Source organism: Fundulus heteroclitus, chromosome 14, assembly GCF_011125445.2.
Source record: "Fundulus heteroclitus isolate FHET01 chromosome 14, MU-UCD_Fhet_4.1, whole genome shotgun sequence".
NCBI classification, from domain to species: Eukaryota; Metazoa; Chordata; class Actinopteri; order Cyprinodontiformes; family Fundulidae; genus Fundulus; species Fundulus heteroclitus.
Window position 1 is genome coordinate 571410 of NC_046374.1, and position 135182 is coordinate 706591.

The 135182-nt window shown below is 41.7% G+C and overlaps 4 protein-coding genes and 1 long non-coding RNA gene across 6 annotated transcripts; all 5 read left to right on the forward strand.

Moving 5' to 3' along the window:
* Positions 1-7276: 7276 nt before the first annotated feature.
* On the forward strand, positions 7277-13023 carry LOC105917921 (mucin-19). The gene is made up of 11 exons (XM_012852868.3): positions 7277-7387; positions 9750-9988; positions 10104-10295; positions 10412-10501; positions 10654-10786; positions 10886-11106; positions 11646-11837; positions 11922-12017; positions 12156-12294; positions 12402-12551; positions 12656-13023. The coding sequence occupies exons 1-11, from the start codon at positions 7366-7368 to the stop codon at positions 12697-12699; spliced, it is 1518 nt and encodes a 505-aa protein (XP_012708322.2). The 5' UTR covers positions 7277-7365; the 3' UTR covers positions 12700-13023.
* Positions 13024-24523: 11500 nt separating this feature from the next.
* Positions 24524-25097, forward strand: LOC118565602. Its single transcript, XR_004932471.1, has 2 exons — positions 24524-24619; positions 24953-25097. It is a non-coding gene; the product is annotated as an uncharacterized LOC118565602 (long non-coding RNA).
* Positions 25098-31640: 6543 nt separating this feature from the next.
* LOC118565893 (cell wall protein DAN4-like) lies at positions 31641-35718 on the forward strand. The gene is made up of 2 exons (XM_036146952.1): positions 31641-31745; positions 34502-35718. Exons 1-2 carry the CDS (start codon positions 31724-31726, stop codon positions 35716-35718), a joined length of 1239 nt encoding a protein of 412 aa, XP_036002845.1. The 5' UTR covers positions 31641-31723.
* Positions 35719-35735: 17 nt separating this feature from the next.
* On the forward strand, positions 35736-39989 carry LOC105917924 (putative ferric-chelate reductase 1). The gene is made up of 10 exons (XM_036145994.1): positions 35736-36454; positions 36570-36761; positions 36878-36967; positions 37123-37255; positions 37360-37536; positions 37672-37754; positions 38811-39002; positions 39087-39459; positions 39567-39716; positions 39820-39989. The coding sequence occupies exons 1-8, from the start codon at positions 35876-35878 to the stop codon at positions 39228-39230; spliced, it is 1590 nt and encodes a 529-aa protein (XP_036001887.1). The 5' UTR covers positions 35736-35875; the 3' UTR covers positions 39231-39459; positions 39567-39716; positions 39820-39989.
* Positions 39990-61545: 21556 nt separating this feature from the next.
* Positions 61546-121024, forward strand: arhgef40 (Rho guanine nucleotide exchange factor (GEF) 40). Of its 2 annotated transcripts, none has more exons than XM_036145995.1 (27): positions 61546-61779; positions 74502-74591; positions 78447-78554; positions 82645-82930; positions 85173-86310; positions 86465-86700; positions 86796-86987; positions 87190-87304; positions 88494-88587; positions 88710-88796; positions 90636-90752; positions 91316-91414; positions 91539-91690; positions 94335-94473; positions 95579-95698; positions 96173-96364; positions 96452-96976; positions 98615-98976; positions 99357-99606; positions 100511-100600; positions 103372-103578; positions 109766-109945; positions 110040-110220; positions 112773-112883; positions 115379-115488; positions 117960-118003; positions 118186-121024. In XM_036145995.1, exons 1-26 carry the CDS (start codon positions 61777-61779, stop codon positions 117984-117986), a joined length of 5211 nt encoding a protein of 1736 aa, XP_036001888.1. In that variant the 5' UTR covers positions 61546-61776; the 3' UTR covers positions 117987-118003; positions 118186-121024. The 2 variants fall into 2 exon arrangements, with proteins under 2 accessions (XP_036001888.1, XP_036001889.1); XM_036145996.1 differs by having other exon boundaries at positions 118192-121024.
* Positions 121025-135182: the final 14158 nt, after the last annotated feature.

The window sequence follows — 135182 nt, forward strand, 5'->3', positions numbered from 1 at the left end:
ATTCTTTATCTATAAAAAATTAAGTTTTTCCTTTTCCAAGTCATTCCAAGCTTACGCGGTCAAAAACTTTATTGCTCCGTGTCTAGATAATCCATACATAGTTTTCTCTAATACAATATACGGCTCAACAGGAAGCAAGCCTTTCAAAGTAAAACTAAACTTCACAATAAAATGGCTGAACAAATCTTCTTACTGAATATGATAAAAATAAAAAGCAAACCATAATACAAATAACTTAAATATTTTCTATTTATGGCTCTAATACCACTTTTTCCTCTTTAAAAGCCACTGTTAAATGATGTGTTTGTCTGTTTATAACAGCCACCAAGAGAAATCTCTCTACAATGACACTGTCGCGCTGCGCTAAAGGATCCTGTCTATGTCGCAATACGCGACTAATTGGAAAAGCTCTGAAATTATTCTTGCACCTTCCGCAACAGGTTGCAGTCGTGAAAAAATGGACATGGCTATGACACTATCTCCTCCGCTTATAAAGCTGCGATCTAATTCTCTTTACATGAGATAAGCCTGCTCTCGAGCAGGCTTAAGCTTGCGCACATGTTGCTATGACAACAAGTGCAGGATGTCTTTCGAAGAACGTTGATATGTCCCGCCTGCTGCTCAGTGCGGAGCCCTCCTCTCTAGGGACAGACTTTCTGTCTCTGCATTGACAAACTAAGGAACCGTTCAGGGTGTATGAGAGAGAGTAAAATAAATAAATAAATAAATAAATGAACAATAAAACTTATATCTTTGCTTAGGAGTTAAAAAATATTTCAGCATGAAATATTTATTTATTTACACATTTGTTTATACATTGTGTAAACATCAGGGCATTATAATTTGCAATTTAGCCCAATATTGGCAAGAATTTATAATTTTTTGGCACCAGGATGTTGTCAGTCCAATTCTGAAAAGTGTTTTAAAAAATATATATCTATATATATTTTGTACAAGCATGACTTTAACTAGTGTCATTTATTGCAAAAGTGCATATTAAAATTCCCAAATGAGCATTTATACTTTTAGAAATAACAAGATAAAATACAAGATTAATTAAAATTAAAATTTTAATAGTTTCATAGCCCTAGATTGAACATATGATACACTACACTTAATTCTGGTTGATCAAAAGAAAGCAGGAATTAGCTCACTAAGAACTTCTGCTAATTGTAGGTCTAGTAATCACCAGTCAGCAGAACCAAAAGTTAAAAGTAAAAATGGAGCTTAAAGATGGTTGGTAAGATATATTTTATCAGCCCTAGGTCTAGTCATACATCAGTTTTGGAGTTATCCTCAGATGGAGTTGCTGATGTTTAAGAATTTATGCTGAATATTACTGGTTTGAATCGTTTTACTACAGAAGTTAAACTTTGCAGAGCGGTAGAAATCAACAGGAACGAAAAAGGATTTGGAAAAATTTTAAAGGATAGATCTCAAAAGTATTTATTCTGTGTAGACACATTCTTAAAGTCCCACTAGAGTGCAGATGCTTTTGTTACAAATAATCCAGGAGCAGAGAAATATGTTCCTTAATCATTACTGAAACAGGATTATTAAAGTGTTGCTGAGACTGATTCTGATTAGGTGATATCCCTGGGGAATAAAATTCCAAGTATTGAAGCTGTACGGCCCTATAAAAATAAAATTTATTTAATTTAATTTATTTAACCTATATTTACCCAGAACAAATAAATATAATAATAATCTCATTGATATTAAAAACCTCTTTTTCAAGGGAGACGTGGCCAAGAGGCAGCAAAGTTACACACTGAACAGGTATTAGAATAAATGATAGACACACATAAACAAAAAAAAAACATATCAAAGAAAACAATTACAGATAATTGAGGCTGTTTCAAATTATTTCACTTTCTACTTAAAAGCATTTAAAGATAAAAACTCAGACAACTTCCAGTCCTTTTGTAAAAAATTCCATGCACAAGGAGCTATGTAGCTAAAGGCTTTCTTCCCTAGCTTTGTGCGGGCAAAAGGAACTGTGAGCAAAAGCTGATCGTTGGATCTCAGGGCACAAGAGGCCATGCTTTTCTGTGTAAGTAAGGTACAAATGTACGAGGGCAGTAATCCGAGAAGGGCCTTGTAAATAAAAGTGTACCAATGACACTGCCTCCTCGTAGAGAGAGAAGGCCATCCCACCTTGGAACTGATATAGTGGACATGTTAAAGCACGCATCGACATACAACTGTGGTTGCCCTGGACATTGAACATCTGTGGGCTGTTTCACCCCACCAGCAGGTCAGCCTGGTATGGAGCAACCAAATCCTAACATGACCTCACCTCTACAAGGTCAGTACCCCTGCGAGGGGATAACTCTTCACCCCCCTACGGCCAAAACCAAAATTTTGAAAGCGGGCGGGCATAACGCGACCCTCCATTCCATACAGCCCCAATGCCTAGGTATGCGCGGCGGCGGGCGGATGCTCGCCGCGGCCGGGCCGGCCCCCTTACAAATCAGCGGGCGGGCGGGCTGGCCGTGCGGCGGCCCCCCAAAGAAAGCCCTTCTCCGCTCGCAGCGCGGGCTCCATCCACAGTGTGGCGCCCGGGGGTAGGGTCGCGAACCGTACGGCCTGTACGCCTCGCGGCCCGTACGCCGGCGGGGGAGGGCCGTACAGCCCACGGCGGGCGGGAGGGGAAAAACGGGAAAGGTTCACGCATTGGCCGAGCCTGCGCGTCTGTCGAAATGGCACGTTTTTTGGAGGGGCCAGGTGGCCGAAACGTGGACCGGCCGTACAGGTCCCATAGACACCCATTGCCGCTGGCTTCGGGCCTTCGGCACCACCAACCTGTCAGAGAGGGGATGGCGCCAGAGCGGCAGGGGGCGGGAATGAAAAAATGGGAAAGGTTCGCCCATTGGCCGAACCCACGCGTCCGTCAAAGTGGCGCATTTTTGGGAGGGGCCAGGCGGCCGAAACCTGGACCGGCCGTACAGGCCCCATAGACTCCCATTGCCGCTGGCGTCGGGTCTTCGGCGCCACCAACCTGTCGGAGAGAGGATGGCGCCAGAGCGGCAGGGGGCGGGAAGGGAAAAACGGGAAAGGTTCGCCCATTGGCCGAACCCGTGCGTCCGTCCAAGTGGCGCGTTTTTGGGAGGGGCCAGGCGGCCGAAACCTGGACCGGCCGTACAGGGCCCATACGTTTCATTGCCTGTACGTTTCATTGCCTCTGGCGTCCGGCATTTGTCTATACTTTATATGTACGTCAGCTACCATGATTTGTACACTTTATATGTACGCCAGCTACCGTGATATGTACACTTTATATGTACGTCAGCTGCCGCGATATGTACACTTTATATGTACGTCAGCTACCGCGATATGTACGTCAGCTACCGCGATATGTACACTTTATATGTACACCAGCTACCACGATATGTACACTTTATATTTACGTCAGCTGCCACGATATGTACACTTTATATGTACGCCAGCTGCCGCGATATGTACACTTTATATGTACGTCAGCTACCGCGATATGTACATTTTTCACCTAAAAAAATGCCACAGGGCGTGAATGTCAAGTTATTGTTTCGAAACTAAATGGCTGCTGTCACAACTACATTGTGGGTACGTTGATCTCACGCAACCTTTGAGGGACCTCGTGAAAATATCACGTATGATAAATTTGAATAATATTTTGATTTGGATTCAGGATACCAGAAAGTGTTGTTTCTTACTTCACCAAAGATTAGCCTTTGCAGTTAAATTGACTCTTTGATGACTTTTTACTATTCTCTTTTTTACTATTCTTTTTACTATTCTCACTCCCCCAAAAGGGGGAGTGAGGATAGTGAAAAGAAAAAAACAGTGGGCAACATAATGCAAATAAGTCTGATTCTATTAGTGTGAGTAGCTGGTGTCTAGGATGGAAAAAATAAAACCAGAATTAAATATTCTTGATTCTACAGATGTGGAGATCCCTTTCAGAAGTTTTTAAGTACTTGTTTGTTGGTGTGTGAAAGCATTCACTGGATGGCCAGAAGCATGGCCAACCAGAAAAGAAGACAGCAAAACTGTGGTAAAAGGTTTAATCAATCATTAAATTCCAAGACATGGTTTTCCTATGAAAATAAGATCAGACAATGGCACACATTTTAAAAACCAAGAACTACAGGAGGATGAACCTGTTTTGGGGTTGAAACACTCCTTTGGGACAATTTATCATCCTCATTCACATGGAAAAGTTGAGAGGATGAATCACACACTTAAAACCAAATTGGCAAAAATCTGTGCACAGACAAAAATGGATTGGGTTGATGCTTTAACATTAGCATTGATGTCAGTCAGAAGTTGTGTAATTCAGAGATGGGGACTGATACCACATGAGTTACACACAAGACCTTTTCCAGGTCCACACACCAGGTTACCATGCCAACCAATGAATGAAACATCAATGCCCCGTCGTGGTTATTACAGTGCTCTCCACAGTCTTGTTTCAGCGTTCAGCAATCATGTCCCAAACGTGGTGGAAGGAGAGAGCAGCGAAACCAGTGCACAACCAGAGTTGGTGCTCCTGAAAGTCATCAAAAGAAAGTGGTCAGAGCCAAGGTGGACCGGTCCATACCAAGTGTTGGAACGCACCTCACACACGGTCAGGCTGAAGGGAAAAGGCGGCACCTGGTACCACTGGAGCCAGTGTGCAGCAGCAGAGGAACCTCAGCTCTCTCAAAGGCAGGTGCAGCAGGATCTGAAAGAAAACACGACGACAGAAGAGACGGAAGAAGTGGTCATTTACGGACTGACGACAGGGCAGTGAGCCGCTCTCCTGCTCCAGGAAAAGAAGAGAAACAAAGACTGAACAATAACTAAAAAAAATATAAAAAAACATATGTTGTTAATGTTCATCTTATTTTGTAATTTTAACTTTACTCAGTCATTTAAACATCTGCAACAAAGTAAAATGTGGGCAGGAAGACTTGTGACCAAACCCCCTAAGGATTGGGTCCCAGGAGGTTTATTATTATCTGTTGTATATTAATTGCTTTAAGTCAGAGCTGTTATTAGTGAGCTATAAGAGGGTCAAATGCATTCAGACAAGAGTTCCTGGTCTGAAAACATTTGGGATTAGGCTCCTAATATGGGAGATTTTCTTTTACTTTTTACTTAACTCATCTAAATACATATATAGATATGTTTTGGAGTTTATTAACCCCACAAGGGGTTTTAACAAGATTCAAAGAGGCACCTTTAAGATACAATAAGCTTCGCAAAATACAACATCCAAGAGAAAAAATACGGGACAACGCTAAAAGAAATTCATTTTACACCAAAATGTAAATTTACGTGATGAAAGCATAGAGCAGCTTAAGAAATTATTCAAATAGCTACATATGGATTATTGTGGTGACCATAGGCTTCTAACAAACATACCCTTGATAGTGGCCATTTTTCCAATAACTCCCAACAAAAACACTGGGTTTGAGCTGATGCATGTATAAGATTTAAGTTGAAGTATTACTGTTTTTTTGGGAAAATATGTGTTTTTAATTTTACTACTTTTTGTTGTTACAATATGTGTCATAAAAACTAGCAAATTCGGGGTTTTCTACTGCAATAGTTTATGGGTGAACTCTTAAGAGTTCAAAAGGGGAAATTGTGGAATGTATTAACTTTGATCCATTCTTAATACATATTTATGAAGGTTTAACATGCTTTTTCATATGCAATTTATATACTTTAAGGCTGTGCCTGTTTGTTAGAAGAATAGAATGTAAATAAATAAAGGTTAAATGCGCTGTTTACAAGCAAAAGTATCAGGAGAGAGTTTCAAGGCCAGTTCCTAAGCGGAGGGAAAGAACAGCAACTCCAGTTCACACGCAGCAGGAGAAAACAACAAGAGAAGATAGTTATTCGGGAGTAAGATAGATAAGATAAGGTGTGTGCGTCATTCATTGTGTGACTTTGTATAATCTATTTTCTGAATTTAATAAAACCAGCCTGAACGGGAGGGAGAGCGAGAGTCAGAGTTGCGGCTCACAGATGCCGCGGGCGCACTTGCTCTCCCTTCGCAAAGGTGAAACTGAAATCTGTGTCCTGGCTGAGTTTGTTAATTTGTCCTGTACAACGAATTAACGAACTCGGGGAAGCAAGACGGCTTCAACAATTCCAACGTTTCCACACACCTCCTTAGTATTTGGTAGTTTTTGATTTTGCATTGTAAAGCTTGGGTTGTCCTTCCTTAAGGTTTTAGCAATAGCTTTCTGAATGATATTTAATGATCAGCTGGATGTTGTAATCAGACACATATAAAACTTTTAAATCTTTCTTACTTTCATGTGTTCCACTTACATTTAAGGTTAGTAAATATAAAATTGCAATTTGCCAGGAAACGTGTTATTCCTGGGCTGTGTTATTTCCGCAGGAACAACCAATGTGTCCTCCAGCAACAAGCAAAGCGTTCTAACAAACCCAAACTACAGGGCATAAATGTCAAGTTATTGTTTTGAAACTAAATGGCTGCTGTCACAACTACATTGTGGGTATGTTGATCTCACGCAACCTTTGAGTATTTGGTAGTTTTTGATTTTGCATTGTAAGGCTTGGGTTGTCCTTCCTTAAGGTTTTAACAATAGCTTTCTGGATGATATTTAATGATCAGCTGGATGTTGTAATCAGACACATATAAAACTTTTAAATCACCATCATAAAATATTATGTGAAATTGGATTGTTTACTTTAAAAGAGTTATATGTATTATATCTATCTATCTATTTATCTATCTATCTATCTATCTATCTACCTGTGTGTGTGTGTGTGTGTGTGTGTGTGTGTGTGTGTGTGTGTGTGTGTGTGTGTGTGTGTGTGTGTGTGTGTGTGTGTGTGTGTGTGTGTGTACAGCTGCTATTTGGACAACAACCTGGTGCATTATTAAGATTATGACAATAAAAATTCACCTCCCAGAGTGGAGTGTGAGCCGGAAATGGCTGCTCAGACATTTAGGTTAAAAGTGGAGAATGTTTCTTTTTTTAATTGATCTTTGGTCATATTAATCGATTTTTAGGAATTCATTTGAATATTGATTTAAAATTGGAAATCTATTTTTTTAAACACAATCCTGAAATGGTTTGTTATAAAGGACTTTATAACAAACCATGAGATCTTAAAAATGGGTTCCATCACATCAGACCATTAACCAGTTTGCTGGACTCTGCCTGATGGAGCATCCCAAAAAGCTTTTTCTCATTGTTTGTTGTCTTGACTCCTCCCTCTAAACATATATAGAGACACAAAGTGAACAGGTGTCACATTTTTCCCTGGGAGTCTCCAGATCACATCAGACCAATCCACCTGCAAATCATAACTTGGAACACTACTAAAGATTTTGCATCAAAAGAACAATTATTTGCAATGAGAATAAGAACGTTCACAGGTAGGAACTAAAACAAATGATCTCTATTTTGAAACATCTATTTTGAAACATTATACCTTACATCACTTAAGTAATAAAGATAATGTACTAACATAGCTCACCACTGTCAGGGTGTGAATTTGTGAATGGTTGTAGTGTGAAGCGCTTTGGGGTCACATGCATAAATGTAATGTAATGAGTATAATGTTCAAAATGGCATCCATTGAATGTAGGACTCTGGGGTTAAAACAAGTCGTTCCTTTGCCAACTCCATTTTGAACACTGAAAATAACAAGGAAGATGTATAGCTGCATGAAAAGGTATTATTACTATTATAATAAGATATATAAGTTCATTCATTTCAGAACCTTAATTAACTAAGTGGAACACATTAAATAGACTAATTACACACAGAGGTTTTCATGCCTTTATTTCTGTTAATTTGGATGATTTTCCACTTGCTGTTAACGAAAATACTGGATTTGAATGGAAAAAGCATTATTTAATACATAATTGTGACCTTTATCAAAAGTAATTTTAATACCTACTCAAAAAAAAAAAATCAAAATGCATATCATAAATGACTGAATATGACTGTATGCATTTGATTATGTGTATAGATGTCCATGTATAAAATAAAACTAAATCAGCTCTAACCTAATCTAAACCAGGGACTTATTATGACCACTACCATACTTTGAGTTACCCTGTCCTACCCACTTTTTAATCAGTGTGGTTATATAGCTTCTGTCTATTCCTTCAAAATGGAAATGTGGTCAGACACATTTATTTTAGTTTCACCAGACCATAGCACAAAAAAAGGGTTGTCACAATAATGACATTTCAAATTCAATTCAAGGAAAATATTAAATAAAATATTAAATACTGCAGCAACATTTTAAAGGCACAAGGTTTCTTCTAGATTAGAGAAAAAATATTAATTAATTTCAATATGACAATAGTTTCTCATACTTATTTAGGACAGAACTAATAAGTAGGGCAAAAACGAGTCTTTATTTAAAAATACATATGAAACTGAAAATTGTCTATTTGCCGTTTTGGCAAAACAGTAGACAAAATAACATTTAGCATAAATGTTAATATCATATATGGAGGAATCTGCCTTTGGTCCTGTTGTGCAATTCTGATGTTTTATTATAAGTGTTTTGTCAGGTTTTGTGAAATTGAGGAGAGATAGCAGTCTTAAAGTAGCATGGTAAAATGTTTGATAATAAGGAAAGAAAGGAAGAATATGAGGAGAGATAGAACTTGCAATTTTATACCTGGGAAGTGCTTCTCTCAGGTGCAAGAGCTCAGACCAGTAGTATATGCTTGTCTCAAAGATTAAGCCATCCATGTCTAAGTAAACGCAGGAGCTCAGCCCAACTAAACACTGTCATTGGGCTTTCTGTGCTTGTAAGGCTAATATTTAAACAAATAGCAGTAGTTTGTCAGCTGGGAGGTTTACTACTTTACTGTTGAAGATACAGGACCTTTACTTTTAAATTGCACTTAAACATCATTGTTGTAGCAAAGCTTGTAGCATTAGCACAGCTACCATGTGACATTGTTCCGCATTTAGTTTTTCCTGTCAAAATACCTTAGAACTATACTTTTGTTTACCCTATTGACTGATGGGGTCCCTTAAGTTTTGTTATAGTTCTACTGTCATATTAGCAGAGTTTAAAGCTTGCAGCAGCTCATTGTTTTGCTCAAGAGAGTGACTGCAGAGAGGGAAGGGGCTGAGTGTCTCTGTCTCTGCCGCACTCAAGCTGGAAGATGGGTAAACGGGATTTCTTCCATTTAGAAGCAAACAGGCATCTTGTAATACAACACAATTGGTTATTTTGGCAACCCCTATGTGCATTTGCAAGCTGTAATCTGGCTTTTTGTGTAGCTTGTGGAGTAATGGCTTTTCCTCCCTGATTGGCCTTTCAGTCATGTGAATGCACAACTTCTTTTGGATAATGACACTCCCTTACTAGTTTCAGCCACAAACCTCACACATTTTTGTTTCTTTTTTGCTTTATCCTAGGGGTTTGCATACATTTCCCATCAAAACATGTTCATCAGTGGGACATAGGCTTTTTCTTCCTCTAAATTGTGTTTATGTGTAAATTGTTTGTTCTTAGATTTTACATGCATACATCCTACCTGATTTGGTGGATTTTATGTTGCACATCAACAATTTGTTCATATACTAAGTATTGATTTTACATTATGAGGATTTTACATTGACACTGATGTAGTTAGGATTCACTTAAAATAAGATATTTAATACATTTTAATATTGGCAAGTGGAGTATTTTTTCCCATCTCACCTGCAAGTGTATTGAAATTTTTCCTCAACAAAACAATCTAATTATCTCATCCTTCCCTATAGGCATGGATAAAGGATTTATCCTCTATGTTCTGTTGGTGACACTGTCTTGGAGATCTATGGCAGAAAGCACGGTCTCAAGTGCTGCTATGTCGACAACAGCAAATAGCGGCACAACAACTATGGCGGAAAGCACGGTGATGAGTACCGCTATGTCGACAGCAGCAAATAGCGGCAAAACAACATTTGTAGAAAACACTGCTCCTGCAGTGTCACCAAACAACACAGTGCAAACTCTTGAGGTAAGCGAACAATTTAAAAACAGTACCAATGAGGAGAGTTGGAACCAATAGATGATTTTGCTGCTTAAACTGTAAAACATTCCATCCACAGTGATGACCCTTGTGTTTATTGCAGGCGGACATTGATAGAACTCAGTGTGGATCTGAGCAGCTGTGTGTAGCTGAGCCCTTTGAGTGTGATCCCTCTGCAACAGTATCCTGCTTCTTCCTTGGTGCCAAGCGGCAACGTGGTCGAAATTTTTTTTTTGAACTCTCAGGGGAGTCAGAGGGCTACATAGCAGCAACTATAACAGATGGCAATACAAAGGTATTTCAATGTAATAAACGTACATGAAGACAGAGGCACTAACAGCCCAAGCACGTTGTTTTACTGTAATTTTGTTTCTCATGGGACCATTTACTTTACCAATTGCATTCCTACAGGGAGATCCAACCTATATCTGTGCAAAGAGCAAAGGTCGAGTCCAATTCATTGGTGCGCTCCTCAACAATACTTTGCTGACTCGTTCAGAGGTGAGTTCTACTTAAGGATTTGTTAACAAAAAACAGCAAAGACCAATGGCAGCTTTGCAATGTATTTGATATTCTTTTGGTCTTCTGACTATTGTGTGAAAAAGCTAAGCTGTTTAACTTTCTAAACCTTTTTTTAACTGTCTGCTCTGCAGCTCAGTGTGAACTCTGTAAAGGGCAACATCACAGGCAAACGAATTCAGTGCAGCTTTCTTGCCACAGTTCCAGATCCAATGAACCGAACAACAAGCATCAGGCTTTCAGTTTCCACAGGAGACTTTAATGAAAGTAAGCTAGATTTTACAATGACTTTTTAAGAGAATACATTGTTTTCACAAGAGCAAAACATTTAAAATGTTCCTAAAAATTATGTGTTTCTTCTCTCAGCTGATGAATCCCTAGGAGCTCCTTCAACTGTAATAAAGACCAACCTAGTAGACCTGGGAAACCCTAACATGACTGTCATCAATGTGATCAGCTCTAACACAACTACCCCATCACTAACAGCCGCAGGAAATAATCTAACCACAACAGGACCATCTAACAATGCAACCACAGCAGCACCATCTAACAATGCAACCATGATGGCAGGCATCCCCCCACTTCAGGTAAGGGATTCAAAAAGAGGATAACCTTGTCAGGTCTTGCTGCAATGAAGCATTTCAAAAACATGGCAATTCTACCTCTATGTTCCACAGTTGGTATCACATACTTTCCCTGGGTTGCTGTATTTAATTAAAGCTGAAAATATCCTCTGTTCTTATGTACATTAACTTTATTTCAGTTTCAGACACATACTTCCAAAGTGTTCCACAAATCAGGGTGTTTATTCTCACTTCAGCAGTCAGGAGTACACCAAACTGCTCCTGACTGCTGAAGTGAGCCGTTTGGTACTCAATTGACCAAACTGCTCTCTTCAACGCATCAAAAGGCAAACCTCCTCCAAAATGTTCAGTAACAATATTCTTATCATGTGTACCTGATGGGACATTTTTCCCTTCCTGGTTATATAGCTTTTTTGTTCAGTATTTAAATACATTATGTTAGAAAAACTGAGGCTCATATGGTGTCTGAATTATTTCCACGACTAAAGAAAAAGTTAACTTGCATCTTTTATTGTGGTTTTTGTATGTCTCCACCCTTGCAGGCAGCTGTTTCTAAAGATGGATGTGATTTCACAAAGCTCTGTGTAGTTCAACCCTCAGAGTGTGATCCCTCTACAGGGGCCAATTGCTTTTTCCTCTCTGCCAGGCAACACATCGGACAAACATTTGAATTTGAGCTCTCAGGACAAACAAGTGGCTACATTGCTGCTGGCGTCTCAACTGCTGCAAATAAGGTATTGCATGTTTTTGTGGTTGTAGATGAAAGCAGCATGAAATCTAAACATGTCTAACTAATATCACGTTATATGGTTCTACAGGCTGGCAGTCACAGAGCCTACATCTGTGTAAACAACAGCGGTGCTGTCAGATTCCTAACTGGTACCATTGATAATTCAGTGCTTAATACGACAGAGGTGAGTTATGTACTTCACAGGAAGAGTGGGTAGGAAGGGGGGCCTTAGTCAGTTTGTATGACCCAAGGTTTCCATGAACATTTGAGAACTGATTAATGTCATCATAGTTTTACTTGATTAAACTTTTTCTCTCTTCAGACGTTGAACTCAAGCAATGAGAAGGGCACAGTCAACAATGGCAAAATCCAGTGTACATTTACAGCTGCACTACCAAACACAACTTCCCGAGCAAGCACCCAATACTCGTTATCAGTTACAACTGGATCTTACGATGCCAGTAAGCAATCACTAGGAGCACTTATAACCTGTCACCTAGACTCAAAGACTCTGAGACAAAGTCATTTACATTACAACTAATTTTGTAATTCTCACATGTTCTCTCAGGTTCTGGGGTGTTTGGAAAAGCGGATTTCAAAGTTCTGACACCTCTTGTAAACATTTCTGATCCTGCTGCTAACGTCTCCAATTTGCTAGCCAGTGACACCTCTGCTTCCTCTGCTGTTCTGGTCACACCCACAAAGTCATTCCTGCCAGGTAAGCTGATGACAATTTTTGTTGTTTGTTTTCTAAAGCTGCAAGATCTTGAAAAAGAAGGTAAAAAAAGTAATTCACTTTATCTTCTCTCCTCTCCCCTATAGCTCTGCTGGTTACCGTGTGTATGCTGACTTTCACCATAATGTGAAGAAACCATCAGCATATTTTGTTTTGATTCCGAAACTTAAGAGAATTTGTTGCCAAATGTTTTACGTGTTACTCCGGAAGCACTGTAAATCAAAATGTATTCTTTGTTTAAATGATGAAGCTTTCACTGGTGGGTGTTATATGCAGATTACGTGCAAAGGGGATGATAAAATTGCTACATATGATGCCAAATATTGGTGTATAAGTAATCTTGACATTTACTGAGAAAAACAAAATATTCTAATATATGTCATCATAGCTTAAAAAATAAGGATGCCAACTTAGTTGTTCTTTCGCAGGTAAATAAATATATTTATATTCAAAAGGTTGTCTTTTTATTCCGTTTCTGCAAATTTTGGTTTTTAGAAATGTCCAGTTTTACCACTTCAAACTCGTCTGTTCTCCAAGAGTTTAGGGATTCAATGGAACATCTCAGCTGTTCTCAGTAGGACTGTCTTCTCACAGAGGACACCCAGCTTTATCTCTCAACCAAACCCACATGCAGAACACACTCGAGAGATCAACACAGTTTTTAAAGGTTCATTGAAGAAGTGAGACCAGTTGTAAGGAACCAGGAAATGGGAGCTTGAGTCAGGACAGAGACTTGGGTGGAGATCCGCTAGGGATGAATGAGTGGGGTCTGTTCCAGGAAGCAGGCGAGTTTACAAATGAATCTTGACCTTGAGAGGGGAAGCACGGTGGAGGGTGACGTGATCGCAAGAGGACTGAGAAACCTGGAGGCTGCAAGCTGGGACAGAAGAACCAGGGAGCCTCCTGAAAGGCTTGAAGGGGGATTCGTGCGCTGGGAAACTGAGCTGGGACTGGATCAGGAGTGAGCAGGCAAGGATCTGGAGAGCAGAGCACAAAGACGTCTGTGTTTGAGGTACACACAATTCAGATGCTAGCCTTACCACTGTGATGTAGCACTCTGGTGAAAAAGTGCTGGCAGCCGGCTCCTTTTATCCACCTGCTGATGAGGTCTGATGGAGAGCACCTGTGCCACAGGATGCCATCTGGTGGAGGAAGGAAGGGATTACAATACAGAGGGGAACAGATCTCCCAAACCCTGACACATTTCCCATCTACATCAAGGGTCTGAGATTGGTTCGAAGAATAAACTCCCTTCCAAGGAGATAACATTTCAAAGAATCAACAGCCGTCACCGTTGTTATGCCAGAAGCTGTTTGAATATGATTATTATTTTTAATTATAATTTGGTATTATAATTTTAATAATAGGTCATTCAAACTCAAATAGTAGCTATAACAAAATATGGCTCAAATGGTGGTGATACCAGGACTATAAGCTTGTAATGATTTATAACACCAATGCATTTATTAATTAGCTGTTATGGACTCATTTATGCTGGAACAGGAGGTCTGATTGGTTTCTGGCCGATGAGATTTATCCAGCAGCGTTGATAACTCAAATTCTAACTGCAATTAGAGTTTAAACCCTTACTCCTTATCACCATTTCAATGATAATGTCTCTGTATTAATGGCGGATGTTAACTCAAAAAGAGGCAACTCTGTATTCTGAAAAACCATGCAATGCCAGTTGCATTTTCAAGCTGTATGCAAACGAATTATTATTATTGAACCAAAGCAATTCCTTTTTACAGTAATTATTCTAATTTAACAACCTTGGGAACTCTACTCACTACTAAAATGAACATGCGAAAATATATGAAAATAAACAAGTCAAAATGGATTAAAATGAGAGGTAGCAAATCTTAGTTCAACTCACAGTTGTTTAGACATCACATTCAAGACGTCGGCATTTGACGTAGCAGCATTGAAAGGCAGAAGTAGCTCTGAAGACGGGGATGGACGCTTCAGACGCTTTTCAGCAAGCTAGCTACAGCTTAACCACACTGTACCCTCCCAAGATGGCGACTATGACAACACATTACCTACAACCTTGCGTGATACGTAAAGGGGGAGGTCTTAATGATGTAATCAACGCTTACGCTAACGTGGGGTGATACCTTGATTAAGAGGGCGGCCTGAATGAGAAATTCAAGGGGAGACTGCAAACTGAGGTTTAACAAAGAGATTTAACTCACAGATAAGAGGACAGGAAAAGAGAAAGGGAAGAGATGGGAAAAAAACGACCCGCGGCGGAGTCACTTATGAACCACAAATCAACACAGCCAAAATCACTTACAAAATGCATACACATACATCAGAAAACATCCAGCAGTTAAACAAATTCCGTTTTGGAGAAATTAAGCATTAAAACTAAATCCTAATAGGTTCTCTGCCCAGGCACTATTAAACTAACCTGACCATAGCCAAATGAACTTCGCTCCGCCTAGCTCCACTCATTCATCTGGAACAGATCCACAGGAATGGCGTTTCAGAAGTCTGGGCCTTATCAAAAATCCTTGCATATGATTGGATAAGCCACTTGTCTGTCATCTTTATCGACATGCTATTTCAACCACTTACACCGAAGCCAACCCGTGACGCTGATGAGAGCGACGCCGGAAAAAACAAAACCAAATCCGGTCAGGAGAAGGGCGAAAACATCGTTTCCACCAACAAAAGCCTTCAGAGCCGTTCTCTGATGTTCTTTTAATGAAACAATATTAGGTAGATTGGACAACACTGAAGAAATAGCAGTATCAATAAAATTGATTAAAGAACTCTCTATGGAAGAGGTCCCAGATGGATGTGAGTGAAGCTAGGCGGAGCTAAGCGCAACAAAATTCATCTGGCTCGTCAGGTTACTATTAAATCACCTTATGGGTGAAAAGAGAAATTAAAAAAAGGGGGGAATCTTTCTTTACTCTTACGATGCCTCAGCTGGTGCCCTGGAGCGCTCCGAGTCTGCGGATCAGGTTCAGCTCAGCGAGCCGATGCGTCGGACAGCGGGGAACGGGAGGAGAAGTCCCTTCGTCTCTCTCTCTCTTTTGGCTTTTCAGACGCTTTGTTCAGCCAAGACAAAAGTGGGGTCCCTTTTACGATCACCGGGCGATAACGGCTCTCCGTCTTCGATCAAAGTAGGTTCAGAAAGTACTTTTAAGGTCGACCTCCTGCATCGGCAGTGCAAGGATGAAGTTGCTTCGGTAAATCTCGGTCCAGCGAGATTATCGAGCATGTGGCACGTGGGTAGTGATGTTACGTGATGTGCCGAGGCTTCGAGGCGTGTGTCGAGTAATGGAGGGGGCATTTCTGTAAAGCACATATCGAGGCTTGCTTCATTTAGGGGAGGAGCCGAAAACGATGACGTCCGAAGCCTCGCTGCCCGGCTGTACCACGTGACTGCTTCGGGAAGTGGCTCAGATTTTGCCAGATGACCGGTTCATTCAGAACCAGTCATGGCTGCACGCTGGATCATAAAACAGTTCTGCTAACCAGAAGCAGTTTAAAACGCCACTTGGTCTGTTTATAAGTTTCATTTTTATTAATTCAGCATTTTTTAACTACATGCACCATATTTCTGTGCCTCAGCGCTTGCTCCTCTACCCCCCCCCCCCCTTTCCCTCGGAGCAGGTGCTTTTATCACCGTTCACCATTCAAGACGTGAATCACTATGTTTAATGTCCTCACATCGGTAGCAACGTGTGCCTGTTAAAGTCAATAGGAGAGTTACTAGCTGTGTTTCTAGCGTGAACCTCTGTGTGCTTCAGTGTTGCTGCTGAGGGGAGTCAGCAGCAACACTGTCAAATAACTTCTTCTTAAGAAAAGAACAGGTTTCTCTTCACCAGTCTGGCTGAGCCAGTAACTAGTAGACCAACATTTGATACAAACAAATGGCGTACAAAAATCCATGCTTTGCAAAACAGGAGCTTGACAAATCTTTTTTTTTTAAGATTTATAGACATCTTCACAGTCTTCATTCCAAACCATTTTAGAGGAAGATTTTCTGGCTCGCTCAGTTATATTAAGAAATGAGGAATAAAGCTCGATACCACCTCACTAAACCAAAATAAATAAATAATAGACTCCACTTGCTTCTTTGTCCCGGTTCTGGGGATTTCTTGTGTAGCGTTTACCTTTTCTATAGGTGGCTTTATCTGGCCATGGTCATCAAGGTACCCCAGATATTTCACTTCTTCTTGTGTCCAGGCACAAACGGTGTAATGTGGTGTCAGAAGTGCTTTCTAATAGAGAGTTATCAAGGAGCTGAATTGTAACAGTGCAAGGTTTTGCCTCGTGGACCAATATATAATATGTTTTATAATAATACCCACCCAGTGAGACTGGGTTGTTCAAAAACATGGCACTCCTTTAAACGACAGTTCAAAGCAGGGGTCTTCAACTCCAAACCTTGAGGTCCGATCTTCTGGAACTTTTAGATGTGTCCCTGCTCCAACACACCTGAAACAAATGGCCTGTCCTGTCCTGTCGATGACGTGATTATTTTTGACTCAGGTGTGTTGAAGCAGAGACGCATATAAAGGTTGTAACACACCAAACCTCGAGCACTGGAGTTGAAACCCTGGTTTAGAGTTTACTGGCCCATTCAATGTGCAGAATATGAGGGCAGAGGCTCATTTGAGATTGGTTGATCTGACTGCTAAGCTGGAATCTTCTAGGACTTTGCTCTCAGAGAAATGTGATCCAAACTGGCACAACTTCACCAACTTTCAAGGTGCATGAGGAGCATAAATGAACTGGTCGATGAAAACTTCAGCAACACTTGCAGGTTCAGGAGGAAAAAGAGAGAGGCGTTCTGGATTTTTTTTACCTTAAGAGTTTAGCTCCTACCAGTGTGAATGAGGATCTGTCCATTAATGGGTTTCTGTGATTGGACCCTGTTGTTATTTTAATGTTTTTTTGTTTTTGTTTTTTTTATTATCTTAATTGGATATTTTTTAATTTTGTTGTTTTTAATGGTTTATATTGTTTATATTTATATAAACAATGGTTTATATTGTTTATATTTATATTGCCTATTGTTTTATGGAGTTTGAGTTTTTGTCACAATACTGTTACTTCTGGTGTTTTTGTGGTTGTTATGTATTGATCTTATTTTTTTTGTAATTTTGTGGGAGTGAAGTGCTTTTGCAAGTGTGGGATTATAAACCCTATTTAAAACTGAAGTGTTTCAAGCAGGAACCTAATTGGGCACTAGTTTAACCAGTCAGCAAGTTCCATCCCCCTGCATGCCGATTGGTCAGTTTATGTATGTGTGAATAAATGATATGTTTATTTGAAATTTTTCTGCATTGTATTTCTTATATACAGATAACTGATGTGGTGATTTGTAATGACCCTGAAGAAGGCTACAAGCTGAAACGTGTTGGTCCGTCACCAAAGTCTGCTCTTGAACATTCAAATATTGCTGAAGTTTTCGTGGACAAGTTTGTTGTATTTCAAAACATTTGTTCTCAGAGTCATTAACATATACATTCTCCCATAGAAGTCATTTCTCGGGCCGTCTCCTCCATCCTTCATGCGGGTGGTTGGTGCAGGACAGCGGTTCCCAAACTTTTTTAGCCACGCACCCCCTTCCGTGTCCCAACCGGGTTGACACACCCCCAACCTTCAAAAAAAATAAAAAAAAAAATAAGAAAAAAGTTAAAAATTACAGTTGCAGTTACAACTCAACCATTGTAACAAAAGTTATGGAAATAAAATTAGAACATAATTTGAATTAAATTCCTGTAAAGTTACACACAACATCCACAACAGGATCCTGGGTGGTTTCAATTTACGCCGCAAGATACAAACACGAAGAAGTTTAATTTGAATTGTGTCCTATGACGAGCGAGAGAGAAAGAGAGAGAGAGAGAGAGAGAGAGAGAGAAAGAGAGAGAGAGAGAGAGAGAAAGAAACTTAGGCAGAGCAGCACAGAGTAACAATAACAGAGCGCTCCATAAAGCTGTTATTAATCAGAGAAATAAAATGTTATTTCCTGATTGTATCACAGCGGTTACATCCCAGCCAGCATGCATGGGTGGGTCCCACTTGGGTTTGTTGTGGGCTGCATGGGTAATGAGTGGGCATGGGTTTTATGTGGGCTAACTGCATGAGACCCATATGGTAATCTAAAATGGGACCAATAAGGGCTGGCCCATTTGGGCTAAATGTATGGGCCCTATTCAGCAGTAATGTGGGCTAACTGGTCATGGGACAGAAATGGGCAACCCTATGTGGGGCCCATGTGGTTTCAGTGTCATGGGCCCAAAATGAGAAGCCCATGTGGGCTGACCACATTGAACCCACATGATATAAGAACGGGCTGACCGTACATGGGTTGGACCTGGGCATGGATATGTAGGCCCTAGTCCTTTTTTGTGTGGGCTAACTGGGCATGGGACAGAAATGGGCAACCCTATGTGGGGCCCATGTGGTTTCAGTGTCATGGGCCCAAAATGAGAAGCCCATGTGGGCTGACCACATTGAACCCACATGATATAAGAACGGGCTGACCGTACATGGGTTGGACCTGGGCATGGATATGTAGGCCCTAGTCCTTTTTTGTGTAGGCTAACTGGGCATGGGACAGAAATGGGCAACCCTATGTGGGGCCAATGTGGTTTCAGTATCATGGGCCCAAAAGGAGATGCCCATGTGGGCTGACCACATTGAACCCACATGATATAAGAATGGGCTGACCGTATATGGGTTGGACCTGGGCATGGATATGTAGGCCCTAGTCCTTTTTTGTGTGGGCTAACTGGGAATGGGACAGAAATTGGCTACCCTATGTGGGGCCAATGTGGTTTCAGTATCATGGGCCCAAAATTAGATGCCCATGTGGGATGACCACATTGAACCCACATGACATACGCATGGGCCAACCGAAAGGAAGGTGGATGATGAAACCAGAGAGGAAGGTGGATGATGAAACCAGAGAGGCAGGCCGGGACTGGAACAGAGGTGTAGGTGAAGGCAGGAGCTGACGGCCCAGAGAGAGTTTTGTGTAGCCCAGGCTTCATAAGCTGTTAGATGTAAAAGCCTGTTGTTTAGTTTGTCTGAATGTGTGAGAGAGAGCTGGCATTTATGGGGTTAACTCAGCCGTACAGCGCAGAGAGAGACGGGCGCGTCTCAGTACTGCAGCTGCGCACAGCGCTCTGAGAGACAGTTGGAAGGAGGACACATGTTCCGGTTGCACGAGAGGCTCTCTGCTTCGGAAAAAGAAAAAAAAGTTAATACATAAACTTAGCGGTTGAAAAAAACCTTGCAAGCAAATTCCAGGATTCATATTTGATGTTGCATACTCGGCGGTGAGTTTAATATGCACTTTGAGCGATGTAACACCGAATAAACATGTGCTAACGTCAGCGCTAATTAGCCGCTAACTGCTAATGTTGATACCATATGCGTTAGCCGTTAGTGTAGCAGCCAGGATGAACTATCATTGAACTCAGCTAACAGAGCTGACGAATTTTCTAAGTCTTAACATGTCAGGGTAGTTCAGATAAATTGCTATGCAATTATTTGTGAATATCATTTATCGAAAGTGGTGTGTGTATTGTATGAAAGGAGAGGGTAATTTGAGTATTTTATTTCATTTACACTGTTGAAGTAAGACTAAAATAAGAATTACCTATTTTTGTTAATTCATTTAAATTGATATATAGGTCATATTTGTGTTATTTATTTTAATTAAGGAGTTATGGCCTGTAGTATTTTAATTTACAGAATAAATGAATGAATGTGGCCTGTCCTACAGGTCAGGTTTTTTGTTCTGAGATAAGACTTGGTGACTCTTGACGCGGAGGAAGAGGCATCAGCGACACCAGTGGTCCACGATAAAAAAGGATACCAGGATTGGATAGCCATCGGGCTGATTCCAAGCATCTGTTGGAGTGACGGGATCCATAGAATTAGATGGCGAGCCAGAACTGAAGGAATAAGAACTGAACGACCAAAAGTGACACCTAAGACATGATATTTATTTTATGATTCAGGGCTGTTGTCTTTATTTATTGGTGGGTTGTTTATTGCACTTCTTGGGAAATATCAATTTTAATTCCATACCAATTTTACATCCTGAAAACTCAATTTGTCCTTGTTTTAAATTACAACTAACATGAAGGAATTTAATAGTAAAATTCTTATGATTAATCATTGTTGTGTTTAATACAGTATTTTATATGTAATATAAGACAAAGTTACATTTCAGTCTTAGACAAGTATTCTCTCATTCTTAGTAAATAGCCATCTGAAAGTGTGCTTTGTTTGTGTTTTACAGAATTAAAAGAATGGAATACTATTGTAGTTCTCGGACAAAAAGAAGACGAATTAATGCCAAAGTTTCTGAGCATTTAAAGTTTTTGGAAGACTTGAAGGTCAAAAGTGGCACGTTTTCTGATTTGGATTGTGCTTCGGAAGTGGACAACCAGATTCCCAGTGAAGAGTGGAACTTTGAGGTTCATTTGAGTGAAAACAAAAAAGAGTCCGATACAGAATTTGATGATGAAAATGAAGAACAATCATTCGCTGCAAGAAAACGTACTGCCAGTAGCATTGAGATAGATTTGAACAGCACCTCTGAAGAAACTGATCCCACACGAGAACTTAAAATTAAGCTTGCTGATTGGGCAGCAAATCGAAATATCTCACACAGTGCATTGACAGAGCTGCTACATATTTTAGCGCACTATGGTTTGGATTTACCCAAGGATTCTAGAAGTCTTTTTTAAACTCCCAAAGCCTTTGAAGTGAAAGAAATGGGACATGGTATTTACTATCATTTTGGACTGGCTAAGGCACTAACTTCACAGCTGTTAAATGACTCTCATCTTTCCGTTGATACATTGACTCTCCGGGTGAACATTGATGGCTTACCACTCTTCAAAAGTTCAAAAATGGAATTGTGGCCTATTTTGGCCATGATTAAGGAATTTCCAAAGTCTAATGTGTTTATCATTGGCTTGTATGCAGGTGTGGCCAAGCCTGACTCTGTCACAACATACTTAAAAGAGTTTATTGAAGACCTAAGGTAAGTAACTCGAGACGGTTTGAATTACAGAGGAAAACATTTTAATGTTGCACTGCCAGATGCCTTTATCTGTGATGCACCTGCTCGTGCATTTTTGAAATGTATCAAAGGTCATTCTGGCTACAGTTCCTGTGAACGCTGTGCAGAGCATGGAATTTACATGGATAACAGGGTTGTGTTTCCTGATTGTAAAGCACCTCTACGAACAGATGAAACTTTTGAACTTTTGACAGATGAAGACCACCATCATGGAGTTTCACCCTTGCAGCAGCTTGGCGTAGGAATGGTGTCAAGCTTTGTGCTTGACTATATGCATCTAGTTTGCTTAGGACATGTTAAAAAAGTTATGTTTGTGGATCAAAGGACCTTTAAGGTGTCGTCTGTCTGCAGTTACCATTTCCATTATTTCTAATCACTTGAAATCAGTCAGAGATCACCTTCCAAGAAATTTTTCTAGAAAACCACGTTCACTGATGGAATACAGTCAATGGAAGGCAACAGAATTCAGACAATTTCTGTTGTACACTGGCCCAGTGGTTCTTCAAGGACGACTATCAGCCAAAATGTACAACAACTTTCTGTTGCTCTCAATAGCAATGAGAATTCTTCTCAGTCCTGTTTTGTGTTGTAAATACTGTGACTATGCTGGAAAACTGTTGAAGTGTTATGTTGCCACTTTTACAAAGTTATATGGAACAGAACACTTAGTCTACAATACCCACTGTCTTATACATTTAGCTGATGATGCCAGAAAATATGGTGCCTTGGACAATATTTCATGTTTTCCCTTTGAAAATTATCTTGGGACATTGAAGCGACTTGTACGAAGACCCCAAAACCCTCTACAACAAATCATCCGGCGTTTAGCAGAAAAGCCAATTCTGGGAGAAGATGGAAGACAGACTAAAGCTCAAATTCCACATTCATGTGGTCCAACTCTCCCAGACTTTCCTGCTCGCATGCAGTTCAGGCAGTACAGACATGAGGGAACTGTCATATCATGCTGCGTAGGAGATAACTGTTTTGACGTTGAGGGCAAAGTTGCTTTAATAAGGAATATAATACAGTTGTTATCTGGGGCCATGTACACTGTGTGTCAATTTTATGAACAACAAGACTGTTTCTGCAGATACCCTATCGATTCATCTTGTCTAGGAATCCGAACTGTGATGCAACTTTCTGACCATCTTTATGGTGTACCGGTGACAAGCCTGACAAAAAAAATTGTAGCCCTTCCCTTGCGGGATGGCTATGTTGTCTTTCCTCAGTTACATGACCACTAATTGACTTAATATAAACTTCCAGCATGTCCTTCAGCGTTGTGGAATTCAGTGAAGAGTCAACAGAGGGAAAGAAGTTGGTGGATATTATCCCATCATGTTGGTTCACAGATGAAAACAAGGTCCAGTGCTTCTGGCCAGCAGGCCTTGGTATAAATGTCACTAAAGCAGTAAAGCAACAACTACAGCCAGATGCTTCATGGAAGATATGCTATGTGCGTGCCCTTGGAAATGCAGGTGACAAACATTTACTTGTATGAAAATTTTAAACATGAGGTTTAGATTTACACTTGTGTTTAATACTTTTTTTTTCTTTTCTAAAGACAACTATGGAGAAGCACGACGAAAGCTTGCAAGGGCAGAAGCGACATCGGATCTTCAAACAGATAATGATATCCCAGAAAAGCGCCGTAGAAGGTAGTGTGGAACAGAGGCTTATGTAATATACAACTTTAAATCTTCTGTCATCCTAGTTGTCATTTGAACTGCGCTCAATTCCTTTCCCCTTTTGGTTCTCCTTGCTTTACATTTCCTCCTTATCCTTCAGGGCTTAAAGGAACAACATATTTGTAAGAATTGAAAACTACTCAGGAAGAAATGCCAATGCTTGTGTACTTTACTGTAGACTTGCCACATTCCTACTTTAAATGAATTAGATTAATTACTGTTTTATCTGTCCTCCCTATTGGTTTTCATAGGCTCAGCTGTAACTTTTTCTTATCCTCTGCAACTTGTTTATATCTTGTTTTTGTATCTCTCTCACAATGAACTTGAAATACAATCCTAAAATAGTTAAATTGCTCACTAGAGCTAAGCCTTTTCCTTTTCTTTTTTACCAACTTTTAACACTTGTTAAATTCTGCTTTATCATTTCAGATCCTCCAAAAAATGGGGCACATTTTCATCAAGTGAAGACAGTGTGGACTCCTCGGAGAATGAAGTTCCACCTTCTCCTCCCTTGGAATTTACCACAATTGGATCTGCCTCAAAAGTGTATAGTCTCGGTGTGCACAGAAAGAGAAGCCCCATTGCAACTTCTGCGCTGGAAAGCCCCAGCACACCAGCTCCAAATCTGAGAAGCCCCAGCACATCACCAGCTCCAAATCTGAGAAGCCCCAGCACAACACCAGCTCCAAATCTGAGAAGCCCCAGCACAACACCAGCTCCAAATCTGAGAAGCCCCAGCACAACACCAGCTCCAAATCTGAGAAGCCCCCCTGCAAGTCTTTCTACAAGTCCTGGGACTTTATTGAGCAGGAGCAGCTCCAGCTTGGAAGAGGCTATGTTTACGCGACTGGTTACTCTTCTTGAGGAGGTCAGAGAAACACAAAAACTACATGGCCAGTTGCTGAATACCTTACTGAGACAGAAATCTGCTTCACCACTGGTTGAACCACCTGAAGGAGCTGTTTTTCCAATGTGTACAATCAATGATGTCCTGAGCATAAATGAGAAGCTGGGTGAATCAGACTTCATGTCTGGAGTTGTAAGTAAAATTTCTGTTCCTTAAAAATTAAGATTAAAGTTAACATTAAATCATGATTTTCAAATGTTGTCTTGTAAATGTCATTATACTTAAGGTTGCCATGGTTGCAGAAATTGGAGGAGCGTCCTTAGATGACGCAATACGACGAGCTATGGTTTCCTCATGTCCCATGAATTGGCATTGCAGTTCAACCTTTTTGGCCGACATGGGAAACACAAGTTCCGGGACCTGCGTCTCTTTGATGTTGTCCATGGTAAATATCAGTTTCTATGGTCAGAGTAACTTTTCTTTTCACTTTTTTTTCTTACACATTTATTAATTTATTTTTTTATGCCTTTTTTTTATATTTTTAGTAATCTTTTAGGTTAAAAACTGACTTCAATTTTTGGTTTTATGCACATAGTATTCATTCACTGGCTTAGTTTTGATAGCTGAAATTGTATTTTAAAGACTCAAGAGTGCTTTTATTTTGGCAGATGTCTGCAAGCATTTTTGCACCATAAAGGGGGAGATGCAAATCTTATTAATGTTACACTGTACTAAAAGTAAAACACTAATATAGTTTCTACCTATGCTTGTCATATAGGAGCACTTAAAAGAAATGGATCCATCCACGGAATCACCCACAAAGATACAGAAAAGGCACTATCAAAGTGGTTTACTGGAGCCCGTGACAGAGGTGGAAATCGAAAGGTTCGAGCGACTAAGGAGGCTGCCAGTTCACATTCAGGTGGGCAGGACTTCCAAGATGGACAGTTTTAAGAGAGCTTTCAAGTTTAAGCATGCATGTGGCATGTAAGTTATTGAACAATGTGTTATACAAAAGTATTGTTCAGTGTGTGTGCGCGTGCGTGCTAGTAAACAAGTTTTTTGTTTTTGTTTACCAGCGCAATTCTTGTGGCACCATTTCCTCTTTGTTAACAAAGTTCTAATAATTGCTGTGGTAAAAAATAACTTCTAACAATATTTGAAATTACAAAATAAAAAGCCTTAACCAAAAGAAATTTTTCATCTCTCTCTTTTTTTCTAACAAGTTTTGTGCTAAAGCATTTTAGGACTTTGGTTTGTTTAAGATTGCATATCTAGGAATGTCATTCATTTCCAGGTTGGGTGTGAATGACCCCATTGTTCCTACAGGATCAAGGCATCTGGCTCCCCCTGAAAACCCAGTCAGACCATGTTAAACCCATATGGGCTAAAGCATATGGGCCCATCATGGAAAATGTGGAAATACACATTTGTTACCCATGCTTGCCCAGTTGAACTCCTATTAAGGCCCAGTAAACATTCCTGAAAGCACATATATGGGCCATACATGGACTTCATATAAGCCAACCATCTGGGCCCCTCTGAAATCCCAGTAAAGGCCATTAAAATCGATCTGGGGGAAACCCACATAGGGCCACCATGGAGACCTCTAGCAAACCCACTTGTTACCCATATTCTATCTCAGTTCAGACCCAGTTAGGGCCCAGGTAAATATTCCTGAAAGCACCCTAGTGGGCCACAGATGGGCCTCATGTAAGTAAACCATCTGGGCCCCACTGAAAACCCAGTCAGAGCCCATTAAAATTTACTTGGGCAAACCCATGTAGGGCCACCATGGAAACCGTGGACAAACCCTTTTGGGACCCATATTGCCTGCCCTCCTTTATCCCATATGGGGCCCACATAGGTATGCTGGCTGGGATCCAGCAGGTAAACAGGCCCACTACGTAAAGTCAGGAGAGAGAAAGAGAGACATTTTCGTTTTCTTCTCCTGGATCAGTTGCAATTCTCTCCTCTGTTGCCTCCAATTCCTCACTCCCTCTCCTCCTTCATCGCTAACTTTAACCTTAGATGTCTCACCTGCATGACAGCTTTCCTGGTTTCAGCCAACTGAGCATATTTGCCAGAATGATTGAAATAGAGGCCACAAGTTAGTTGTGCATATACAGCACAATGCACATATTTAATCTTAAAATGGAACTTTCTTCTAAATAAATATTTTTTTGTGTGAATACAGTAATGTTCCGTTATGACACCCAAGCACCAGACAGATGTTTTGTTGCTAACAAGGACGAACAGAAACGGGACTGATTTCACAGAGTAACCTGCTAGTCCCCTGAACCACCACTCCTCCCCTGGAAACCACACATTTCTTCCAGTACAACCCCAAAGCAATCTAACTTCAGGAAACAGTAAGTGTGCAACAGCACCTAGCAATAAAGTCTAATACGGATCATTACAATACATTTTTATTTATTCATTAAATTTACAGTTTTTGATATTAATCTTTACAAAGGAAATGCTTATTTACACGTCTTTATGGTGTGGGGAAAAAAACACTGTCAGCCCACCAGTACATTTTGCATCTCACGCACCGCGCAGCTCCACTAGGGGGTCGCACCACACTTTGGAAATCCCTGGTCCAGGACAATGCCTGCTGACGGCTGCTGGGGAACTGCTGAGTCACAGGTTGCTGCACTGGGAACAATTACTGTGGCTGAGATGAGGAGGCTGCTGGAAAAAGCAGGGCGGGAAGCTGCAGCAGGCTGCTGATGCTGGTCAGGGCGATCCAGGCCAGTACTGAGTACTGAGGGGTGCAATAGTCAGAGTGTGGTTGCATCAGATCCTTTAGGCAAGGCAAGGCAAATTTATTTATTTAGCACAATTCAGTACAGAGACAATGCAAAGTGCTTTACATGATAAAAATATAGGAAAATAAAACAGAATAAAAGCAAGTAGGGATAGAATGTAGAAACAATAAAGAACAGTCAAAGGCAATTTTAAACAAATGTGTTTTTAATCTTGATTTAAAAGAACTCAGGCTTTCCGCACTTTTACAGTTTTCTGGAAGTTTGTTCCAGATAAGTGGAGCATAGGAAATAAATGCTGCTTTTCCGTGTTTGGTTCGTGTTCTAGGTATGCAGAGCAGGCTGCAGCCAGAAGACCTTAGTGGTCTGGAGGGTTGATAGACTGATAACAAGTCTGTGATGTATTTAGGTGCTAGGCCATTCAGGGATTTATAGACTAACAGGAGGATTTTAAAGTCTATTCTCTGAGATACAGGGAACCAGTGGAAGGACTTTAGACTTGAATAAAAGTTTCCATGGCATTGTCCTTAAAGGTGCGTTTTCTTATGATGTCCCTCTGGCTACATGAGTCACAGCCTGTCCCTCATATCAGACAGGGTCTAATTTTCTCACTCTACTGATTTCTACTGTTCTTCAGTCTACTGTTCTCCAGTTTTGCATTGTATTACATTGAAATGACTGTCGTCATTTCAGCTTTTAACTTTTTGCTCTCTCTCTTTTTCTTCATAGTAGGTACACCTGGTCTGGCGTTCTGTTAACTGTGACATCATCCAGAGAAGACGGCTCACCCGCTACTACCATCTAATGTAGAACAGATTACTAGATCAATGTGTGCTTCTGTGCTTTTTTGTCTCTCTTGTTGTGTCTCTGCTCTGTCTTCTGTAACCCCAGTCGGTCGAGGCAGATGACCGTTCATACTGAGCCCGGATTCTGCCGGAGGTTTTCCTTCCCGTTAATGGGGAGTTTTTCTTCCCACTGTCGCTTCATGCTTGCTCAGTATGAGCGATTGCAGCAAAGCCATGTACAATGCAGACGACTCTCCCTGTGGCTCTACGGTTCCCCAGGAGTGAATGCTGCTTGTCGGGACTTTGATGCAATCAACTGGTTTCCTTATATAGGACATTTTTGACCAATCTGTATAATCTGACCCAATCTGTATAATATGATTGAACTTGATTTTGTAAAGTGCCTTGAGATGACATGTTTCATGATTTGGCGCTATATAAATAAAATTGAATTGAATTGAATTGAATTGAAATTATGCTTTCAAAGGTAACAGAAAAAATTATCAGATAGGGCAACATCAGTTACATTGACCTTAGAAATCTTTAGACCTTTAGTGATGGTCAGGTCTCAAATGTGTTCCTGTTTATGTGTTCCTGTTTGGCTGTTTAACATGTTGAGTTAAACCAAAGTTTCTAAGTGTGTCACACAGTTCTTTTGCACTTCTGTCTTCAGGGTTGTCAATGTGAAAGTTGAAGTCTCTCACAATGATTAATGATAAAAAACACATATCACAGATAGGAGGTCATTAAGATCATTAAAAATGTTTGATTTGGACTTCGGAGGCCTGTAAACATTCAGAAACATAGTTTGTACCGGGCTCTTTACCTGGAGAGCCAAATGTTCAAGAGTCAAATTTTCCCCAAAACACCTTTTAATTAAACAATGTTGCCACTCCTCCACCTTTCCTTTGCTGTCTGCTCTCACAAAGAAAATTGTAGTTTGGAGGAGTTGACTCTAACAGAATAACTTCTTCATCAAATGCATGTAACCATGTTTCTGTTAAAAACATTACATCAAGATTATTGTCCATAATGAAGTCACTAATTAAAAGGTATTTTCCTGACAGAGATCTAATATTTAATAAACCCAGTTTATATGACTTAGTGGTTGATGATGTCTCTGTGACAGGTTTCATCTGACAGTTTATGAATTTTAAGTATTTGTTCCTGTTTATCCTTTTGTTTTTCTTATTTCTGCCACGTATCATCATAGATATTCCATAATCTACCGTAAAAGGCCCAAGCTGATGCTGGAAACTATCATGTCTGATAAACTTGCTGCTAAGGCCTGGTGTGTATCACAGAGAAGTGATCTGGAGTTCCTCAGTACCAGAATGTTCCGTGATACGTAGAAGAGGAGGATCTGAGGCTCTGAGGCCTTTGGAAAATGCTGGTTTTATTCACAGCAGAATGGCTATGTGGAGAGGATGTCATCTCTAGGCCAATCTTAAATACTTTGTTCATGTTGTGAGAAAATTCCAGAAAAGGAACTTCTGGGCTTTGTGGAGAAGAAGAGGATCTGTTGAACAGATGTCTCCTCTCCCAGAAGATGTTAAAGTTGTCTATGAAGGTTACAGTTGTTTGTTTGCATGTTTTTTCCAGCCATTTGTTTAGCATCATAATTCTGCAAAAAAACTCATCTCCACAATTTACGGGTGAATGAGGGCCGCTGAGAAACATCTTGACATTAAGGCCATCAACTAAGTTCAACAGACGAATGTAATCGTCTTTCAGTACTTCTGATTTTCTTATCCGGGTGACGTCGCCCAGGGCTTCAGCTTGTATTATGAGATTTTCCAAGGTCGGGCATTCTTTCAAGACCCTTGGAAGGATGTCTGATACATCAGACACCAGGCCACAGCTCCTGTCGTTATAAATCAACACCTCTGTGTTTTTCTTGTTACAGAAATGTTTAATCCCATTTACAGATCCATTGCATAACATCAGGGTCATTGGCCTTGTGGCATGTTTTTTCTCTGGTAGCTTAGAGTGAAGGTTGTTGACGTACCTCTGAATGTTGTCATGATTCTCCTGGGTCACATCTTGGAGCGGAGCAAATCGTTTCGTAACAGAATTCCAACATTTCCAGCAGGCTTACTCCTATCATTTGTTGTGGGAACAGCCCGCTGTTGTTTCACTTGTCCTGGGACAGTTCTCTGTAGTATCGGCCAGTTTCCTTTGTCAAGATGTGGGGTTCGTTGCTTTGGTCTTGCACCCAGAGTGGTCCAGGGATTCTCATTTTCCTCAGGGAGCTGTTTGTTCAGTGAGTTGCTGGGCTGGTAGTCACCGTTGGGAGTCACAGGCAGGATTGTGTCATTTACATACACGCCGTTTACATTATAATTCAGTTCGAGTCGGCAGATCTTTAGAAGCCTCTCTGATTCCTCTGCCATTATCCTGCATATTCCCCAGCAAGGACCAGTAGTGGGGGCTAAGGAGCACATCTGAACTGATTGGACTTCAAAACATTTCCTTCTTCAGTTCCTCCAGAATTGAAGACAAAAGGCTGAGTCATAGGTTCCTCTTAATCAGGGTTTACTGGCAGTTATGCGAGCGGACGACACCACTTAGGATATGCACGGGTTCAGGACGGCGTCACCAGAACAGCAGAACTTGTTTATCTGCTCTACTGACAGCTGCAGCTCCTCTGTCATTTTTGGAAAGGCCCAAGGCCAGTTAAGTTGATATTGTATGTCACTACAGCTGACTGAAAGGTACACTGATGGAATTGATCACAAAATCCTCAGGTCACCTGACCATGGTTTGAAGAAGAGACAGGCTGTTGTCTAACAAGCCTGGTCATCATGGGTGTAAACATTAAATAAACAACTAGAAAAGGTCAATTTGGTGAAAATCTCAGTTCTTTGTTTTTACTGCACAAGTGGTTACTGGTGCCTTTAATTTGGTGGGTACAGCCACTGACCTGGATGCCCAAAATCAAATGATGCCTTTGCTCAGAGGGTAGTGGTCTGCTATCAAGAAAGCATCCTAAGTGCCAGCTGAGCAGCCAGAATTGATGCTCTCCTAAGGGGCAGGAGGACCAAGGAGGCTGAGACCCTCATGCTGAGGACCCAGGCAGCCCTCTCAGATGGTACACAGGTCAAATCTTATGATGCAGCCTGTCCCTCATATCAGACATAGAAGGAAAAGGGTACTGCTGGACATTGTTTTCTAGAAGACATATTTGTCTGGCTGAAGAAAAATATGTATTATCTGGTTTCCGCATAACTTACATTTAGTGAGTCTAGGGTGGGGCACCCTTAGCAGATGGCCGTGGGCTAATTTGTTTTCATGTTACACTGCACAAAAAACTCACTCACGATAGCCTGAAAGGGCGAAGCTTATATAAAATAGAACATGTTTATACTTGTATGAGGATCTACTGGAAGGGCCATTAAACTTTATAAAACAGTATTGTTTTAGAGTATAATTTTGAGGAAAATTATAGATTCTGAAATTTCCACACATCTCTTCAGTATTTTTTAGTTCTTGATTTTCTGTTGTATAAATTGGGCTTTCCTACCATAGGCTTTTCACAATAGTTTGTTGGATGACATTCAGTGATCAGCTGGCTTTTATAATTATACTTAAACAAAACTGTTAAATCACCTGTCTAAATTATTTTGCGAATGCAGGTGGATTCACATATAAATGTGTATATATATATATATAGATAGATAGATAGATAGATAGATAGATAGATAGATAGATAGATAGATAGATAGATAGATAGATAGATAGATAGATAGATAGATAGATAGATAGATAGATAGACAGATTAAGCAGTTTGCTGCACTCCACCAGGTGAAGCATCCCAAAAAAGTGTTCTCGTTTGTTGTCTTGACTCCTCCTTCTAAAGATAAATAGTGACACAGAGTGAACAGGTTTTACATTTTTCCCTGGGAGTCTCCAGATCGCATTAGAAACATCCCACCTGCAAATCATATCTTTGAACACAACTAAAGAGATTTTGTATCAAAGGAACGATCATTTGCAATGAAGACAAGAACATTCACAGGTAAGAACTAAAACAAATTCTCTCTAATTAAAAGAAAAGACCTTATTTTATTAAGCAATATTAAAAAATATTTAAATTACAGTTGAAATTTAAATCACCAGTTAAATAGAGACATGCATTTTTTTTTCTATTTGACAATAAATCAGATTAAAGCTGTAGTTGGTAATCCTGTTCAGAAACACATTTTGTTATACTGGGTAAAATCATCCTTCCATCATGAAAGTAGTCAATACATTATGTGTTCACAAAAAGGACGTTAAAAGGATCATTCTCAGTGGGAGATGGAGGCCTAGAAAAACTCTAACCAACCTCTGCCGTTCAGTCCGGATGGCAGGGATTTGTCAGCGTTTTGGTCCTGCTCTTACCCCCCACTTTCCCTCAAGTTCCGGGGGATATCGCCTTATCTATTGGTTGTCCCATATGCCAATTATTCTGACGTGCTCACGTAACACCACTGGCCATGCTCGTTCCTTCCTAGTTTCCGCTTGCTGGATATATATATATATATATATATATATATATATATATATATATATATATATATATATATATATATATATATATATATATATATATGTAATGTATTAGCTTTTTAGGCATATATATATATATATATATATATATATATATATATATATATATATATATATATATATATATATATATATATATGCCTAAAAAGCTAATACATTAATTGTTATTATTATTAGTAGTAGGAATTGTAGTAGTTGCTGTGCCATCACGCAAGTTATTTGTTTATTAAATAACCCTTGGTCTGTTAGGTATTGTCCAGTGAATATCAGCCCAAACAGCTGATATCAGGGCGATAGTTAAAAGGGTTATTCGAGCCCTAGCATTCTTTCAACAGCAAACTCTGCACACATATAGAACAACAACTTCTGTTCAAGTACAATAATTTCCTAACAAGAATAAATGAACATCCAGAGAACATCACTATAGAATGTCTGAATTAACACTATATTACAATCAACAAATCCTCTCTACGTGGCCACGTGAAATTTATCTAAACTACCAAGCAAAATTTAGATAAAAAGAAGCTAAGGAACTATATACACGGAAAAGAAACAAAGGGGCATATAAGCATAGCTGAAAACCATCACAAGAATGATTCAGTGAATCTTGGTTCACTGCAGATCTAAATCAGAGATCCAACGTTTATCTTAAACACTGTCGAATGAGATTAAATTGTTTTAACTAATTTAGATCAACATTCGGTACATGTGTTTAACAGATTCACAATGCCAAACCTGAGTTAGACAAAACATTACTTTGAAGTTTAATTTTATTAATATAGCACCAATTCACAACACATCTCAAGGCACTTTAACTTTACAAAGTCAATTTCAGTCAAATCATACAAATTGATCAAAATCTTTCCAATCCAGTAGATTGCATTGAGCTTGTCTCTGTTATTGCCATAATGGAGGAAGAGCAAAAATTTGTGCAAATGGGAATTGATCCGTTTTGACGCAAATTGCATGTCCTGTCTGGCAGTGTAGCATTAATTATTGCTGTCTTAATGCCAGAGAGAGCCCAACAGATTTTACTTTCACAAGTGTACCATTACTGCTTTCGCCATATTGCTCTGCGTGATTTATATATGCAAAAAGATATGTCAGATTTTATTCTGGGACTATTTGATGTTCAATGGACACAAAAATGGGAAGATAGAAGAGAAAAAAAAGATGAGACAAAATGCTAAAAGGGAGAAAATGTGACAAAAATAGAGGAGAGGAAAAGGAGAGAACAAGATAACATCCTCGGAGTCTGCTTCTACACCTGCAGAGAGACCCACCCCTCGGCCAAATTAGTGTCTTTAAATATTATACTACTGATTATTTTGACAACCCTACTTGTGGACATTGGGAGCTGATGTCTGTCTCAAAAAAACACATCTTGACAATAAGGATTCCTAACTCTATCTGCATTTGCAAACTGTAAACTGTTTTTGTACTGCTTATGGAGTAATGGACATAGTCTCATATCCTTCCTTTAAAGTTGGAGAGCTTGCATATTGGACATTCCCATGGTGTTCATTTGTGCATACTATGATTGTTTTAACAGAAGAACGTAGCACCTTCAGATAATTGTACCCAAGCATTAACCAGATTTTTGAGGTCCACAAATACTATTTCTGTGTAATATTTTTAAAAAGGTCACTATGATTACACACAAGAAGCAGATGTGTGAGTTTTGCCTAAAAGTTCAACCACAAGTTAGACTTAATTTATTTAGACGTTGGGAATTACCCCATCTGATGCTCACAAATCACCAACAGGTTCCCAAATTGTTTAAAGATCTTATGTTATGTAAACTTCTGACTTTAAAGAAAGTAAGATAAAAACTCAAAAAAATAAAAAAAGATCAAGTTCATTGTTCTGGCATTTAGGAAATGGAAATAATTTTAGTAAGCCTATATTACTTAAAACAGGAAATGTAAAGTCGGATTTTAATCCCAAAAGAAAAATAGTTTTCTTGTCAACTTGTCAACTATCTATGTAAAGTTGTTTTATGCACATAAGAAGAATATTTGTTTTTAGAAATTGAAGGTTTTTTAAGATGTTTATTTGGCTACTAAATATGAATTGTGTTGTAATTTAAAATAGTAACATATTTTATATATCAAAAATGTGTGTCTGTATGAAAAAAAGTTTCATAAATCTTCCTGCCTCCCATCTAAGTGTATTGACATTTTCCTTTAAAAAACAACTTAATTATCTCAACCTTTTCTCTAGGCATGGATAAAGGACTTATCCTCTGTGTTCTGTTGGTGACACTGTCGTGGAGATTTATGGGCACAGAAGCAACCACCACACATATGGCAGAAAGCACGATGACAAGTACCACTATGTCGACAACATCAAATAGCGGCACGACAACTATGGCAGAAAACACAGTGACAAGTCCCGCTATGTCCACAACACCGACTAGCGACATGACAACTACAGCAGAAAACACAGCGACAAGTCCCGCTATGTCCACAACACCAAATGGCGACATGACAACTACAGCAGAAAACACAGCGACAAGTCCCGCTATGTCCACAACACCAAATGGCGACATGACAACTATGGCAGAAAACACAGCGACAAGTCCCGCTATTTCCACAACACCAAATGGCGACATGACAACTACGGCAAAAAACACAGCGACAAGTCCCGCTATTTCCACAACACCAAATGGCGACATGACAACTACGGCAGAAAACACAGCGACAAGCCCCGCTATGTCCACAACACCAAATGGCGACATGACGACTACGGCAGAAAACACAGTGACAAGCCCCGCTATGTCCACAACACCAAATGGCGACATGACGACTACGGCAGAAAACACAGTGACAAGCCCCGCTATGTCCACAACACCAAATGGCGACATGACGACTACGGCAGAAAACACAGCGACAAGTCCCGCTATTTCCACAACACCAAATGGCGACATGACGACTACGGCAGAAAAACACAGCGACAAGTCCCGCTATGTCCACAACACCAAATGGCGACATGACGACTACGGCAGAAAACACAGCGACAAGTCCCGCTATGTCCACAACACCAAATGGCGACATGACGACTACGGCAGAAAACACAGCGACAAGTCCCGCTATGTCCACAACACCAAATGGCGACATGACGACTACGGCAGAAAACACAGCGACAAGTCCCGCTATGTCCACAACACCAAATGGCGACATGACGACTACGGCAGAAAACACAGCGACAAGTCCCGCTATGTCCACAACACCAAATGGCGACATGACGACTACGGCAGAAAACACAGCGACAAGTCCCGCTATTTCCACAACACCAAATGGCGACATGACAACTACGGCAGAAAACACAGCGACAAGTCCCGCTATGTCCACAACACCAAATGGCGACATGACAACTACGGCAGAAAACACAGCGACAAGTCCCGCTATGTCCACAACACCAAATGGCGACATGACTAACTACAGCAGAAAACACAGCGACAAGTCCCGCTATGTCCACAACACCAAATGGCGACATGACAACTACAGCAGAAAACACAGCGACAAGTTCCGCTATGTCCACAACACCAAATGGCGACATGACAACTACAGCAGAAAACACAGCAACAAGTCCGCTATGTCCACAACACTGACTAGCGGCATGACAACTACAGCAGAAAACACAGCGACAAGTTTCGCTATGTCCACAACACCAAATGGCGACATGACAACTATAGCAGAAAACACAGCGACAAGTCCCGCTATGTCCACAACACCAAATGGCGACATGACAACTATTGCAGAAAACACAGCAACAAGTCCCGCTATGTCCACAACACCAAATGGCGACATGACAACTATTGCAGAAAACACAGCAACAAGCCCCGCTATGTCCACAACACCAAATGGCGACATGACAACTACAGCAGAAAACACAGCGACAAGTCCCGCTATGTCCACAACACCAAATGGCGACATGACAACTATTGCAGAAAACACAGCGACAAGTCCCGCTATGTCCACAACACCAAATGGCGACATGACAACTATTGCAGAAAACACAGCGACAAGTCCCGATATGTCCACAACACCGACTAGCGGCATGACAATTACAGCAGAAAACACTGTGACAACTGCTGCTACTGAAAATATGTCCACAACTGGATCAACACAACCTCCTGCAGTGTCACCAAACAACACAGTGCAAACTCTTGAGGTAAGTGAACAATTTAAAAACAGTACCAATGAGGAGAGTTGGAACCTATAGATGATTTTGCTGCTTAAACTGTAAACCATTCCATCCACTGTGATGACCCCTGTGTTTTTTGCAGACAGACATTGATAGAACTCAGTGTGGATCTGACCAGCTGTGTGTAGCTGAGCCCCCTAAGTGTGATCCCTCTGCAACAGTATCCTGCTTCTTCCTTGGTGCCAAGCGGCAAAGTGGTCAGAATTTTTTTTTTGAACTCTCAGGGGAGTCAGATGGCTACATAGCAGCAACTATAACAGATGGCAATACAAAGGTATTTCATTGTAATCAACGTACATAAAGACAGAAGCACTAACAGCCCAAGCACGTTGTTTTACTGTAATTTTGTTTCTCATGGGACCATTTACTTTACCAATTGCATTCCTACAGGGAGATCCGACCTATATCTGTGCAAAGAGCAAAGGTCGAGTCCAATTCATTGGTGCGCTCCTCAAGAATGGTGTGCTTACTCCTTCAGAGGTGAGTTCTACTTAAGGATTTATGAACAACAAAACAGCAAAGACCAATGGCAGCTATGTAATGAGTTCATAGCCTTTTGAAATTCTGACTTTTCTGTGAAAAAGCTCAGCTGCTTAACTTTCTAAAAAATAATTTTCTAACTGTCTGCTCTGCAGCTCAGTGTGAACTCTGTGAAGGGCAAAATCACAGGCAAACGAATTCAGTGCAGCTTTCTTGCCACAGTTCCAGATCCAAGGACCCGAACGACAGGCATCAGGCTTTCAGTTTCCACAGGAGATTTTAATGAAAGTAAACTAGATCTCACAATGACTTCCCAAGAAAATATAACATTTTCACAAGAGTGAAAAAAATATATTTTAATGTTCCTAAAAACCATGTGCTTCCACACTCAGCTGATGAATCCCTGGGAGCTGCAACACCTGTAATAAAAACCGACCCAGTAGACCTGGGAAACCCTAACATCACTGTCACCAATGTGATCAGCCCTAACACAACAACCCCATCACCAACAGCCGCAGGAAACAATCTAACCACAGCAGCACCATCTAACAACGCAACCACAGCAGCACCATCTAACAACGCAACCACGGCAGCACCATCTAACAACGCAACCACGGCAGCACCATCTAACAACGCAACCACAGCAGCACCATCTAACAACGCAACCACAGCAGCACCATCTAACAACGCAACCACAGCAGCACCATCTAACAACGCGACCACGGCAGCACCATCTATCAACGCAACACCAGCGGGACCGTCAATAACCATCATACCCCAACTTGTTGTAAGGAATGCATGAATACAGAGAATTATTGGCAAATGTTACACATTACAATTCATAGTGAACTCGTCTGGTTGTGGTCCTACAAGGCAAATTTTGATCTGGCCTTCATGTTTTTTCTCAGGGAATTTTTTTTTCATCCGGGCACATCTCCCATTGAAGTTAAACTAACTGGCAGCAAGACCTAGGCATGCTGCCAGTTATTTTAATTATCCCCAAATTAAATACAGGAGAATATCTAATTTCAAAGTCTTTTGTGGTCTTTTTAAATCCCTTACCAGACTCATTAGCTACTACAATGTTCTTTTTGAAGGCCTTAAGGAGAACAAACATCACAGTTGCCATGGGGCTTCTCATCAATTAATGAGCTTTAATTGTTACCTTTAAAACACATTAGCTGCGTTGTGCTGAAGTGCAGAGAGACAGGAAGGATTAATGGACTCCACCCTTGGATGATGTTATCAAAAGTTATGACACTCCTGAACAGAAAGGGTTCAAAAAGTGTTGCTTAGTTTTTACACCACTAAATCTGTCTATCTGTCTCTATCTATGTTTGTGCTGTTTTCACGTGTGAGTTGAGCTGTCTCCCTGAAACGGGAGAAACAGCTGAAACAGAAAAAAAAAAATAAGGTTCAAACTACAACGCAGAGTAGGTCCAAAACGTGTAGAAACAAGTGTTGGTTGTGCATTAAAAACATTAACAGCATGAATGTTTGGTGACCCCCAAAAGGAGCAGTTTGAGCAGTTTGGTGCTCATTTCATCGTATCAAAGGGCGAACCTCCTTCAAAAGGTTCAAAAATATTCTAATCATGTGTTCCTGATGGGACATGCCGATGTGTAAAGTTAGCCCCTTTTACTAAATATTGCAAGTATTACAGAACATTTTCCCCTCCTGGTTATATAGCTTTTTTGCTCAGAAATTCAAATGCAGTATGAATACATTCTACAAAACTGCTGAGGCTCATAGGGTGGTCCACATGACTAAAGAAAAAGATAACTTGCATCTTTTATTATAGTTTTTAAAGTACAAGATTTAAAATATGTCTCCACCCTTGCAGGCACCTGTTTCCCAAGAAGAATGTGGTTCCACCAAGCTCTGTGTAGCTGAACCGTCAGAGTGTGATCCCTCTACAGGGGCCAATTGCTTTTTCCTGTCTGCCAGGCGACAAAGCGGCCAAAATTTTGACTTTGAGCTCTCAGGACAAACTAGAGGCTACATTGCTGCTGGCGTCTCAAATGCTGCAAGTCAGGTATTGCATGTTTTTGTGGTTGTAGATGAAAGCAGCATGAAATCTAAACATGTCTAACTAATATCACGTTATATGGTTCTACAGGCTGGCAGTCACAGAGCCTACATCTGTGTAAACAACAACGGTGCTGTCGGATACCTAACTGGTACCATTGATAATTCAGTGCTTAATAGGACAAAGGTGAGTTATGCGCTTCACAGGAAGAGTTGGTGGGAAGGGGTGCCTTAGTCAGTTTTTATGACCCAAGGTCTCTATGAACATTTGAGAACTGATTCATGTCATCATAGTTTTACTTCATTAAACTGTTTCTCTCTACAGAAATTGGACTCAAGCAATCAGCGGGGCAGAGTCAACAATGGCAAAATCCAGTGTACATTTACAGCTGCACTACCAGACACACCTTCCCGAGCAAGCACCCAATACTCGTTATCAATTACAACTGGATCTTACAATGCCAGTAAGCAATCACTAGGAGCACTTATAACCTGTTACCTAGACTCAAAGACTTTGAGGCAAAGTCATTTACATTACAACTAATTTTGTAATTCTCACATGTTCTCTCAGGTTCTGAGATGTTTGGAAGAGCGGATTTCAAAGTTCTGACACCTCTTGTAAACATTTCTGATCCTGCTGCTAACATCTCCAATTTGCTGGCCAATGACACCTCTGCTTCCTCTGCTGTTCTGGTCACACCCACAAAGTCATTCCTGCCAGGTAAGCTGATGACAATTTTTGTTGTTTGTTTTCTAAAGCTGCAGGATCTTGAAAAAGAAGATAAAAAAGTAATTCCCTTTATCTTCTTGTCTCTCCCCTATAGCTCTGCTGGTTACCGTGTGTATGCTGGCTTTCACCGTAATGTGAAGAAACCATCATCAGCATATTTTGTAATGACTTTTCATTTGGAAATTTAAGAGAATTTGTTGGCAAATGTTTTACATGTTTTACTCCCGAACCATTGCTGTGAATCAAAATACATTCTTTGAATTATGATGCCTTCACTGGTGGATGTTTTATGCACATTGTGTGCAAATGGGATGATAATAAGTAATTTTGACATTTGTAGAGATAAACAAAATATTTTTATATATGTTATTGTAGCTTCAAAAAGAAGTTTGTCAAAAAGTTTTTTGCAGTTAAATAAATTATTATTATTAATTTATTCAAAAGTCCCAGTCGTTTTATTCCGTGTCTTCAAATTTTGGTTTCACAAATGTTTTGATTTCCTTTTTTGTCTTACTTTACTAAACAACATCCTCACACAAAAGGGGCACAAAGTAATTTAATCTGATAATGCCTTTATAATTGTCACGAACCAGAGACAGAGGACCCAGTATTCAGCCAGACAAGAGAGGTTTTAAGCAAAAAAACGGATTTAATAATAAAACAGGGACAGGCAGACTCAATGATCAAAAGGGCAGTCCAAAATCCGGTACACTAAAGGCAGTCCAAAATAGGCAGAAGTACAGACAAGGATAAGGCAAACTCAGAATATCACAAGGCAGGTCCAGGTCAGGAAAAACAGGTAAGCAATCATTCAGGGCAAGAAAATCAGGTTTAGGGATCAGGCTGGCTCAGAGTCAAAAAGGCAATCGGGTCGGTATTAACAGGGCTATCAGAAATAAAACGCTGGATAAGACTCACCATGTGGTTTGAATTGATCTGGCAAATTGCAGAGGTTTGTGGCAGGACTATATAGGGGAGTGAGCAGGTGAACAGGAGTGAAGACTAATTACTGACATGGGTGGAGTTTGTCAGGAACAAGGAAGTGACTGGAAGAAAACTGACACTGATTGGATGGAGACTGGAGAAGAGGAGTGACAGGGTGTTGACTAGGAGGTGAGCTGGCAGATAGCTGGCAGGTGAACTGAGTGACTGATTAAAGGCTGGATACAAAGAAGTGAACTGAGCAGGCCAAGTGACTTAACAAACTACTCCATAAACCAAAACAGAACCTAAACCTAAGACTAAACAAAACACAAGCTATAATAGAAACCAAACAAGAAAGAACCCAAAACCGATTTAAAAGGCCGGAGAGTTAACTAATAAATCAAAATTAACAAACAGCCAAAACAAAACCCAAATCCTGACAGAGCCCCTCCCTTCAAGACGGATACCAGACGTCCTTACACAAGACAAATGATAAACAAAAACAGACTAGACTGGGCGGGTGGAGGGAGGTGCAGGACGGAGGGCTAGAGTAAAACAAATGTCCAAATACAAACTAAACAACCCACGACGAGTCAAGTCCTCCGGTGGACGTCCCAAAGGACGGCCTCGGCGTGTCAGGTTCTACGGCGGACGTCTCGAAGGACGGCCTCGGCGTGTCAGGTTCTCCGGCGGACGTCCCGAAGGACGGCCTCGGCGTGTCAGGTTCTCCGGCGGACGGTCTAGGCGTGTCAGGTTCTCCGGCGGACGGCCTAGGCGTGTCAGGTTCTCCGGCGGACGGCCTAGGCGTGTCAGGTTCTCCGGCGGACGGCCTAGGCGTGTCAGGTTCTCCGGCGGATGTCCCGAAGGACGCCCTCGGCGTGTCAGGTTCTCCGGTGGACAGCCTAGGCGTGTCAGGTTCTCCGGCGGACGTCCCGAAGGACGACCCCTGTAAGACGGGTAATACCGCGGGTGTCCTGTAGGACGGCCCCGGTTGACAAAGATGTCCGGCGGCCGGTGGCGGAGCAGCAACCTCGGAGGCCGGCGGCGGACCAGCAACCTCGGAGGCCGGCGGCGGAACAGGACCTTCAGGAACCGACACTGGAGAGAGAAAGAGCAGAACCTGGCGCCGGACTAAAGGCTGGAGACGGCGCCGGACTATAAGCTAGAAGAGGCACCTCGCTACAGGCTTCAGGTTCAGGAGGCGCCTGGCTACAGGCTACAGGTTCAGGAGGCGCCTGGCTACAGGCTACAGGTTCAGGAGGCGCCTGGCTACAGGTTCAGGAGGCGCCTGGCTACAGGCTACGGGTTCAGGAGGCGCATGGCTACAGGCTTCAGGTTCAGGAGGCGCCTCGCTACAGGCTTCAGGTTCAGGAGGCGCCTCGCTACAGGCTTCAGGTTCAGGAGGCGCCTCGCTACAGGCTACATGTTCAGGAGGCGCCTGGCTACAGGCTACAGGTTCAGGAGGCGCCTGGCTACAGGCTACAGGTTCAGACGGGGCCTGGCTACAGGCTACAGGTTCAGACGGGGGCCTGGCTACAGGCTACAGGTTCAGGAGGCCCCGGGCTATAGGCTTCAGGTTCAGGAGGCCCCGGGCTACAGGCTTCAGGTTCAGGAGGCCCCGGGCTACAGGCTTCAGGTTCAGGAGGCCCCGGGCTACAGGCTTCAGGTTTAGGCAGTATCTTATAAACCAGGAACCTCAGCAGGAGCCCCTCCAACACCTCCGACAAAGACAGTCTGTTCAGCCACTTGGAAAGTTGGCTGTCTAGCCGAAGGTGCGGGGGCAAGAGCTTTAGAAGAGGCCCAGGGATCTCCAAGTCTCCATGGGGCTCTGGGTGCTTGTCTTCTCGCCGAGACCCCCGATGCTTGTCATCTGGACGGGGGCCACGACGACGCTTGTCATCTGGACGGGGGCCACGACGACGCTTGTCGTCTGGACGAGGACCACGACGACGCTTGTCGCCTGGACGAGCCCCAGAGTTGCGGCCTGGAAGAGGGCTTGCCTGAACCCCTTCCTCGTGGTCCAGTGGCAGACCCTCCTGGGTTCCCACGTCGCAGACCAACGGTGAATCCTCCTGGGTTCCCACGTCGCAGACCAACGGTGAATCCTCCTGGGTTGCAGCGTCTTGGGCCGGCTGCGGACCCTTCTGGGTTGCAGCGTCTTGGGCCGGCTGCGGACCCTCCTGGGTCCAAGCGTCGCAGACTGGCGGCAGAACATCAGCAAAGGCCAGAGGTCTAGGAACATGCACACCCACGCAGACTCGGGCCGTGGCGTGTGCAACAGGAACCTCTGTGCCCAATGTTCCGACATGCACCATCTCCGCACCGGCAGCAGCAGTGCATGCACCCACGCAGACTTTGGCCGTGGCGTGCGCGGCAGGAACCTCTGTGCCCGGCGGCGCGGTGTGCGTCACACCCACGCAGACTGGGGCCGTGGCTTGTGATGCAGCAGCCGGACTACTGCTGGGTGGCACAGGGGAAACCCAGCTGGGCGCTGTCAGGCCAAGTTGTGAGGCCGGGACCAGGCGGGGAATAGGCAGAGGATGATGTTCTTCACGGAGGATGAACGGGATCTCCGCCCGGATCGTCTCCGTGTCCAACCCCTCAGGCTTTCTGCTCAGCCTTCGAAGCACTTCCACCTGAGCAAAAACCCTCTCCCATATAGCCTGATCCTCCTGTAGTCGGGTCATGGTGGGAAAAAATAAAAAGAGAGAAAAAAAAAAAAAATTTAAAAAAAACAACGTACTTATCTGCCGATGGGTTCGGTTATGGCCAGATCAAAACCGATTTAAAAGGCCGGAGAGTTAACTAATAAATCAAAATTAACAAACAGCCTAAACAAAACCCAAATCCTGACAATAATATGCATTTATTGATTAAAAATGGTTACTCAGCAGTCCAGGTGATAAGTATTGTTGATAGTTGCTAGTTTGGAAGCTTTTTGGGACCTTCTGTCTAGAGTTGGCACCTTTTCTCCTCATGCACATTTGACTTTTTCCTGCATGTTCTGGTTCACTCAAACTGCAAACAAACCAAGCTATTTTGAACTGGTATCCACAATAAAATGTCTACAGTTTGACTACAGTTCTAAAATGTGAGCAGTTTTGTAGTCCAAAACAAAGGATCTCAAAGCTACAAGTGGAAAAGTCAAAATGTTGGGCTGTTCATTACACCATCCTACAAGAATGGCTGAACAGGGAGGACTGGAACGTTCTGCAACCTGACAGATAATTAATACCTGTCGGTCTGACTTTGTGGCTGCATTGCCTCTGGTGACTTATCTAAAAGTCTTTTCAATATACTTGCAAGTAGTGGTTGTTTTTAATAAGGGTCATATGGGCAGTTAATCATAGCTGCACAATAATTGGGTAATTTGTGTCAGTGGCATCTTGAACAAGTGTTCTATATTGTTATATGCATGTGCATTCAATGAGGAGCTGAGAGCCTTTGCTTAATGCTGTGAATAGGGAGATTAGATTAGACTTGTATTGACGTTCACTAAGATTTTAGCCACCAGCAAAATCTTATGAGAATTCTTGTGTTTTGATTGATAGGGGAGCACCAAAGAAGGGCTCACCGTAACATCAATGCAAGAATCAGGTTGCAACAATTATGAAAAGGTTTAATGTTGGCCAGGAGATAAAGCAGGAAAAAGTTTACTCTGAAAACAAAATCAAACTGTTTCTAAAGCCACTGTAAAGGCTAGGGCTGGAACATAAAATAATTTCAATATTCTTATTATACAAGTGTAAAGAATTTCTTTGGAATAAATTGCACAAGCTTCCTCATAGTCAATTTATTCAGTTCACATGTTTATGTAACTGATTTAGCATTGTTAAGTAATTGTTCTCTCAACCAGCTGAACCTGCTTTGCTCTCTTACTGTAACTGAAATTTGCCCTGGGGCCAATCGCATGTGTTGACTGATGAGACTGCTCGTCTTTTTATTTTAGTTTTTTGCTGTGACACCTGATGTGAGTTTCAGGTGCAGAGGCTAGAAGCTGGTCAGTATCTGGGTGGGAGTAGCTTGTATTTATGGAAAGTTATGCTATTACTTAGCCTCTTCAAAATGTACAGGCCAAAGGTCCCCAGTTTAGTCACTTAAGTTGGGCATACACTGTATGATATTTTCAGTCGTGGTACTTGTGATACCACATGTGGGACTCAGCCCCGCAGAGAGATGGCGCTTGTCGGAGTCGTCTATCCGGAAGCTAAACGTAAACAGTAGAAGAAGAAAAAGACAGAAGTGTCAATGCTCACTGTTAAATATGAGGCTCACTAGAACGATTATAGAACGGTTGGCAATTATACGAGTTGCTCCTCCGTAGTTTGACTCCATTGCCCCATTTACACTACCCTTGTTTAACCGATCCATGCAGAGCTCGGTCCGAGCTTGGATCAGTTAACCAAGCCGAGTTTGGTTCTGACGACCGTTTACACATCACGCTATCTCGGTTCCTTGGTTCCTCGCCTCCTAGTGACGATCCACGGTACTACTGCTCTCTAGGATTGAAGGAGGGAATCAAGCAAATAAAAATGGTGGCGATCGTAACATTCAGGAAGTTATGCTTGATTGTTATTGTGATATTTCGTTGTTTGCGGCGTATCAGACGAAGACGGCAACTTTTGGTGAATTTACTTGACATAGTCAGCTTTTGGGAAGTGGATAAGACAAACAAACGTCTAATCAGGATTTACAGACGCAGGAAACAACGACAGACGCTGAGCTTCATCACACTGCTAAGCAGAATCATCACTGAAAATCATGTGTCACCGTAGGGAAGCTAATATTTTTATGAATGTCTGAAATGTCAGCTGACTGTAAGGAGATGACGCGGTCTGCTCATGCGCTCTTCGTTATCAGAGAACCGAGATAAGGAAAAACCGGGCTGAGCACACCTATGGAACCGGTCTGCATTTAGCGCGGTCCAGTTGTGTCTGGCTCGGTTCAGTTCAGTTTGAGTTCCATTTACACTCGATAGTTATCTCGGTTACCGAGCTCGGACTGGTCTCGGCACGGTTAAAAAGTGGTAGTGTAAATGGGGTACTCACACGTACCTTCACCATGCTTCTCTACACGCCTATGTTTTTGTCTGAGAAGAAGAATTCCTTTGTTTACACATGTGCAGAGCACGAGGTTGAGGGAAATCGGCTTGTAGAAGCTCGTAGTTCTGCTTCAACAGCAGGATACGCTCACGATTGCTCACGATCACTCACGATCACTCACGATCACTCACGAAGGCTGAATGAATTTCAAACATGTTTGATTTTCATTCAATCGCATGATTCCTGATTGGGAGGTGGTCATGAGAGGCAAATCGCCCCTCGGTACCCCCTGTTTACTACACGATTCAGGATGCACGATGAAGCTGAAACCTGGACAGAAAATTCTCACACGACTGAAGAATCGGCTCAAAAAGGGTAACAAATCGTACAGTGTATGCCCGGCTTTATGTCCCATCTTCAAGGCTCTCCCTTGTTGCATTTTGCTGTACCTGGTCAATATCTGATTTTGCAGAAGATTCCTCTTTCTGACACTGGTTCAGGTAGGACCTAATGAGAATACAGGGCTATGAAAAAGTGCTTCTCTCCTCACAGATTTCTTCTGTCTTGCAAATATTTCAAGGCTAATTGTTTTGGGTCATCAAATAATATTGAATATCAGACAAAGATAACCTGAATAATAACAAAAAATAAAAAACACAACTATCTATATAGCCCTGAATGAAAATAGAATTGACCTCTTTGATAAAACAGGATTTGATGGCAGTTGACTACATTTATGTTTTCAGTTACACAAGGAGTGCCCTGACCCAAAGACTGCTAGGCCTGTATAATCAAAGTGTCATCCATGTTTCCTATAAAATAATAAGGTTCAAATATTTCAAAAAGCATCACATTATGCCCCAGTTACTGAAATTGTGGATGACAAAGAGGCTGAAATTGGAGGCAACTGCACTTTCGCTCTGTTCTTTCTGAAAATGTTTAAACCCCTATCCAGCATTCTTTGTCAATTCTGGTGGCTCACACTTGAGTTAACTGAGATCTGTCAATCTGCAACTAGTAATGGGGTCTGGGATGTAAAAGCAAACCACAACCAGAGGCATTTTCCACAAATCCAGAAAACGTGGCACAGGGGAGAACTCTTTCAAGAGTGGGAATTTACCAGAATTCCAAGAATGCATTGATGACTCGGCTGGAAAGTCACAAAGAAGCCGAAAACAACATCAAGCACTGCGGGCCTCATTGGGCTTTTTTATAGGTCAGTGTTTATGATTGCAAACATAAAAGAGACATTTACCAAAAAAACATATACCCAAGATTTTTGGGAACATATTTTTGTAGATAAAGTGTTTTAATAGCTGTGTCATGATACCATGCTGTATGAAATCCACAGGATTTCAAAAAAGGAAGATCATTTATTCAAACATAGTGGTGGTAGTATGAGGAGGCTGCTTTGCCTGGCCAGGATCATTTTGGTTGGAAGAGAAAGCAAAACCCTGACCGCCTTCTCCTCAGCCACATCCTCCATCTCATTCTGGTGGATGAATGTCCCAAGGCGTTCCCAGGCCAGGTGGAATATATAGTCCCTCCAGCAGATCCTGATTCTACTCCCACAGGGTCACATCTGGAAAAGAAAACCAAGCGGCATTCTGATCAGATACCAAAACCACCTAAACTGGAACATTTTGATGCAGAGAAGCAGCAGCTCTAGTTTGAACTTCCCTCGGATAACACAGCTCCTCACCTTATCTGAGCTTAACCATCACCCGTGACCTGCATAACAACATTCGGTACATATCCAGCTGTAAATTTAGTTCGCAATACTAGTTATCTATATATTATACTCATAGGACAAATCTATCAGTAAAATTCTGTCTATAATAGTATCCATCTCTATATTTATTCAGTAATAAATCCATGTCCTGTACTTATGGAACCATAGTTTATCCTGCACTTGCTGCTATTGCACTTCTGGTTAGACCTAAACTGCATTTTGTTGCTTTGTACCTGTACCTGTGTAATGACAATAAAGTTGAATCTAATCTAATCTAATCTAATAAACTCCTCAACTTGAGGTAGACTGATTGACGGATTTTGCCAAATGTTTGAATGTTTTTTTAATTGTATTTCTATAAACATTTATCAAACTTTTTGTGTGGTAAAAAAATGACTTGTAGCACTTAAAAAGTCACATCACCACATGATACATTTGACAAAATGCTGCTGTTTGTACGTTGCAAAAATGGTGTCCTATGTAATCCTATATCCTCATGGCAACTATCAGTAATTCTATACCAATGACAGCCTTTTGGAATTTGTTCAGATTTAATAAATAGGCTTTTGTGAAACCCAGAACAGTTACTGATTCACAGCGACAAACTAAAGATGCAATACAAGCCTCTCTAGGCCATCTCCAGAAGCATCTGATCAAAGAGACGACTTGTATTTAATGCCAAAGACCAAAGCAAAGATAAAGACATCATTGTCTCTATGACTGACTTCTAATAAACCTTTACCGTCACTCATATGAAAGTCATGCAGGGCGGAGGCAGCTCAGCTGACGGAACTTAGAGGAACTCACAGTATAACAAAAAAAATTCCCGCTTAGTGAAACTCACAAGGCACCTTAATTAGAACACTTTAGTCATTGAGAGCTCATAACCCATTATTTATGCTTCCTGGGTCTGTCACAGTGTGCTACGCCCTACTTTAGGGACATTTCTGCTTGTTTATTTTATCTTCTCTGGGGCCTCTAATTAACATTTGAAATAGAAACTCGTGTCTGTGGAGGGTGTTGCTCTGCGATTGGTGGACGAAGTACGCCCTCGCAAGCCAAAGGGACTGAAGGGTGAATTATAAACTTTAATTCACCTGCGCTCGATGCCAGTTCTCTTTTTGTCCGTGGTGTGCAGCACACTACATTAACCGAACCCGGCCTCCATGTAACAATAACGTGGTTTTATAAGTCCGACACCTTTCAGATACTCCCTGACCTGTAAGCCTACACATTTCCACAGTGCTTCCCTTCTTCAGCATTTTCTCATGTTACTGGATTTAATTCATCTGTTTGTTCAAAGTTTTGCGCTTTGGTGCCTCAGAATGACCAGATGAAAATGTTTCTTCATCCATTAATCACGGCCGTTTATAAAAACTAACAGATGACATGTCCATAAATATTCTCAGCTTTTGCTCAGTTCTTTGTTGAATCAGACAGAAGATTATCCTGACGGCCCAGATGAACTAACCTGTCCTGTCAAGCCTTCTTTTGCCTACTTGTTTAAAAGGCTAGTCTATGATTATAAGCTTTGTATAAAGTTTATTAGTCAAAGTTGGAGTGGCCAGCACTAGATGAACAGGTTTGTGGTTTGTGGTATTCTCAGGTTTAGCCCAACTGCACTTTTTGCAGGTTCTTTTAATCATATTAATGGTTTTGCGATGAAATGTGATTAACTCTTTATTCTACAGGGGAAAAGAAGTAAAAAAAGCTTCCCCTGAACATCTTAAAAATCAGATTGCTTTTAGGTGTCACAACTGTGGTTGTCGTGGTATGTCAAGTTTAAATTTGATAACAATACTGAGTAAAATAATCAAAACTCAAACACATTTTACATTGAGGACATTTTTCTTTGAGACACAGGGATGAAAAAAGAAACGACATTAAAGATAACCAATGACAGTATGATAGCAGTTTTATTATTAATTATTATTAATTAGTGCAAACCCAGACAACCCTTTCCCTGGCAACGATTTTCAGTTTATTCTGGTGGATCTGAAGAGATTACTGGGCCAGGAGGGATTTCTAGTCCCTCCTGGCGGCCCTAGGACTCCCCGAGAGTCTCCTCCTAGTGGTGCTTTCCTGGAAAATCTCCAAAACACCTCAAACAACCCTTTTGGATATGAAGGAGCAGCATCTTATAAACATCCCTGTCAGACTTTAAGATGCTTCACCAATTCTAAAGAGCTGTACAGCATTTTTACAAATATGATTTGCTCAGAGCATAAATTCTTAATTTTTATGTGGAATGAAAATAAATTAGTGGCTTTGGAAATGTTGTTTATCTTTGCACTCGCTGCAGTGTGATAAAATTCAGGACAAGAACTGCGGCCATGGGATCTATAAAGCCATTCAATTCTGTTTTTTGAATAGCCACACCAATAGCACAATGGCCAGTCAATTTATTACACCTTTGGTAAAATATTGTCTCATTATTGGCATAAAAACTTTGTGTCATCATTACATTTTTACATTAATGACTTCATCACATAGCAAAACACAGTACTACATGATTACTATAACATGTAGGATATAGCAACAGAGACAGAACATCGCTGGAAGTAAACAAGAAAAGCTGGAGAAATCCTTCATCAAGCCCTCTAAGGCATAATTTAGTTTCATTTTATCTGCAAACCTTGAAATGTTTTCCTTACATCTGCTGGCTCTTCATCGTTTTCATTTATCTTTGATCCATTTCCTACTTTTTCCTTTTGTAACTTTTTGTGGTTCTGATGGAGATAGAAGCCAGCCTCCCTGTCACCCTGCATGGATAAGCAGGTATAGACAATGGACGGACATTAATATTTGCATATTTTGTTAAATGCTTGAATATTTAGCTAAATGTCTAAATATTTATCTGTGGCTAAATATTTAGTTAAAGGCTTGTTTGTGATAAAATAATGACTTGTGGCACCTGTAACAGTATATGGGTTGATGCAACGTGAAAATTAACCCGCCACATAATTCTCATTGCAGTTTCTACTTTGCAAACAGGAGTCATATATAATTAATATCTCAGTGCTAATTTTCAGAAATACTATAACGATGATAGGCTTTTAGAAATGGTGGTGCTTTAATAAATAGGCTTCTATGAAACTCAGAGTTAATGATTCACATCAGGAAACTAAGGTGTGATCCAAGCCTCTGTAGGCCATCTCTAGAAGCATCTAATCAAAGAGACGACTTGTAATTAAATGCCAAAGACTAAAGCAAAATAAAGGCTGCATCATCTATGATTGACTTCTTTTAAACCTTTACCGTCACTCATATGAAAGTCACCAAGGGTGGAGGCAGCTGAGCTGACGGACCAGTACTCTCCTTTAGTTTTAGTCCTGCTTACATTCTTGTTTTGCTTAATGAAGCAGCCTTCAAAAGGCTCCTTAATTAAACAGTCATGATGCTCATAATGCTGTCATTCTTTCTGGATCCGGGTTCTGCTATAGAGCGCTGTGTCCTACTTAACTTACCGGGTGCCTCTAATTATCACATTGAAACTGAAGCTTGTGTAGCAAGAAAACCCTGTTTCAAAATAAAATGATTGCACATAATTGAGGCTAACAGAGAATGAACAATGTTCTTTTTTTTCTGTGTGTCCAATCTCTTCCAATTTAAAGTTTGAGTGCGATCACTGAGGGACAGGAATGTGATGGCGTGTGTGGAGAGGGTGTTGCTCTGTGAGCAATAGAAGAAGTATGCGCTAACCTCCTAAAGATTCAAGAATCAATAATCTTTATAGTCATTGTTACCATGAAAACGCTTTGGTGAGACACTGGCTCAGAATTAACACATAACACAGAGACACATAACAAGACATAATGTTTGAGTTGAATGCACTGACAACACTTTCTGAGAAGATAAAAAGTGTGCAAATTATTAGCAAAAAACAAAATGTTTACGTTTGTTGATGTTTAAGTCAAAAAGACAGGTAGCAGTCAGTTTACAGGATGACGTAAAATACTGTGCAATTGAATGTGTATCAGACAAACCTTCCCAGATAAGTTCAAGTGTGCAAATAATCATTATCGGAAACTTAGATCTTCAACTCAACTGTGCCATTAGCATGGACGTCCAAACAAACACTCCCTGAGAAGCTAAAAGTGTGCAAATAGACGTTAGCATGTGAGGGACAGTACAAACAATTCTCAGTTGGATCAAGAACCTGTGGAGCCAGCAGCGTGTTTGTAAAACAACAGACGGTAGACTGGACTGTTAGTTTATTTGATTTGCATCAGGGGATGATAGCTTTGGGTAGGACGGTGTTTTTGATTTAATCTAATGTTCCTGAATCGTTTACCAGATAGAAGTGGGATGGGATCAGTGCCAATGCGTCAGGCCCTTTTTCTGGACGTGCAGGATAAACCATGTCTGGATCTTGTAGACGCCGTCCCACAATCCCTTCTGCTTTCCTCACCACCTTTGCTAGATCCTTGCTTTCCTATGCTGTGCAGCCCCCATTCCGCACTGTCATGGGCTCGACACATGGGGAGCGACCAACAACAGCAAATAATGGCTTTCTTCGCCACCGTGGTGAAGACCCAACACACGGGACTTGACAGCGTTTCATATCCTGATGGTGAATCACTTGTTTCCCAGAAGTTTAGTTGGTTTTCAGAGCTGTCCGTGACTGACAAGGATGAAGAGTCATGATTTTGTCGGAATTGACTGAAATCATGCTTTTATGTCAACTCTACAAAAGAGAAATACATCCGGGTTCATCCTCTATTACACACAAGGATAAATGGCTGCAGTGCCAAGCGACGCCGAGGAAAGGTGAACATCTTTCATCTTGTGTCGCGTCGCAAGCCCGCGTGTGAAACGTCAATGTGTACAGGTTCAAAATTTCACACGCATGAATGTCGCCGGTCGCTCTGTTGGAGGAGGGCAAACAATTGTCTGCACATCACGCAACTTCCATAGGAAACGAATGGAGAGGGAGTGATGTCGCGTCCCGTGTGTGGAGCAGATGACGCTGTGACACAAAATGCTTGCTATTGTAGTTCTGCAAAAAGTTTTTTTTTAGCAGGTTAGTGGAAAGTCCAGTCCTTTTCAGTTTCCTGAGAAAAAAATATATAATTTTTTGGGCTTTCTGCACTAGGTGGGAGGTGTTAACAGTCCAGCAGCAGTCAGTGGAAACGTGAATGCCCATGAACCTGCTGTCCCCCCCCCCCCCCCCCCCCCCCATGTATGGCAGAGAGGAGTGTATTCAGTCTCCCTGGACCTCCTTGGCCTTGTTGATGTTCAGGATTAATTAATTCCTGGAGCATCACGGTGACAGATCGTAGAACTCTTCTCTGCAGTTGGGTATGCCACCCGCCATAGTGTTGTTGTCCACAAACTTTACAACCATGTTTGTGGGGTGTGGAGCAGAGCAGTCGTGTCTAAAAGGGAGTGAAGAGAGCAGGGCTTAGGACACAACGCTGCAGCATTCCAGATGAGTGGGGCTGATGAGAGTTTCGCTATCCTCACAGCCTAAGGCCTATTGATGAGGAAGTCACTGATCCAGGAGCAGAACGGTGGCCGACGTGTGCATAACATAGCACATGTCACTGCACACTACACTAAACAAGACTAGGCATTCACGTAACAATAATGTGTATTTTTATAAGTGGGAGAACTTTGAGGTTCTCCCTGGCCTGTATGCATTTGGGACATTTCCACAATGGGGAAGCAGTGTGGAAATGTTTTTCTACATTGTGTCATGCTACAGGATTTTATTACAGGATGTGACAGGATTGCAGGAATTCATTTGTTTCCTCCAAGTTTTACGTAAAGCGCCTCATAATGACCTAGTGAAAAACATTTTTCGTCCATTTTTTGTGCCGGTTTATAAAAAAAAAAAAAAAAAAGAGGTAACATGTACATAATGTTTACCCAGCTTTTTCTCAGCACTTTGTTGAAGCAGCTTTGGCATCAAACACCACCTTAAGTTCTGTTGGGTGTGTCTCTCTCAGTCGGGCATGCCTGTTTTGGAGCATTTTCTCCCATTCTTGTCTACACGTAATGCCTCAGCATCAGCAGCTCCTGTTTTGGTTGAGGACAGTTACAAAGCAGCAGCAGGATCCATGGCCAAGGTGGAAAATGTATCATCTGTGGTGAGACGGGACTCCTTGGCTCTAAAGAAGGTGGTAGCTCTGTTTGAAGACGTCAGAAGATGAGGATCCTGAACATGGTTCTACGTTAGACCTATGCAAGATGTTGGTGGCTCCGTCCAGACTTCCACTGAAAAACAATCATTTATCTGTTTCTGTTCAAAATTGTTGATACTCTCTCAATGACTTCTTAAAAAATTGACTATTAAACATGTTCTACTATTGTTAAGCTCCTTTTTGTATATTTTCACTGGCAGTTGGTCATTTTACCGTTGGTGATAAAGTCTATAATGATGGAAGGCCTCCTCCCATCACCCTAATCTCTGGCTCCCTCTACAGAATTTCTCTCAGGTTCACGTCCAGACATTTTTACAATCACAAACTCTAACCACAAACATTTACATTTCGTGACTTTGCTACCTAAGCCATTTACGTTGGCCTGGTTCGTACACCCAAACAATTGCTTGCATAGTTGTCGTGTGTTATTCTGAGTGTTATTTTAGGAGTTTCTTTGCATCCTTCTGTCTCTCCAACAAACAATTCCTTCATCGTGACCTTCATCTTTTATCCTGCTAGAAAAGGTGTTTATCCAGGCTTTCATAACCAATCAGCTCTTCAGCTCTGTAGTTACTATTGTTTGTTTAGGCTGAGGAACATGAGTCACGGCTGATTCACATTATGGTGCTCAACAACATGGGGAGTATGAGAAACTAAACAACTCTTAAATGAAAACCAAAATTGGAGTCATTTTTGTGATTAATTTCAAAGTAAAATTGTTGTGATGTCTTTTGTTCTTGTTTTATAAGGTGAGAGTTCAGTCTAATATAGTGGTAGCTGCTCAATTTCCCCCTTGATTCTACTACAACCCCTGATCTCTCTGGTGTCTGTCTAATGCTGGGAAGATTGTGCTGATTTGTTTTAAAACACAGCTCACTTGAGCTAAAACCTTAGTTTATAAGTGAGCGACATAAAAGCAGAGAAAATAGAGCTAACAAGATAAACTAAATAAAATAGTTTACAAACCTTGTCCTATTAAAAATAAACCCTTGCGCACGCCTCTTCTTATAGTTTATCTTTAATCCTTTAAATTATAGTTATCACCATAACGAGACAATTCCAGGCAGACAATGAGAAGGAGCCATGATGAGAACAGTGAGGTGAGCTTCTCGAAAACAGAGCACAGTTTCCCTTTGGGTGCGGCGCAATCCTAAGTCTCTAACAAAGGTGCTGAAAGTGGTTATTAAAGATGACCGTTGCGGGTGTGACTAGCATGTGACAAGAACTAGGACAACTCAGGAAACACCCAGAGACTAAGGGTTGGGCTGAGGAACGGTTAACCTGGTTCTACTAGTCCTGGCCTGGTTTCCCAACAGCAGGTGTGGACCGAGACGAGATTATCCAGATCCAAACGAAACAGTAACAATAGCAATAATAATAATAATAATAATAATTATTATTATTATTATTATTATTATTATTATTGTAGGTAACAGTAGTAGTTGTATATACCAGTAACAGTGAAACGTCATTACCGATTCTATCAATGTTCCACAGGAAACATTTCTCCAAACTCTCCAATGCTAAGGAAAAGAAATACAAATTTACTCACCTTTAATGTTTTTTTTTTATATATATATATGAGCCGGATTAAAATATTACTTAACATTTGTGTAACAATCCACATTTTGTTTTTTATTTTTTTGAAGAAAAACACCTGAATTATGGCACATTTGATTTTACACAAATTTATATATATCTCAAATGTGCCTGTTGTTCATAAGATGACGCGTCTTTAAATCAGTGTTGAACACAGCTGCTCCGATGATGTAGGCTGTATAACTTAAAACATCTCATTACATTAAACCGTGCCTTACAAAAGTTTGTGTTAGCCACTGGACTGTTTTTTTTTTTTTTGTTTTTGTTTTTTACACATCATCATAGGATGACTAGAAAGCTCATTATATTATAATAAGATTCTATTTGATAGATCAACAGAAAAAACTGCAGAAAAGAGTATATGTCTTTACAAATGTTTTCATTAAGAAATCTGAGGAGTGCGACATTTGGAGTCTGATCTGTACAGTCAGCCACGTTTTACAGACAAATACAGTAATAAATCTTCTGGAGAGGACTGGAAATAATGCCTCCAAACAGCATAACTCTGCCACAATTATGTTTTACAACTGGGCTGGTTCATTCAGGGAATGAATAGACATAGACATAAAAGTTTAGTTCTGGTCTCACCTGACTAGAACACTAGCTTCCACATACTTGTGTGATCTGCATGCTTTTCATATTTGCAGCATACAATACCATGTTGGTTTGTAAAGTGATGTAACATGGAAAAGTACTAGAGTCATAAAGACAACTAAAAACAAGCATCATCATATTGATACAGGTAGAATCAACCCATTAAGCTAAAAATAAATGTTCATAATACATAGTAATACTACATAGTGAACCTATATTTAATATGTTTATACTGTATGTCTCTACGTCAGCAACAAGTAGCTGTTCCAACAAATTCCCCATGTAAGCTTCCTTGATAATCGGAATGCAGGAATGCACAGCAGACACAAGAGGGTGCTGTTCACCTTTCAACAAGTAGGACCCAAACTGACTAAGAATTTTCCCTCCTTTTAGGGGACCTCAACATAAAATCTAACTTAAACTTAAACACAGTTATTGTAAAACAACAAAATATAACTTACTTCCCTTCTTACATTCTCATGTTTAGCCCAACTGTGTGTTATTTTTTATCTCATATTAATGGTTTTGACTGATGCGAGGGAATGTGATGAACATTCTACAGGAAAGAAAAAGGGAAAAAAAGTCTTTAACCAATTGATTTTAGGCCCCCCATGATAGGGTTAAAAAATCTGATTGCTTGCAAGCGTCACAACTGTGGTTGTCATTTTACATAAAGTTCAAATTTGATAACAATACTATGTAAATTTATCAGCGCTCCACAACATTTATTTTATATTGTGGACATTTTTGTTGAGGCACAGGGATGGTATAAATAAATAAATATATAATTCAATTCAATTCAGTTTATTTGTATAGCACCAATTCAAAACACCTTATCTCAAGGTATAAAATCAATGCAATTCAATCAAATCATACGGACGGATCGGTTAAAACTGCAATGTGATCAAATTCAGGCCAAGAACAAAGTTATAAAATTTTCTACGTTTTTTTTCCCCAATAGCCAAACCAATAATGCAATACCCAGGCAATGTATTGGACTTTTGGCAAAACATTGATAACCTCACCATATAACAAAACACAGTAGTACATGAATACTATAATATTCACGATAAAGAAACAGAGACAGAACATTGCAAGTAAACAAAAAAAACTGGAGAAATCCTTTCTAGACCCTTTTAAGCCTAAATTTAGTTCTATTTTATCTGGGAAGCATGAGCTCTTCTCTTTAAATCTACTGGTTATTGAGTGTTACTTTATCTTCATTCCTATTTCTCTCTTTTATCTTTCGTAACTTGTTATTTTTGACTTCCAATGTGTTCTATTCTGATGTCCCATACAAACAGCTTGGTGGTTACAATGGTGGTGGATTTTCTCAGTAAAAGGAAAAAACTGGGACATTGATCCCATGATGCCACATTGGAGGATGTTTGAGCAAATCTTGTCTGTTTAAGGTCACACCACACAATTTCAATTGGATTTATTTCTGGACTTTGACTAGGCCACTTCAAAACCCTTATATTAATTTTTTTAAAGGTGAACTTGCTGGTGCACTTATAATCTTTGTTCTGCTGCATAATCCAAGTGTGCTACAGTTGATGGTCACAAACTGATGGCTGAATATTCTCATTAGGACGTTTATTTATTTATTTTTTCATAATTCATGTCAGTTTGTCCAAGTCATGAAGCACCAAAGCAGACCCAGCTGCATACCATTGGTATTATGGTCTATGTTTTTTTTTTTTTTTTTGGAAAGCATGTTTGAGTGTCCAAAAAAGTGCTATGTAAGTATTGTGTATTATTATTTTTATTATTTCCTGCACTGTTGCATTAGTACAGATGCAACTTCCCAAAAAGCTTCCACTTTTGTTTCACCAAACCAATGAATACTTTCTTAAATGGGTCTTTGTGATGCTTTATATCTTTTTCCACCTTGAGACTCTCCCCCAGTTGCTATTTTACCCAGTCTCTTTCTTATTGCTGAGTCGTGAACTTTGACCTCAACAGAGGAGAGTGATGCCAACAGTACTTAAGATATTATTGGGGGTTGCTTTATGGCCTCTTGCATGAGACATTACTGCACTCTCGGAGTAATTTTGGTAGGCCTCCTGGATAGGTACACCACTGTTCAGTGTCATGTCTGTTTGTTGATAATGCCTTTCAAACATCTCTACCCCTTTCAAGACTAATAGGGGTCACTGACTTATAATCTGTTGGGGGTGGGGTGACTTAGGACAGGGTTTAGTTAGGGTAGTTTTAAATAATAGTCTTTCTTTAATACAGGATTTTGTTTTTTTTCTTTGTCAAATTATGTTGTTTTTATATTACATTCTGGAAGGGCTCCATAGAGGGAGGAGGAACTCAGCTCAGAACAGTTCATGTAGAAGTGAAAGCTTTCCTGAAAAACACCCAAAGGTCTGTAATGGTGGTCTTTGAAACATTTATAGCCTGCTAAGGTTATCTGAGAGCTTTTAAACGTATCATACGTTTTACAGAAGTCTATCTGGTTTCTGCAGATGTTCAGCTCTTCTGCTTAACTGCATAAGAACAAGGGGCTCACTGTTTAACCATGTCTGAGTGATGGGTTTGTGTTTTCTTACGCTCACTGCTGAAGCATAAAATATCTTTAGGTGTTGACGTGCACTCAGAGAACAGTTGATCTGTGTTCATTTCAAAAAGGGGTGGTCAGTTTGGATGTTGCTGAACACAAACAAAGCTCTGAAGGGAATGCACGGTTTGACACAGGCCCCTCGCGCTCTCCTGGGTCCACGTGTGGGTCAGACATCTGTGACCGTGCAGACTCAGCTGCTTTACCCATGGGGCAGTCTCCTGTTCAGAAAAAAAAAACACATCTGACAATAGCTCCAGAGCTAAATGGATGGTTGCCACTAGCTACACTTCTGTGCTTTATTGAGTAAGGAGGTGTATAGTTCACTCATGTGATTATGTTGATATAAAGGAGGAGACATATAATTAAATGTTATTGGTTTGTATAGATAACATATAGCTAGACCTATCTATCTATCTATCTATCTATCTATCTATCTATCTATCTATCTATCTATCTATCTATCTATATCTATATATATATATATATATAGATATATATATATATATATAGATATATCTATATATATCTATATATATATATATATATATATATATATATATATATCAGAAAATTGGAATATGCATTTATAAGGGGCTTGTTTGTCTGATTAAAAGTACCTCTTGGAAAATACAACCTTTAAACTGGTATTAAACTAAGCCCTCATTTCTGCATGAATGCTGTTTTTATTGATCTGATGTAGCATTCTAATCTGATTTTTTTATTAGTTTGAGTGGTAAAAAATAGTACAGTTGCTTGAATACATTTGGCAATGAGTGCCCTTTTTTTTTGGCTTGAGCACTGCTCCCAAAAATGCCTGTGCCTGGACAAGTTTTGCACTTAAAAAGACTGAAACTGTCGTCCACTCTTTGCCTAAAATCAGTCGGAGCAGGTGGAGAGTGTCTGTGAAAATCTATTTTCTGGCCAAAATTTCTGTCACAAATGGCAAAAGTCTAAATTTGTGTACTTTTAAACCACCTTATTGCAGATGAAAACAGGACAGAGTTTGTAATCCATACTTTGTAAAACAACCTTTTGCTATGTTACAGCTGCATTTCTTTTGGGGTTCCTCTCTGCCTGCTTTGCACATCTACAGACCAAAACGTTTGCCCATCCTTTGCAAAACAGAACTAAACTAAACCAGGTTAGTCTGACTGGACCCAACAAGAAGGCAGGTTTACAAAGGTTATAATAGAATGATTCTGATAAACAGAAGATCGGTGCTTTCTCTTGGCTCCATGAGAGCGTTCTATGGAGAGAATAACAGCGATTAATAAATTACACAATTCAAGATGTGCAGCAGGTACGCCGCCTGATTTTCCTCTACTGACTGAGACCAAGATCCTCTGGAGCATGAAGAGGAATTGTCAGATAGGAAAGAATGATTACGCTGTTCACTACTGCAAAGAAGCAGTAGAGGTAATGGTCGGGGGTAAAAACGATGAAGATGAGAAAGGGGATGATGGCAGGGTGAGTTTGGGCAATAGTGATGAAGGATTGCTGCCAGTAATGGTTAGAGAAGATAGACTCACCAAGCGGGACTGGGACAGGAAGGGAGACAGATTTCACCCAACCTCAATTGGGTAATGGACTGAGTTGATGAGACCAAGAAAGTAAATGACAAATGGTAAATGGATTATATTTGTATAGCACTTTAACTAGTCTGACAACCCCCAAAGCGTTCACACTACAGTTTAGTCATTCACTCGTTCACACCATGACGGTGGTGAGCTATGTTAGTAGCCACAGCTGCTCTAGGGCCGACAGAGGCGAGGCTGCCACACATCAGCGCCACCGGACCCTCAGACCACTGCCAGCAGGCGATACGGGTGAAGTGTCTTGCCCAAGGACACAAGTGACTGAGACGGTCAGAGCGGGGGATCGAACCGGCAACCCCGCCAGTTGCAGGAACAAACTCCCTAACTCAGAAAACAAAGAACCATGAACATGAACTTGACAAGCTGGAACTCTGACACCAAAAGCCACAAACAATCTGGCAGGGAGAAGAGAGAGCATAAAGCTGAGTCAGCAGACTGAGGCAAGAAGATGATCAGAACCAGAGCTGCTGACTGCAGCAAGTGCTGCGGGTGCATGAACTCAGAGCGAAGCATGATCAAACTCTGACAGACAGCAACTGTGAGAGACACACATTTTCAATTAGATATAGATCTGAACTGTGACCCCGCCTTCCACACATAAACACACACACATGCTAAACTGTTCCATTGCAGCTCTGGCTGTATGTTCTAGGAATGTTCTCCTGCTGGAAGGTGAACCTCAGACTTTTTTAGCCTCTAACAGGTTTGCCCTCCAGCATTGTTCTGGATTTAGATCCACCAGTCTTCTCATCAACACTGACCAGCTTCTCTGTTCCTGCAGAAGAGAAGATTTCCCGAAGCGTGACGCTCCCACAACTAGGCTTTAAAATGATGAGTGCTGTGTTCAGGCTATGGTGCCCCGCTATCTCAGCTTTGGTCTCACCGGAACCAGGACACCTTCTTTTGCAGACTATTTTGCTTTCTTCTTCCATCAATATCTTTCCTCCGTCTTTGTGGTGTGGTTGACTAATGGTTGTCCTGTCAACTTGTTCTCCCACCTGAGCTGTGCTGCTCCTCCAGAGATATCATATGCCTCTAGGCTCCTTCTTTGATTAAAGCTTTCCTCTGGCCACCAATTAAAGCAGAGGCCCATGTGGTTGGTTTTCGCAGTTCGGTCATACTCGTTCGATGTCCAGATGATGGACTTTGGTTTGACCTATCTCATTAAACTGCCATAAAACACTTGAAGTCTGGGGCTGTAATAAAAAAGTGATAAGGGGAGAAATGGTTTTGAAGACACTAATGATTATGGAAGTAAGGTTCCTTTAGCATCTTGCATTTTGGCTGTTTCTGATTACAACATACTTAGAGCAGTCTAGATAAGCAGGAAGTGCATGCAATCACATAAACAGTATGATTAAAAGAAAAAAAATCAGTGGAAGTTTCTTTTCTTTGGCGTCTCTGGGCGGGTGGGGTTTTCATTGTCCATTCATTAAGGCTAAAAGGAGGAGGGAAGGCAAAAAGTGGAAAGTTTGAGAGTGGAGACGGACTGTAGTGCTTCTGTTAGGCGAGAGAAGGCGGGGGGTGGGGGGGGGGGGGGGGGGGGGGGCATGTGTAACTGCCGGGGCAGTCTGAGAGGGGAGGGGAAACGAAAATGCAGCCTGGACATTCCCACTCTGGGAAACCCAGTGCAGACTGTGGAGGGGGACAGAGGGGGGAAATGTTACTTTTCTCTCTTCACGCGCTGAAGCCGTTTTGAAGAGGGACGCTTTTAGGCTGGAAAAAACATCTGATGAAGGACGCGATGAGGGCGGATGATGAGTGAGAGGAGGACGTTCTGTGGAGAATGCAGAGAGGAAGCGGAGCCAGGAAGGGAGCTGAGGACTATGTAGGAATTTGTGACTGAAGTCATGGTAAGCCCCCGAGTTTTATGAGCCTCTCTGTGTGGAAAAGACTCCTTCAAGCTAGATCCTTTTTTCTGGTATTCATGCAAACTTTCTTAATATAATCGCTTTAAATTAGCAGCATTCCCACTGCGTGAACCTTCCCACATTGACTTTACAAACCCCCAAATTCACAAATGTGTTTCATTCCAATTTTAGTTGATGGATCAACACAATCTAGCGCACAATTGTGAAAAGGAAGGAAAATCAGAAGCTTTTGAGTTTGTTTCAGAAATCTAAACCTGAAAGGTGTGGCAAGCATTTATATGCAGCCCCATTTACTCCGGTTCCCCCAAGTAAAATCACTAGTGTGACAAACTGCAGGTAAAATACATTGAAGGCTGTGTGTAGCATAACAAGATGTAAAAAAAGAAAAGAAAAGGTCAGTTGGAATAAAAATGGAGCCACACAGATCCTAAACTTCAACACCGGAGCTTTTTATACAATTTATCCAGCAATAAACTTGGCAAGCATGCCTTGTTTAGAGCAGACGCTCGCCCGGCGGATCCAGCTCTCAGCTTCCAGCATTGTAAATACCCACAGGCTGTAAATTATGACACAGTTTCAGTCGTGTGACGTTGGTGACTTATGTGGTGGACGTTCACAGTGAAGCCAAAGAGCCCTCCCTGTTGCATCCCTCGGGATTACGCTCACATTCCCCCACCCACTCATGGTCTGACTGGTGACACTCGGAGGCGATGGCGAACGCTCGCATGTACGTATGAACATAAAACGACTCGAAGAGAGGGAAAAAAAAAGGAGCGTCACAACGACCGAGCTCATATTCCAGCTTCTGTGTGCCGTGCAGGGTGGAGCCGTTTGGCACGGAGGGGTAGAGAAAACAGAATCGGAGGGAATTGGAGCGCCAGTGAGGGGAGAATAAAAGCGCAGGGTAGGGTTGCTTTTTTTATTTTAGGAGACTTGGACGGTTGCGACGGTGGTTTCGGTGATGCCGCATTTTCCACAGTGGAGCGAGGCGAAAAGGGGGGAGGAAAGGAGAACAAGGGATGGCAGGGTCTGAAGAGAGGGAAGAACATGTGCTCTGCAGTTTCTCCCCCCTCCAGTGCCCAGTTTGCGAAGCTTTAGAACAGGAAACAGTTACAGATGTTTTTGCACGGTGAACGCGAAAAGTCACTGCAATTTAAAATTTGCTTTGAACTTTTCCACATTTTGTCACGCTGCGACTCCAAACTTCAGTGTTTTCTATTGGCGCACAGCACCATAGACCCACGTAAAGTAGCGCGTCATTTGGAAAGTGGAAGACGAAGGGTACATTTTACAACATCTTCCCACTTAAAAATATGAAAACCACAGTGTGCATTTGTATTATATCCCCTAGATCAAATAGAGGGCAACCATTTACCCACAAAGGTCAACTAACTTGGAAATAGTGTTCAGTTGTGTGAATCCAGCTGTTCTGTGAGAACCTCAGAGGTTTGTTAGAGAACGTTAGAGAACAAAGAAGACCAAGGAACAGGGCAAAAAAGGTCAGGGGGGAAGGTTGTTGAGAAGTTTAAGGCAGGGTGAGGTTCTAAAACTAAATCCTAAGCTTTGAACATCTCCCAGCGCTCTGTTCCATCCATCATCCAAAGATTTGTAAGAGTATTGCACAAACACAAGCCTATACTGACAGGATGAGAAGCGCGTTTACCAAAAGAAGCCGCGAGAGGCCAAAGGTAACCTAACTAATATGTCAAACACTAGTCCCCAAACTCCCCAAAGAAGAGTGGTGAGAAGAAAGTCACTGCTGATAGACACCCGTTGGAAATCCTGCTTAAGGTTATCTGGGGAAAACAGCCAATATGCAGACAAATAGTATGAAGAAGATGATCAAGTCGCATAAGGCCTTCATGCCTAGCCTTCACACAAAATGCAATGTGAGGCAAAACAGGCGTGGACCACATATCAGCTGAGCAACCTATCCGCGTGATGAAACATGACAGTGGCAGCATTATGCTATGGGGGTGGATTTCTTTAGCAGGGTCAGGGACATTTTTTTGATGTAATGAGAAGATGGATGGAGCTAAATACGGGAGAATCCTGGGAAAACAATCTGTTGCACGCCGCAAAACAACAAGCTCCAAACCTGTAGCCAGAACTACAATGGGACGGTTTTTAAATACACACCTAAGTCTCACTGGGAATCTGTGTCAACACTTGAAAAATATTCAAGACTTAACCTTAACTTTACTTTACTTTACTTTTACAGCACTTTGAATGTCTTGTTACTAAAAAGTGCTATATAAATATACCTACCTTGCCTTACCTTACCTTAACCTGGAAGACCTGCAGCTGGAACTGCATAGAAAGGTGCCTCTAAAAACATTGACTCAGGGTTGCAGAATGCATATCCCCATGACCCCTTCTCACTTTTACATTTTAAGAGCCATGCATCCTTTTTCTGCCCCCCTCTGAATCATGTGCCACTTTATTGGTGCGCCGTATTAAACCTGATAAAATACATCACGGTGCAGGTAGTCACGTGACCAAATTTGAAAAGGTTCAAAGGATGTAAACACTTTTCCAAGGCACTATACATTCACATGACAGAAACTTAGCTCCTGCACACATAGGTGCTAAAACCCAACCAGCAAGTTGCTCTGCACACACACGGTTCTACAGCCGTCCGTACACCGGCACTCCTTTGGCAATAATATGTGGCAGAGGGTATTTCCATTGCCGCTGTCTGGAAAGATTTTGTAACTGGAGGGTATGTACCAGCCCCTGATTTCAGTCGGGGGGACTGCCTAATTTGGCCCAGTGAAAGTTAAAGCAAACAGCTTTGCCCGCAGAGGTGGAGATAACAAACCAGACGCGATCATAATCACATTGTCAGTCACAGGAATCTGGCGTTAACGGAGTTTCCTGCAATTGTCCGGAGCACAGGGCATGCAGACTGAGGATGGTGATGTTCCTGCTCAGCAATTCGGAGCTTGTGGCTGTTTCACTTAGCATCTATGTCATCCTCATCAACTTATATCATATAAATGCCACGAAGTAGTAGTTACAAACCTTAAACATCTCTGGTATGGAGTATGTTATCAGGTTTCAGCTACTGATATCCTTTTTGAGCCCGTCTGCTCGCTGTTTTGGGTTTACCCCCGTCATTAGCAGCAGAAATGCCCCGATAAACAAACGTTTCCACATTACTTATCTGCTCATAACCAAACAACCGACAAAGATAGCAATTTGGCAAAAGCGGAGCATGTAAACGCTAAAAACAGACGATTCCCTTGGGGGTTGTGGAAGAACAGCAAATCAGAGCAAAAAGGAGAGGGGGAAATTCAGTTGGAGGAAGAAAACGTGCACATGGGAATTCAGCGACATTCAAAAGAAATCAACAAGTAGGAAGCATCTAAGGGGAAAATAACTTGCATGACTGTTTGGATAAGAGTAAAACATGTTTCAGAAACAGTCATAGTAGTTTGTGTCACAAAAGGCAGTGAACGGATGTGAATACTGGCAGCTGCAAATATTATACAGACGATTAGGGACTTTTCAACTCTAATATTCAAACTTTCAGTTTTAATCGCTGGTTAATTCAGGTATAGACTAACTGTTTTAGGGACCTACGACATGGTGTTGTTTCTCTCTAGTTGATTTTCCAAACTGTTGAATGACTGATACCAACACTAACACGTTGATGATCAAATCTATTCAGTGGTGATGCTGAGGTTGTTGTAACTATTGATGGCCTTCAGTTAGAATCTCCTAAATATTTCTACTTTCTTTTCAAAACATGAATTCCCATTTCCAGTTGTAATAATTTTTTTACTTACGCCATGTTCAAAGAACACAAAACCTTTTTTTTCTAACTGTATGACATTAAAATAGGCTGAAATTTGCTCAGTTTTTGGTCTGTCAGGATGACCCAGATTATTTCTATTATGCTAAATACCAGAATAATGAAAGGGAATGTTTTAGATGGAGTCTAATGATTTTCTCTAAAGTCATGCATTTACATAAACTATATGTAAATGGGCTGGAATATGCATAAAAACAACCAAGATCATGATGTTATGGCTTTTTAAGACATGATATGTTAATCTGCAACAAGCTATATACAGGCTAATGCGTGGATCTATTTGATGGAAACTCCCTTCCTTGTGTGACATCATGAGAAAATCTACAGAAACACGTTAAGGTATCAGGAAGAGAGCTGACCTCTTAAAGTCTGGTTTATCCTTGGGTACAATGCCAAAGGATCCATGTTCATCTGCCCAAAGAAGTATTTTCAAGTATAAACATCATGGGGATATCTGGCCATCTTTTCAGGAAGAAGACGGGTTCTGTGTCCCAGAGACGGAAGAATTTTAGTGTAAAATGTGTGACTCAACCGCAGGAAAAAAAGCAGAAGGTATTTTTGAAGAAGCTGCCGAATCTGGCGGAGTATCGTCATCCACCGTGAATTAAGTCCTGTACTGATATGAGCTGAAAGGCCACTCAGTGAGGAAGAAGCCATGTCAACTTACAAACCTGGGTCAGTTACAGCAGTTCTGCCAGGAGGAGTGGGCCATAAACTTCTGCAAACCACTGTTAGGAGCTTGTGGAAGGTTACCCAAAATCTTTGACCCAAGTCAGCAGTTCTAAGGTAACATAAGTAAACTTCTGACACTTAACTAAGTCATAAAAAAATATATCATTGTTCTGGTATTTAGCATCCAGAAATAGGCTTGGTCAGCCCTACTGACCTAAAAAAAGGAAAGGTTAATCTAATTTAATGCCAGAGAGTGAGGAAAGGAATCCTGTCGCTCTGTATATAGTGTTTCAAATTTCTGGCTGTCGTATTAGTGATTTAATGTTACCTAAAATATTTCAAAACGGAGAGCAGTTGTTTTTGCTGCTACCAGTTATTCTTTTTATCCTCATTGTAAAAGATTGTTCCTAATTTAAAATCTGGATTTTGATCACAGGGATGATTTGCAGGTGGCCTGGTTCTGATGTGACAGATGTTCACTCTGTGTCAATATTTTTTAAAATGTATTTATTTTTAAATAAAAAAGATACTAAAAAGTAAAAATAAAACATTAGCAATATAAATACAACTGATAATAACTGATTGGGCTAGTCGGTCTCACATATCAGTATATACACAGTGAATGATAACCAGGGTTACGTCTTTATACTTTATCTGTTTCCTGGGGAAATGTGAAGGACTCACAACTGGAGGTGACAACCCTGTGTAATCCCAGACATCTGCAACTTTTACAGCATCTTCAAGCAGCAGAAATTGCTAACAGTGAATAAAAGTGGAATTAGTACAATGGCAGCTTCACATCAGCTGGATATTCGGGTTAATGATTTGTATTCAGATCTTCACTGCTTGAGGCGTTATAGACATTTTGGATCTGTTTCTCATAAGCGGGCAGCAGAAAATAGCGGCGTGCAGAAGGTAAAGTGGGGTAAAGTCAGGGAGGAGGATTCTTCTGAAAAACCCTGGATCAAGTGGAGCTTCTGTGGCCAATTTGTCTGCTATTTTTGTTTTACTTTATGAACTTTGTTTACTGTTTGGCTTCATCAAGTTTTTTAATGACCCATTGTTTAAACATTAATAAGACAGTTTGGTCAATATTGCTAAAAAAAAAAATCTTATGCATCTTATCTTACAGACCTTTTTGTCAGGAGGAAGGAACAGGATAAAAATGGGTTTCATGAATTATGCCTAAACATGATTGACGGGGCTGACGCCTCCAGCAGGGGGACGTTCCTGCCAGATAAAGAACAGGAAACTGAGGCTACAACCTGAACAGGTTCACCAAAATACATAACAGACTGGAAAAACGGCCTGATCATGTGCGTCTGGATTTAGATGAGATTTTAGAGATGGCTGGGTCAGAATTTGGTGTGAACAACTTGATACTATGGATCCATCTTGTCCTGTATCAATGATTCAGGTCGCTGCGGGTGGTGTTGTAATAACGGGGAGGATATTTACCTCAGCTGCCACTCATCAGTACCTATAGAGCACATCTAAATGCCCCAGCCTAGCTCAATATTGTCGCTGACCATGTCCTTGCATTTATGACCACAGTGTACCCATCTTCTGCTAGCTACTTCTGACATGTTTAAACCGGTTTAAACATGACAGCGACTTCCACCGTACTCCGGCTGCCTCCACAGTCACCAGATCTCAGTCTAATAGAGCACCTTTGGGCTGTGGTGGAGCGGGAAATTTGCGTGATGGATGTGCGGCCAACCAATCTGTAGGAAAATGCTAGAGACTGTCATGAACAAAAGCTATGTAGATTGTTTGTGAAACCCTGGGGACTCTATGCCAGAAAGAATGTCGCCGGTTCTGAAGGAAAGGGGGCGATCGGACCTGTTAGTAGTAAGGTGTGCCTTGCAAAGTGACCAGTGAGTGTATAGTCCAATGTCCAAAGTACAATATGAAGCAAATACTGATACTTGATTGATACTTTGCAGTGAATCTGATTATTTAGTTTTACACTTTTTTGTCAGCTAAAATCTAATGGTCAATTAAGACCAGGGAAGCCAAGCGCTCAAGTCCAGATACATTTGAAACTGATACAAATATCGAAAATGTCTTTACCTGGAACAAAACAACAAGTTATGATGAGCACAGTCTTGGTATTTACCACATGGAAACTGCTGATCCAGGTCTAAATCATCTCATCTTTTATCCACATCAATAAATGTTCTAGCAAAGCAAAGACTGCTTCTGATTTTGTGTTAAGGGCCATTTTTTATACAAACCTCCTATCTGCTTTTAAATGTAAATAGTTCAAAACCAGTTGGAGGCATTCTAGCTCTGTGTGTCTGTATTCACACCATATTTCACTTCAAGCTGTAATCAACAGAAACTGCCTGCTCCTACAAGGTTCAACTTGTGTCAAAGTTCAAAAACTCCAACAGCTCAGCACCACAAAGCTTTGTTCAGTGGACCGTAGAGACTCACAAGAATGCACCATGCAAAGAAAAGGGGCACAGGAAATATTTTTCAAAGTTGGTAAATTTGTTAGCTCCAAACATGTCAAGGAAGGAAGACCAAACCTTCACAGCAGCCTTGAATTCCAGATGCTTTTTGTTTCTTAGAGGAAATGGTGGCAGTATCATTATCTGAGTCTGACTTGACTTGGCTCTGCCATTTAGTAACACCAAGCAGCCTGTAGGAAATACCCACCATAGGTTGGGTTGGATTACACACGCTAATTTAGGAAAGGAAATCACTATCAGGCTGGACCGTTTTACTTTTCTTCATCCTCGTTTCCCTTTGTCTGTCTGAGTTTCCCTCCTTTTTCTTCCCTGTTTCTTTCCACATCTTCTTTTTATCTTGTCATACTCTATCAGCTCCACATTTAAGCCCTCTCAGCCCCATCGCTCTTCCTCTCTCCCTCCATCCCTCTTGGACATCTGGTTTCCATCATGGTTGCTGCTGCTCTCGTTTCCCATCGATCTCTCCCGCTGGTCAGCCTCCTCCTCTTTTCTTTCTGTCTGCCTCTCTCAGTCTCTGTTTTTCTGTCTGCGACAGCTTTTTTACTTCTTTTTCTGAACTCCTTCAGCTCACATTTACTTCCAGGTTTGGTGTTTTGCCAATTGCCTTTACCCACGATGTTTCTTCTCCAGTTTTTTGTGTTATGTTTTGTTATTTACACTTCATTGTTTTATTTCTTTGGCCTGTCCTTGCAAAGTGTTGGTTTTGATTATGTTTATGTTAGTTTCAAGATTCATACAAAGCAAAAAAAAAAAATGGAAATCCAAGTTCTTAAAAAGCTGTGATTTTCTCTGTTGGAAATAACAGTGGCAGGGATAAACAGGACAAGGCGGGAAACGGATTTCTGTCGGGCTGATTTTTTTATTTTTTTAAGACCAGGCACTTTATTCACAGCTCGTTCCATATTGAAACAATATCAATCCAACATAATAATTTTGCCATTGCCAAGGTAAAGTAGGGGAGAGCTTGCAAAAGAAAATATTTCACTAAATCTTTCCTGCATCTATGTGGAAAAAGTTGGTTTAATCCAATTGATTTTGAGATTTGATTGTGACAGACTCTCTCCACCTGCTCTGACTGATCTTCACTCATTTTTATGGGGAATGGCCAACAATTTCAGTCTTTAGCGCAAGACTGTGTAGAGTGCAAAGCTGGTTGCCTCAGTCACAAGGGCAGGAGGTTCTACAAGTACTGGTTCTACAAGTACTGACAGTAAACTGTTTTAATTTTGGTAGAAGTTTGTCTGTGCACGCACATAAACGCTAACAATTCAAATGTGTTAAAAAAAAGGATGCAAGTCAGTGGCATAATAACCCAGTCATGGGAAAAAGAAAGTGGATATATTCATGAGCTCAACTGGAAGTGATTGTATTCTATGACTCTATTAGTCTCTCACATTGCTGGTGAGGAATTCTGGCCCATTTTTCTTTCTATCTTTTGCTTCAGTTTATTAATGTTTTTCAGACATTCATTTCTGCTCAGGTCTCTCAAGGTCCCACCACAGAATTTCAAATACATTGAGATCTTAACTTTGAGGCCATTGCAAAACCTTCACTGTTTTCCTTTTCAACCAATCAGTCGTGAATTTACTGCTGTGCCCGTGATCACTGGCCTGTTGATGAGCCAGATAAGGTGGTTGTACATATTGCCTTACATTTTAGTCTTGAATACTTGGGAAAACTGGGGAATTTGTGGTTAAGTCAGTAAATGCAAGGTGCCTTCGGCCTGTGCTGAAAAACAAGCCAAAACCATCAAAGCTCCGCCACTGTGCTTCCTCTGTTTAGTGCTGGGCCTTATACCCATAACGCTACCTCGTTTTCAACCATTCCAGACAAGAACAGTGTTTAGGAACACTTTTGGTTCATTCAGATGCAACTTTGCTAACCTAGCTCGTGATGCCACATTTGGTTTGGGAAAAAAAACATTCTCTAGGCAACCTTTCCAAGTAAGCCATCCCTGTTTAACCCCTTTCTAATCGTACTGCCATGAAAATTTACATTGAACGTGGTAACCGAGGTCTGTAGAGTCTGAAAATTAGCTATGGGACATTCTATAGTGTTTCAGATTTTTGCATGATCTAATCTTAAGGTTGCTGGGATATCTGATCTGAAAAATTGGCAGCTGTCTTAATCGTGTTCAAGTTGTTATTAATAAACCTTCTTACTGTAGGAAAGTGGACTTTGAATAGATCGGAGTGGCTTTATAATCCTCCTGAAATCATTAGACAGTACCATTGCTGATTATTTTTACACCGTTGTATTCTGTCATTAAACCCCTGTAAGTCTGCAAACTGCCAAAAGCCCTTTCATACAACTGGTCAGTAGTTACTGTCATGATTTGGTGTTTGCTTGTGTTTTTGGGGCTGATGGATCTTCCCGTTTCTACGCCCATCATAGCCACTACTCACTCTCCTTAATCAGCGTCACCTGCTGCCACTAATTACCCTCAAGTCATTCCACCTGCTACTCCGCCTACATCTACCTGCCTCTCTCAACCGGTCCCGCCAGAATGTCTCTCCTTCACTGCCTGCATGTTTGCTCCTCAGCGTTTGTGTTCTACCGGCCTATCCTGCCGTTCCTGCGCTCACCTCTCCCTCACTAGTTCCACGTTCTAGTGCTTGTGTTCTCTGCCTGTTTTTGGGTTTTCCTGTGCGGATAGTGCCCGCTCAGAACCTCCCTGGGGACTCATTCGGTAGTTTAGTCTCGACATGTGCCTGTTTCTACCGTCTTCACCTGGTCAGCCTGCCTCAGTCGTCTCCTGTCATCACCACCCATTCCTGCCTGCCTGCCATCTACATCCTCTTCAATAAATCTTAAAAAAAACTCAAACTCTGTGCCCTGGCTTGAATATCGGGTCCCGGCGTACAAAATAAATACAGGTCACCTTTGCCGATGACCAGTTAAAGTGGATTTCATTAGAAGTGCATGTCTGCTGCTTTCTAAACCATGTTAGGATTACAAGTTATGCATATTAAAACCTGTTTGATTTTAATAACAGTTGTAGAAATGATATTTTGGTACATGTGCCATATGTGTACATAACATATCCAAATTTAAATTATTGCAGGCCAGCTGGTGCGCTAATAAAGAAACCGCAATGATTGTACCTTGTCTGACAGTTTTAATATGAACACGACAATGCCAGCTGTTTTAACAGCTATGGATCAGCTTAAACCTGGCTTATTATAAGTATAGGTGACATACAGTGCATACTTCAAAGTATGGCCTTAAACTGGTAGGTCTCCATATATTACATATCAATTACTTCAGTTAAGGTGGAGCTGAATTGTAATTCCAAGGTTTGACATGATTTAACTCAGATGCCAGATAAACGGTCGCTGTTTATGTGGAATAATTGCTGAGATGAGGCTTTGGGAAAAGCTTTGGGCTCTGGTTGCAGTCCTCTGAACCCACTACTGGGTACATCCTAGTGCATTCTATATGTGAGAGATCCTATAGACGTGTTCTCTGACAGACGCCTATTGACTTTAGCCCATACACTAATACACATTCTCCCGTAACCATATGGCCCTTTTGAAAAGTAGTCAAACCGGTTTAGCCAGTACACCCACAAACATCATTGTAATTTATCGGGATTTTATGAGACGGACAAACAAAAATGTTTTTTAAAGTTTGGAAAGTGCAAGTCTCCCTTGACTCATTGCATACCCCTAAATGAAATTTAGTGCAACCACTTACCTTCAGAACTCTAACCTGGAAAGACGCGGCCATCCACCTGAACTGAAAGGCTAAGGAAGGACAGCACTGATGAGAGAAGCAGCCAACATGCCTTTGGTGACTCTGGAGGAGCTGCAGAGATCCATGGAAGTTCTGTTGAGATGACAACCATTGGTTGGAGACTCCACACTCCTGGCCTTTCTGAAATGTCGGCATAGCTGTTTTCCAGCTGTTCTTTTCCACAACAACGTCATGCAGTGGACATAGATAATATGAGGAAGAAGGTGGTCTGGTCTAATGAGACCTATTTGGACCTTTTTGACATCTAGGCAAAATGCAACATGTGGGAGAAAACTAACACTCTCCATTATGAAAGCTAGTGGCAGCAGCATCATGCTTATTCATGGCTTAGACATGAATCAAATTAAGAATTCCTGGCAAAAGTTGAAAATTGAGGTTCCCTTATGCTTTCCATCCAGTCTGACTGCAAAACATATAGCTGCAGCAAAAATATCAATATGACAGAATTCATTTTGTGACTATAATGGAAAAAATGTGCAAAACTTTAATCTGTATATGTTTTGAAACTCCATCATGAGGATGCGTTTTCTTTATGGAAAACATACTTTTTGATGGATTTTTCTGAGCGGTGGAGTTTTTTTTTTTTTTCCTTTCCCCTAATTGGTTTGAAGTTTGAAATGTAAACAAAACTACTTCCAACTCTATTCTTAACGCAGATCATACCAAATCTAGACTTCTGTGTGCTTCACCCACGAGTTTACAGACATTTTGTTCACCACAACCCAAAGTAATTATTGCTCTAACTCTGGAAAACCTAGCCTTGCTGTTCATCAACGTTTATAGAGCTTTCACTGTTTGCTCCGTTCCAAATTGGAGTCCGGCATGACTCTTCTACCGGTCGCTGCCATTTGCTCTCCAGCCAAGATGGTAGGTAGCTAATTATCTGCAGTAAATGGAGTCTAAGCAACGTTGGCAAAACAACTTTCAAACTTTTTGTCTTCGTTCAACGTCTTCATTCAGGGCTCCAGATTTCTGTCAGAAACAACTGGAAACAGGACGTGACACTTGTTTAAAACCTTCCAACGGGAACCTGAGCTCTTGGATCTATTTTCTCGGGACATGCGTGTCAAAACTTGGACAAGAAGTTAGCCACATTAAAAAAAAAAAAAAAAAAAAAAAAACGACCTTTTTCAAATACTTTCCTGTTTGTCTCGCTCATTTTGCCCTCCAGCGTGGCTAACCGCGATTCGTCTCTATACACAAAAACAAACCCAGAGAACCATTCTTCATACTCCTGAACCCGGTTCTGCTGCCATAAAAAGCCCCCACGCCGCTTCCAGCTCACTCGTTCCTGGCTGTCTCTCACTCGCCGCTCATGCCTTTTTTTCCATACTCTCTGCTCTCTTTGTTTTTTTTTTTTGCTTTAACGATCGCTCTTAGCCTATCCCCTCGGTTATAGTAAGTGTTCAGCCCAAGTGTATGGAGAATCCAGATGTAATTGTTGTCAGATGACGTTCAGAAAGTCCTGTCGAGGTTCAGGAGCTGCAGAGGGAACTAATCGGAGATCGGGGGGGGGGGGGGGGGAAGAATGGGGCAGGGATGAGGAGGAAGCTTAGAAACACGGGGAGAGAAACAGATTCAACGTCTGAGGGCAAATGTGAAAGGAGGAGGGAGGAAAAAAAAAGTTGCAGGTTGCCATGCCAACAGCACAAGCAGAAATATAAACAGCCAGATCCTCGTGCTCTGCTCTGCCGCCCTCCACCTCCCAGGCCACCCCGGGGCTTCTCACATGTGCACGCCTCTGCATCTTTTGGGGAGTTCTGGCTAGAGAGGGGGGGGGGGGTTAGGGGATTGCTGGCCCTCGGAGGAAATGTTTTGCACTCCCCAGATTATAAAACAGGAAGCTGAAAGTGTGTGTATATGTGTGGGTGTCAGCAACACTTGAGGCGGACCGGCTGTTAGACGCAAACCCAGACTTGAGCGTAGATCCGGTGTCCAGTTGTGATTTAACACTCTTTCTCGTCATATTTTGTATCCCTCAGGGCTCAGAGGCAATGGAGGACTGCGTGCAGGGGGCACTCTCGTCGCTCTATCCGCCTTTCGAGAGCACGGCGCCGCCCCTACTCTCTCAGGTACACACGCACACCTAATCTTGATGATACGTGTTTGCAAAAGTAAATATCGCTCAGTTAATGATGTGCTCGGAGAAGGAGTGCTCAGCCAAGCCCAGATTTAGGTGAATGGTTGTTTCCTGCTAAAAACTGCACCAAGTAAGTCAGGAGGCCTAATTTCAACAGCAGCTCAACATAGTTTATATAAACTGCATTAAAAAGGTACATATTGTGTTTTTTCATCACTTTTGCAGACTTAAATCAGGTATTATATAACTATTTTTATTGTTCTGAAGTTTGATTACATTTCTTTAGTGTTGGGTGGGACCTTCTTTAGTGTTGGGTTGGATTGTTGACCTTGGTCAAACGTTTTGGGTGGCTTTCCACAAACCTCTCAACAGTTTGCTGGAGTCTTGGCCCATTCCTCGTATAAAAAACAAAAAAAAAACAGTGTAACTTAGGACTGTGAGCTGCCTTACTCATATTCTCCTTTCTTCAGCTCTGCCCACAAATGCATATGGAATTGAAATCAGGCCTTTATTATGTGCCGTTTTCACACGCTGTAGTCCTACAGCCACGGAGTAGCTAACCTGGTGGCGTGCTTAAGGGAAGAGCCGTTTGTGCCCAGGCTTTAGCTTCATGGTTAACGCCTGGAGATGTTGCCTCAGTATTTAATGCTCCTTCCTTTATGACCTGCGTGCTGAAGTGCACCAGTCCCTCCTCTTGGTGTTCTCAGGGTAGCAAGTTTATCAGTTTTTCTTCCAAATGTAATTTTCTGTCCTCTAAGTCTTTGGCTCTCGACCAACAAAAGGTGAACTGCTCCCTCTTGGTTTGGGGTAAGTCTCTACCGAAAGCAACAGAGTTTAAGTATTTAGGTCTTTTCCACAAGTGATGGTAGGAAGGAGAGGCTGATGGACATGCAGGTCCTGTTCTGCATTAATACTGGCCCTGTTCCAGTCTGTTGTGCTGAAGAAAGAGCTGGGCCATGAGGTGAAGCTAACAACTTACCAGTTTGTCCATATTTTCCTCTATGGTCATATGATATGAACTGTGACAAAAAGAGCAACATCCTGCAGCCAAAATGAGTTTTCTCTGTAGGGTCGCTATACTGATGCCTAGACAGAGGGTGAGGAGCTCTATCCTTTGTAGGGAGCAAAAAGTAGAGCCGCTTCTCCGGCGTATCGAAAGAATTCAGTTGAGATGGTTCTGCATCCTGGGAGAGTTTGTTGCTGGGGAGATGGATCTATACCTGGACCTTTTACCTCGGCAATCAATTCTTACATTAAACGGAAGTATCGATGGACTTGAACTTTAGTTTTGTCGTGCCTGGATATTCCCATAAAGTTTATATCAGTGTTATTATTGTAAATGTATGTCACTTTGAGGCCTCTGGAAATTTTACCTAAGGATGAACCAGATTGGTTTTCACAGTCTTAGTTGTCCTCAGTATTTCTTTTCCCATAACATGTTAGAGTACTGCAGATTACTGAGATTGAGATCAGCAACTCAGGTTTAGTAATTGCTTTGTCTCCAGTCAGTTTTCTTTGTTACCATGGAAGAAATGGCAGCTACTGTGGTCTTCTTAATGTGACTTTAGGTCACGGCCTCAGAGCTTTACCACGAAAAACCAAAATGATTACCATAAAATCCTTGGAACAGCATTAAAATCCCACAGCCTTTTTTCACTTTTTCTCACATTGCAACCACAGACTTTAATTAATTTATTTAGTATTTATTGATCGACACCCAGTAGTGTATAAAAGTGTGTGGTATGAATTGTTTTTCAACGTCTTTGCTCTGACACTAATATAAAACTAGTTTCTCTCAGAAGTTACCTAATTAGTAAATAGTCCCAGAACGTATTTAACTTAGTCTCCAAATAAATCCAGCTGTGCTGTGAAGGGCCCAGAGATTTGTTGAAGAACATTAAGCCGAGCGTACACTGTACGAGTTCTTGCCCTTTTTGGGCCGATTCTTCAGTCGTACGAGACTTTTTTGGATCGGGCCGAGTTTCAGCTTGATCGTGCGTCCTGCGTCGTGTAGTATACAGGGGGCAACGAGGGGCGATTCGCCTCTCACAACCACTTCCTGATCAGGAATCGGACGATTGGTTGAAAATCAAACATGTTTGAAATTCACTAGCCTACGAGCCAATTTCCTCCGACCTCGCACACAGCGCACGCGCAAACAAGTAGACTATTCTTGGTCTTCTCAAACGCAAACATAGGAGTAGAGAGAAGCATGGCGGTGGTACGTGTGACATGGAGTAAAACTACGGAGGAGCAACTCGTAGAATTGCCAAGGCAGCGCGTTTCGTTCTAGTGAGCATCATATTTAACAGTGAGCATCGACACTTCCGTCTTTTTCTTCTTCTACTGTTGACATTTGGCATCCGGGTAGACGAGTCCGAGTAGTGCCATCTCTCTACGGGGCTGAGTCTGACGTGTGGTTTTTGAACGCACTGTGTGAGCAGTCAGGTCGCATTAGAGCATCGACCTGCACAAACAGGTGTGTAAGAACAGATATCGTGACAACCTGCGGTTTCGTCGTACAGTTTGAGCTGTATATGAGTACCACGACTGAAAATGTTGTACAGTGTATGCCCGGCATTAGTCAACAAACAGCAACATGTAGAACAAGGGACACAGCAGACAGGTCAGGGAGAAAGTCATGGAAAAGTTTAAAGCAGGGTTAGCTTATATGGCGATACCCAAAGCTTTGGAAATCTCATGAAGCTTCGTTAAATTCATCATCTTACATGAAGAGTAGGACACAGTTGCAAACCTATCAAGACATGACATTCTACCTAATCTGACAGGCTAGGCAAACTAACTCTGGAGGAGCTCTGGAGATCTGCAGTCTAGGTAAAATAATCTGCTGACAGGACAACTATTTATCATCCTTACTGCCGATCTGGCTTCCATGAAAGATTGGTAAGAAGAAATTCATTTCTGTAAGGCATCCATAAGCTGTCCTGTTTGCAATCTGCAAAAGGCCACGTAAGGGTCACAGCAGACACATGGAAGAGGTAAAGACCAAAAGTGAGCGTTTTGGCTTACGTGTAAAATGTCGTCTGAGCTGGAAAACTAACCCTGAACTCACCATACCCATGATAAAACATGGTGATGGCAGCATGATGCTGTGGGGATGCTGGTCCTTAGCAGGAGCTAGAAAGCTAGTCAGACTCGACAGGAAGATGGATAATAAAAACAACAATACATTTTATTTGTATAACGCTTTAACAAAAACTCAAAGACACTTTACAAGAGTCAAGTAAAATTACAAAAAGGACACTTAAGTACATCAAACAATATAAAAGAAGAAGAAAAACACTTAAAATATACTTAAGACACACAGAACTGGACAGCATAAAAACAGGACATTAATCCTACCTTAAAAGCTATTCTTAAAAGGGGAGTTTTTGCGTGTGTACAATCACAGATGTGTTTGAGAAGAGAGCTCCAGAGGGTGGGAGCAGCTGTGGAGAAGTGATGGGCGGACACAAGCAATATTTTGGAATGGGATGATGGAGCTAAATGCAGGCTAGTCTTTTAAGAAAAGCTGTAAAATGCTGCAAAGGACTTACGACCTGAGAGGATGTGCACCTTCCAGGAATGTAAAATTATTTTACTTATAATACTACTTTTTGTCACAAAATACAATAAGAATAAATGCTTATGCAAGGGACTGCTAATATATTTCAAGATATTTGGTCTTTATTGGAGACAGATTTTCTTCATTATAAGTTTGTGCTGTGAAACTGACCAGATTTATTCTATAATCATAAAATGCGATTTATGCCCAATAATCCTAACTAGTTTAACCTAGATGTCTTTGCCTCTTTGTTTGCTTTCTGATCCTCCAACGTTTGCCCAGGTCTTCTCTGTCCTGGAGTCAACCTATCAACACGACAGTCTCCGCTACCTCCTGGACTACTTCGTACCTGCCAAGCACCTCCTGCACAAACTTCAGCAGCATGCCTGTGTGAGTTCCAGAGAGCAAGCGCATTACATGAGGAGAACACCCACAACGCCGCATAATCAGAAGCAGAAGCAGTTGTCACACGCTACAAGTACACTGTGGGAAACGTGTTAGCCGCTGACTTCTTGAATCCTACGGCTAAAGTTGTCCTCCGGCGGCGTTTACGTGCCTACCCCGGTAAACGTGTTTGACCAGTTGGTCCGAGTCAAGCCCTAAGCTGTCACAACAAATCAAGCTTTAAGCTTAACAGAGACGCTCGAGCTGTTGAGTTGAGTTTAGAGACATGAATGGAGTGTTTGAAGTTAGCTTAGACGAATCAAAGTCAAGAGTTATGATTTCTTCATGAGGCTCAGCATAAGGCCAGGTCCGAGTAAACTGAGATAGGACATCCGTTCCACTTCTACCTTGGTGGGTTCTTCTTCTGATGATGATGCTGGTTTTAGCCGGATTAAGCCAAACTCTTCAGTTTATTATCAAATCCTAAAGGGAAGGTCTGTGCACCATAAATATGCCCAATTGGACCCATTATCAGAGATGCTTTTTACCTCCCAATAGTCATGTTTTGGTCATTTCAGCCTAAGTGAACTTCCAAAACCTCTAAAAGCAGTCAAAAGTACCTGCTAACACCCAGTTTTAATCACACATGCAGTTGTAAATAATCAAACTGTTGTTTTTTTTAAACCATCCCCGCTTTGTGTCCAGACAAAAAGTACAAGGTAAAAGCCCCGTGACAAGACTTTTCGGAGTGTTTTGACGTAGCTAATCAAAAGGGAACTATTTCTTCTCTGTTTTTATGCCATAGTTGCTACAGATTTGGAGCGGTTTCTTGTGTTTTCAGCATGGCTGACGACCAAACCGGGTTGTGTTTACGTTGGAAAAACCTTAAGACTGTAAGATAATTGGCGCAACGTGCCGATTAAGATCACTTTTCACACCGAAAAGATAAAAGGTGAACAGCAGAGAAAAATGAAGCATAACTCTGAGGTTTTGCTTAATCTAACACTTCTATAACCAAAAGCCACTATCGTTACGTCAAGGCAAATGTGTTACTTAGGTCCGTACCGAGCAAATTCAGCACGGCAAAAGACGAATAATATGCCGTACGTGCGCCAGCGTAAACTCTGCTCTTTCATTTTACTTCCTGTAACGGTCACAAAGCAAACCCACTGACGGGTTTCTTGTGCAGGCCTCAGTGCTTCAGCGTTCTCACATGTCTGTGTGGAGTTTCCTCTCTAGTCTCGCACTAATATACACGTCCGCAGGCAGAGGCTGTAAGCAAATGATGTTTTCATTGTTGCTGAGCGGAGTTGCCTGGGACCGGAGTCAGACTCTCTGAGTCACGAAAATAATTCCTTCCATATGTGATTGTGTTGCTGCTGTGAGAGAAGGGGAGGAACTGGCAGGGCGGCAATGGAGGGTACGAACATGACCTCCATTCATTGTGCTTACGTTCGTTGGTTCGAAAAAGAAGGGAAGATGTAAGCTGCAGGCCATAGTAGAGTGATTGAGAAATTATGTGGAGTGGGGAGGTGGGGGGGGGGAGAAGGCGCGAACACTGGTGTACATTGAGGGAGAAGTGGGTGGAGAGTAGAGGACCACAGGACACAGAACGTCTCAGAATGTGGACTCGATTTTTATTTTTTTTTATGCGAAATACCCAACTCTGAAATATATTAGCCTTTTCCTTGCCTGAAGCTTGACCAGCGCTGGAGAATAGACACCAAAAGAGAGGCTTAAGGGGAAGGAATTAAATAAAAGGGCAGAGAGGTGAAAGAAGGAGCCATGGAGGAGAGGTTGAGGAAGGAATTTAATGTGATCACGTCTCGTGTGTCTGGAGGGTGTGAGGGGGAAAGGGGGCTGCCCCGTGTCAGCGTTTTAGACGTGACTGGGAATAGCAGAGCCGAGTTCAGGCTTCGAGCGCTGGGATATAGATCTGACACGGCATTCATTAAGATAGAATTAATGCTTGGATTAAGGAGTATTACTGTAATAGATCAATCTAATGAATGTGCACAGGATGCCACAGGAGGCTTTCCTTCTTTGCTTAAACTCTTAAAGATCTTCTAGGTAAATGTCTTTTTTTTTTACCTTAATTGATTAAAACAAATGTTGGTCTTTCACGCTGGCCGATCTGTTTTCCTCCTTTCAACCAGTGGGCTTTGTGAAAGCTGTCGGCTTTTGTTTTCAGTTGGTCATCTGTAAATTGCTGTCTGACTCACAGCTCTCCAGAGTTTTCCCATTGTTTCAATTCATAAAAGGCGTTTTACAAATTGAAAAAACCCACGTGAGTCTGATATTTGTCTTTAGTTCTGGCTTTAGGTCCATTGACCGGTGCAGAACAGGTTCTGGAAATTCAGTTTGTGAGAGTTGTTAAGTCAGCAAAGCATAGAGAACGCTTCCTGTCTCTCATGAGATGGGATCTGAGAGTGGATCAATTGACACTGACTTCAGAAAAACTGGGAGAATGCAACTCATACTTTTCTGGTACTTAGAGGTTACTTACCATGAGCTTTTCTAAAATCACAAGATACCTTCCACAAAACTTTCCCAGAACTTACTAGATACGTTCCAGGACCATATGGAGCACTTTCCTCAAGCCTTCTTGCTACCTACACTGGTTTCATTTCCAGAACATACAGTACTTGTTATTCTTCTGGGGCATCCTCGTCACTTGCTTACGCTTTCGAAACTCACTCATTACTTTTCTGGAACACACTTATTAATTTGCTGGAAGATGCTCATTATTTCCTCAAACGTTCAAAATAATAGGGTAAGAAAAGGTACTTTACCAGAACTTATACTGGATACTTTTCAGGAACTTGCTTGGTACCTTACACTGCAAAAACGGAACTAAAAATAAGTACAATTTTCTTAAAATGAGTTTATCTGTCCTTGATTTGAGCAGATAAATAAGATGATCTGCCAATGGAATGAGATTTTTACACTTAAAATAGGAACAACTCATCTCCATCATCTTACTTCAAGTGCAGGATGTCTAATTATCTTATTTTACTTTATCTTACTCATTCCATTGCCAGATAATCTTATTTACCTGCTCAAATATTGGACAAAAACACAAATTTTAAGAACATTTTACTTATTTTTAGGTCCGTTTTTGCAGTGTAGGGAAGCATGATGGGAAATGAAGTAATTAGAAAAAAATATGATGTATGGTGGAAGGTGCTCTGATCATACGAGACTAAAATCGAACTTTTCAGCCACCAAGGAAAACGCCATGTCTGGCACAAACCCAACCCATCCCATCACCCTAAGAGCACCGTCCTCACATAAAACATCAGGGCGGCAGCATAGTGCAGTCCGGATGTTTTTAAGTAGCGGGTACTGGGAAACTGGCAGCTTAGCCTTGAAGAATGGACATCAATCCCACAGGCCAGATGTGGCGAGCTCATACCGGCTTATCCAAAGCCGCCTGCAGCTGGAACTGCCACTAAAGGCAGCTCTACAAAGTACTCACTCTCGGGGGTGTTGGGGTGTTGGGGGGGGGGAGGGAGATGAAATAATTATGTGTGCTAAAAATTAAAGCTTTTTTGTTCGATTTGCTTAACAATCATGAAGAAATTATCCATCTTTAAAGTTGCAGACACATTCTGTAGATGAAATGGTGCAAACTCTCCAACAATCCATTTTAATTCCAGGTTGTGAGGTAAAGGGAAAAAAAAACCATAAAGAATGCCAAGGGGGTATGAATACTTGTGCAACACACTGTAATGTACTATTTCCTCACGACATAAAGGTTGTGCTTCGTGAACAAAACATTTTTGGAACTTTCCTATTTACAATAGGTACTATTGAGTAGCTTCAGAAACCAGGCTTTATTGTGAGGAGACTCAAATTGTAATCCTTCCCCACAAATTAAAAGTTGCTCTTGTAATTCAGCATATTGGTTGCTTTCCTGGAGTTTACTGTTTACTTTATTTTCAATTACCCAATAAGTATTGAGTAGTTTCTATGCTTCAGGATTACGGGCCATATAAGTGAATCTCTCAAATGTTAACATTTCGTAAATGTTTTTCTCTCTCTCGATCTCATGTATTTACCGTGTTATCACCCTGTCCCCTTTCTTTGGCTTCAGTCTCAGTATTTGGGATGCTTATTCCTGCACTCCGGCTGGCCCCTCTGTCTTGGAGAGAAAGTGGTCGTTCAGCTCTCCACCTTGGACTGGAGGCTTCTGCGCAGTAATGACTTCTACCTTCAGGTGGTGCCCTTTTCAACACGCTGCCCACGGCTGGCCCTCAAATGTCTGGCCCCTGGGGGTCGCACCGTGCAGGAAATCCTGGTCCCTGAGTCCCAGCATCCACTGGTGTTCACCTCCGAGTGGCTCCACAGCATCAACAAAGAACGGGGCCACAAGAGAGAAGGTAAAGTTTCTTTGCTTAGCTTTTCAGTTTTCTAAATAAGCTGGCATAGAAGTTAATTAAAAGTCAAAGTAACTCTCAGTCAAATACTTTTTCTTTTCCTTTTTTGATTTTCACCTCTTTAAATGTGTTATACACAGAGTTGTGGGACATCTGTCAGACATATAACTCCCCTCACTGCATTGAAAATGCGATATTTATATCTGATACGAGGTTCAAAAGTCTTTTCTTAAATATATTGTTGGTGTTGAGTATTAAATCACTTGAGAAATGGTTCAACTCCTGCTTAAAACAAAAGTGGTGAAACAAATAAGTCCACTTTCTCTAAATTCTAAGGTTGTACCCGTAAAGAATATATGAATAAAGTAAACTGGTCCAGATTAGCTTCTAAATAAAATGATTTCACCTCAGATAAGCAATATATGGCATTTATGTGTCAACATTTATTGTGTTTTAGGAAAACTAAACAAAATACAGAACCAGTCGTAATATTAGTTTATTTTTTTGCACCATACACCATAAAGGTGCCCAGCCCTTATAGGCTTACAAGAATATAAGTAATCATTTTCAAAGATGGAGACAGAGACCAACATCAGCATCTTCCAATCATAAAGTGTTGTGTTTCGAAGATGCCAAGCTTTAAAAACATATAGAGCTAACTGAAACACATAATACTTAAACAAATACCGTAGTTTATCGGTAGTCTATAAAACTAATCTGTACCAATATCAATGACTTTATCAAACAGCTAATTTCTTGAAATCATGTACAGGGGACAATAAATCAAAAAGTGCATTTAACTTTCTATTCCATTTTGGTAAACCAATCAATTTGTTGGTCCCTTCGTTTAGTAGTGGGTGGAATTAAGTTTACCTGCAATAGCTTCATTATTAATTTTTCTGGCGTGACTTCATTAAACTAAGGTTTTTTTGGCTCTCTTCCTTTAAAAGTTTTATTTTCTAAAACAGCACTTTTTAAAGTCCTGAATTTGATTGGTCTACTGCAAAAACCTTCATTCTAGGTTTTATGCATTTAAATTTCTGTGAGTTTTGCATGACTGCCCTACAGCATTCCCCATTTAAAACTAAACTTGTGCTGTTGGACAGATAGTACCGTGTTTGATTAGAGAATACTTTGATATAAAAACTAGTTCCCAGTTGACCTTGTGACTTCGAGTAAAGTAACCCCAATATCATCACCTCTCCACCACTGTGCTTGTTTGGTGTTAAAAAGATTTCTCCCTATAAGATGTTAAAAAGATGTATCCCTAGAACATTTTCAAACAAAGTACTTAAGATAAGATAAGATAGGATATCCCTTTATTGTCCCACAGTGGGGAAACTGGGTCTTAACAGTGACAAACACAGAGACAGTGACACACAATTATTAGCAATGAAAGCAGAAAAAAGAACAAACTAGTCTAATCTAAGATTAACTCTAAAGAAGCACTAAGAGTAGAAGATAAAAAGTAAATGCCAGAGTAGATAAATCTAAATATCACACAGCGTAAAAGGCTCCATCCTCTTTATATACACAACACTATGATATGCAATGTTCACAATATGCAATGTGCATATTCGTACTTTGCTGATGTCGAACATTTTCAAATTTCAATGATGGTCACAATCTTTCTCCATCTTAAGTGCCAATGCATCCATTGAGCCAAGGGTTGGAAAACACTCATTGTTCTGCCTATGTTCCAAATTACCTTTACGTTGAGGTTTTCAAAGAGAAATTTAGCAACTGTTTACTATTAGAATCCTTAAAACAGCATTAACACTCGAACCTTTAACATAGTTTGATACCCCTAGAAATACAAGAGGTTATGTTGATCCTCCATGGGAGGAGCCTTTACGATAACAAGGATGACATTTCAGGCTGTATGTTGTCGCCTCAATCAATCAATTCTGCATTGAATTTGCAATAATTCTGCAATAATTTGCATTAAATTATTCCAGTTTATGGTTTAGAGGCTATGTATAAAAGTTTAGCAATGACTAATTGATAATCACATGATTAAATATGTCACGTGAAGTATATTATAAGTTTTATTTATCTTGCTGAACAGGTTTTTATTATGTCTTGGAATCTTAAATATGAAACCAGATTAACTTGCTTTTTACCATGACTGTCAACAGGAAGTTTTTTTTTTTTTTTTTTTTTTTTTTTTTTTTTTTTTTTACTTAATTTACATTCAATAATGTCAGAATAAGATAAACCTCTCCTCTTTGCCATCTCTGTACAGTTGGAGGAGGACTCGACACCTGCCTGGTCAGTACATGTGATGGCGTGGTACGACTGCCATGGAAGGAAATTGTCTACCCAAAATTTCTCCACGACCCGTCTGAGGAGCTTGGCCTGGGTTCTAACCGCCTATCCAGCGAGGGGGGCAGCAGCCTCGGTGGATGGGGTGGCTCGTCCTCAGGTGACCCGGACTCCTGGTCCTGGGATGAGGAGGAGGATGATGACGGTATACCTCCAAACGGCATGGACTCCAACCCTGCCATCAGACGAAGGCGCAGCGAAGATGGGCTAGGGCGGACTGCAAGGCAGCCTCATATGGACGGGGATTATGTGGAGCTTTTGGAGCCCAGGGGAGGACCTGATGGAGGGGTTGATCCTAAGCAGAGGTACTTGGAGATGCATGGGATCTGTAAGACCAGAACTTTGCCCTTATGCAGGAGGGGTAAGGCCATCAAACTTCGCAAAGGAAAAGCTTGGGGTTACGCAAAGACAGAGAGATCAGGAAGCTTTCGCGGTGCCTATTGCACCAAGGAGAAAGAGGTAAATCCAAAAGGTGATTTGGTACCGCGAAAGCCTCCGTCAACAGTGGAAGAATCTGCCAAAGTAAGGCAGTCTTACTCCTCTTCCACCCCTGACTTAGACGAAGGAGTTAAAACAAGCAGAGGCAACAACAGTCTGGAAAGACGCAGCCTTTATTTTGATGGTCCGCTAAAAGAGAGGAGGCCTGGCGTGGGCAAAGAGAGAGACTGCAACGGCTTCCCCCAACCATCCAGAGACGGACGGCGAAGTAAAGACTCCCAGAGCAGCGACAGCTTAGTCGTGAATGAAATCTATGACACGAGCCATAAAGTTGGCCTCGATGTCGAGGGCCAGTCGGATCACGGTTCGCATTCGGACTCTGTGTTTGAGGACGCAGATAAACCTCTGAGCGGAGACAGCGATGCCGTTACACCAACGTCGGACGCGCCGGACAGGCTGTTTACTGGAGTTTCTGAGCAAAAAGATACATCTACCATTCAGTCTAAAACGAGGAAGTCATCCGAACTGAAGGTCCCAGACGAAAAGGTTGAAGGAAGGACAGAGGACAGAGTGTGTCCAAGAGGAAAAGAAGTTAAAACGGCAGGATTCAGAGCACCAAGGTATATTACATTTTATTATATATTGGATTCTTTTCCCTGCTTGCACACAGGCATATTGGATTGAATTGGATGGTACAGAGCGACACTGGTGAACAGAAATAATACACTGACCCCTGCTGTACCTTAGTAAGACCTTCCTGTGCTTTGTGTTTAGGAGGAAAAGGAAGGGAAGGGGTGCAAAAGGAAAGGCTAGGTCTGGTGGCAAAAACCAAAAGGGCACAAAACTACAGGGTAAAAGTCCTCTACCAAGTCCTACAGTCCACTCTGCACCTGCAAAGCTGCCAGCCCCAGAGGAAAACAAGTCTGAGGAAACAGAAAAGGATGACAAACCTGATGGAGTGCCCACAACTGTGACTAAAGGGAAGGAAAACACAAAGAAAGGCAGCGGAGGTGGGGGGAAATTTATCTTACTGCAGTGGTATTGGATTTTACTTAGTCCCAAGGTATCCTTAGAGTGCTGTTTCTGTTTTTTTCCCATCTTCCAGTTGAGACAGAAGACGGATCCTTGCCTGTGTGCAATGGCCCGTCAGGCACATCTTCATTTAACCACTCGTCTGAGGAGGCAGGATCACCAGAGACGTGTCCTGACCAAATAAATGGTGTTACATCCAAAGAGTCTTCACTTCTAAGGGAACTGGACACAGAATTACTCCAGTCAGGGAAACTACAGCTGACCGGTGAGTGTCTTTAATTTCCATCCTTATTACTCATTCCACTTGTCTGGGTTTCTCCAAGGCATTGTATGTAAGCGCTCAAAATGAAAGCACAGAGACAGGGTAGCAGTGTGAATGGAAAGCAAGCAGGTCAGACTGACTGTAGTCTCAGTATTCATTCATCGCGTGAGTTATCTTTGCCGCCATTGACACCTCATCTCTACAGGTACGGTGGACAGGTTGGGACGAGCTCTGGTTTTCACAGACGCAGATGCCTCAGAGGAGGGGTTCTGCTCTGAGGAGATGGCGCAGATTCTTTTCTGTTACCACCGAATCACGCGGTAAGTTTGTGTAAGGTGTGTTGGAATGACCTAAGTAAATAAAGAGGCTTTTATTGTTATTGTTTTCGTTTAAGCATGTCTATGTATAACATACTCCATCTCCAGTCCTAGAAGACACGTGAACAGAACCCTTCAACAATTCCAACAGTGTAACATATGTTTGTTTTTTTTTAATATATATACTTTTAGTTTTTGGCAACACTTTATTTGAAGGGGTGTACATAAGACTGACATTACACTGTCATAAACATGACATAACACCTGTTATGAACATAAATTACTCTTTATGAATGTTTAGGACTGTTGTCATTAATTGTCATTCTGTAAATTTTGACACTATTAAAGCAAAGTTGACATTGTTTAACATGTCTTTGTTATGACAAGCCCTTAAATTAACAAAACCCCAAATCAAGCCCTAAATTTAACAAAACCCCAAATCAAGCCCTAAATTTAACCTTGTCTCTGTTAATGTCAAGTTGTCAAGTTTTTGTAAATAAGGCTACTGACTAGGGCTGGACGATAATTCAATAACAATATATATATTGATCGATAGACATATATTGATGATAGGAAAAAAAAAGGTAGATAAAATGTTCAATAGAAAAACAGTTTTCCTTCCTTATGCATTTTAGCCATGTAGGTTAATATTACAGTCGCTACATTTTCCCAACCAATCATAAAGGCAGAAACAGGAAACGCTCAGTCACCAAGCTCCGCCCCCTTCAAAGAGTTCAGAGAGCACACGTTTTTTTCCTTTCTAAAAACTTGCAGTTTTGGTAAAAAGTTGGTTGAATAAAGTGTAGAGTTTAAATTCAGTATTGACGTGTTCTGTATCTAAAAATAGGTTGCTAAGCAACAGCATAAAATGGCCAGGGCTGCACTTAAAATATATGTTTTGAATTTGTTGATAATTATCAATGTCGACCAATATGATTTCTATTTTATCTATATGCTTTTTTTCTATATCGTCCAGCCTACTACTGACATCCATACGGCTACTACTTAATTGCATTTGACTTGACGGCTTTTTGACAGACTCGTCTGTCAAAATAAAATGATAATGTTCAGATTTACAAGCAACTCTGATCACTGTGACTCTTTGAAAATATTTTTAAAAAATCCTTAAGAAAAAAAAGGTTTTGCTCATATTTTAATCTTATATTGACCTTTGTTTATGGTCCCTCATCAGGCCTGAAGCCAAAGAGAAGGGGCTGACGGTGCTCATAGACAGCCGACGCTCCCAACCATCCACTCTCTCCCTTTCTGCGCTTAAACAGTACCAGGTGAGGCGAAGGGAAAACAAAATAGCCGTTAAGACAAACGTGCCAAATACTTGCTTGTGTGCTTTAATTATCCTGCGGATGGGCTAGTAGCACAAACACATGTGTTTCTGTGTGTGTTCCAGGACTTGGTGCCTGGCGGTCTAGGATCCGTCTTGGTTTTGGTGGAGGAGAAGCAGGAGTCCCTTTCCTTAGCTTTAGACGGGGCAGAGGTGAGCTCATACAGACAGCTTACAGTTTATCAACCAACTCACCACCAAACGCTGTTGTTTTGGTGTTTAAGTGTTTTTCTTCTAAGTTGGTTTGATTTCTTTTAGTTGCAATGAAAGTTACTATGAAAGGTTGATGTGGCCAGCTATAATCACCTCATCAGATGTGGTTTGTGAGTTTGCTAAGAGTGAAGTGAACCTTGGCATAAACGACAGGCTTTAATTTTGATACATCTTGTCCGGCCTCACAGTTCTATGAAAATGAGCTAAATGAGGGTCCGGTTACTTCCTGTTAGCTGCTGTTACTCTTCCAGAACTCTTTCTGTTTCCTACAAACTCACTGCAATATGATGTCTGTCTGCTACAGGTAGTACAGATCCCTAATACCTCATAAGAGATGCTCACTCTTCTAGCATTGTTGCATGCCCTAGAGAACACTTCAAACATCCTCAGTTTGGAAAATCAGTCAGTAGGTTTTACTTTAAAGTTGGGAAAATGATCAAAGCATTTGTTTTGTTGTTTTGCCATCAGTTACTGATGTGATTCATACAGGTTTTATGACATAAAGCTTTATTGCACCATCCCTTTGTGTTAGAAAAACTTCTTCATAGATGCGTAGTCCATGATCTGTTACAAGTTGTGCGAAATGGGTTGGGTGAGATTTTAAGGGGCAATGACGTACTAGGGCCAAAACTCATAGACCCACATCAGGTGAGGTAGCGTATTTGATCATGCTTGATTCTATTATTATTATTATTATTATTATTATTATTATTATTATTATTATTATTATTATTATTATTATTATTACAAACAATACTTAAGTAACCCCAGGTTAGTCAGAAACATAAACAAAATTATTTAAGAGCATATTCCACACCTCTGGGTTTTTGTTGAATTTCAATGATTTCGTTGTATCAGCATAAAGAGGCTTCGGTTGGTTAGAAAAACATATTGGGTCTTTTTTATTTTATTTATTTTTTTGGAAGGTTGAACACATTTCACAAAAATGTACAGGCAGTATGTCCTCCGCCGTTTTCAGGTACATCTTAGAGCCGTATACCACGGGACGTTTCAAACTGACCAGGCACCAATGCCTGCAGATGTGCAGTCCTACCTAACTATCCATCGTCTGTAATTTCCATGACTAAACAAAATGTATGGAACCAAAACTGGCTTCAGATCGATGAAAAAAAAAAATAATTTTCTTTGTTTTCTCCGAGTTGCATAACGCACTTACAACTTTTAAGATGATGGAAAACAACTTTAGTCTGGACCCTGTTGGGGCTTACCGTTAGATTAACTCCGAGGTCTAAACTTATTTATTTTTATCCAAACAGAACTTGTTCAGACAGCTATCTGCTGCTGCCTTATGACTAAACAACAGGACCATTCTAAAAATGAGACGCTCATCTTTAACATAACTAAAATAAGACTTTCTTATTTCACTATTTCAAGTTATTTCTGGTTAGATATGATAATGTTGATTTCCTGTTGCCTTGGGCTCGACCTTCAGGGTTCTTCCTGCACATCTAAACTTTCCAAGGGCCTGCATAAATCTACCTGGAACTTGCATCTGAAGCTCTAAGTTGCCCAGATGTTTTTTCACTGGGCAGATTTCTCTTTGACATGTGGTTTGTATGTAACAGCTTGGCAGTATTAAAATTCTGCTTGTTAGAAGGAAATCCTGCCCAAGTTATGTTAACGGCGTTCGGAAAGAACATTCCTCCTGGATTTTCACCTCGTCTTTCTCTGCTTGCGTCTTGTTGGCCAGAAGCCTACTTGTTTAAACTTCTCATTATGTCCCAGTCCTGATATTATATTCTTTATTTCTCTTCTCAGACTCACGTAGTACGGGGTACAGGAGTCCTCCAGCAATATGTGGACAGTCAGCAGCTCACCAAGGAGCTGGATGGAGACTTCAGTCACAGTCACTCAGACTGGCTGGCATTCAGACTGGTAAAAATCCAGCTTTGCTTGTTTGTCTACATCAAAAAAGGTTTATTTTCTTATATTGGTTATGTTCTAACTAAATACTGCAAATTAGTGTTTATATGAGACAACACAGTGCTTACAACTTACATGTTGCAACTTTAAAATGTAAAAAATATTAAATGGGTCTTAAAACTTTTCTTAGGCAATGTATGTTTCATTAGTTTAGATATACGTCTTTAAGTAGTTTCCCTCTTGTTATTTCTCCCTGATTACAATACAAATGTAGTGCAATAAGTAAAACTGTGTTGGCGGAACCAGGCAGGTCAGCTTCCTCATAACGTGGTTTAAGGTTTTGTGTTTCTGCAGTTTATGTGCAGCTGACGTAGTATGAGTCAGAAGTGAAAGGGCAAGCCGAAGAGAGTAACAAAGTGTTTGAGAAGAAAGCGTGTGGGAAATGTGATCCGATCTCAAGTGGTTAATGAGCACTTTTAGGCCTCTGCCAAAATCCAGTTTCTGCACTTTCAACCAACCCGAACTTAACACCAAAGTCACTAATTCCACTTCTGCTTTGCTTACTTCCCCAACAGAGGTTGGAGAAACTGACAGAGCGCTGTGAGAGCGCCCTCTCTCTGCTCGGAGAAGCCCTGCAGTCAATGGAGAGGGAGGAGATGCCAAATGACATTAAGGTTAACTGCTGTCCAGACACCAGCACCTGCTTACTGTCCTTCCTGCTCAATGTGTTGAGAATGTTATTGTGTTTAAAACCAAAGGGACGAGGTCTGCAATAGGTGCAATGATGTCGTTTTTCAGGCTGTTCCTCAGAGCATTGACAAACACAGGCAGCTGATGGCGAGCGTGCTGGCTGACCAACGCTTAACTGAACTGCAGCAGAGGGGCGGAGCCTGGCTAGCAGGACTGACCAACTGCTCGTCTGGGATGGCACAGAGGTCGCCTGACTGCAGGTAACCCCTCAATTCACCTGGAGGTTCTTATTAAATCGTTACAACCCTATAATTCCAAATGCAGTGCTATGCCAAACGTAAAGTGTGGAATAATTGTGAAGTGGATGTTTTCAACCACCTTTACGGGAATTACAGTCTGTGCCTTTATCAGCTTTGCCTGTCCAGAAACTTGGATGGTTACACATTTATCTTTAGTTTAGTTAAAGGGGTGGGGTGGAAAACTAACACCGCCCTTCAGCCTGATAACACCATCAGCACCTTGAGAGATGCTGTTGTCCTGTAGCAACAGGGGAGATGACGGAGAGATGAAGGGAGGTAAATCTGGGGCCATCCTGGAAGAAAACCTGTTTGAATAGAATGGTTTACATTAAGGCAGATTCGTGAGTAAGGATGACCCAGTCAAAGGCTGGACCCAGGTCACACTGTGAATCTGTTTCAAGACATGAAAACCCACGTCCACAGAAACTATTTACTCGATCTGGCTAAGCTTGAGCTATTTAATGAAGTACAATGGGTAAGAAGTTTGACTCTCTGCAGCTGTAACTGCAGTGAAAGGTGATTCTGTGTGTATTTGACAGAATACTCAAGTAAAAACAGAAAACTATGCATCCTATTACTGCCACTTTGCATTGGTATTTGTCATAATCCAGTAAATTACACTGACCTTTTTTAGCTCTTACAAAACTAAATCCTTGTGCTGCATGCTGGTGCAGTTGTTAGCATCCGGATTCAAATCCCAGCCAGGGCCCTTTGCATTCTGCATGTTATTGCATGTGTTGGTTCACCGGATTCCTTGTGGAGACAGGCACCCGCAACCATGCACTGACAAGTATGTGAAGCTGATGAGTGTATTGATAACGGAATTTGAAAGACTGCAATGGGCGTGAATACTTTTACCTGGGACATGTGACTAGTGAATTTAATGGACGTCTGTACAAAGTTCATGGTGGCACACATGCATATGTTAGTTTAGTTGTGCACTGCAGGTTTTTTTCAGTGTCAGAGATCATCTGGTTTGTTGACTATATTTACTTCTTGTCTAATCTTTTGGCCAAATATCACTGCATAGAAAAAAATAGGCAGATAAAAAAACGAGCATTGTTTGTTAGTGATGACATTGCCACTCAGCTTATGTATCCTTCAACTGCGATCTGAAAGTGGTCAAATCGCTTTCATGGCAGTGTGACCACACTTGTCCTCCTCAAAATATAGCGAGTTCACAGGGAAGTACCGGATCTGCTTCTGACTTTAAACTTTTATTGTTCATTTAAAATTGGATGTACATGTTATTGTTATTATTGTCATGATCAAGTATTTGTTCCCTTACGGATTTCTTCTCTAAACATAAATGTTTTAGAAAGTTAAACACGAAAAGCAACCAAAGCTTTCCAAAGGGACTCTATTTTAAAAAGTTATTACCACTCTTGTGGTTTATGTTTAGTTACATAAACAGTAACTAACCACATTTTTTTGGAAAGTCAAGTTCAATTTCTTCATGAGATTACTTCCAGACCTTTGAAATTCAGAAACACTTAAAGAAAACCCAACTGACATCACAAAGTAGGCTTAAAATTCCAAGATGCAGCTAATCATGCTTGGTATAAAGAACATCAAGAACAGATAAGGAACAAACATGGCTGTTTCTACAAACCCCAGAGAACACCATAAACCAAGGGAGGAATCATAGAAGATTGGTCAACCTTCCCAACAGCAGAACAATGATCCAAAAACACACCAGCAGGTCCACCTAGGAATAGCTTCAACAGAAAATAAAGGTTTTGGAGGGGCCTAGTCAAAGTCCAGTCTTAAATCCAACTGAGATGTTGTGGCTTGACCTTAAACCAGCCTTCTAGATACAGTATGACTGAAATAAAACAATTCTGCATAAAAGATCAGGCTGATATTCACCTACAGCGATGGAAAAGACTCATTGCCCATTTTCTCAAAATGGCAGCTGCTTCCCCCAAGGGGCCACTACCAGTTATTGATTTAAAGGGGGAGTTGCTTATTTTCTACATAAGGCCAGATTGGTTTGGATGGTGTTTCTCCTAAAAAATTAAATGATCAACTTAAAACATTTTTGTGTTTACGTAGGTTATGTTAGTCTGATATTAAAGTGTGCTTGAGATCCTGAGACATTTGGGTGCGTAAAAAATGCAACAATTGAAAAAAAATAAGAGGGGAGAGGCATAGTTCACCTGGAAGCGCTGCGCTCTTTGTTGTGGATACAGAAGCTGCATCATGTTGTTTAGTCATCCGGCTCAAAATACTTCCCCGAATGTACTGTGTCCCCCCCACCCCCACTCCACCCCGTCACAGCAGCAAAATGCTCCTACCTGCTGCACTTTCCTTTCAACATTACAAAGCTCTGCTCGGGGTTCAGATTTATAACGAGGCTGCGTCTATAGAAAATTAGACACAAAGGTGAGACCTTTTTCAAAGACAGCAAAGTCATGACAAACAACAGCTGGAACTGGGCCATCTCTGTGACTGGTTGGGCCTTAGGCCGCACAGACTTTTCCCATTGGATGGCTGCTGTTTGACTACAGTAAACACAGTAAAACTAACAAGTTGTGACAAAATATAAACCAGCTGGACATGAATGAAGCTGAGGATAAGAACGGCCCTGTCTCTGCCTCTGTAGGGCCGCTCTTTCTGCCACTTCTAAACTCTACGACGGCGTGGACGATGCCCTCCATCGGCTCGTCCAGGTTTCCAACCGGAGAGGTCGTGATCTGGAGGCACTGGGACGACTGGCAAGACTGGTGGACAAACTGGAAAAGGTGTGTGTGTGTTTTTTTTCATTTCATTTCAAAGGCCATATTAAGAGCTCTGCGTCAGCGCGGGGGATATATGACAAACTCATTAAATCTACACACAAGGTTTTTGTTGCTGATAATTCCCTTGTTACTTCCCTCTTTTGCGTCCAAAATAAACCCGGATGGAAACTCTGAGACTTACTTCTGCTTCTCAGATTTATTTTTCTCACTTCCTCTCGATGTCACGGCCAGCCTAACCCTGCTTGCAATGAGACACAAACAAGGCAGCAACAGCAAGAGCAGCAGCCTCGGGTTTCATGGTGTTACTCTCCTCTCTTGCGCATCTTCGGCCGTCTCCTCCTGTGACTTCACGGTGTGTACAGTGACCCCTTCTTCTTCACGATCCTCATCAGGATCAACATCACCATCCTCATGCACCACCCTCACCTGGCTGGACGGAATAAAGACGTGGATGAAGTTGAATGGCAGTCCTCACCAGGTCCGATCATCTTCCATAACCACCGTCTTTTTCGGGTCAAGTCCTCCCTCTCTCAATGACGATGACAAACCTTGCTGTGAGAGTGGACCCTCCCCCCTGATTTGATGATCACACCAGTCCTCTTTTTAAAACTAGCTTCTTCCACCTTAAGAATACCTTCAAACTCCGTCCTCTCAAGCTCACTGATGCTGAAAACCCAGACCGTGCCTTTGTCTTTGTTCATGGGGCTTCCTGCAGAGGATATCCAGAAGCTGCAAAACATCCAGGGCTGTGCTGAAAGAATCTTAATGAAAGTTTGCAAAGCAGAACACATCCCTCCAATTCTTTATAGACATCACTGGATCCCCATCACCCACCTCCACTCCCTCGTCCACCTCACACTTCAGTCCGGACATTAGGTGACCAGGCCTTTGCCATAGCTGCCCCTTGCCTTTGGTTTAACCCCCCACCCCTCCCCCTCCAGTCTCAGCTGGAGTCATCACACACCAACCATTGTATTTTTATTGTGTACTGTTTTATCCTATAAAACTTTGATATCTTTTTTAAATCCGAAAAAGGCTTCACAAGTTAAATACCTTATTATTGTTCTCATGTCCTTCTCTCCCCCCTCTGCTGGCCTTTAACCCACAGTGTGACAAGGAGATTGAGCAAGTGCAGTCCCAGCTGGAGGATTACAAGGACCCTCCTCTGTCTCTCAGCAGGCTCTCCCTGAAACAGCAGAAGTTCAGGACGTTCAGAGAAACGGCAAATGTGAGTGGCACAAACACACGGCAGTAGCTATAACCTACGCTTTGAGTCGAGTTACTAATCGAAGTCATCAGACGTCATGGGAACTCATAGTGGGAATTCTCACTCAGGAGAAGAAGAAAAAAACTGAGATTTAGTTCATGTTAGCCGGGGTCATAATGTTTTGACTTATCTGTGTGTAACAAGAAGGCAAAAATGCAGCCAGGTTATGAGACGAGACAAGGTTTTAGTTTACTCTTTGGAGAAACTGACCATTTCGTTGTCTTCAAAAATACAGTAAAGGTTTTATATGTTACAAAATGTGTTTGACTTAATCTGTAGTCAGTGTTTTTTTTCTACTTTCCCTTTGGGATAGAATTGGACTGAATTAAAACAAATTTCATTTCAGATTTCCAGAGTTCACCCTTTCAAGCCTCTACAGTCCATTGTAGGGTTTCCACTGTCAGGCTCCTTAATCAGCTTTTTGAACTCTTGCAGGAGCTGCACGGTGAGACTCTGTCGGTGCTCAGCGATCTGGAGGGCTGGTGCGAGCTGAACTGGGCAGGTCTCAGCAACATCCAGATCCGCCTTCCCCCGGTAAGGGAGAAGCTGAGAGACATGTCCCACTGTCTGTCAGACTGCTGGACCACTCTGGACAACACACAGAGGCTACTGTCTACCCTGACGGAGGTAACGCAGTACCTCCCTGAAGAACTTTCAAAGGTCTAATGCACATATTAAAAATCCACTTCTTGTTTCCCCGTGTATCCTGTGCAGGCGAGCCAGTGGTGCGACGCGGTCTCCTCTACCCCAGCCTCACCCACTACCTCTTCGTCCACCTGCCCTCTTGCGTCGCTCCCTCCAATCCCCCCTTCTCGTTTCCAGGATGCACGGTCCTTGGCCATGGAGCTTGGAGGCGGGGCGCTGCTCGATCTGTGGACCCAGACAGTAGAGCGCTACCAGCGGACTGTGGCACAGGTCAAGCCCCGATTTCTCCACTCTGAAAGGACGCAGAACCAAAGCCAAGGGAAGCCCAAAACGCCCTCTGGCAGCAACTTTTGGGACCTGGTTGGGCCTGACGGAGAGAGCGACTGGGGGCTTGGAGCTGGAGGAGGGGAAGGGGGGTTACAGTCATGGGGCTCCCTGGCGTCGCTGTTCAGACCACAAACCTGCTCCACATTGAAGATAGGGGAGGATAAAGGGAACCGGAAAGAAGGGACGGGGGGAGGAAATGGAGGTGGAGCAGGTGGAGCTGGTGGAGGGAAGTTCCTGCAGAACCTTCTGAATCCAGGAAAGAAATGTGTGAGTTATTTTGCATTTGTCTTATTAGTTAAAATCTATGATTTTTCTTTTACAGCTGCTGCTCTGCACAGTACTTTCCCCGAACCATTTCATGTGCTCCCTTAAAGAAAAAACTGTAACACTTCAACATATTTTGTTAGTTCCCAAGCAAAAACTTTGTTGCAATTTACTGAGTTTTTATGTGACAGACCAGCACACAGTAATGTATAATTGTGTGGTTAAAACCAATCGATTCTTAATTTCAACATTTTCTAATGAACATCTGAAAGCTGCAGTTTGTAGTTTTTTTTACACCCCTGAGTAATTCAATTCAATTCAATTCAAAAATACTTTATTTATCCCAAAGGGAAATTAAAAGTTGATGTAACCCATTTTGTCAAGGAGTTATTATAGATGGTGATGGCTGTGGGCAGGAAAGATCTCCTGTCATGGTCCGTTTGACAATCAATCTGACAAGACTCTGTTTTCCAATGACAATCTCATGAAGAGGATGTTCGGGATTGCCAATCTTTTTCTTGGTGCAAAATCCTTCCTTGCATCATCGTCTCCAGAGGTTCCACAGTTGTCCCCAGAGCATAACCAGCCTTCTTTATCAGGCTGTTGAGTCTTTTTAGGCCCCTGGCTCTGATGCTGCTGCCCCAACAGATGATGGCAGAGGAGATGATGCTCTCAGTTACAGACTTACAGCAGATATGCAGCATCTTGCTGCAAACCTTGAAGGACTTTAGCGTCCTCAAAAAGCACAGTCTGCTGTCCTATCTTGTAGAAGGCTTCACTGTTGAGTCTCCAGTCCAGTCTGTTGTCTAGATGAACACCGATGTATTTATATTCCTCAACCACCTCCACTTCTTCTCCATGATGGAAATTGGAGAAACTGAAATCTACAATCATCTCCATTGTTTTGCTCTCATTCAAGATTAGATGATTGTTTCCACAGCATGCCGCAAAGCGGTCCACCAGCTCTCTGTACTCAGCTTCTTGTCCATCTCTGATACACCTGACAACTGCAGAGTCCTCTGAGTATTTCTGTAGATGACAGGAATCAGACCTGTGCCGGAAGCCTGAAGTGTACAGAGTTAAAAGGAACAGTGAGAGTACAGTCCCCTGAAATAGCTTGTTCAAATGGTGCAACCAAATTTAATAGCTTGTTCAGCCAAATTTAGCAGCAATTACATCTGCAAGCCCTTTGTCTCTGCGTGTCTGTAGACTTGTTTTGGCTCTTTTTCACAACAGCTGAAACTCAATGAGATTGGATGGACAGCAGCATCTTTCCTTTTCCCTCTGTCAGATGCGTGGACTGCATGGCTAATAGTTGTGCTATGAAGAGTTTCTCCCACCTGACCCGTGGATGTCGGCAGTTACCAAGTGCCTCTTGGCTGCTCTTGCTGATTTACGATGCGTTGCCCATTTTATGCCAATAAACCATGGATTTCTTTTCTTTCTACTGCATATTTATGCTGTAGATGGATATACTATGTGTTGGTCTGTCACATAAGATCCTACTGAACTATGTTTTTTAGCTTCTTGTTGGAATGTGAGAAAACATGGACAAGTTTGAGGGTACCAATACATTTTTAAGTCATTTCCTAGTAGTCTTCCAGCTGCATTCTCAGTTTCCACGTCTAAATGATCTTACAGCCCACAGAGGCCCCGCTCCCTCCCAAGCCTCCCAGGAAGCGCCACCCCAGCTTTGACCTCCAGGCTCTCCTGGCGCCCCGCAAAGGCACCGCCAACACCAAACCAGAGTCCCCCGTTGGCGGGGTGAGCCGCAACTCGCCCCTGTCTTGGCTGGGCCGAAAGAATGCACCTGACCCCGTCATCACCACCAGCATGGCTGCGGCCATCCCTGGGTGGGGCCTCGGAGGAGGCGTGTTGATCCGAGGTGTAGAGGTCAGCAGCAAAGAAGTGGTGGATCACACGGGGTCGCCGCGGCAACACGTCCTGCTGGGGAGGACGGAGAGAGACATGGGGCCGGACAGGACTGGGTCAACTGCACAGAGGTGTGTGGCGTCTCATCCTGCTTTTGTTCTGTAAATGGTTTTATAGAATGTGGGAGTTTAACTGAGTGAATGAGAAGTAGCACTTGGCCTGAAACGCCCACAAGCCAGCCCACTGAATAAATGACATTAGACTAAGTGAGGCTGAGATAAAACGGAAAAGTGGCACATCATTTTGGGGATCAATCAGCACGCAATCTCTGATCATTTTTTCATCACCATCCCTTTGATCTCGGTCCACCGCCTGCTGCTAGCTTCCCTCCCAGCATCTCTGCTTTTCTTTCATGTTTGTTTCTCACTCTGATAAAAAAAAATAAAACGAGCCAATTTATTTTCTTATTCGCATTAACATTCCCATTCCTGCTTTCCCGTTCCTCCCGCAGTAAACTCTACCTGCTCTGGTGCAGGATGCTGAGCTCAGAGAGGCAGTACGTAGCGGTCCTGAAGGGAGTTGAGGAGACATATCTACCCCTGCTGGGGCTCCCTGACACCCCAGCATCCATCAGGGGGAAGGGAGACTCGCTCTTCCCCAACTGGAGCAGCCTCAGTGCCTTTCATTCTCAGAATCTGCTCCCCGCCATGGAGGGAGCTCTTCTGCAGAGTTTGTTGCAACAGGACTGCTTCAGCAAATACGTAAGTTCCAAGGTCTGTTAAAAAAAGGCACAGCATGGGCCCTACTGCCACAATATATGTTACAAAGTCTAATAATTAAGATGTCATGAGCTTTGTTAAAAGCATAGCATAGTTTTTAGTTTACTTTTTTTTTTTTTGAAGATGGAGAAAGTGACAGAAAACCCACTCCTCTGAGTTAGCTGATCCATAGTTAGAAACAAAAATATGGGTCTAATTAAATTAAGGTTCGGGTCAAATGTTTACTACATAATTTCATAAACAGAAAAAAAAGGCAAAAAAAAAGGCAGACATAGAGTATTCAACATGGCTTAGAAATACTACGCTAAATGAGCATTAGTTAGTGTTCACAAGCAAGGCTCCATTTACTGATTAGAAACAGATTAATGCAGAGGTTGTCCTGCTAAAGAGATATAATATAAATGCTGACACAACATACCACAATTTTGTAATTTTGTTCCAAACAGTGATCAATAGACTTAGAAAAATATGGATATTTAAAGATAAAGCTGGAGAAAAAATAGCTAGCTGAATTGATATGAGATATGGTTAGCTGTGGGCTAGCTAGCAATTTCTAGCATTGTGGTGACGGCACAGAGAGAGGTTTCATCATGTATCAAAGTTTTACTTTATTAGTTTTGTTGTTTTAATTATTATGGTAGTAAAGAAGACTAAAAGCCAAATTCAATGACTAACATGTATGAAATGGAGCTCATAAAATTATGTGTAGCTAAAAGCTTTGCTAAGCTTGTTTTAAGAAAGTTGATATAGCCTAGCTGTCTTTGTGCTTTCTGTGAATGTTTTTGTTTGAATTGTGTTTATTTGACTGAAAACTAACAAAAAACCCTCCTTGTAATCATCTCGGCTTTTGTTGGTTTGTTTTTTTTTTTCCTTTATGCATCCAAAGCGGGAGGAATTTCTCCAGTATTCCCACTACATCCGCTCTAAACCAGACCCGGATTCTCCGCTGGTCACGCAGGCGGCTGATTTCTTCAAGGTGGGAACCGACACCTTTCTCCTGGTTATTTAAACCAGCGGCCCTCAAACTTGGGTCCCCCAGGCCCCCGGGGGTCTGCGAACAAATGGGTTGGGGGTCCGTGAAGCACATGTTGGCTGGCCTGATGAGGCACTGCTGAGGATGCGTCTAGGTTCTTCAGCTAAGTAACACAATGGACAAATATTTAATTTCATCCATTTCATCAAGTAAGGTAAACGCTAAATCAGTATGACAACAGTTACATCGAGTTTGGCTTTATCGAGAATTAGGATCTGATCTCCATCAAATCTCTAATATTAGGTCTATTTATATATATTTTTAAAAACATACATAATTCTTAATGTATTTAACAGTGCAAAAGACTGTTTAAAAAATACTATCAGCATGAGGAATCTAAAGGGGTCCTTGGAAAAATGTTATCGCTGCTAAGGAGTTTGAGAACCCTGGCTGGTTCTAAAAGGCCCAGTTCTGTCCTCATTGCTATATCAGTAAAATGCATGGAACAGTTTGGTTCCATGCATTTTACCAACATCCTATCAGCGCGTTCAAAAGAAATTAATAATTTAACCTAAAGAGAAGGGGACAGTTTTGTTTTAAAATTAAGTCAAACATGTTGTTCTCAGATTATTTTTTTTAAACACAATGCAAGAGTATCAGTCCAAGAATTGTTTTGTAGCTCAAGCCCAAACCAATCAAAGTAGCTTCAGTTGTCAGTGGCAGCAATTAAGTTGTATACAGTGCTGCTAATTATATGTTCAGTAGAAGAGCAGAAAAGCCAATTAAAGGCAGATTATACAGAGAGTAATTTGAGATTCCAAGCTACAATTAACTAAAACTAATCCATCAACAGCATGATGAGATTACCACGACGACTTTACATGACGAGATCAAAGTGGCTGAGATCTCTGAGGCTGCTCGTAGCGGTGCGATCTGGCGCTTGTCCACCAGGTGGCAGCATGTACCCGTGATGTCACATCCTGCCGCTGTTGAAGCAGCTGGAACACATGGCAGATAATGGGAACAGGCAGGTTTATGGTTATGGTGATGGCTGTGGAAAGGCGTGCAGGCTGCTGGTGATAATTGTAATGGCAGTGAAAACTGGAGCAGTATGGCTTTCAGCTTGTTGTTGTTTTTTTATGCCCCCCCCCCCCCCCCCCCGTTTTTTTTAGGATGATTGGGGCTTTCCCAATTTAAACTCCAGTAAAAAATAGTTAATTTGGAAATATGCAAAAACGCACTAAGTATGAATTACTACTGTTTTTGTAAGGTCTATATTCTGTACACTAAATATTATGTAATATCCTGAAAGGGAAGTTAAGCTCCCAGAAGGACCTTTTTTTTGTGTATGTAATTCGATTTGTCATGGCAACACAATTGGTTTAAAAAAAATGTGGGTGAATGTTTATACAACACCATAATGCTTTCAGTTTACAGCTGTCAGAAGGTTGCATGTTTGAATTTTGAAAAACCAAAAACCTTTGGTTTCGAATATCCTTCAGTTTATAAAAACACGATGTAAGACCAACAGGAAAACTTCCTGTTAGGCTCGTCATTTTCACTTGGAAAAACGTACATGTTCCAAACATCGGGGGGGCGTGGGGGGGGGGGGGAGGGGAAGCAAAACAATTAAATAGGAGTAAAATAGTACACCCGTTACTGGTGCAATTGCTTTCATGTAAAAACAATCTGGTCTTAGGTCCTAAAAGTGATTTCAATCCATCTTCAAGTAGAACACCACACAACGAGGAATAAAACACGGCCTTACTAATGAAACGTATATGCCCAAAAGACCAAAATATGTACAAAATATGTAAAAGGTCTACAATTTTGATCTTACCCTGTGATGGACCTGGTTGTACCTGCAGCCCTGCACAGATGAGCGGCTATAGACAATAGATTGATGTATGGATGAAGTGGAATAACAATACTGAGAGTAGATATAATTCAAGGCGGTAGAAGTTCACTTTGGTATAGGCCTTATTAAGACAGGGGCAAAGACTGAAAAACACCTCTGATGTCTTAAAATAACTCCAGTCTCAACCTTTCGATCATTGTCCCGTTCACATTGGGTGAGTATTTACTGAGAAGCCAGCGATTATTTTCCGAGGAAATGGAGGTAAGGGGCCGCGGGCAGCCAATTTTCTTCAGATGTGAAAAATGTTCCGAGAACGGTAACACACAAAGCGCAGGAGTGGCTGTCTAGTATGAAAGTAAAGTGGTGTAAAAAAAAAAAAAAAACTGCCTTCTTGAGATTGTTGTTTTTAGACAGTAGAGGCTGTCAGCCTGAGCCCCCAGGACCACCCGGAGTTTCACTAAATGAAGGCGCTGTAGGTTATCCACTGCGAACAAGATATGAACTGCTTGTAACCTACTCACTTCAGAAATACTAAACCATCCCGTTAAGCGTGTCCGGACCTTCAGAAAGACGTAATCTTTTAGCAGCAGTTCCCAGTGGTCCTCTATCAGGCTGATATCTGGGGGAAGTTTCAAGCTATAATCGGAGGCCTTTGATTTGTTCCCTGAAATGTTCCTGAGCGGTTTCTGTCGGGTGGCAGCAGACATTATACTGTGTCAGCGGATACTGTTGCCACGGAGAGCCGTTTGATCTGCAGCAGTGTTTGAGCTGGTGTTAGAAAGTGACACCCACACACCAGAAAGTTTTTTTTTTTTTAAATGAGGAACCAAAGCACAGACAGAGCTGGCATTCACTCTGCTTCTGCATTTCTGCTCTTGTCAACCCCTCCCTACTCCGTCATTCTTCCCCTCCAAAGTCCAAACTCCCCCAGGCTTCGCCCCTCTCCCCTCTGTCCTTCCCTTACTGCCTGCAGGCACCCGTTCAGAGGCTGGAGCAGTACTGCGAGGCCCTGGAGGAGCTGGGGGGTTTAAATCCGGCCTCCGACTCCGCCCTCTACGTCCTGAGACACGCCCAGCGGCACGGCGAGGACCTCAGGGCCAGTGACCTCATCGTCGGCTGTCCGGTGAGAGCGCCTGTCCCACTTTTTAGTCTTTTCTTAGATGGAAAAACCTAAATAATTTTGACGAGGTCAGGCCAGGGGGAGGAAGGGGAGTGTTTTCACTTTAGTTTTCATGCCGTCTCATTCATGAATTGAGGGAGATGCCATATAAGTGATCATCAGGTGTTTAAATAAACATTGTGCGTCGTTCATACCCTTTCAACTACCACATATTATCATGTTACACCCTAAAAAAACAGCAATGCATAAAACTGTTTGTGTGACACAGCATTAAAATTGGAAGGAGTGATGTTTGATTCCGTATTTTGACGAAGGAAAATCTGAAAAGTGTGCCTTGCATTTTTATCCATCCCACACAGATCAGCACCTTTTGCTGCAGCTTGCCTGCCTCCTTTGATCTTACCTATTCCACTATAGCTTTCTATTTAGCAGTATTGTTCTGTTGGACGGTGAAAGTTACCACTGACTTCTTCGCTGCTTCTCCGATCATCGCGTCGCTTACCCCCCCTTGCCTCTCCGTTTAGGTGCACGTCTTCCTAGGTCTGCAGTTGTTCCGTAGCTACTCTCTCAGTTTCCCGGCGATGCATTATTCAGTGCCCTGTGGTTTCTCTCTCCGCCTTAGTGGACTCGAGGCGGCTGCTCCCGGCACCTCCTGGGGACACCCTCCTCCCGTGTGCATTTGCAACCACTTTCACGTTAGGCAACTTTCGCCTCTGCTTCTGTGTGCAAGTGCATGCACGCACCAGTGGCCGCACAAACATCTCCGGAAAGACACAGAGGCACAGACCCACAGGTTTAAGCAGGTTCAAAAATATCTACTGTTGTTAAAAAGTGAAAAATAGCAATAGCTACATCTACAGCTTGGTTTTACCTTAGACGTTTATTGCTTTTTTTATACGTATTGCTTTCATAAATATATATTCTGCCAAAGTGTAATGACAATCGCATCAAAAATGAAAGCATTCTCATAGATTAGAATTAGTAGTTTATATCATGTTGCGTCGCCATTTTTGATTACAGTAGCCGAAAGGGGACAAACTTGTCAGCCCTACGCCTTTTACCGTAACTTATCTGTCTAAATGAAGATGTGCTGTTGGTGGAGGAGGAGTATAAAACAAGCAAAGAAGACCGTAGGTCATTCTACTTGTCGTTTTCTGCTGAAATGGAGGATCACCCGTTCTCTTTGCCCAGCGAGAGGGAAGAGAATGTAACCGAGAAAAGAAAAATAAGTAATAACCAGGAGAAAACGAGACTCTATATCGGCTCAGCTATTATTACCAGGAGGAGATAATTCATGACGGAGTGGGGTTTCAAAACGGATGTGGGGTTTGCAGGCTTTCTGCTGGACAGGTAAGTTTATTCAATATAACAGAGAAGTTTCCTTTGGCTTTATGTTAGAAACAGGGAGGTGTAGTCCAGCAACTACTCTGTCCTCCCAGCAGAGATTCCGTCTCAGGGAGTATGTGTGTACGTGGAGGGGCGGAGTGATGTTTCAGCCGGTCCACAGTGTCTCCAGCGCCGCAGCGTGAGCGGGTTTCTTTGTCACTCGTGTTTTCTAGTCGCTTATTTTAGACCCCAAATAAACAACTTCACGTTCAGAAAGAAGCCCAATAAACGCGATTCAAGGAATTTACAAGCAACTTTAGAAAGAAAAAAAAAACAAGCCCAAAGTCTCTTATGATGAGCGGACTTGGCAACAGGAACAAAAACCATTTCATACGATGACTGTAGCTATTAGCAGTAGCTTGGTACCAAATACATGGAGGACACACTTTTTGACATTGACACATTTCTGACACTCCACTGCTTTTCTAGTAGTTGTTATGCACATAACAGCCAAGTTGTTTGTAATTCATTTAGCGCACAACTAGATGGGAGTAAATCTTATACACTAGTAACCTGACCAGCCAGGCTGGTAATGTGTAGCACTCTCCGTTCTGTGCTTTATCAGTCTGGATCTGCTCCCATGAAATGTGTTTGGGGAAAGGAGGGAAATTCAGCAGAACTCTCTGAGCTGATTCAGCTTAAATGGTCTTAAAGTTTATCCCTTTATACCTTTAGGCTGTGTGTTTTCTTCCAAATGTTCTCTAACGAAGCTTTCACAGAACAGCCGGATTCATACCGAGATAGGGTTACACCCAGGTGGATGTCCCCATATGGGTACGTTCTGAAGGCAACTATAGATTTTAAAGGAGAGATGTCAGAGTCAAGGAGGCCGAATACAAACAAATCACATTTTCCAGATTCTTTCTTATATGTTGGTCAGTCACATCATATCCCAGTAAAGTTTCGGGCAATCTGACAAAATCTGGAAAATTTTTTTTCTAGGAAAATTTTATCACAGCATTGACACGCAAACCGGTCCAAGTTTAAACGTTTAAAAGTCTGAAAACTGTTATTCAAAATTATCTGTTAAAACATGGCTTTTCTCGAGTAAAGGTTCTAAAGCAGTCTTTCGAAATAAATCAAAATCTTCCCAAGCTGGACTAATATTTTATCTTACAGAAAGTCCACCTTTGACAGGTACAAGTGGAGGAATGTCGGGCTGAGAAGAACAAATGAGAGGAAAGATGCTGTATTCCAATTCAGACCACGGAAATGTTCACAGCTCCTGCAGCTATTGTGGACTTTTCTGACTATATTTGGGATTTTATAAGAAATGATTTGACAAGACCCTCTCCCCTTGAACTTCACATTGTTAGTCTAATGCAGCGGTGTCGCTCAGAGGCAGTCACGACATCCGTTGGACTCACGCTCACACACAGAAACAATTAAACACACACGCGCACACAACTTATATATGAGGGGGAGAGTTTAGGAGTACACAAACACTTCCACTGAGCCACTTCACATCGACAGCTCTCCAGGTAAAAAAGTGATTGTAAGTGCAGGTGAGCGTGTCTTTCAGTGGGCGTGCGTGTGGGTGCTAATGATGTGTGTGAAGCCTCACTTGTACGATGACCCCCACCTCACCTTTCCAGGGTTTTAAAAATAAAGCGGCGTACCAGCGAGTTGCCGGCATCTCTCTTTATTCGGCTTCAGCAGAGAAACGTCGGTGTTGCTCTCGCTGTTTGTTTGCGCCTTTGTGAGCCTGGTATCTCGTCTTGAAAGGAGCACTATACAATTTCTGACTTTTATGAGTGTCTGTCTGCCTTTGTTATGAGTCCCAACAGCATAAAAAAAAGTCTCAGCCCTGTAATTGACGGGAACAATGAAGTCACATTTTTTTTTGCAAAAAAGACGTGACTCATCTGGCCAATTAGAGCAAAGATCCAACAGATAAAGAAGCGCCCATGTGAAGGCAGCGCATGCCACTATAGAAGGCGGTGGAACAATAATGCTGCTTTGTCTATTTCTTTATTGGACTGCGAACAAGGCCTTTCAATCTCTACAGATGAAATGTTTTTTGAACAGCAAACTAGGAAAACGGTTAGCTGGAGTGGCACTGGGTACAGGGGTCTGATTTTGGCTGTAGAATAAAAAGACTTCTGTCTAATTAATATAAAATGTTGCGGCAGCCTCACTAGGGCCCCTTAAATATGTGCTACAGAGTAATCGAATTACCCCCTCCAAATGTGATTTTGTTCTCTTGAAAAATCTCCATAAAGATCGATAAACCTTGGGAACAAAGTTATCAGTTTCCGGGGACAAGGTGGTTTTAAAACGTTATGCTTTGAAAAACACAAAAATGTATGGTCTTACTGTTATGACGCTTTAAAGCCCTTTTAATAGGATGCCAGAGGAAACTTGGTAGAGGCCAGGGTTGTCTTCAGGTTTATTGAGGTTACAGTAATGCCCCTCCCCCATCGGTTGAAGTGTCCTGTTCACCAGTGATGGTAGGATAGTGTCCTGTAATCTGATTGAGCTGAAAGGCAAAGCTCATGTCTTGCTGGTCTGTGTACATGATGACCCTCATATCATGTCCTTGATATATGGATCATGACCAGCAGCATGATATTCTGTATGCAAGAAACTAAAACTCATGAAGAGCTTTGGCATGTGAAGTGAGCTTAGAATAGAGCTTGATACCCCCAAACGCCCAACCAGCTACACACTAGTGTGAGCCACCGTAGACCTGGCCTGTCCCTTAACACACATGCGCTAACCCAAACAACAACAGCGGACTTTGGAGTTTTGGTTGAGTTTCAGACACTGTTCAATTTGTTGTGGATTTTACACTAACACACTTTGCTATTTGGCGTGAACCGACAACAAGGCGGTCCACACCGCCTCTTTTCTCTCTCCGGTGTTTGTTGTTTTCTTCCTGCTCGTCTTCCTTTTTCTCCCACCTTTACTTCTATGGCAGCGTTATGGCGCATCTCACTGGCATGGCATAGGTATTACAATGCCTATTATGGCTCCTTCGGTTTCAAGTGGTTTCATCTTTATACTCACACTTTTCCGTGCAGATGCCGTAACCGGCTCTCTGTGGATGTAGCCTCAGAGTACATCCCTTTGGAAGGAGAATGGATACTTGTTGGTGGGACTGTACAACCTTTTTAACTTTTTGGTAGCCCCGATAACGATCTGGGAGTGCCCAAGATCATGTTGTCTTTTTACATCTTACAAGCCGATTTGTCAAGAACATACACTCTGAGATAACAGAGCCTAAGAGTCGAGGTTTACAACTCCCAACATTCAACCGACCAATGTACAAGATGTGAGGGGTTTCCAATGGGCTGAGTTTATTCAATCCCTATGTAGGCTTTTCAAATATTTTCAGTCTTTTCAATACGAGGCACGGTTCTGCTGAGCAGCATCTTTCTCAGATCAGACGGACTCTGGAAGATTGTGTGGTGTATCCCCTCGTATCGCGCAGCAAAGGCTCTGCTACTGCAGCGGTCTTCGTTATATATGATCACTATGTAACACTTGTTCCACAATTCTGAATAACCCCTAGCAATACTCGATGTTTACAGGTTTGTGGCTGCATCAAGAGAAAGATTTCTCAGTATATATATATAATATATATACTGAGAGTAATATTTTTCAGAGGACTTTAACCGGCAATTTTTTTTTGTCCTGATCTTTCAGCTTATGGCCAGACGTAAGGAACATGTGTAAACCATGAAAGATGATCTGAAAAGGGGCTTTTATTACCCTAATCTTTTACACCTGAAAGACAAAAGCTTGGTGGGATAGACAAGCTGTCCTAATTGTTTGTTTTGGTTTGAATGGGGCATATGATGCTTTTTAAATCTTTCTTTTCACATTGAAATCCTTCAGTTGTGGTCTATATAAAGCGGAACTGCAATGCTTTGGTTAACCGTTGTTAATTTCACCCCCACATTCCCACTTTCCCCCCTGCTCTGAGGTGTGTCTGAGAGCAACTTGTTTCAATGATTCTTTTAATCTAAAGGAGGTCCATCACACCCCATCCCCCTCCAGGTTGCAGAGCGTTCCACTCCACCCTGTTCGGCCATTTTTGTAGTATGCCGGGGGACGTAATGAACTAAACAACCGAACATTTTTGCCTTATCCGCTTGTAGCTTCGGCATCCTTGAGCTTAGACTACAAAATAGCAGCGAGAAATAAAAATGGAGGATTTGCGTTAATAGTGAGCTGGAAGTGCATCACCTTGTTCAACAGCTCTGCAGCAAAGTTTAACGTATTTGTTAAAAAAAAAAAAACGTAAAAATAAAGAGAGAAAAACCGAACGACTTGAAAAACATGACCCAAACAGAATGTAAAGATATCTACTCAGCACCTGGACAGACTGCATGCACATTTTCTGCATAATTAGAGACTGGGTGCACAACAAAATACATAACAGGGCTAAAATAAAGTGGATCTGGAATCATATGTCCCCTTTAAAAAGCATTCCTCTAAAAAGAGTGATGGGTCCTGTTCTCTGTGTTATCAAAGCCATGTTCATCTAAATGTTGCTCTTTGAGCGTGATACACAGTTGACTGAGGGGGAGGGGGAAAAGACAGCTGCTCCATACTCGATATGACAGTAGAAAACACGCTATTCTTTAAAAGGTTTTGATGCTGTAATCTGTCTGAATTTCTCCATGCCTGTTTTTTTTTTTTTTTTAGATATTGACGCATGTTAGAAGAAAAAAAAGCATCACTACCAAACTTAGTTTCAAGTTAATTTGCCAATAAAGCTATAGAGCAGGATTTCTTTTGGAGATTTTCTGGGTTAAAAAGGAAAAAAATGGAGGCTGACGTGTCCTGTGCTGTTCAGATCTCGGTGGCAGAACGCGGTGACCTGGTGAGGCAGGGTGAGCTCACCGTGTGCGGGGGTCCTCGGAGGAAGCGGGCCGGGGTCAGGAACGTCTTCCTCTACCAGCACGCCATCATCTTCACCAAGCTGAAGAGTCCGAGTCCGGGACGCACAGTCTACAGCTACAAGCACAGCATCAAGGTGCAGAGTTAGGGTTTTTGCTGTGTTTTTGTTTTTTCACACAATGTTTGATCAAATAATTCAGGTGGGATTCCATCTTCTTCTTCTTCTGCAGACACATGACATGGGTCTGACTCAGAGTGTTGGTGATGAGGGAGTGAAGTTTGAAGTCTGGGTGCGACAGGCTCCCCGGACCAGAGACTGCATCACCCTTCAGGCCCAGGACAGGGAGGGGAGGGAGGCCTGGGCTCATGACATAGCCCACCTGCTGTGGACGCACGCCATAAACAATACAGGTAAACCGTAATCTCCAACGCCAGAGGCATAACCAAATCCCATTTTTAAAGGGATTTCATGCAGTGAAAGGCAGCGAGGGCATTAAGTCGTGGTTGCAGTTGTTTGTTTTTAGTGTAAAAATGCAGGAATGGATGTCTTTTAATATTTTCACGTTTTCATGCCATCTTTATGGAATTGGTGTTGTAGTTTTATGCCCCAACCAATAGGGATGCAGTAAGGACGGCCCATGGTACATACACGTTGCTATAATTCGATTCACCTTGTAGTTGTTAGCCGTGTCCACTGCCCACTCAGTACGTCTGCTATTAAAAGGAGAAATATGCTTTTAAGTTCTCCCTTTTCACACTGAAATCATTCAGTTGTGGTCTGTATAAAGGGGAACACCAATGCTTTGGTCTGAATTCCTCATTGTTGTAGCTCCAAAGGCTCCTGTTTTACCCCTGTTTGAGGTGCGTTTGAGAGCAACTCGTTTTGGTGCAGCTTTTTGTGCAACCCTGCCCCTCTCCATGTCGCAGAGCGTTCCACTCCACCCTGTTCAGCCATTTTTGTAGTATGTTGGGAGATGGCGTAATGAGTTGTGTGGGTAAATACACCCAGCTGAACATTTTGACTTGCAGCTTTGGCATCTTTCAAACTGCAAAACGGCAGCAAAAATTAGAAGTGGCGGATTCCCAAAATTGGTCCGCCAAAATCAGTGACCTGGTTTAGCAGCTCCGCAGTAAATAGGGCTGCTCTGACATCATTTTGCTCTGAAATAAAATTGAAAGATATGAACATATAACATAAAGATATCTACACAGCACCTAGACAGATTACATTACAATTTTTCTAAATTTCTAGAGACTCCAACTACACAACAAAATGTTTCTCCGGGCAAAAAAGGGGATTTTTGCATGACATAAACCCTTTAAAGAACAAAAAAGCCACAGTCCATATCCTGCAGTTACGGGCCTGTGACATAGTTTAGAGGAATGACATTACAGAAGTAGAATCAATGCTTACAGATTACAGAAGTTTTGTCTCATGTTTCATATAATCAGTTCTGATTTTATTATTAGTGACAATCAGAGTAAATAGATAATAAAGTTTTCCAAAGAGTAATTCATGCATTAAAGGTAAATCACCCTGGTTCCAAGCAAAAAAAGTAATTTCCTCGTTTGTTAAATCAGAAATTAGACTTCAAAAATGTACTTAAATAGAACCTGTCTGACAACACAAAGTAGGCTAAAAGAGACAAAAAAAGCAAGACATCAGCTCCTGATCTAAAGAAAATGAAAAGCAGGAGAGGACTATGCTGCCTTCCATTTACCTCGGAAGTCGTAACTAGCGGCTGAGAATTGCGTAACACCCAAGTTAACAAGTTTTGGTTAACCTTAGCTAATCCTACACCTTAACACTGTCAGAGAAGTCAGGATTCTAATATGGCAACAGCCAGAAAAGCTGTTGTTTTATTCAGTGCCGCTTATGAACGGCGTTTAAAACTGTAGTTTCCACATGAAAACACTACTTTTAACTTGTTCGGTTCAGAGTTGCAGCCACTACATGTAATGCTGATTTTATAACCACTCTAACAGCTGTGTTTTGTAAAAAAACAAACAAATATGTTTTCATCACAGCTTGATGTTGTTGATGTGAGGAGCTGCATCCAAAAATTGGCCTTGAAAAATGTATCCGACTTTCCGAGTAGGAAGTCCGACTTTAGGGACCTTTCCAGTTCATTCTACCGACTTAGAAATCATAATCTTCCGACCACAACTGTGACACAGCGTAAAGTCTTGGGGAGTTCAGCAAAAACAGTAAAAATAACACATCTGATGGTCTGGGCATGTTTTCTTGGTTTATGACCTCAATTATGGTAAAACTGTCAAAGCAAAGTGGAGCTAAAACAGTTTTGGGAGAGTCATTAGAATTAACGCTCAGCATCTTCTTCTATAGATACTTGCTATAGTTAGTGTTGACTTTATTGCCACCTAGTGCTGGAGTGCTTGTGTTGCAGTTTTGTTATGTATTACAGTGTTTTTGACTGGAATCCAACAATGCAGATGGAATTTTTTGTTTTTTTTAAATGGAAACACTGAAATGTTCTGTAAATGTGTTCTTTTTTCTAAAATGTGCAACATTATTACCAGCATTTCCAAGAAGTAGAAAACATATAAAAATTAAAGTGACGTGTTCAGTTTACTGACTTTTTCCCCCTTTTTCATGCTAAGCTTTCTAAACACACGGATCTGCTCCCTATCTTGTGTTTGAGCATTACTTCCTGCAGTTGGCTTAGGTTTCAGTAGCACCCTGCAATATGGTGCTCAGAAGCTCTTTATAAGAAGGGATTAAATCTGCTCAGATGGTAATGTTCCCTGGAAACAATGAATTGTTCAAAAAAACAAAGTGGCACCAGCCTGGTGCCAGCAGCGCAACAAAGCGTGGGATATTTTTGTGATTTTTAACCATGATTTAGATGAAAACGTGTTGCTATTTGTGGACGGGGAGAGATTGTTGAAAATGTGCCATCGCTGAAGTGGCTCTTTTGAGTGATCTTACCTCTTCTCCTCAGAGTTGTGTCTGAAGGAGTCACTGTGCATGGGAGTTTCCAGCAAGCTCCTGCTGGATGCCACTGGAACGCCAGGATCCGAGCTGGACTCTATCAGCACCCTCAGCGACAGAGGTAGGAGTGCAGCGCCGCATCCGGTGTCCGCTTCCAAAACTGTGCCAGAGAAGGTGTTCAGCACCGAGAGGAGGATGTACACACAGGGCCTTGAGAAAGTGTGTCGACCTCTTGCTTTTTTTTTCTACGTGTTGTCACCTTCAACACACCAAACTTCACTTTTTTTAGATTGGGATTTTATGTGATCCACACCGACAGGCACGTTATGGTGAACTGGAAGGATAAAAATACCTGGTTTTCAAAATTTCTTACACAAAAAAAAAGATGTATCTCAAAAGCATGATGTGCCTTCGTGTTCAGACCCCTTTACTGCGGCATCATGAAGACCAAGCGATGCAGCGGGCAGAGATCAGGGAGAACGCTATAGAGACGCTTAAAGCTGAGTTAGGCCAGAGAGAGCACACGGCACGCTTTGAACACCTGACAGAGTTTGGTTCCTACCGAGACATGGATGTCCACGTAAACTGACAGGCCAGGCAAGAAGATCACTGATAAGAAGCTGCCAAGCAGCCCGTGGTAACCCTGGAGGAGCTGCAGAGATGTACAGCTCAGGTAGGACAATCTGTAGACATGCCAACTACGCTCTCCACAAATTTGATCAATTTGCCATTGTTGAAAAAAAAAAAAAAAGCCATACAGAGTCCCACTAAAAGATTGCCACATTCAGCAAAAATGTGGAAGGGGGTTTTCTGGTCCAATCCATGCAAAACCCTGTGTGGGCCAGAAATCCAACACCCTCAACAAGCTATCCCCTGAGTGAAAACACATCCTTCTGCTGGGATCGTTTTCTTCACCAGGGTCAGAACGATAGGCTGAGCTTAAAACAGGGCAACGCACAAAGATAACCAGTTAGAGGAGGTAACAGACTGGGGACCGGAGCAGAGCATCAAGTGGACCCCGTGACCCTAAGCATGTTCATGACTTGGCTCAGTTAAAGTCCAAAACCAAATGTTGCTGAAGATCAGTGGCAAGACCTGAAAATCGATGTTTGCAGATTTTCTCCTTCCAGTCTGACAGAGCTCGACATATTAAGGAAAGACAAAAGGGCAAATATCCAGTCTCTTGAAGCGTGAAGATGGTGGAGACATACCTAAAAAAAAGGCTGAATGCAAATGCATTGCCACACTTATCAGCTTTTTTTTTATTCAATTAATTTTTTTTATCATTTTGCTTATCTTCTCAACTGCGTTTTGGTCTGTCGCATAAAATCCCAATAAATTCCATTTAAGTCTGTGGCCGTACCAGCACAGCATGTGGAGATCGCATACTCCTGCGAGGCCCCGTGCCTCACGGGATTCAGGAGTTTGTGCCTGCAACGCACTTTCGCAGGAACGGAGAGTTTGTGCATTCATCGCATAATGTTCCACCTGCCCCTCTCGTTTGATTGTGCCTGTAGTGTTTGGCCATAACATCACACTGTAATTGAAAAGCGAGCGCTTCGGACGCATTAATTGAATTTCTTTGTTTCTGAGCCGCTCGGAGCAGCGGATCAATCTCTTAACAGAAAACGTATTATCCCCCTGTAAACTTAATATGGCTGATGAAATCACTGTAGGTGATGCACTGAGAAACCCTGCAGGTGTATTCTCTTGGTCGCTGCACAAGGCGCCTCTTTGGAGGTCTTTCATTTCAGGCGTGCGGCTCTGTAAAGGAAACACTGTAATATTCACCTAAACTATCCAACTTATCTATTTTCAGAGTAGCTTTTAGGGGAATGCGATGGCATCTTTGTTGATCTTGCACAAAGACACATCTTTGGCCTTCGGCAGCAATTAAATTCAAAGTACCCAGTCATTTCTGAAGAGAACATAAAAAAAAAAAGAGAGGCATTTAGAGAGACAGAGGCGGGTTATAAATACGTAGAAGCATATCCACAACAGCTAGAGCGCACTCATAAATCTGTCTCCTAAATACAGGGAATCAGGGAGCACGTTCATGAGAGTCAGGGGCAAAGAAAGCTAACGCGCTCTCCGAGCTGCCGCCATAAAAACATCAGCATCTGACGCTGCACTCCCTCCGCACAGTTCAGCGGGTCTGGAGTACGATTCCTCTGAATTTAGACACGTGCGGTCTCTGAAGGCAACCCTTTCCCCTTGAGCCAAAGTGATCTTCCTCCTTCACTCCTCGATGTAATGCACATTCTGCTCACCAGGTGTCTCGTTGAGCACAATTCAGGCCATGAAATGTCTTCAGGGACAGAAACTGGTGTTAGAAATTCATGGGATGATTTTTTTTTTTCCCCTCCTTTTGTTTCTCCTGTGCCTGCTGCTCAAGAAAAACGTATCATCGTGATAATCAGATTTTTATCCCACTAAAGCAAAAAAAAAAATAATGATAAATTGATAAAAAAAAAACGCTTCCACGTTCTAACCATGCAGGCATACCAAAAACGCTGGATGGGGTGATTCTCTCCAAAGCCTGTCAAGAAAACGTGTCTTTCTGTGCTGCAAACTCTCCGTATTGCTATGTTTTGATTGGAACCCCTCTGCCTCCAGTCCACAGTAGCTGCTCAGACTCTTCCTCTGTCGGCAGCCAGAAGGAGGGGGGATCCCCGGCGTCTGGGAGGGACCCCAGGTCAAGCTCCGGATCAACAAGCTATTCACAGGTGGGCTCCGAGTTTACACACAAAATCCCAGTCATCCCTCCGCGAATGAAAGCTGCTTTTATTTTGCGGCCACGGCTCAGCTCTCCAACCTGCTTGTATGCGTATTTTTTTGAAGTGATGGATATCTTTTTGTTTCCTCTCTGCTGGAGAAGGAGCCATCTTTTTCAGTGTCGACGGTGTATGTGTCTCCCTGACAGCTGAGGATCTATCAGGGTGCAGCGCTCGGCACCAAACATGGTCAAAGTCAGACTTCAAATCCCATTACAAGCCTTAAAAAACAGCAGGCTGTGACCAAGAGAGGCCGCTACAATCTAAACACCATTCTGTAGCTTAACAGTGCCTCGCAACAGTAATCACATCCCATCAACTGTTGTCGTTTTCTCCACAAACCTCTGCGTATTTTCATTGGGGTTTTACGTGACATGCCAATAGAATCAAAATCAATCAGTTGTCACCATTTTCACAAATAGAAATATGAATAGACCGGCAGGTCAACACTTTGTATAACCATCTTTTGCTGCAATTACAGCACCCCGTCTTTTGGGCTAGGCCCCTAAAAGCTAACAGCGACATGGAACAAAAATAATATCTCAGTATTTTTAGCCTGAATGCTGATATACTATATTTATCATGATATGTTTTTTTCTTTTGATAAAGTAACTATAGAAAGACATCCCTGAATTAAAACTTTATCCCAAAAGTCTCACTGGCACACTTTTTGGCAAACAGCTGTAGATAAATATGAGCAACAACAGAAAAATAACCTATTATTATTATTATTATTATTATTATTATTATTATTATTACGTTTGTTTGATAGGGACAGAACAGAAACATTGTTACAATTTGAAGTGCAACCGATGCCATGTTCATCGGTCATCTAGCTAATAGCTAATTTGCAGACTAGGTCCCTAAGACAAAACAAATACAAGCAGTAAGACACAAACATGATCATTAAGCCCAGCATTATTTCTACCTCACGCAGAAATAGGTTCCAAGTAATATTAATAAAAAAAATAACTAAAATGTTTCTTCTGGCTGGGAATAATATAAACATTTTGGTGTGGCACAGCGAGAACCCCGACTTGACTCTGACTGACAATATGTGGAGGGAGAAAAAGATTAGGGTGATGGTAAGGAGGCCTTCCAACCTTAAAAACTTGGACCTGATCACAAAAGATAAATTGTCAATATAACAGTGAAAATGTGCAAAACGTAGCTCAGCAGAGAAGAGCATATTTTTATTAAAAAAAAAATTTTTTTAATAAAAATATGTTTATGCAATTGAAAACAGACTGTTTTAAAACAAAACTGCATCTTTTATATAAGTCCCATCAGAAGCAAGTTTCTTCATTTATTCACTAATAGTTCTGCCAGGGGTGTGGATAATTTTAGGCCTATCTGTACTTGTCTTACTTAAACAACATGCTTTCTTATCTGTCCCATTTTTAAAAAGTGTCTGCGAGAAATTGGCTCTTGTGTCACATTATAAAACAATGTCATTGGGAAACAGGAAGTCAAGTGAGTTACTGGAATGATATAGAGACACTTCCTAAAGCAATGGCCTCAGTCATTTATTTCTGTTTTTTCAGTAGACACAAATAAGTTATTAAGTTTATTCAAGCAAAAATATGATTTTTGGCTAAACAAAATGACGTAGATTTTAGGAAGGTGACAATATTTTGTTGGACAGTAGTTGTGGCACTGGTATAAAACGTTTGGGATTTTTTTTCTCCCAGTATAAATTGGAAATTTGGACTTTCAGTGAAAAATAACACAGCTTTAATAAGAAAAATGTATTTCTTTTCCACTTTTTGCACATCTTTACCAGTGGTGAATCAAATATTTTAATTGGTCAATATAAGAAGCCTACAAAAGCCATTCTTTTACAGCTTACAAAGAAACACTATGATTACTTATAGTCCCAGTGACTTCATGGTTCCCGGGTCTATATGACTTAGAGTTTGCGTGAAAACGTCAGTCAAATATGACTTTATAAAGACATTACTGCAGTTTCTCTGAGGTCATACACAAAAAAAGTGTCCATCTTCAAATCATAAAGGCACTTCCCATATGTTTGTGAAACGGAAACAAACCACTTGTCTTTAGCTTGTCTTCAGCTGTGAGCAAAAGAGAATGCCAACCCAGAATCAGCTGCATTTTTACTATACACACACACACACACACACACACACACACACACACACACACACACACACACACACACACACACACATGCACTGTACAAACACCCACATTCCCCCGATCTCCTTATCCAGCAAACAGAATATGACAGATTGGCAAACAGACTGCGGCGCGAACAGATTGACGGACAGAACGGATGAGGGCAAATACACAGACAACAATGTGCGCACATTCAACAACAGGTTGAAGATGCCTTCGGTGCAAGCACACTCTTTAACACGGAATCTAAAATGTGTCTTTTTTTTTCTTTTCTTTCTCCCCCACAGAGTCATTCTCCGTCTACAGCTGTGTGACTGTCATCTCAACAAGAGTGAGTTTTATGGCCGGTTTCCTCCTCCCCTGATCGCTGATGCTCTCTTTTTTTAATCGCGCTGCTCACGTTGTTTAATCTGTGCGCTGCTCCCTATGGGATGTTACATGGTTCAACCATTTCGGGTTTTTTTTTTTTTTTGCCCTCTGAAGTGTCTCATGTGAATGTCTGTCTCTTTGAAGAAGCAGAAACTGCACTCAGGACTTTTTCGAGGCTTCCATCATCTCCAAACCACCTCAAAACTGGACTTCAGCGACTCCGTACGAACTTGACCAACAGGCCAGCGCCCTCCCCTTGTACCCTTCAACCTGCTCCGAGAGTGCAAACAATGCCAGGGGATCAGGCGCAGCTGCACCGCTCCGCATCCAAACGGGATCAAAAAATGGCCCCCCCTGTTTAAAACCATGACAAGCACCAGCGGGGGGGCTTCTCCGCCGCTCCGCCATTTTGGGTCTGCCAGTCTTCAGCTGCTGGCAGAGTCACCGACACCGAAGGCACTTCAGCTGCACAGTGCGGCCATTGTCTGCTCGGCAACTCCCCGCTAGGCCAAACCACTTGGTCTGAACCACTGACTGGCTGACTGTACTCGTCACATGCTCTGGCATCTGATAGTAAACAGGAAGTAATATGCAGGGCGTAAATGTGGCGTGGGATCGCAGATTTAGGATGCATTATGTGCTTTATCACCCTCGTAACGCTGAATGGAGGACTGTATACTTTTTTATCTGGACCGTGGTTTATTTGTGTTTGCGGCTCGGGTTAGGTGGGATTGGATCTATGCAAATGAAGTAACAAGCACACTCGCTCACACAGACACACAATGTCCCCCGACACATGCAGTCACTCTTATTGTTATCAGACAGTGGAGCACTGTTCACATTCACATGCCCTCTCTCTCTCTCGCTCTCACACACACACACTCACACACACACACTCACACACACACACACGTGCACTGCCCAGTTTAGAGCCTGGTACAGTGACTAAATGAGGCGAGCTGACATCTGAACACGTACAGATGATGAAGAACAGAAGTGGTTTCCAGTTTCTTAACTGATGACATATGTAAGCAAATTATATTGCTTTCTATAAACAATACTGAGATTTTAAAGTAATAATGGTATTTAGTCTTCTTGTAAGTATAAGTAACAGTGCTGTGATCAGTTTATCCCCCTTACAGGTTCCTTTTTATATATATATATGTCAGATCAAAGGAAAACTAACACCAGATAAATAGAACTGGCATCAAAAACGTATTTTCCAGGTTGATCGTTTTATGTTCAATTCAAGATTAACTGTGGATAGAAGCTGAAATACAGAACTGGAATAGCGCCTGTTTGACAGCACGAAGTAGGTTAAATGGTCCCAAAAGCCAACACATCCGGTCAAGACCAGATGAGGAAAACGTTATTGGCATCGACCAGTCTGGAAAGGGTGACAAAGCCCTTTCTACGACACTGGGACTCCATTGAACCACGGTGAGAGCCGTCATCCACGTACAAAGAAAACATGGAGCAGTGGTGAGCGTTTCTAGAGACGATTAGGGACTTAGCCAGGAGGATGCAAAAGAACCAAGAACAACATCAAGAGGACTTGTCTTTCATGGGCACGTTTCATTTTTCAACAAAAAAGGAAGTGACCAAGCAAAAAATGGCCTACATGAGAGATCCCCAAGCTGAAAAAACCGCAGCTGGATAAAAACATTTACACAGAAGCTAAAGCAGGGCTTTCTGGGAAGCGGTCTGTCCCGCTACACCTGGGGTAAAGCTAGCACGGCATTTGAGAAAATCAGCATCAAACCCGCAGTCAATCGTAGCGGAGGTGGTGTACAGCTGCTTCAGGACCAGTCGCTGGAAGTGAGGGGAAAATGATGATGGCTGGATTCTCCGTCAGGACCTCCTGTTTGAGAACAGCTGTCGGTTTGGGACCTCAGGCCCAAGGTTATGCAGCTGGACGACGGAGCGCACCCTCAGTGCCACCTCTGAATGGCACTAAACAAGAACGTTTAGGAGTGGCCTGGTCAAAGCCAGGACTTAAATCTGCCTGGTTAACGCTGACTTGACCTGAAACAAGGTTCTTCAAGCTTAAAAAAGCATCCAATGTGACTGAATTAAAGCTATTTTGCAGATAGGAACGGGACTAAAATTTTTCTATGGTGATGCAAAAGGCTCAATACCAGTTACGGCAAACACCTGGAGGCAGTCGGTGCCACCGAGGGCGATGATGGCTGTTTCTTCCGTGAGACATGAAATCGAGAGAAAACGCTTTTTTGTAACTACGTTGGTTTATCTATATTAAAACTTGTTTGATGATCTGAATCATTTAAGTGAGACAAAAAAAAAAAGAAAGCAAAAGCTAGAGGTACCTGTAAGGGGGCAACCCTTTTTCACAGCACTGTATATCATCAGCATCGTGGTACCTTAAGAATCTCCGTCACTGTACTGATAAGTACTAATACAGATTTGTAATGCTATGCCTTTTATTGTAAGATGCCATATTCTATATGCCAAAGGTATAAATGGGTGTCGGTGCAATGTTTATTTCTGTTCTAAACAATATTGACTGGTTTTGTTTCTCACCAAGTGTCTGCACTCTCCATAAAATGGAGGAAAGAGGATCGTTACTTTTGCTTTATTCTCTGTTTGCGAGTCTTATTCTTTGAGCTGCGCGGACACGGATAACATTTGATCGTTTTTTTACAGAGCACTACAACAAATACGACCAGCGTGTTTGAAGAGGGAGGTTTTTGCAGAGTGGAAATTTTCAGCTTTGCGGAGGAACTTTTGGGTTTAGCCAGCGGCTTTCCAGACGTTACATTCGAAAGGGAATTATGCCCGTTCAGCAGATATGGAGGTCGAAGGAAGCAGTTAGCTTGTCTTTGCATTGAGGCAGGAAGCACTGATAATTAAAGATAACCACATTTTAGCACGGCTAAAGGTCTCTCCATACTGGGGAGGAAAAATACAGTACATGGTACAAAAATTCCAAACAGAAACTGAGTTGCATGAATTAAAAAAAAAAGAAAAGAAAAGCTATTTACTTTAAAAAGAAGCAAACCATAACCAGAGTTCCTTTGCAAAAATATTCAACCTCTTTTTATTTATCCACATTTTGTCAACTTTTATGTATTTTATTTGAATTCTGAGTCACAGGGCAGTTTACAGTAGTGCATAATGGTGAAGTTGAGTGGTTTTAGAATATATATATATATATATATATATATATATATATATATATATATTTTTTTTTTTTTTTTTTTTTTTTTTTTTTTTTTTTTTTTTTTTTTTTTTTTTGGCCTTCCAGCATCAATAAACTGAAATCTTTCTTCATTCTTCTTTGCATCCAAGCTCATGCTCAGTCAGATTCTCACCTTGATTTCACTCTGGACTTTGATCTGGACATTGTAGCTCAGAGTTAATGTTTAAAGTCCTTGTCAGACTGGAAGGTGAATTCCAGCCCCAGTCTTGGGGGTGGAATCTGGTCATTTGAGGTCCCCCTTACCTCAAATGACCAGAGGGAGGTTTTAATTGAATGGAGGGTGGAAGGTGAATTCCAGCCCCAGTCTTGGCTCCCTTGCGGCCCTTCTCGGGTCTTTATCCAGGACTATTTACACCATCCAGCTCCCCATCAGCTTTAACCAGCTTCTCTGTCCTTGTTAAAAAGAAAAGCATCCCTACAGCATAACTGCCTTGTGCTAAATTCAACTTAGTCTGGCTTTTTCCCAAGGGTTTCCCCCTCCTCATTGTTCCATGAATCCCAGATTTGTGGATTACAGTAATGATACTCCATTTTAAGATTTTTATTATATTTAAGGTTTTGATTAATACATTTTACACTGGCTAGTTGGCTTGGTTAAATTGCTCTGTCAACAGATCCTCCGACCTGAGTTTTGGATCTACGGTGCGCTTCTACCAAGGTCGCCATGCATGAATATATATTTCACATTTTTATTGATAAGAGTTTAAAATAATTTTTTTTCCACTCAACCTCTCAAGTTTTCCCTGATTGGTGTTTGCGTGTCACATGACATTCCAGTAAAGTGCGTTGAAGTCTGTAGCTGTACTGTAAGGTGACAAAATGTGGACATGTTTACGGGGTGTGAAAACATTGGGAAGGGACCGGATACAAAGCCAACAGCCAATGTGATGAAGTTGGACAAATAAAGGACATGATATCAATGCTGCAGGCCTTGATTTTTAAACCACGGCGACGTCATCTTTCTCTTAAGGTCTAATTTCACAGAAATACGTGAAATGAGCACGGCGCCTAGGCCGCCACCTTGCAAAGTGGAAGGACGTAACGTGGCAAAAAAATGTCCAATGGTGCATCATGCAGCAACAAGCTCGTCCTTCGTTGACTGAAGCATTTGAAAAATTCATATGCCTGTCATGTCTTTCCGTCAGAGCAGCCTCTCAGAGAAGGATGAAAAACATTAAATTACTCAATTAATTAAGCCTTTCATTGATCCCACACCGCTATTACTCACTCTGTCTTTGTAACTCCTATATATATATATATATATATATTTTTTTTTTTTTTTTACTCTATTAAGTTCTACAATTGCTCAGTGGAATTTCTTTGTGAAGCACAAGTGGAAAAATGTGTTTACTGTGTAGCTAGTCAAGAATTTTCAGACACTGACCTTGAAGTGTTCCAGTTGAGACAGATCTGAGACAATGAAAGTAGGCTAAGGTTGTCCAACCACACCTAAAGCGATACTTGGCCTAAACGAGAAATCATCTTCAAATCGGATCAAAATTGGACCAATTAAGGAGTGTGTTCATTTTACAAATCTCTGTCAGATAAGATTTTTTTGTTTTGTTTTGCTAATTTCTGATCAAAGAGCACCCAAAGGTGTATTGTGAGGCCACACAAGGCATTTATTAGCTTATTTCATTTGAATCAGACACAGAAAGAGCTTGGTTACAGTTCCATACTTTCTGCAAGAGACACCTACTCACCATTGACCGTGTATGCATCGAAGAAATAGTTTCTCACAGCACAACTCATCCCCCTTTTTAATACCGCTCTTTAGACGGAACTGCCACTGCTCAAACCGAGCTTCAAATATCTGGCTCAGTCAAAGCTCCAGGTAGATTTGTGTGTAGGTGCTTATTTCAGATAGTGGACATCCATTGACTTCTTAATAGCTATTTAAAGTTGCCCCAGTCCTTGTTATTATTTGGGCCAGAAAAGTACGGTAAAAGTGTGACTTCTTTAGGTTTCCATTGGCATGTGTCCTGTCTAAATGTAGCCTGAACATTTCACTAACCTCCACCACCTTTTAATCACGTTTACACATCAAACCATGTCTTCAAATGGACGGGGGTTTTTTTTTCCCCCCCCTCCCCATGTCCCGTTTCAGACGCATTTTTATGCTCTTTAGACGGAAGCCAATGTTGTGTTTCCGATGTCTGGTCAACAGAATGTTGCTCAGGGCCTTATCTTGGGCTAATGGCTCAGGGTCATTTCAGTCCTTCACCACGCTGCACTATGTCACACTCAGATATTAAGAATCTATCTCAAGATACTAGTTTGTTTCCATGTGCTAACCCATCTCTCTTGGCAGTAAAGTACCTTTGATCAATTCTGGAGAGAAATGTTATATAGAGTACTGAAACAGGACTGAGGGCAGACTAAAATTCAATTTTCTTTATTTGAAGATTCCAAAGACTCAGAGTACACATTGAATTGAATTTTGATTGATTTTTTATTTTATTTTTTGAAAAAACGTTTGTTCAAAGAGACCAGAATTGTGCAAAAGTTTGAAGTGAGCAAACCAGCAAGCAGCTTGAATAACATTACTTTAGCTAGCTTATGTTAGCTAGCTTATGTTAGCTAAATGTGCTCTGGTGCTTCACTTTATAAGCAGCAGATCTGAAAAGCAAATATTTGGAGTTTCATTCAGTCGCTGGGGTCTTTCTTTCAGACCGCATTGTGATGTAACTCTGTCTCTATTAGCTCCCTTTCTGTGCCAATACAAAACAGTTGCTCAGTGAGGTTAAATGTTCTTTTTAAAAACTGTTCTGTATTTTTGTACATTACTTCCCGTCTCGTTCAGCGTTGTCTGTGTGGGACAAACCACACCGAGTTGGTTAATGCAGATTCGATGCTAACATTGGAAACAAAGGGAACTAACTAGCCGAGCAGCCACAGTGTGCAGCTTTGTCCGATCATATCTGAATGCACCCGGCACTGAGCTAATACTGCTTCTGGTTATTGTGGTCATTGGGGCTTCTCTTTTTTTTTTTTTTTTTTTTTTTTTTACAAGAAAAACATGCAACTGGTATCTTTTCATAGCGCAAACAAAACACATCCCCACAACGTCAAAACCTTTCCTTTAAGAGACCTCAAAACTACTGTAACAAGGGATAAAAATAACTTTCACTTCCTCCTCTACTCTGCTACATTTGCTGTAGACCTATTAATAGCCGTTTGTTACGCTGCTGAGTGCTATTTACATACTCGGATCTGGATGTCACAAGGAAAGAAGGATGCATAGGATTTACACAAATGTAGCTAATATTTTACAGAGATGCAGTATGATTAAAAAAACTATAAATATTGCATGTTGTGTTTAAGGTACAGTGTTACAGGATGCAGGAGACGCAGCCAAGCGCCGCAGTTTGTGGCTTGGGTTACATTTCATATCTGCATCCGAAATTCAAAAGTTGCAAATGGCTATTGAGCCGTTTCTGAATCAATATGTAATTTGTTGGCTTGAAGAAGTCGGCACACTTCGCAGCCTTTAGCTGTTTGGTACATTGCATTATATTGGAAGCGATGTAATAAACGCCATCATTCATTTTTATACTGCAGCATATCTTGTCCTATGCAGAAAACCTCTCACTTTTGTGAACAGTATTATTGTATAAAAATAAAAAAAAAGACAAAAAAACTTTTTTCCTGCTTTTGTTGTATGACAAACTCTGCCGGATGTTTACATTTTTTATTTTTATTTTTTCGAAAGCAAAGTGGAATGTCGGATAACGCACGTTTTGCCTGCTTTGTGGTTGTCATTTAGTAGTTTTTCTGTTTCAAATTAAAACTGGACTTTAAACTTAAAGAGCAGCGACTCAGCTTCAAAAGTTTTTTTTTTTTTTTTTTTCCGCTCTTGCAAACCTAACATGGGGCCTGTAACCTTGTAAGCCCCCCCGAACCTCGTTGTAATGAGTGTGTGGTCTCCTCCGAGGAAGCCAGCTGTGCGGCCGTGGCGGCACAAAAAGCAGAATGATTAGATAACTACAGTACAGAGCCATATCAAATAGTTCCAGGGATCAAATTCCCTTAAGGAGGGAGGGCCGCTTCAGAGTCCATCTGTGCATGTGAGGGGCACCCAGAGAGGAGTGGGAGATAAAGTAAAGGGAGGGTGGGGGGCTAACAGGAAGGGGCACAACAGAGGGAAGGAGAATGGGAGCGACAGAGGAGAAGGACAGGAGACAGTAGGTGGGAATGATGGGAAATGAGCGAGGGCTAAGGGGCAGACAGACAGAGAGGCACAGTCAAGGGGGGGGAGACAGGGAGGAGGGGGTGGGGAAGGGGGGGCTTATAGAAAGAGGGAGACACAAAGTAGAGTTAGAACTTTTTTCTTTTTTTTTTTTTTTGTCCTAATGTTGAGAACCGAGAGAGCCGCAGAATAGATGGAGGAGAGAGTGCGCGCGGGGTAAAAAAAAAAAAAAAGGGGGGATGTTGACAAAGCAGCGAGACTGTGGCGAACAAAGAGAACGTGAAGAGAATGAGTCGGGGGAAACATCAAGGGGATTTTTCAGGCCCGGTTACCGGGACAACAGACATTTGCATGCGATTAGCTTTTTACATCATATTAAGAAGGGTTAGGGTGAGGGAGAGAGGGGGGGGGGGGGTATGGAGAGAGGAAGGGAACTATAGATCATACACACACACACACACACACACACACACACACACACTGTATGGGGAAAAAAGGGGGAAAAAAGAGGCAAGAATAAGAGGGACGTTGGTCATCTCAGGCGGATAAACTGACTTATAGGCAGCCAGCCAAGCGTTTCCTTTGTAAATGAGAGTACATGTTGGGGGGGTGGGGGGGATACAGTAATATGCCAGCGCAGACATTTTCACTGAAGGGAGGTCAGAGCAGGCGCAGTGTATTTTGTTTATTTAGGATTTTTTTTTTCTTTTTCTTTCTTTCTGTAAGGTACTCAAGTTTGACATCAGTAAACAAAAAGCGATGTTCCCGAGCGAGCCGACGCGTGCGTGCGTTCCTAGTCGGCGGAATCAAAAGGTTCTTCACGGGTTCCTGGACTTCTTTAGTGCAACGCTCGTCAGTGAGAGCAGACGGACGCATGAAATGTGCCGCTTAGCCCGTGCAACAAAGAGGTCGCACCTGGATGCAGCCGGCTACACCCTCAACAGGCAATGATGTCTAAAAACTGTTGTTTGTTTAAGAAAAATGACATTTGATATGGTGACTGACCTTTTATAAATGCGTACTTTCCAATATATTTCAATCTAAACAATGGAGCAATAGGACCTTAATATTAAAAAAGATACAATATAATAATAGAACTGACATGGAATGACCGCATTTGTTGTCCTGACGTCCAAATATTTCGCATTTTGACATGAAATAGCTAAGCATGTCGCGTTTAAATTTAGATTCCCCTGGCACGTGAAATTAAACACATGCATGTGGTAGATTGTTGTTTTACACGCCGCATCCATCACTCATCAAAACGCCAAATAGGAAAGCACACCTCACACTACCTTCCCTCCAATCACAAAAGCCATTAAACATGTTTCTATGGGCACACACACACACACACACACACACACACACACACACACCCTCCGGCATTTTTACACATGTAATATTATCCCGCCCTATCTCCTCTCCTCTCCTCCACCTCCCTCCTTCATTCCTTCCCTCGCTCCTGTCTCTCCATCAATCCGTGTCCCCTACCCTTCCCCTTTGCCGCTCTCCATCTCAGACCCCTCTTTATTTTTTTTGCCATCTATCTTCCTCCCTCCTTCTTGATCGCCACCCTTCCCCTCCTCCAATGTCTCCTCCCCCTCTCTTTTTTTTTTCTTCTGTTTGATCCCTTCCTCCCTTCTTTTTCTCTTTCTCGATCTGGCCTTTTCTGTTCCTTCTGAGAGTGTGTGTGTGTGTGTGTGTGTGTGTGTGAGATGCTTCAGTGCCCTCAGTATTGTGGCTGCATTGTGCCAGTAGGCGTCGCCGCGACAGCATTGTGATGGTGTGTGTGTGTGTGTGTGTGTATGATAAAGGGGGGGGGGGTGTATTACAGTATCAATACCCTGACACTGCGACAAAAAGGACAGCAGCCGTAGCCACATATCACTCCACCTCTGCACTCCTCCTTCTCGTCCTCCTCTTCCTCCTCCTCCTCCTCCTCCTCCACGCACACACACCTGCTCCTCCTCTACTCCCCCCCCCTTCCTTCCCCAAATCAATTTCTCCACCCCTCCTCTCAATTGATTTCCCACCATATCTCACTGAATATGTGCATATTGATCCTCCTCATCCTCCTCTTCCCCTCCTCATCCCTCACTCTTTCTTTCTCACTCTCTCTTGTTTTACTCAAACATCTATTAGATTTCACCCCCCCCCACCCCACCCCCTACACCTCACCCCTCCCCATCTACGCCCTTATCCACCACAAACACACACTCTCATTCCTCATCTTTCATTTCATCTCTTCAATTCTTCCTCTCTCTCTCTCTCTTTCGCTCGCTTTCTGTACCATCTCTTCAGCACCCCCTTCTCCCCATCACACCTCCCCTCCTTGTCTCCCCTCCCTCACGGCTGTTTTTTTTTTTCTTCTTTTTTTTTTTTTTTGTTGTTTTGTTTTTTTGTATTTATGTGTTTGTGTGTCTCCGTCTCACTCACTCCCTGCATATTAATTGGTGCATTTCTGCTGCGGCGGAGAAAACAATCAAAGCATCAGGGGCGGGTGATGATGCCATTGTGGCACATATGTACCAAGTGCGTGCACACACCGAAACACGCACGCCCTCACGCGCGCTTCTACGGGACGACGACAGACGCGGCATACCTCCGTATGTGCACGTGTATGCACAGATCTTTCAGAAACGGGGCCCAGACCCACATTGATTTAATGCACGCACGCACGGAGACAGGCGTGTGCGCGGCACACATGCCACAGACACTAAGTCTGTCACACAATAGCGGGGCTTACAATGGCTGATCCAGGAGATATGTTCTGCGTCAGCAAAGACATTTGAATTTCTGAGCTAACGTTTACCGTCGCGCGGAGTGTGAACCCAGCACATTTAAATGTGCAACACAACAAACAAAGGGAAGAAGAAGAAGAAAAAATGGGCCTGTTGCTGAAAATGTTCCAACTTTCATTTTCTTCTTTTTTTTCCACGTGTTGAGAGGTAGAAGGAACAATCAAAATGCGGAAAAAATGGAAGACAAAAGAAGTGTCTGCCGAATCCCAGAGATTTTTGTTTTGTGAGCGTTATAGGTCGCCCTGCTGGTGTCAATCTTTAGTAGGGGTGGAGCGAGATGTTGCAGCGTTAAGATGCTGGGATATTAAAATGCCACGAAATGTCTCGTCGATGTGATCTGTGTCTCAGGAAGCTCCGTTTGTCGGCCACCAACATGTGACTCTTGTCTGGTGAGGCAAGTGTAACAAACTATCATGAATGCTTTAAGCTTGACACCTTGTAGCCATGTTTAGCCCTCCTACTTTAAAGTAAGAAAGGAAGTAGTTCCTTCTGTTGCAGTTTTTGGTTGACAGTCGCCTAATAAAGACCACTGGTCAAGCTAGCAGGCGAAAGGTGGTTTCAGAAGTATTCGGGAAGCCTCCACCACAGAGTGATAATATGAGTGACTTGCATACGTCGTGAGATTACATAGAACAGCTAAAGGCTGAAACAGACCAAACCATCCAATCCGTCCGACCCGACGTTCAGAACCACACACAGACGATTTTTCTCCCTCGCCTACTGGCTGCACAGAGGCTCCCTCTATGGATCGCCGTTCTCTGGAGATCAAGTATTCACGCAAGAGTATGTGCTGCAAATTACACAAGTCCCGCCAGCATAAACAAGCCGGGCAGTATGCGCCAAGCTGCAGCTGCTGCTGCTGCTGGAACAGGCTCAAAGAAGATCAGTTTCATTTTCTTATCTCTTTGCTGTACTTTCGAGCTCCTACCACGGATACGTACAGAGTTTATTGAAATGTTTCATTGATTATTTATTGAGCTGTGTGTTCTCCAGTATGGACCTATACAGGGACAAACCTGGGCGGGAATTGCATTACCTTGCGGTTTGAGGATTTGTTTTGTGTTTTCCCCAAAGCAAAGGTGTTTTACTTTGCCAGCATGTCTCACTTCCTGTCTGACCCATGGATTTACCCTCAAAATGCTGTGTAGCTCTGATCAAGATAGTCTACCTCACCACCCTCTACCGTGCTCTACCACGGTCGGAGCTACGCAGACACAGCTGCAGAAAATCGCAAATTCACTTCGACCAGACCTGATTGCATGAGAACGATTGCATCAGTGTTTCGGTTGCTAACCGTTAGCTGCTAAAGTTGGCAACTGGCTTGAGAATGTTTTTAATAAGACACTAAGCGAAGGACTAATTTTACAGATTTCTTTAATGTTATTTCTAAACACTTGACTTGTTTGAACTCAGTGAAATTTATCCACAGATTTTTTTAAAGTGGAGTTGGGGAAACTTAGCCTTTTTAGCCTTGAACGTCAGAATGCCATTTGTACAAACATGACAAACATGAACTGAGTGCAGGTCTCCTTTGCGTCATTAAACTGTACTCTATTGGAAAGTGATCAAAAAGTGAAATTGACCCTTACAGGTAAGAGCTTGGTCACTGCCTGTTTCTGTGTGTGTGTGTGTTCAGGCCTGTGTCAGACTGTGCAGACATACAGTATATCTGTCTCTCGAGGACCTGTTACTGACAATTGTTTCCTCCTCTCTTAAAGTAGACTACACACCTTTATCTTTGCTTAAAATGTAACAACATAAACTGAAGGCTTATGTACCACCCACCTTAACAGCACCCAATTCCCCGTTTCCACGGACAGTCTTAGGATAGTAATACCTGTTTTCTGTTTGGGGGTTTAAGCCAGGTAAACACATTCCCAGGTAATTTGTGTAGTTTCAGTTCCCACTGTTCTGAAAGGCCACAGAAAATGTATCTTAATCAGCCTAATGATATATGGGGATGTTGTGAAGAAGACTGCTCTACACCTCTCGTGCATCCAGTGGCAGTAAAAAGAAAGGAAAGACCAAACGAGCAAAGCCCCGACTGAGAAGTCCGTATGCCGCCACTTGTTCACACAACGAGACAGACCGGCACATGTCTACTTCCTTTGGTCCATTCTCAGTCAGAAAAAAAGTATGCTGAAATATGAATCTCCTACAAAGTAGGAAACAACAAATAAAGTGGGTGAGAATTCTGACACCAGCAAGAAAGGGTTTAGCAAACGTTGTCGCTCAGCACATAGCCTCGCCGCTCAACAATCCCAGGGTACCCTGGAGGTCCTACTCCCAGAGGAGAACCATGTATCCAGGAACGTGTGGACCTGGGACCTTTAAATGACTCATGTAAAATTGTGTTGAAACACTTTCAAAAAGCCCTGCATAGGAAAATGGGCTATTGTTACTGCTCAGAAGTCTGATGCAGGCAGCAAGGTAGAGCTTGTGGGTACAGTAGAGCCAGAGCAATGAATATAGAGCATGATGCATCCACTCACTTTTAACTTTGCCCTCTGAGCATCCTGGGGTTAAATAGAGCTAAACTACATTTTGTCTTTAAATTACAGTAGTGAAAGATTTGTCAGCTGACATGTTCAGAACCCAGAATGTACTGTAAGTGATGTTAATAGGAATGAAAAGCTGAGGTTGCCGTAGTTGGCACTGTGATTTCTTCTTTTGGCTTTTCCCTTTCAGGGGTTCATCTGTCTGTTTCCAGCTAACCTGTCTTCTGCATCTTCTTCTCTCACGCCAACTACCTTCATGTCCTCTTTCACACCTTCCATAAATCTCCTCCTTGCTCTTCCTCTACACCTCCTGCCCGGCAGTTCCAGCCTCCAACATCCTTCTGCCGATGCACTCACTGTCCCTCCTCCATAGATGTCCAAACTATCTCAGTCTGGCCTCTCTGGCTTTGTCTCCAGAACATCTAACATGAGCTATCCCTCTCGTGTACTCGTTCCTGATCCTATCCATCCTCCTCACTTCCAAAGAGAACCTCAACGTCTTCATCTCTGCTACCGCTAGCTTTGCCTCCTGTCTCTTCCTCAGTGCCTCCGTCTCTAAACCAGATATCATCCCTGGTCTCGCTACCGTCTGGAAAACCTTTACTTTCATTCTCGCCAATGGTTCCCTCTCAAGAAGATTTTTCTTCACCCATTCGATGCTCTCACAATGTATGCTGCAGACATCATAGTTCGTGGAGATTCCTGCCTAACCATCTTCTGTCATCCTGTCCATCGCCACAGCAAAGAAGAAGGGGCTCAGAGCCAATGCCTGATGCAGGCCCACTTCCACCCTGAACTCCTCTGTCACACCTACAGCACACCTCACCGCTGTCTTACGGCTCTCACGCATGCACTATTTTTTTTCCTGGTATGTGCCCTGTCCAAATTTAGCCTAAACCAGTAGTGTCCAAAGTCAGTCCTCAAGGGCCGGTGTCCCGCCTGATTCAGGTGTCCACTTGAACCTATTGAGCGCTTAATTAGTCGGCCTCTGCAGGCCTTGATGACAGGCTGAGAAGGGGAATCATTCATTTGAATCAGATGTATTGGAGCAGGGACAGATGTAAAGCATGCAGGCAGGAGAGTAACCCTCGAGGACTGGAGTTGGACGTGCCTGGTCTGAACACTGAAAATTAAATTTTAAAAGCACATTTACACACAGACATCATGTAGACAGCTAAAAATGTCACGTTATAACTACATTTACAAATATTGTGGACTAAAGTCAGATATTAATTAAATTCAAGTCAGATTATTTATATAGTACCAGCTCACAACACGTGTCATCTCAAGCCATGTTACAGTAATTTCCATTGAATCATGCAAACAGATTGATTAAAATGTTTTCTATGTAAGGAAACCCAGCAGAGTGGTTGACTTGCAGCATTCACTCCTGGATGAGCATGTAGCCACAGTGCACCGTTGCTTCCATTGTGTCGTTGACTTTACTGCAATCCCTCAGCCTGAGCATGCATATAGCTACAGTGGAGAGGAAAACGTCTCTTTAGCAGGAGGAAACCTCATTCCAGAAGAACCCAGGTCAGTGTGAACAACCATCTACCATGACTGATTCGAGGAACAAAGTGTAGTAGGAGAATGTTGCAGACTGGGGGATGTCAGTAGCCTAACCTTATAGCAGCATAACTATAGAGATGGCTCAGGGTAACACGAGCCACTCTAACTAGACACTTTATCAAAAAAGGTTATAAGCCTAGTCTTAAAAGTAGACAGGGTGCCTGCCTCATGGAACAAAAGTGGGAGTTGGGAGTAGGATCTGCCTCCCATTCTACTTTTAGAGACTCTAGGAACCACCAGTAGACCTGTGATCTGTTAGGAACATATGGGATCTGTGGCGTACAATGGAGCTTGATTATTAAGGGCTTTAGATGTGAGAAAGATTATTTCATAGCCTATTTGGTATTTGACAGGGAGTTAATGAAGGAAAGGTGAAATAGGAGAAAATGGTATATATTTAATTTTTATGAGAACTGTTGCTGCAGTGTTTTGGATAAACAGAAGGCCTTTAGCTGCTTTTTACTACAGAATAGGCTTGACCTGACGGCCGTACGGTGACTATTCAGGCTGTTTTGCTTCGCTGTTGACACTGCTTAACTCTTTTCTCTAACGACTGAAAGCTGAATGGGTTTGCTTCTCCGTTTTACGACAGCTTATATTTGACCCAAACTCAACCTTGATGTCAAAACTCAGAGGAAGGAATAAAGAAACTAACTACAGGAGAGAAGTGGAGCTTAACTCAAATGGAGCAGATACAGATGAGGACGAAGACCATCTGAAAATATTTTGAGCTCACTGAGGAGCTGGCATGTGAAAATAACTTTCTTCAAGGCCGACGATAATAGGCTACGCTTCAGATGGCTACATCCCATATCAGACAAATTGTATGCAGATCTGGGATGTGCATTCAGGTAGGTTCCCACAGTGCAGCTGATAAAACTTCTGACAGCAGTCACAGTGGTCGACTTTCTCTGCTCCTTCCTTGGTCTCCTCCCTCTGTGCTACATAAGTATCAACTGTGTAAAAACCAGCTGGCAGACTTTTCTCACCTCCAAATGGGTTGAGATGTTGATGACGTAAAAAAAAAAAAATCTGATTTAAAAGACTGAGACTAATGTGAAAGTACCATCTACCAAGGGGTCTAGCTTGTTTTCCTGGTGTTGGCTCGCTTGTAATAAAAAAAAATTAACTTTCCTTAACGTTACTGAACATTGCAGGATCTTACATGTGGTTAAACATTAAAAACACTGTTTAGCTGGGGCATATAATGCTCGTAAATCCTTCTAAACAAAGGCCTGTATGTCTGTGCAGTGATGCTGTGGTGTTACTGCCAGAAAGTTCCCGGTTTCACTCTCTCAGTAGACGTTCACGTGTGCTAAACGGGAGATTTTACACACCAATTGTCGGGCTGTTGAGTTGTTACGGGCTCCGTTACCTCTCACAGAAAGAAAATCTTAGTCCAAATCGTTTCTATGTGAAGTTTTGGTGTTTTCTCCATACGCATGCAAGCTCTCTCTGGGTATTCCAGACCTCCTTCCATAATATGAAGACAGATATTTTAGGCTGATTATACACAAAAAAAATTCCCTTATGTTAAATTTGAAAAATACAAATAAAAATCAAGAACATTTAAAGAAAAAAACTGTTAGATTTGACTCGCTTTAAGTAATGTTTAAAACTGCACTTTCTCTGCAAACCACGTGTTTCTTCACTGGTAAGAATGGATGATCTTTAATTTGTCAAAATTAACATTTAAAGGAAGTCGGGGGATTAAAGTCAGGGTATTAAAATGCAAAGAGTAAATGCAAATAGAAGAATATTACTACTACTACTACTACTACTACTACTAATAATAATAATAATAATAATAATAATAATAATAATAATAATAATAATAATAATAGACATTTAATTAAGTAAGTAATTAAGCGAGTGGGGTACACCCTGGACAGGTTGGGGAGAACAGGCAGACTCCATGCAGATAATCCCCATGTCGGGATATGAACCCAGGACCTTCTTGCCATCAGGCAACAGAGGTAAAACTGCCATATTATTAGCATTAACTTTTACAGTAATTTTGTTCAATCTCTGTTTAAAAAAAGCTTAATTTCCATTAAAACTTTAAAATGCTATATTTTACATTGAACTGCCAGATAGTTTTGGAGTTCAGCCATGGCAGTGGAAAATGTCCTGTAGCTGACATAGAGCGACGAGAGCCCGTTCTTTGCTAAATATATGTGTTTTTTCATCGCCACAGGCCAATAATCCATTCACAAGTTCTCTTTAAATTCTGCTGATCTATGTACATGACATCGACGACATCTTCACATTTTTGTTTTACATACTGCATTTTAGTTTCTTTAACACAGAACATTTGTTTTCTCAGTTGTGACAAGGAAGTTTTTCCACACATTCTTTGTGAAAAAAAAAAAAACAAAAAAAAAACGTCATATCTTTTTTTCTGACCCATCTGGGAACACACCTGTTTTTCCATCTCAGGTGAGTTTTCCACTGACCTTATGCTCCCTCCTGCTGTTTGGCAACGTTTAACTGCTCGGCTTTACAGTGCATGTCAATAGGGTTAGTTTGCTCATGGTTATTTTTGTTTAATCAGCGGTCATAATCAGCCACAAACTCTAAGAGTGAACTGACCCAACTGGAATCCCAATAAACTGAATAGTGTGTAATATAAAGTCTTCAGAAAAAAAAAAAAGTTAATTAACGTTACAAGTCAACTTTACATGTGATTTGAGCATACCTTTGAACTTTTATCTTCGTTCTTCCAGAAAAAAAACATAATTTCAAAAAAGAAAACGACTAATAAACAATGGCTGAAAGGGCGTGAGCACAAAACCGTTTGTTTAGGGGTTCAGAACAGAAGTAGGAAGGGAAGTAAATGGTGAAATGTGGGTACGTAATGG

Coding starts and splice junctions, on each gene's coding strand:
- LOC118565893 (XM_036146952.1), top strand. CDS start 31,724: ATGAAGACAAGAACATTCACAG. Junction 31,746..34,501: donor GAAGACAAGAACATTCACAG/GTAAGAACTAAA, acceptor CCTTTTCTCTAG/GCATGGATAAAGGACTTATC.
- arhgef40 (XM_036145995.1), top strand. Junction 96,977..98,614: donor TGAATCCAGGAAAGAAATGT/GTGAGTTATTTT, acceptor ATGATCTTACAG/CCCACAGAGGCCCCGCTCCC. Junction 98,977..99,356: donor ACTGGGTCAACTGCACAGAG/GTGTGTGGCGTC, acceptor TTCCTCCCGCAG/TAAACTCTACCTGCTCTGGT.
- LOC105917924 (XM_036145994.1), top strand. CDS start 35,876: ATGTCCACAACACTGACTAGCGGCATGACAACTACAGCAGAAAACACA. Junction 36,968..37,122: donor GTGTGCTTACTCCTTCAGAG/GTGAGTTCTACT, acceptor TCTGCTCTGCAG/CTCAGTGTGAACTCTGTGAA. Junction 37,537..37,671: donor CAACGCAACCACAGCAGCAC/CATCTAACAACG, acceptor CCACAGCAGCAC/CATCTAACAACGCGACCACG.
- LOC105917921 (XM_012852868.3), top strand. CDS start 7,366: ATGAGAATAAGAACGTTCACAG. Junction 10,296..10,411: donor TAACAGATGGCAATACAAAG/GTATTTCAATGT, acceptor GCATTCCTACAG/GGAGATCCAACCTATATCTG. Junction 12,552..12,655: donor CACAAAGTCATTCCTGCCAG/GTAAGCTGATGA, acceptor TCTCCCCTATAG/CTCTGCTGGTTACCGTGTGT.